This window comes from Notechis scutatus, chromosome 8 (genome assembly GCF_049901735.1).
Source record: "Notechis scutatus isolate UNSWTSFEM ecotype Mainland chromosome 8, rNotScu1.2, whole genome shotgun sequence".
Classification (NCBI taxonomy): Eukaryota; Metazoa; Chordata; class Lepidosauria; order Squamata; family Elapidae; genus Notechis; species Notechis scutatus.
Window position 1 is genome coordinate 14,393,360 of NC_142016.1, and position 122,998 is coordinate 14,516,357.

Below are 122,998 nucleotides of genomic sequence, written 5' to 3' on the forward strand. Positions count from 1 at the left end.
AATTTAGAGAAAAGAAACTCACTTATGGGGGTTGTTTAAAAAAAACACCACTGCGTTGTAAAAGTATTCCAAAAGACACAACATTCTTAAACCTTTTGCCCAAATGTTTTTTTAAACAAATATGGCTAGAAAATATTAAAGAGGAAGACCTTCTAGAATTCTTCTCTCACATCACTTTAAAATTGCTTTTTTAAAAAATGCTCTCCTGGTAGAAGAGAAGCTATATAGGGTTACTATTCAATGCATTTGTCTATGGCAATGTTTCATTACCTCAGCAACTTCAAGACTTTTGGACTTCAACTCCCAGAATTCCCCAGCCAGCATCTTAAAGCTGCCAAGGTTGAGGAATATGGGATTACGGCATATCAGCATCTTCTTGTTGAGTCTCTCAATCCTTGTCCTTAAATGACTGGTGTAGGTAAGGCTTATATTCTTTTAATGATTTATATACAAATAGAAAGATACGAGACATATTGCCACTGCAGATTTATTCAATATTGTTCAGATTCAGCAGCCTGGATTGTGCAATATTTCCACATTTTTTGTGTGTCACCTTGATTTTAGGAAGGGAGTCTTACAAATTTGGAAAATCAGAAGCAGAGATAAACTGTGAAGAGGCTGTAACTCAAATGCCAACATCATTCCTGTTTTCGCTCGAATTCATTTATAAGGCTGGTTTCATATTCACTTGTAAAGCCAATGACAAATTACCAAAAAGTGCACTGCCACCAAAACACTGGAAAACATACATCCCTTGTTAGCTCATGCTTTAGAAAGGGATGTGACACTTACAGTTGAACAACAGCATTTTTATGCTACCCAAAAGCCTTTAGAGACTGATGTTCACCCAACCAACAAGTGGCATCATACAAAATAAATAAAAGACCTCATTTGATTAGTTCAAGAATTCTTGCTTGCAAATCACCAGGTCAATCAATATACTTGTCATAGGAAGAGCAGCTTATGTGCCATTAAGAAAGAATGCCTTGTTCGCAAGTTATGCGTAGGTGGTTCATTAAAAAAAATTCTGAATAGTGTTAGATGTAAAGAATACTTACTCAATCATCACTTGCACAAAATATCATGACAAATGAATCCGTTTTCAAAATTGTGCTGTCCTTTTAGAAGACCATAGAAGGCTTCTGCCATATTGGTCCATTTTCATGTTCTGTTGATGACTTACATTAGTTTTCATCAGTTTTTTTCTCATCTAACCAACTGGCTTTGCTCTATCAAAATCTCCCACAGAGTATCCTCTAGCACAGGGATCTCCAAATTTGGCAACTTGAAGACTTGTGGACTTCAATTCTGAGAATTCCCCAGCCAGCATGAAATGTAAAATGCATTCCACCCAGCATGGATGGCTGGGGAATTTTGGAAGTTGAAGTCTACAAATCTTTCAGTTGCCAAGTTTGGAGACCCTGCTCTTGCAGAATAAAATATTTGGATTTTATTCTCAAGACTGAGAAATGTTGGGGTAAAACATTTTCATTTTTTTCCTGCACTGTGGCACAAAAGACTTCCTTAGATCCATAGGACAAATATGAAGGGATTAGGCTTAGGACTGGCACTACTGCTATGAAGATGGAATACATTTTATATTTCAGCAAGACCCGAGAAACTCTTTGACAAAAGCCCAACTGAAATGACAGGCAATGGTCTGTGGCCAGTCTGCTTAGCTCTTTCTGACTTAAAATGAGAATATGTTCAAGCTAATATACCTGTTTGTAAAACAGTAGTACTTTCAAAACAAAGAAATGTTAGTACTTTGGACTGTTAGTACTTGTTTTACAAAACCTCCCATAAACCTTGCCAGAAATACATATTGCAACAAAGGTGGATGTGCCTCTTTATACATAATCTCATTCTACCTTGCACTGACCTGCAGGAAGATAGGAACTTAAAAAAAAAAAACTACAGAAAACACATAGTCTCATAGTTTTGTTACTATGATCCTATACCTAAATAGTTGGTCTATCTTCCAGTGGAACCATATCCAGTGGTCTTCATTTAAGAGTTTTAATTTAATATTTTGAACTCTGAAATTGTGCAGTGTGCAAAACAGGCATAATAACCTAAAAATTCATCTACTTGGAGATGGACCTCATTTCTCCAATTCATCGAATATTAATTGTCAATATTTAAATAGCTAAACAAGATGCAAGGACAAGGTTTAAAACTAACCAGCTACTAACAAAGGACTTCGATGAGTAATTCATCTGCACTGCTTTGAAGTATCTCACTCTTCCCTTGCTCTCTTAATCCCAGTTGTAAGTTTAGAAGCACTCCAGTGGTGAGCCGGACTCTCTGTTAGGCACTATAATAGGTAAGTGAGTTTGCTTGAACTTAGCTTCCCATCAATAGAAATACTCAGGATTCCTCTTATAACTAGAGGCATCATCAAGATCTTTACAAAAGATCAATATAACCATATCCAAATTCAATTAGGAGAAAAATAATAATAAACATCTCTTCCTAGAAGGGAAGCCCTCGCATCCGTTCCAAGCTGCCAATGGGACTGAATTTCAGAATGCTTTCAGTATTTTCTATCCACAACCGTGTGAAATACGATCTGGCCATTTTCTTTCCGAGCTTCCAATCAACTCAGTCTTTAGGAACAAACAGGAGGTTGGGCGCTTTGCCACTAAGCTGCACTTGCAGGTCCTTCACAGCTCTGTCCCCATGGCCCCCCAGGGGAAATCTCTCCATCAGTCTTCTTCTGCTGTCTTAAACATGAGGATTGCATTATAGATTTTCAATGCAGGCCCCAGTTTGATGCTAAGGATTTTAACGATGTCTGACTGATTGAGGAGAAGAAAGGCTTCGCCGTCAATTTGCTGCAGAACAGGAAAAAAAAAAAGAACAATGGAGTTAGTGTGTTGACTGAGGGAACCCAGCTCCTACATCCTTAAAGGTAACAGCAAGTGAAGGGCACCAAGAATGGCAATTGGTAGTTATGACTGCCCAGTCATATATTACAATAATATATTATATTTTAATATATATTATAATATATTATATATATTATAATAAGTGTTAGGCTAAGGTTATCACAATACATGTTGTTTGTCCAGTCTCTAAAAATTGCAGAGCACCTTGCTTGGATTATATCTGCTTCCTGTGATGTTAACTAATTTTGTCTTCTCTTGTTTTGATATATAGCATTATTGTAGGAAAAAAGGGCAAAATTCTACCTGTACCCGTTTTTTTTGGCTAAACTGCTGGGCTAACATTTACTTAAATTATATGGACCAATTCATCACTTTAAAAGTGGTTGTTAAGTTTGCAGTTTTCGGAATTAATCTGTGAAGAAAGCTGGATAGCAATATAGCACAATAAAACTATCTTACCTCTCTTTTTCAGATCCTTTCTTTTTAATATATATATACATATATCTTATTCACACTTCATTGACTGGGTACACATATCATGCTGAACCATGACTTTGAGACAGAATTTTAAAGAAAGCTTGATTCTTGATTAAATAATGACCATTGTGCTAATGGCTTTACTGGAGCTCCCTGTCCAAGGTTGCAAAATCAAAATGACCACTAAAGGGCAGCAAAGAGACACACAAAGCTAGCTTTTTGCTGCCACCTCATGGTTATCTTATTTGTTTGCTTGGCAGAATATGTTCTGCCAGTCTTTGTGTTCTATTTTGGGAAGGCTCATTATTTATCATAACCCTCTGACAGGGTTGGATGTATTTATAATTACACTGTAAATAATACAATATAGTCCATAATTATGAAGTCCATTATAAGCTATGTGAACTTCCTGCAGTTTATAGCCTAAAAATATAAATCTATAAAACACATTAAACATACAGCACTAAAATGTAAAAGGAACAATCAGAAAAACAACAACTGCAGACCCTAAATGGCTCTAGATTGACAAACTGGGAGCCTGGAATCTTTGCCTCTTGCTTCAGTAGGTCCAGATATTCAAAGCTCTTAATCACCATGACTATGGCTCCTCTGGTTAGTTTCAAGTCTATTTCACCAACATTTCCTTTTCCTGTATTTTCCTCCACTCCATAACACGTGATACTGTTTAATATTGAAATCTAAATTTGTCTCAGTTCTGAACATCCTTGAAGATCCTAATCATGATAAATTATCATTGAGCTTAAAGAGTGCAGAGGATGGTTGGTTGGCCAAAACACTGTGATATATCAACATCTTCATTGTGGCACTGTGTAGTTTATTTGAAATGAAAGAGCAGCAAAGAGATCAGCCAGATGGAAAATCAGTTGACTTGAGGACAACAGATTTTTTCAACGTGGCCACGCAGAGGTCATGGTCTTTATCAAATGACTTTGATTACCCACAAGGCATGACTGCTTAATTAGGTCATAACATAGCCTAGTAAGGGGCTGTGACCCATTTAGCAAAATATTAAGGAGAAATTATGTAATTTTCCTTGACCCAAATAGTAACAGAATATGCACAGATTCGAATTAATGGAACCGGCAGAATGGAGATAGAAAGCCATAACCCTTCAAACATCAAGAGTGTGCAGAAAGGTCTCCAGAGGAGGACTTGCTTTTGAAAAAGTATAGGAAAAGTAAATTGTTGGTACTCAAAAACTTAGTTGATCTTGGTTATAAATGAGGTACATTCCATTTGGAAGCTAGTCATCTAAGACAACCAAATTACAACCATGTTAGAGGAAAAGAACAAGAAGCAACTTCTGGGGTATTTAGATGAAATCTGGAAAAAAATATCCATAAAGGAGAATATTTGTAGCTCAGGGTTGAAACGAGAGGTCCTTGGTGCTCTCTGAGCTTGGTTGTTTTCTTGCAGACGTTTCATAATCCTAACTGGCTAACATCATTAGTGTTAGTAAGGAGTGGGGTTTGCGCGCAGTTTATATTCTAATGGCTTACACTGTCAGTGTTGGCGGAGTTTCTTGAGCTACTTATTGTTGGCTTGTTTGGCGGTTTCTTGATTGGGGTATTGTTTACTTGACTGTTGGTTTGATGTTAATCTTGGGGTTAATCTATGCCAGATGTCTCCAAACGTGGCAACTTTAAGACCTGTGGACTTCAACTCCCAGAATTCTCCAACCATTCTGGGAGTTGAAGTCCGCAAGTCTTAAAGTTGCCAAGTTTGGAGACCCCTGATCTATGCTCATCTGGGTGATGATTGCTGGAGGGCAGGTGTTTTGGTCTTTTTATTCCCTTTTTGGATAGGTGGGGGGAAATGTATGGATATCTTGGCTTGTTGCAAAGCTTGGTACAAAATGGGCAGGTCTTCCAACTAAAAGCCTAAACTTTGTACTATTATGCATACAGATCAATGTGCAAATCTGGTATCCATATGGACAAAACAGAGAATCGAGAAGGAAGAAACTGTCTTCAAATTCTTTGCTTAACATACTTCTTGGTAATTATAACACCGAAATTGGAAAATTTGAAACTGATGGTGTGTGACTGAATTTTTTAAGCAGGTTCAACTAAAAATGTATTTTAAGTATCTAACTCAAGTCCCCCATCTGTACATTGCAATATGCTTTTCAGCTTAGATACGGAACATCAAACAAATGCGAGTAGTCATTTTTAAATATATGTATGGCATTCAGCTTTGTTCGGGTATTTTCCCACGTCATTGTACTTGTGCTTTTAAAGTTGTAGCAACCTTTCGGCAGAATCTCATCTGCCATCATCAGGCTTCTGTATAGTGTTCATCTGTGAGTCAGACTTTTACAGTGGTTTCAGATTTAAATTTGGGGCAGCCTATTGCTGTGCCAGAATGGTTTTTTCTTCATCCTGATTGGTTGGGAGTCTTGGTCTGTGTTTATTGGTCTTGGAGTTTGCTGTGTTCTGCTTGATTGGTTTTTAAATATAAATATATAATATTTATATATAAATATATATAAATATATAATATTTATTTAATATTTAAATATATAATATTTAAATATTGGTTTTTAAATATATATAAATATGTATGTATGTATGTATGTATGTGTGTGTGTGTATGTATATGTGTGTGTATGTATGTATGTATGTATGTATGTATGTATGTATGTATGTATATGTATGTATGTGTATATATATATATATAAGAATATATATATATATATATATATATATAAGAAAAAACCATTCTGGCACAGCAATAGGCTGCCCCAAATTTAAATCTGAAACCACTGTAAAAGTCTGACCCACAGACGGACACAACAGAAGCCTGATGATGGCAGATGAGATTCTGCTGAAACGTGCTACAACTTTAAAGAACTACAATATATACATACAAAATATATATATATATATATATATATATATATATATATATATATATATATATATATATATATAAAACACTCAGCATTACAATCCCTTTTCATTAGAGAAAAGAACAATATTTCATAAAGCTAAATGGTATGCTTAAGATGTCAAACTTTAAACGCTCAAAATAATAGATTCTGCAAATGTATGTACAGAGATCTGTCATGCCCTTGTTAGAGTCAGACTCTGAGGGAGAGGAGGAACAGCCGACAGGGAGTGGAGGTGTGGCTCCAGAGGTTGTGGAGGAGGCTGGGGAGGGACAGAGGCTGTCTGGGCAGTCAGAGGAAGAACCAGGCCCATCCCCCTTCATCCTAGGACACGCAGGGAGGAACGGAGAAGGCAACAACTTGGCTTACAAGAGAGGAAGCGGCCATGATCCCCCTCATTGGTTGCAGCTGGGGAGAATAGTACTATAAGAGAGACGGTTAAACACAGCATTGCCAAAAGCAAAGCATGTGTTATTTGGGGCATCCTTCCAACAGACTGTGCCTTGTTATCTCCTTGAAGTTGGTAATTACTTATCCCGGTCCTTCATTGTAGTTTGTTTTAGTTTTTTTAGTTCACCTCTATCTGCTCATTAAGTTTGGACTGTATTGCTTTCTTTTGAAGACTATTTCTGAATACATTTTATCTCCAACTGAGAATTATTGAACAGTGGGGCCAAGTTGGAGGCATTAAAGGACATTTATTTATGTTTTGGATTTTGTTACATTTGTGTTACACTCTGCGTCATCACAAGATCAAACCTTCGCAAAGCTCTAGTTCTAATGTATCTTAAAAAACAGGAACCAGATAAATAAAGTGGATTCCATAAAACAGTATACAGTACAAGTAGACCTTGTACAACAATTTTAGTGAATATTTGAAGTTACAACAGCACTGAAAACAGTGACTTATGACCATTTTTCACACTTATGACTGCTGCAGAATCCCCATGGTCACGTGATCAAAATTCAGAGGCTTGGCCATTGACTCGTATTTATGACGGTTGCAGAGTCCCAAGGTCACGTGATCCCCTTTTGTGACCTTCTGACAGGCAAAGTCAACGGGGAAGCCAGGCTCACTTTACAACTGTGCCGCTAACTTAACAGCTGCCACGATTTACTTAACAACTATGGCAAGAAAGGTGGTAAAATGCAGCAAAACACACTTCATTACTGTCTCGCTTGGCAATAGAAATTTTGGGCTCGATTGTGGTTGTAAGTGGAGGACTACTTGTGGTTAAATGTCAAATTTCCTTATCTACATTGGAAAGTCTGCATTTATATTACCTTTTTAAAAACCACTTCATGCTCTTGTCTGGACAATCAGCTGAGAGGAGAAAGAAAAGAAAAGCACAAGATCGGCCCTCCCACCCGCCCTGGTGTGGGGAAATCTGTGGCGCATGTTAGGCAAAGCACACCCACCAAGCCACGCCCACCGAACTGGTAGAAAAACAATTTGAATCCCACCACTGGACTGAGGGATTTTTTTTTTTTTTTAATTAAGAGCAATGTAGGGATTCTGACCTCTTCACTAAGATTCTCTTGGTCCCGCTGCCAGTGCCCAAAGGGCATAACAGACATCTCCTTTTATGTACACTGCTATTATACTATATAGTCCCCCAAATTCTAATCATGCAGAGCTAATATTGTAGAGCAGGGGTGTCAAACTCAAGGTCTGTGGGCCGGATCTGGGCCGCGATGTGATTGAATCCGGCCTGTGGGGCTGTCCTGGAAAATGTAAGGGGTCAGTCCACATTGCTTCGGCCCGGTCTACCCAATGCAAAGGAAACATGGTAGCAGTTTGGGGAGTGCCATCCAGTTGGCCACATCCAGTAAGTGGTGTCAAGCTGCCCACACCTGCCCAGTTGCCCCCCCCCCCACCGAGGTCAACCACAGCCCTGATGCGGCCTTCAATGAAATTAAGTTTGAAACACCTGTTGTAGTGGTCACTTTTCAATTTCTTTTCAACCTGTGGACTATCAAAGCCCTGCTATGTAGAGACACTGTTTCAGAATACGACTTCATTAAAAAAAAAACCTAATCTCTGGCTAGGCCTCACTAGCCATTTTTCCCAATCCTTTTGGATACCTTTTATCATTTTCACGAATTGTTTTTCCTTCCGCTGTCGTCATTTAGGAAATAAAAATAAAAATTAAACTGAAAGCACCCCTACGTGCAGGTGCCTAAAGTTATTTATTTAAAGATAATATGCTTGGGCAGCTCAATTGCTCCTAATGGGCTATTATAGCAGAGTTCAGCAGTTCTGCCATTTACATCTTAGTCCAAGCCAAGTCTCTTTCTTAAAATAGATTTCACTCCAGTCCAACATTTTTAATAGGCTGATGAGAACTGCATCTACTTCATACAAGGTGTAGAATGAGGGGCCCTACAAATTTTTGCTTTCTGAAGCCTGATGTTCAGGATCTGGTTTTACATGCAAACACCTGTTTCCTTCTTATAAATTCTTCCCTGCCTTTATTCATTTATGTCTGAGTCCCCCTATGGGTTCAATTCCAAATAGCAAAATATTTTGCAGATTAAGTCCAGCTTTGTACTGATAGCATTTGATTTGTTATTATAGCTGCTTATCCCATAAATGCCTGCCTCAATTTTTCTATACTACTGTAGAGTGATAATCATGGACAACAGCCTTGCTTGGCTAGAAATGTTACATGTTTTCTGCAATGCTCTACTACAGGGGTGTCAAACTCAAGGCCTGCAGGGTCTTTAAATCTGCAGGCCGATCCACAGGGCTGACCTGGAAATAGCGAAGGATCATCCCACCGTCAAAACAGGGCTCGGGGAATGCACATGGCCCCCCTGCTCCCAGTTTTCAGCCTGGACGGCCTTCTGCAGCACTTTGCCAACAAAAAAGGGGCGTGAAGGGGCTGTGCGTGGCCCCCAACACCCCATTTTTGGCCCGGATGGCCTCTTGCAACACTTTGAGGGCAAAACGGCAAAGTGCCCCGCCGGGGCCTCGGTACCCTGTTTTGGCTGGCAGGGTGCTGCAGGAGGCGTCCATCCCGTCTCTTTCCCCCCCACCTCTCCCCCCTGGGTTGCCCATGGAGAAGAACTACAATGCTGATCCAGCCCTCAAAGAAATCCAGTTTGACACCCCTGTTCTACTACAAGCCTATACAACAAAGCTAAGGATGCTTAAGTGATTTCACTGCTATTACACTTCTTCTGCTGTTTGTCAGCCAGAGGCCCATCAGAGTGAGTTGTGTGCTTTCGTTTATTCCAATGCTGTTGTCCCAGATGCCAGCTTCTGTTTCTTGGCTTCAGAACCAATTCCAAAGACAAACAACTTGTTCTTCATCAAACAGCCATGTCTGAGTAAACGACTCATTTCTGAAACATAAACTCGTACCTGCACCTCGTTTTTTGACCACCTGGTTTTCCTTTTTATAGAGTTTGATCTAACAACATTTTCTAGTCCTTTTGGCACGGCCTCTGGAATTCAAACTGTGCCCATCCTGAACCATACTACATAACTTTGCCCATCTGGAATGCTACAGGTGTCCACTGCCAACTATAAAACCTGAGATCTATCCATTTCAGGACCGCTGAGAGAGATTGACACTGCAGCCTAGGTTTGTTTTTCTGCATCTTTCCACGGTTATCGGAATAATGTTGCAATTGTCATGCTTGGCCAAATGTAAACCCTGAGCTGTAAGATAAATAGTTTCTACATTATTTTGGTATAGATTTAATTTCTAGAAATAAAAGATTTTCCAAACTCTGAAAGCCACTGAGCAGGGCAGAAATGCCATTGCATTTTTTAGGCTGATGAAAAATAACACGATTGTTTATATACAGCCTGTTTCTAGCACGTGGAAATGAATAGTTGAGAACAGTAGTAAACTACATGAATAATGAAAGATCTCTCCAGTAAATTTGGGACATTATTCCTGATTTCTCTAAGAATATGAGAATAAATGAACCTACCTCTCTTCCTCAAACTCCGCCAGAAATGAGTCTTTGTGAGACTTGTTGCACTGGCGCAGCCTCTTGGAGCAGGAGGCCTTGCAGGGTCCCAAAGATTCATTTCTGGCAGGGTTTGGGGGAGAGAAAGAAAGACTTTTACTGCTTTCCTTACGTGCAGCCAAAAGCAGAAGAAGAAAGAAGTGGAAAGAAGCAGCCTGGGCATTGGGCAAGTGGGATAAGTTCCCCCCTTCCCTCACTACCTCATGTTGTTTGCAATGCAAGCAACACAAGCCTTATGTTCCCGTGGGCCATGTGGGTGGCGCAGCCTTATGTTCCCATGCAACCTGGATTAATTGCTTTGGGGATGACATTTCTCTGCGGATCACCAAAATTTTCTCGCAGACTACCAGGGGTCCCTGGCCCACTGGTTGGCGACCACTGTTCTAAATGGTTCTTAGAGTGAACCATTGATCAACAGTAGATGGTCATAGCAATCTACTGTTTTACTATTCAGCATCTTACTTAAAGCTGAAAAACATGGGTGTAACATTCTAAAAGCACCTATCTTACAAACAAGTTGTCTGTTCTACAGAAGTAAACCACTTTAACTGTCCCAATTTTCAAATACAGATCAAGATTAAATGTCCACTGAAAACAATTGAGTATGCCAGCAAGCCAAAGCAAATGTACAAAACAGGTATTAGATGCCAACACAAGTTTCTGTTTGTTCAAAGCAACTGGACATCGAACCCTATTCTACGTGGCAACTTTTGCCAATGACTATGAAAGGAATAAGAGTAGGCAGATCCAGTTTGTTTATAGAATGCATCTGGTTTACAAAAGGCATCTGCGAACTTTCTCTGGAACTAAAGCTGGATTAATTTGGTAGAATTTTTAGTACCCAATACAATTATTGAGATAATTCCTTGGGCAGGAAGATTTATGATTCTCTGGAAGCCTAAAACAGGATAACTCACCTCTTGTCGAAAAAGTGCGGCCTGTTCTTTGCAACCGGGCAGACGCTGAACAAAGCCAGCCACCTAGACAAAATGTTAGAAATAAAAAACAAAAATAAGGACACCCGGCGACTTGACCATTTCATTAGCTTGAGCAAAATATTGTAAACATAAAGGGTTTTCTTGGTCCAAAGTATCCTGCAGCTTATAAATAAAAAATATATATTATACTTACTATATGTAGTTGGCAGAAATATGTAAGTACAGTATTTCTGGCTCAGCCTGCAAAGCTATTTTGACCATGCAGTTCGGATAGCAGCAAAGGAACTAGTATTCTATTGGCCCCAGCAAGCTTGTTATGTTATCCGCTATAGCAGGGGTCGCCAACCTTTTGGACCTCAGGGACCACCAAACTCATAATTTTAAATCCCGCGGACCAGAGACCCTGGGAAAATCCCCCAAAAAGTCTGCAGGAAAATTCCCCACCCGGTTTTCCTACCAATCAATCATTCTTTATTTGGGATTGCAGGATACCGTCTCCAGCTCCGTTCTCAGGGGGGGAGAGAGGGAGACTTTTGGCTTCATGCAAGGAAAGCAGCAGAAGCAGCAAAAGTCTTTCTTTCTCTCCCCCAAACTCTGCCAGAAATGAGTTTTTGTGAGACTTGTCGCACCGGCACAGCCTCTTGGAGCAGGATTCTTTGCAGGGTCCCAAAAACTCATTTCTGGCAGAGTTTGGGGGAGAGAAAGAAAGACTTTTGCTGCTTTCCTTGCGTGCAACCAAAAGCAGAAGCAGAAAGAAGCACCCCGGTGGCCAGCCGAGGTGAGTCGCGTGGGGCAAGAGGGGCAAGTTTCCCCCCTTCACCCTTTCCCCCCTCCTCTCACAATCTCATGTTGTTTGCAATGCAAGCGACGCAAGCCTTGTGTGCCCACAGGCCATGTGGATGACACAGCCTTGTGTTCCCCCACAGCCTGGATTAATTGCTTTGGGGGTGACATTTCTCTGCGGACCACCAAAATTTTCTCACAGTCCCTGGCCCACTGGTTGGCGACCACTGCCCTATAGGAATCATTCTGATCTAAACCAAATTCTCCTCAGTTATGACAGGCACAACATTCTTTCCACAAATAGGACGAGACGAACCATTAAATGTCAAAAGAACAACAACAACAACAACACATTTCTTTCCTTTCAAATCCTTAGTTATGGGGTCTGAACTTGGTGGTTTTCTTGCAGACATTTCATTACCAGACTAGGTAACATTATCACTGCTCTTTGTGGTTATCTATTGCCTAAATCTATCTATTACAGATTCTTAATTCTTTCCACTTGCACTGTTCTTTTCAATTTCCTTGCAAAAGAGTCTTTTCATTTTTTAAAAGTTATTTCAATTTTCTTTTGGCACTCAGAAAACAGATCTAATCCAAAGAAGTGGGACAGATCTCCAACATACACTGATTTATTCATGATGATAATAGTGGTTCTTAAACATATGGCCCATATGGGGCTCTTTATACTTAGGCAGACAATTTGTTTAGTTCAAGGTAGTCTCTATTGTCAGTGAGGCTTAGAGTCAGAGGATCTGAGAGTATAGACAAGCCAGTTACAATGACAACTGCTCCTTTCACAAAGAAATAACCAACTCACAATGGGTTAATGTCGAGGAGAAAGAGATGTAAAACATGAAACTTTTAGACTGCTCTACATATAGTCTGATTCTTTCTTTAAAATGTAACTTTACTGAAGATGTTTTTCAACAGAATTAAAAACAGTACAAATTTTGAAATAAGACTATAGCAATAAGAAAATGAAAAATAATAGAAAAAGAATAGAAAAAAGATCCTAAAGTTTGCTTCTTACAGATTGCCGGTATCTCTAAGGCAAAAAAAAAAAAAAAAAAAAAGTTTCTTGGTCCTTCCAGCAAATGTTTCAAAGTATGCTAATTGGCACCCAACAAGATGCCTTTTCTTTTTGACAAATCTAAGTAGGCTATGGCAGGATTATTCTGATTTTTTACAAAAAGGAACCAGCCTAGAGAAGATCAGGAGCGGATTTCTACTCCCACATTAATGTCTCTTGCAGAAGGAATTGAACAAGTTTCAAACAATTAATACTATCACGAAGGACACTAAGCATCCTTTCAAAGAGTTGGACAACTTGCTAAAAGGCTTTGGAGAAATACGCAAACAAACTTTAAGAGACGGCTCTTGCTTGTGGGGTGAAAAAGCAAACTATCGGTTATGTTCCCTGCAGATTGCTTCGGTGGTTGCTAACGCTCCCACTGCTGCAGTGATTTGTGAAATTAGAAAAAAAAAATCCCCTCGCTTTTGAATTCATATAGATATAATTCAAGAGGTTTTCTTTCTCTTTTTTGAGACAGAGATAGTGAACTCTTTGGCCAAGGCACTTTTGAATCTACATCATTTCAGTCAAATTCTGACTTCATATGCAACAACAACAAAAAAAAGCTATGTCTATATTATGCTCTGGCCAATATATAACATTGATTCTACTATATTAGAAATCTAAAACATAAAACTAAACAAACTGATCTTATTTTGTGATGTAATGGTTAGAAAAAAAAACCAGGGACATTTATTAGACAATGAGCATTCTTAAAAAATCAGTGGAAGTTAACTTTGTGTTTCAGGGCTAAAGGCACTATATTAGTGTGGTCTGAGAAAACTTTTTATACCATAAATGTTCCTCACTGCCAATGGTCCATGTTTCCATCTCCTTTGAAGTAGAGGAGAATTTGTACATAGGTTTACAAATGGATCGTGTGCCCAGGAGACAAGAAGCAGGCTGAACATTTGTCATTGTGGAAAATAAAGAGATTGGCTTAGTCCTAATAGGTAAGACAGACAATAACACTATGATGCATTTGATATCAAAATAAAAGTATGCCCAGAAATATATGTTCTTCACATACGTGTAAGATCTGTTGAACTCAATGGGACCCTCATTCAAATAAACGTGAATAGGATGAGTTAAATGTAGAAGAGTTTCAAGATATAAATTTAACACAAAATGTTTTATCGATGGCATGTTCCACCATCAAAATTGCAAAAATGTACCCGAAACTATCCCCTAAATGTTGGAAATGCAATAAAGAAATTGAAACATACTACCACGCATGGTGGAAATGTGAAAAAGTTCAAATATACTGGCTGAAAATTAGAAATTGGTTAGAAGAGATGTGTAAAATTAAAATAGAATTCAGATCTGAAATTTTTCTATTGGGTATCAATGTGGGAAAATATAATAAAGAGATAATATATTTAATAGTCCATGTCACCACCACAGCGAGATTAGTCCTTGCCCAAAGATGGAAAGGTAATGATATACCAGACAAGATGGAAATAATTAGGAAAATTTGGACGTGCGCCAAAATGGGAAGAGTAACTCAAGAGTTAAAAGATAGGACTGAATCTGATTATTACAAAATCTGGGAGAAGTTTTACCACTGGTTTTAAAAAGAAAGGAGTAAATGTATTAATGGCGATTAACATTATATATATATATGTAAATTTGTATTCTTTGTTATATGTATTATTTGAGAATGTAAGACAAGTAGGTGTGTTGGGATGTATGCACCATGTTCATTGTTTTTAAATGTTTTTCTTTCTGTTGTTTCATTAATAATTTTTTTAAAAAAACATATAAATTGAATGTCATTTATAAACTAATCTCTCCCAGATCTGTGCAAATACTTTAAAACTCAAAGCAACTATTCCAAACTTGCAACAGGTTTTGTCTATACTCAGAGGAGGCTGACATTAACAGTGGCCAAGTAGCTCTGTCAGCAAAGCTGGAAGACACCGCCTGAAACCCTCTCAAAAGAAAACAATTAAACCTCCCCCAGCCTTATGGTCTCTATGTAAACAGAGCCTGTTCACTCTTACTAATCCCTATCAGCAGCAACATTGGTGGTGCCGTTTGGAGATGATGGGTGCTGCACATCTGCATGGTATGAAGTTGGACCCAGCTGGACCTAGGTTCTCCCTTCAAGAACTTTGCATTATGCCTCTATATATACAGTACAACTCAGTGGGCCAAAAGCGAGGCTTGGGTTCTTGAACTTCACCTTCCTTTTCCCAGCACAATTGCAAAGAGCTCCAAAATGATTGGTTTGGTAGTACCCATAATTTAATATCCAACTGAAGTTGGATTTCCATCCACCTGCGTGGCTATGCAAAGCTCCCCAACAGAACCATTCAGTGCCATGTTTAATTCCCTCACTCAACCATTTCTAATCCCCAGAAAAATGCAAAAAGCAAATGGACTGTGCGAGATAGGTAAGGATGCACAGCTAAAGCCAACCAGCTGGAAGGGAAAGTAGCACAATGTATAGCCTCCCCCCCCACCTACCCTAAATAAGCTTTCGCTATAAAATGACAGCCTTGGCAGAACAAGCCTGTGTGTCAGCAATTCTGCTACACTGTGGGAATGGCTTGTGACACAGCCACGCAAGCATGCGCAGGGCCAATGGCAAGGGATAGTGAGTCAGCAGCCCAGAGACGCACAGAAAATGCTATTGTCAGTGGAGGCCCCCCGAAGGGGCAGCTGCTTGAAGAGGAGGGCTCACTGCAACACCCAGGATCAATATCTATCCATACATTCCAGATCCTGGCTGGTTAAAAGTTCCGGCTGGGCTAATCCTCGCTCCCGAATTTAACCACAGAGGCACAGCAGAGCAAGGAACAAAATCGCTGGCTGTGGGAGGTTAAGGATGAGTGACTGAGAGAGAGAGAGAGAGAGAGACAGGGAGAAAGAGAGAGACAGGAAGAAAAAGAGAGAGAGAGAGAGACAGGGAGACAGAGAGAGAGAAAGAGAGAGGGAGAGAAAGAGAGAGAGAGAGAGAGAGGGAGAGAGGAGAGAGAGAGAGAGAGAGAGAGAGAGAGAGAGAGAGAGAGAGAGAGAGAGAGAGAGAGAGAGAAGAAAAGCAGAACTTACCTCTTCCACGCTCCATTTGGCCACATTCTTAGCGGTGAGGCCTGAGACCTCCGGCAGCAGTTTGCAGTGCTGCTCCCAGCAGAGATGGAGACGGTGGGTCGGATTGGCAGACAGGGAAGGCATGAAGACAGACTGGTGGAGGGTCTGTTGCAGAGCGAAGGCAGTGTCTGTCAGGGAGGTCAGGGAGGGAGGTTGGGGTGGAGGGAGAGGGAGAGAGAAAGAGAAGGAAAAGAAAAACAAATCTGTTAACCCTGATTCAGGTGCACTTTGGAAACCAAGAAATCACTTTCCTTCAGAACATCCCTCCCACCCACCCCTAAAAGCAAAAAAAAGAGGGAAGACCAGAATCCCAGGCTGTTCTGGCGGCTGTTAAAGAGATGTCCTGATGCTAACACCGGAGCCGTTGCCAGCAATCTATTACCAGAGAGGAGGCGGCTGGGTGACTGCATCTTCAGCTGGAAATTAATGGCACCATTCCAGCTCTACGGTCTGCTCCCAGCGACCCAGCCGGCTAAGAGCACTCAGCGTGCCAGATAATGACAGGCGCTGGCCGACTCCCAGGAGACCAGACTCCATGGTCAGGGAGCTTCATCGGGATGTTAGCATCGCTCCCCATGAGTGAAAGGACCGGGAGATGCTAAGAAACGAGAAAGCAGTTCGGCCTTTTCTCCCTCTGCCCCTCCTCGCCCCTTCCCTCCGATGTGACGTGGGTGGGATCATTTGGTTTTTTGCCGTCTCATACTGCGGTAAGAACCAGGGGCCTGACGCTAGGTAGGAAGGAGAAGAGGAAGTGTTGCTGGACGCAGCATAGCAACCCTTCCTTGATTGACAATAATGGCTAATTAGGGTTTCGGCTTCTCCTCCTCCCCATACAGACAAAAAGGAGGCAATATAACTGAACACCGGGAGTGTTTTTTTTTTTCTTTCTTTCCAGGATGCGCTGCCTGGAAAGAGCTCTGGGGACATCTACTGGCAACAGGAAAGGATTGTGGCTTGCCCCTTCACTCCTCTTAGCTTCACTCCTGGTTTTAAAATAATTCAAGTGTTTTAAAACAGGGGTCCCCAACCTCTGGGCCATGGCTCACTACTGAGCCGTGGCAGGAGTGGGATGCTACCGGTTCTGCCCAGTTCTATGGAACTGTTGTGGTGAGCTGGCAGCAGGTGCAGACGGCTGAGGAGAGCGAGGAGTCAGATGAGGGTCCAGGACCATTAGGGAGTGGACTGCTGCCTTCAGAGATTGGGGGAGGGGGGGCTGGCAGCAGCGATGAGGAGGTTCCCGAGGAGCCGTTGCCAAGTCCGTGTGCATGCAGGATTGCTCATAGGAAAGAGCAGTTACAACAGCACGGGCGACTCGGGAGTAAGGCTGCAAGGTAATGGCCCCTCCTTCAAGAAGATAAAAGCCAGCTGTGAAGCGAACATTCTTTGCAGGAAGCAAAGACATTTTGAAACTCAGCCTCGTGGACATTACAGTATTTTAAGTTGGTATTTGAAGACTCTTGTGTTGTGAAATATTTCTTATCTGTGATTCTTGGCAGTCTTGTACAGTTTTGGCAAGGTTTGTGCTTATCAAAGTTAATTAGTTTGCAGCAGTCTTTTAACCGGGGATTCGTAAGACTCATTAAAAGGTTACTGTTCGCTTTGGTTATTGTTTGTCTTATTGGAAAAGGGTTTGGGTCAGAACAAGAACCAGTAGCTCTGAAGAGCAGCAGACATCGAACCAGTTCTGTATTTGTTGCTGTTTGGCCTGCCTGCCCGGGCTCTTTACCTGGCCTTTATTTCCTCAGCTGCTTTGTGCAGTACAGCTGAGGTTGAAAAAGCAGGAAAAAAAGAGGCTTTTCAAATGCACTTGAGCGCAACGCGTCAGCTGTCCAGGCGGCACAGTTGATTTTTTTTACATGCGCGTGCAGCAAATGTAGTCACTGAACCGGTAGTAACACCGGTTGAATTCCACCCCTGAGCCGTGGCCTATTGACCACCAGGCTGGACGGTGCACGTGAGCACCTGTCAGCTTTGGAAACCATATTGAGATCTGATGTTTCCAGCTGCCACAATTGAGCCTGGGAAAGTGGGAGGGGGGAATTCATTGGAGTGGATCTAGTTAGACATAACAACATTCTTTTTCTGATTCAAGGTTAGGTCATGTTGCGCATAGTGAAAGGAAGTCTTACTTTGGGACGGATGGTGATTGGGCCATGTGACGTGATGATGGGTGCAGGGGATGGATTTGTAGTTTTTACTTATTGTAAGGAAGCCCGGAACTTTCAGATTCAGGATCCCACAGTTGTGCCAGTTTACTATCTAAATAAAAAGGAATCTTTGAGAAGATGTCTGCCTCAGAGTTATTGGGCGGAGTGGAGGGTTGCTGAAATGCTGACAACACCCTCCACTCACACTAGCGTCACTGTGAGCGCAATTCGGGCCCTAATATCATGGGGCTGCTCTTGTCGTGGTGTCACGCGGCCACTATAGTCACCTCAAGCATTGCGTGTGTGTTCGTGGTCCCATTCACGTGCACACATGCACACATAAAGGTGCTTGCCAACCCAGAAAGTTTGGGAACTCTATTTTAAAAAGATTCACACCTAGCCTGGTTCATAAAACGTTCCTAATTTTGAACGTTTATTAAGCAACCAGTTGTAAGTTGAGGACTACCTGCATACTGGTTGACAATTAGGCCCAAGTAACTTATCTCAATCAGAAGCACATTTGGGGGCAATTTAAAAATCAGGTGATGATAAAGGGCGGCATGATGGGAAGGATTAAAAAAGGAAAAAGGGGGGGTGTTTCACTCAAGTCCAGAATTGGGATTTTTCCCCCCCGAACATGCTAGAAGTTGATTGGAGTCCCTAAAAGAATCTCCCAGCGTTAAGAGCTAGGAATACCCAGCAGCATTTTATTATAGATCCTCCTTTTTTGCTTCCCTACTCGAAACCAAGTTCTTAAAAATTCCCAATTCAAGCAGCAGCATCATTGTAGGGAAGATCAAATTCTCTGGGGACTAAATTTGTTTTTACTGATTGCTGGCAGAAACAGAGCACTTTCTCTCAGGTGGATCTTTGAAACAAACATTTAGCCCTTACAATTCAAGAAAGGAAGAAGCATCAAGGCAAACTTGAACTAAGGAGCAAAATAATGGGGTTCTAGTTATTCAACATTTAGAAGCCATCAGCACAGAAATTCACAATAGTTTCAACAGGCACTAACCTCTTTCCCCATCAGCCTCTTGCTTCACTAGCTGGAGCTTTATATAGCTATGTGAACAGCCAATCCTGCAAAATCAAATGTGGGTGTTAACACAAAAACGTATTATAGTTTATAAAAAAAAACACAGAGAGTTTTTATCCAGGGAGTACAGCTAGTCCTAGACTTACAACTGTTCATTTATTTTTTAAAAAATAAATTTTATTAAGTTTCCAAATTTTAAAAACAAAATAAAACTTTATACATTGTTATCAACATCAAGACATCTTTCGCATCTCCTCACATTTTTTGTTCTCCTTTTTTTCCCCTTATATCTACGTGTATTATATGAAATTGCTAGGCCCCTGATATATGCTTTAGTCGTATCCCATAGGTTTGGCATTGATGTTTGTTGTTTTTTGTTTTCCTTCAGAAAGAACTCCAATTCTTTTTCCATCATCTTAACACATTCTTTTTCTTTTAGGATCTCCTTGTTTAGCATCCATCTTCTGGATTTTTTCAATCCTTTCCAAATTATTTTAATGGGATTATGGTCCGCCCATGTGTTAGATTCAATTTCTATTTCTTTTATATTACGTTCCATTTCCCCATTTGTCCATAACATATCCAATCTTGACCATGATGTGTGTGGTGCTGAATAGTAAGTAGACTGTTTTTTGTCTGGATTTCTTTCTCTCCATATATCTTTTAATCCTAATTCTTTTGCCATTTGATAGAATACTTTTGGTAATGTTTTCCTTTTCCTTTTTTCCCTAGATTTCCATTATTGTAATCTTTTCCTAAATTTGCTATTGCATTGAAATCACCTAGCAGGCATATGTTCTCATATTCCCGTTCTACTAATTTTCTGTATAGTTTGGTATAAAAATTTTCTTGTTTCTCGTTCAGCGCATATATCACTGTCAATAACATTTTCTTATAATTTATATAAACGTCTAACATCAAAATCCTACCCTCCTCGTCTGCATATACCTGTTTTGCTTGTAAATGTTGCCTAATGTATATTGCTATCTCCCTCTTTTTTTGTTGGGCTAGAGATACGTATAAATCTCCTAACATACAACTGCTTCTAACATACAACTGTTCAGTTAGTGAGTGTTCAAAGTTACAACAATACTAAAAAAGTGACTTATGACCAGTTTTCAGACTCTATGACCATTGTAGCATCCTCATGATCACATGATTGAAATTTGGATGCTTGGCAACTGGCATCTTTTTACAACGGTTGTGGGATCCCAGAAAGGCTCCCGTTTTGCAACCTTCTGACCAGCAAAATCAAAGGGGAAGCAGAGTCACTTAATGACCGTGTTACTGACTTAAACCACTGCAGTGGTTCATTTAAGAACTGTGGCAACAAAGTTTGCAAAATGGGGCAAATTCACTTAACTGTCTTGATTAACAATGGAAATGTTGGACTCATTTGTGGTCGTAAGTCAAGAACTACCTGCATAACCATTAAAAATATTTCCTGAAGATGGCGCTTCAAAGACTAACAGGGATATTGTGGGCCTGTAGCTGCATTAAGGTTTATTTTAATCAGCATTTGATCAAAGCAAGTACACAAAGGCATGGTCATTTTTACAGGCTTCAGGACTGATGGAAGCAACTTGAATTTATTTTGAGATTGTTTGGATATAAATCCATTGAATGCATTTCAGCACGTTGAATGCATTTGTGTCATTGAATGAATGAGTCCATGCATTTGTAAATAATAGCAATAGCACTTAGACTTATATACCGCTTCACAATGCTTTACAGCCCTGTCTAAGAAGTATACATAGTCAGCCTATTGCCCCCAACAATCTGGGTCCTCATTTTACCCACCTCGGAAGGATGGAAGGCTGAGCCAACCTTGAGCCTGGTGAGATTCGAACTGCCAAATTGCAGGCAGCTGGCAGGCAGCAGAAGTAGCCTGCAGTACTGCAGTCTAACCATTGCGCCACCATGGCTCAAATGAAGTCCTCTTCTTATCTGCAGCCCACCTATTTCCAAACTTTCTTCAAACTTAACTGCTTGATAGGTTGGACTGGCTGAAACATTTTGCTTACCCTTTTGCTTTGATTCTCGTGACGGTAGGCGTTTCCCCTCTGGCCCAGTCTTTCTCTTGGCTGGTCTCAGACTGTTCAGAAAAACTATGGACGCTACTTCTCCCCGACCTCTCTCCTTCTTGCGTGGATGATTTTCTGATAAGAAAAATATGCATTCTATATACATCCATCCATATCTGTCACTTCCAAACCAGAGGACCCAGGAGAGTTTTCATGCACATGGCTAGATTGATAAGGTCTGGCTCAAATGTCAGTCTCATCTCATTAAGTTCTTTGAGGCAATCTTGCATTTGGGATATAACTATACTGGAATAAACATCCCACCATACAATAAAGTTTGAACGCTGTAGACTTTACACCAATGGTTAACCCTTTCTTCACCCCGGGCCCCTTTTAAATGTGGCCACAGACCATGGCCATGGATCCACAAGACTTAACTCAAGATTTAAATCATAACATTTCTTCAAGCCTTTGAGGATCCTCTATGGTGACATCGTGGCCCACCCAGTGATCTGCAGGGTTGAGAACCATTGCTTTGCACCATTTCAATTTACCCAGCTAGACTTGTATTGTACACTCCCCACCAAATGCCAGAGAAGCACAGAGAAGGGCAGTGCTGCAAACAAAACAAAACAAAAAACCCAGCTCAAACTTTACAAATCAAATTTACAGACACGAGAGAATAAAAGCCAGTAAAATGGTGAAAATCTTTTGCAGTAGTCAGACAAGATAACAGATAATCAGAGTTGGAAGGGACCTTGTAGGTCATCTAGTCCAACCCCCTGCTCAAGCAGGAGACCCTACACCATTTCTGACAGATAGGAGTCCAATATCTTCTTGAAAGTTTCAAGTGATGGCACTCCCACAACTTCCGAAGGCAACTTCTGTTCCATTGGTTGATTGTTCTCACTGTCAGAATGTTTCTCCTTATTTCCAGGTTAAATCTCTCGTTCAGTTTTCATCCATTTTTCCTTGTCTGGCCTACAGGCGCTTTAGAAAATAGCTTGACCCCTTCCTCCCTGTGGTAGCCCCTCAAATATTGGAAGACTGCTATCATGTCTCCCCTGGTCCTTCCCTTTACTGGACTAGCCAAGCCAAGTTCCTGCAACCATTCTTCATATGTTTTAGGCTCCAGTCCCCTAATCATCCTGGTTGCTCTTCTCTGTACATTTTTCTACAGTCTCAATGTCTTTTTTTAATTTTTAGACCAAATAAAAGCTTAATAAAACATGGCTGACAGTAAAAGAGATCTTAGGATGCACTCTACAGCTTCACCTGGACTGCGGAGAATCTTCTTGCAAATCTGTAAATTGTGCTGAAATGTCAGGTTTTTTGGGTTTGGGAGCACTGCTACCAGGTGAGGGTTTTTCTCCACCAAGGCGATCTTGTAACAAACCCTCTCGGGTGCGACTGGATTCAGAATAAGGGCAGCCAATTAACCTACATCAAAAGCAAAACAATGTTTCCATTGCAAAAAATATGCTGATTATTTTAAAAACAGAAGTCTACCTTAAATAAACAAGCTAGTATATAACACATCAACATTGCAAGAGCAAAATAAAGATAGGGTTACTAGGCAAATGGAGCTTGGGAAGGGAATCGAATTGTTTTCTAAATGAGAAATTCTATAGAGAGAAGGGCATTTCAGATCTAGTGAGAAAAAAAAGAAAACAAGTGCTCTTTAGGAAGGCCGAGAATCTGGCAGAGCTGGGAGCAACATTAAATAAAAGCAAAATCTTGCATGGAATAGAGCATCAAAAGGTCTAGCTAGAGGCAGCCTGCACAAAGAGTTAAGAGAAGAACGATTTAACAAATGACTTTGAATAAATTTAGAAGGAAAGAGCAGGAGAATAAAAAGAGTAGGTTCTGGCTTTCTCTTTTTCATAGCCATCAGCAAAGTTTTTCATGCTGAAAATAATAGGATTCAATTTTCTCAAGGTGGATCTCTATCATTTATAGAATCATTTATGACATCAGATTTCTACTGGACCTTTTTTTAAAAATCGCTACACCCCACCAGTGGTGGGATTTTTACTACTGGCTCTGTGGGCGTGGCTTGGTGGGCATGGTGTGGCTTGGTGGGCATGGCAGGGGAAGGATATTGTAAAATCTCCATTCCCTCCCCACTCCTGGGGGAAGGATACTGCAAAATCCCATTCCCTTCCCACCCCATTAACCTGCTTTCCCACTCCATTCTCCTGTGTAGGGCAACAAAAGAAGATCCAGCCAATCAGCTGGGACTCAATGGGAGGCAGAGAATAGATGGGGGCGGGGCCAGTCAGAGGTGGTATTTTCCGGTTCTCCAAACTACTCAAAATGTCCGCTACCGGTTGTCCAGAACTGGTCAGAACCTGCTTAATACCACCTCTGACACACATCTTGGTGTGCTCTACACACACACACACACACACACACACACACACACACCATACACAACCAAGATCTGGAATATACATTCCGCCCTTATTATTCCGATATTATTACTATCATCAGAGAAGAATCTGTGACACACAACTCCTTCTCCAAAGCAAGGAGCAATTCTCTATTAAATTTGGCTAGATGGGGAAAGCAAGGAAAAATATGGGATATTGTTTTGAGCCATTCCAGCTTTTCTCCCACCTCTTGGAATAACCGTGAGAAGATTGGCGTGGGACTTGTTAAATTTTTAGAGCTAGCAAATCATCACGCGAATCGCCCTAAGAGGTAGACAGATGTTGATATTGCTTTTCTATCATGCTAATCATTGGCCTGGCAGTCAAGGGAAGCCAAATACAAAGCACAAGAGGGAGCTGCAACACAACTCTTGAGAACTGAGATCCCACATTGGTATTTACAGTTGACTGAAGCGGTGTGCTGTTTTAAATACAGGGGATACACTTCTCTGGAAACCTGCCCTGAAACTCTCAGGAAATACATACTTGTAATGAGTTCCGTATCTGGGTCCCCTGACATGACCCAGTCCCTGGCAACCAGGAGTAGGGCATGCTTGTCCTGCTGGCATTGATGCTGCATTGGAAGTCCCTGGAAAAACAAAGCCAGTTTTGGAGTAAACCTTGCTTTTGTCTTTTTTAAAAATTACAAGATCCAGGGGAGTGGGGTGGGAGCAGTGGTGGATTAAAAAAAAAATTACTAACGGTTCTGTGGACATGGCTTAGTGGGCGTGGGCATGGCTTGGTGGGCGTGGCAGGGGAAGGATACTGCAAAAACCCCATTCCCTCCCCATCCCACTAACCTGCTTTCCAGCTCTGTCCTCCTGTGCAGGGCAATCAAAGAAGACCCAGCCAATCAGCTGGGACTCAATGGGAGGCGGAGAATAGATGGGGGGCGGGGCCAGTCAGAGGTGGTATTTGCCAGTTCTCTGAACTACTCAAAATTTCTGCTACCGATTCTCCAGAACCGGTCAGAACCTGCTGAATACCACCTCTGGGTGGGAGGGAAGGAAAAAAAAATCCTTCATGTTATTTCTCCTCTTACCTGGTGGGAGTTGCAAGGCATGTCCAGTTTTGGCACACCAGCCTATGGGATGAATATCTGGACTGTCGGCATCAACCCAAAAATCAAAGGCATGATCCCAACCATCGAAGTGTATCTTAATAAAGCAGATTAAAAAGAGATCATAGATAAAAGTTTGTTTATACAGGAAAATACAATGTGCAATCATTTCTTTAGTCACAGTTGGAAGTTACAATGGCACTGAAAAAAGTAAATGTATGATTGTTTTTTCCACACTTATGACCGTTTCAGCATCCCCATGGTCAGGTGATCAAAATTCAAGACACTTGGCAACTGACTCATATTTATGACAGTTGCGGTGTCCTGGGGTCATCTTTTGTGACCTTCTGACTGACAAAGTCAATGGGGAAGCCAGATTCACTTAACAAACATGTTACTAACTTAACAACTGCAGTGATTCACTTAACAACTGGGGCAAGAAAGGTTGTAAAATGAGGGAAAGCTCATTTAACAATTGTCTCGCATAGTAGCAGAAAAGTTGGGCTCAACTGTTGTTGTAAGCCGAGGATTATCTGTAACTTGCATTTATACTCAATGATTCTTTTGGAATTGGACTTACCCCAATTTTCTGGCAGCTGAATAAAGAGAAGAACCCAACTACTGATTAATGCAGGAAGATTCCTATTATACTGTAGGTCCATCTAACTCAGTATTGTCTCTGCTGGCTCCAGACCAGTCTACCTGGAGCGTCCATCCATAGCTGACTTTGACAATCAATAAATGAATAATAATAATAATAATAATAGTGAAAGAATAAAGTAGCTCTTTAGATTACTAGATTTAGCCTTTAGATTGCTACAGTTCCACACCTCCAGATTCCTTCCTATTTACAACATAGGAACATCAGAGATGTCAGTGTAACTGAAGGAATGGTAGAAAGGTGTTTTTTTCCTGGCACCGAACCTCATGGCATAGAAATCGCCAGGCATGAAAAACCAGATCCTCATGTGAAGAGTTCAATTAACTACTTTATTGCTCAATGCCTATTTCACAGGAATCTTCCCAGACTGGCAATTTGCACCTGGGCCAGACTAGATAAGGTTCAACGGCATTCAAGGGGTGGGGTTGAATCTTGCCTTTATGTGCCTGCGTAATTATTCCAGACTAATTCCCTGCTTGTTTACTCCCCCCACTCTCGGCTCAGCAACAGAAATAAACCCAACTTTAAGTTCCTTGGAGAAAGCAAATTCTACTTTCTTTTCCAGCTCTCAGCCCACCCCAAAAATAAAATAAATAAGGCTGACTGGCTTTGGCTTTGCAGTTCACCTTCACCTGAAGAATGAAAGTAAAAGCAGGTTTCACTTTCCAAATATTAGGAGATTTTTATGAGGTTCGTGGCTGCTATTTGAATGGGACACATACCTTGAGACGATGGTCATCCTTTTCAGTTATGGTTGCCACTCTAATTAGCATGGGGTTTCTTTTGTCTACCGCTTCTAGTTTCATGTTTGTCTGAAATCCATGAGCTGGGCGCTATAAAATAAATTATATATGGAGTCAGAGACAACTAAGAATGATTCCTATATCATTTAAAGGGCATATTTGAAAAATTCATTACATCATAACCTGGCATTAATGGGACAAGGCGGGAGCAATGCTCCACCTCTCCATCACACATTTCAAGAAAAGATTGAAAATGTCTTATTTTCTGCTTTAATTTAACTGCAATTTGCTGTTAAATGCAACTGGGCCAATTTGTGAATATGGCCATTCAATTCTGATTTTTTTTTGTATGTCACAACAAATTAGCTTGCTCAATTGCAGAAACCAGTGCTTCCAACTTTCTCTTCTGGCGTGTGGGTTACATTAGTAACAGGCACTTAAGGTCAAGATTGCCACCTAATTTAGCTAGACATTTTCTAATGAGATAGGGAAATTGATAACAATGATGACAATCATAATCAAAATAAATGTGCTTCGACCGTGGTTATTTAGGAGATAGCATAAAAACGCAATTACATCATTCAGTGATACGGTTCATTCAATGTAAAAACAAAACAAAAAACAGAAAAACTCTCGACCAACCAGTTTAAATGCTCTTGCTGGTGCTGCCTGAGAACCAGTTTCTTCCAGATATTTCTCCCATGAGAAGGTTTTGAAATCTTTGTATTCTGTAAAGAGATTTCAGATGGTCATCAGTTTACACCTTCTCTTGCAAGACTAATTCATTTTTAGATGGCTGCGATAAGAACTGGGCTTCTGAGATCACATGCCTACATTATATGTGGCTTGGGTTAGCTTAGCTCAGGGCTGTCAAACGTAAGGCCCGCGGGCTTGATCTGGCCCACAGGTTGCTTAGATCTGGCCTGTGGACCCGCCCTGGAAACAGCGAAGGACCGGCTCACGGTGCCTCTGCCAGCGAAAACGGAGCTTGGGAGGCCACGCAGGGCCCTCCTGGACTCTGTTTTCGGCCACAATGGCCTCCCACAGCCCTCTGCCAGTGAAAACGGAGCTTATGAGGGCTGCATTTGGCCCTTCCGGGCTCTGTTTTCACTGGCAGTGGGATGGAGGAGGCCATCACAGCCGAAAACAGAGCCTCAATGAGTGATGTTGAACTGGCCACACCACCCTAGCCATGCCCACCCATTCCGCCCCCCCAAGGTCAAACACAACCCTCAATGAAATCAAGTTTGACACCCCTGGCTTAGCTGAATTGTGGCTGTAGAGCAGAACAACTTTAGCAATAAAATAACGACGTAAAAACACATTCGTTATGTGATTGTTCATTTGTTTTTAATTAGTGTAAGCTTCCACTTTGCAACTACACAAACGAATCTTGCGTTCAAATGTACTTTCTCCCTTCCTATGCTTTCCCATGTCTCTCTTTTTCTGGCAAACCATTCGCTTGTCACTGCATCTGCAACAGAGACTGATGGTTCATATTTCCTCCTAAATCAGAATTACAACTAAGGCTATAAATTATGGTTTGTCGGGAGAGAAATAGAGTGCGGGGGAAAAAAGAGAGTAAGAGGAGAAAATAAGAACACAAATCAATTCCAATTCCGGTGTGGAGAGGCCATCTTAGTGTTGCATATGAAGCTGTTGGTTTCTGAAATACATCAGAGCAATAACAGAAGTAGCATCACAAATGCTAAGAAGTTGACAAGGAATTTCCACCACTATCTTTCTACAAAGAGCTGGATTTAAAGAATGTCTTAAATAGGTATTCTCTATACCAAACAGTGCAACTAGGGATGTTTTTAACAGATCTTTTAGAATGCAATTACATTTAAAACTTCCAAGTGAATTCCCTTTCAAGTTATTCTATGCTTATCATGGCAGGTGGGATGGGGGTCTTTCTGGGAGGATGAGCAAAGAGTATGGAGAGTATATGCCAACAGCATATAATCAAGCAAGGTCACCCAAGATGTGAAGGGCATTCACCCCGCTGCCCAATTAAAGCACTTAAAATCAGACAGCAATGTTGTAAGATGCTGGTGGTAGATAATCATTTTAGTGATAACTGAGAGCTAGTTTGGAACCTGGTTAAGGAACCAGGCTAGAAAAGGGTAGACCGTGAGTTCAAATCCCACCTTAGTTATAAAAGCCAGCTGGATCATCTTGGGCCAGTCATTCTCTCTCAGCCTAACCTACCTCGCAAGGTTGTCGTGGTGAGAACAAAATAGGAGGAGGAAGGAGTATTAAGTATGTTCGCTGCTTTGAGTTATTTGTAAAAAATAATAAAAGGTGGGATATAAATAAAAATAAATATAATGGCAAAAGCATCTATCATTTCTTACTGTATTGGAGAAAACAATTGTAAATCATCTTGCATTTTAGTAAGAAAAACACACAGATAAACAGGATTAAAGCAATTGACAATATAGGGACAGATGATGGGACATGGTAGCACCCCCAACACGTTACTAAGGAAGAGTGGAGAAATCCCAGAGCAACTATATTAAAGCTTTTGGGACTAGATGTTGATGTTGCCATGCAGGCACACGACACCCTACCCTTCTCTTCCATGGAAGCTGCAAATAGATAAGAGATAAGAGACAGACGACAAATACATTTTGTAAATAAATAGCAAATTAAAGCAACAATGGGGTGGCATGGTGGCTCAGCAGTTAAGATGCTGGGCTTGTCAGTTGAAACCCGGCAGTCCAGGTTTGAGACCCGAGTGCCATGTGTCAGCGTGAGCTCCCGCCCTCACTCCAGCTCCTGCCAACCTAGCTGTTTGGAAGCATGCAAATGCGAGTTGATAAATAGGTACTACTTCGGCGGGAAGGTACTCCGTGATGACAAGCAGCCACGTGATCATGGAAATGTCTTCAGACAGTGCTGGCTCAATGGCCCTGAAACGGAGATGAGCACCATGCCTTAAAGTCGGCAACGACTAGCGGTCAAATCCAGAGAAACTCCTTTATCATTTTTTTTTAATCGTAGGAACATGAAATGTAAGATTCGATGGGAGTTGGATGGCTTTTAAACTGTATCAACCAAGCAAACAAGCAACCAATAAATCAGCATCAAAATGGAAACGTTCAATACAGTGAAAGATGAAATGAATCAATGGAATATTGACTCTTAGACATCAGCAAATTGAAATGGACTGGAATCGGCCACTTTCCATTAAAATAATCATTTATTACTCAGGGCATGAAAAAAAAGAAGAAGAAGGGTATCTCAAGGGCACAATTTGGATACAGTATTCTTAGTGCTTCTATAATATCTCACAGACTTCACTGTAGTGAATCTTTCATCCAATTATTATCCATGTTTATGCTTCACCCACTGAAGCAGAAGAAGAGTTTGTTGATAGGTTCTATAATCAAGTTCAATCTGAAATTGACTGAACATGCAAGATATTTATTTGATTTTTATCCTGCATTTAGGTAACTCAAGGAGCCGAATGTACACAATACTTCTCCCTCCTCCTATTTTCCTTATAACAACAACCCTGTTATGATATGTTGCTTGTGGTTGGAGACTGGAATACTAAACTGAGAAAAGTAAGGAGAAAAATATATTTGGAGTATGTGCCTGGGAAACAGAAATAAAATAGGAGAATTTACCCGTTTCTGCCAATAATTTATTCATTAACATTTCAAACAAAAACAATACAGAGAATAAAATTGACAATATTGTTACAAGGAGGTGGAAAAAATTAACAAAGATACAGTCAGAAGCTGACTGTGGAACAGTCACACTCTGCTCATTTGCAAATTCTAAGTCAACTTAAAGTGGAAGAAAGCTAGTTTCCACAATATGATCTGGAGTTAACGTTTTCAAGGAAAACATCAGGAAGTACTTTTATAGAAAACCACAGGAACTCACTGAGTGGAAACCAGAACAAATGTGGCATGAAATCAAATAATAAGAGATCAAGAAACAGAAAAAAAGCAGAGTCAGAACCAACAACAAGAAAAAGAAATACCTTAGGAAGGAACTGAAAGATTTCAAAGAACTGTTAGAAGAGACCAGAAGAGTATAATGACATTTGTAAAGATATGAAAGATGGAAACAAACATGGAAAATCAAGAAACATATTCCAAAAGATTTCTGAACTCAGAAGGAAGTTTCAAGCTTGAAGCTGCCAATGGAGTGATAGTATCTGACTGAAAGAAGATCAAAGATGGAAAATGCATACCAAAATTCTATACAATGAAATAGCAGCATCTATGAAACTGCAGAAGGTATTCCTTATTTACAAGAGCCTGTATTAGTAGTTTAACCTAATTCTTCAGACATGTCTGATTCTTGGTGACTTTATTTATATCCTTTAATTTATAGGAAGTGTTCTCCATGCTACCCTGAAGCACAGCTTCTTTCAGTTATTGGATGTTCATCTTTGTGTCAGTTTTGATGGTATCAAGCCAGTTTGCTCGCCCTTCTTCTTGATCCACTAACCATTCCTACCACCATTCTAGTATTCTCGTCTTCCTAGAAGATGAAGTGAAATTAGCACTCCAGTCATTACCAAGCCAGATGACTACAGGAATTGCTGGAATATCTACAGAAATATGGCAAGCAACAAAGTAAGAATCAATTAAGGTTCTAACCCTGTGTTGGCGAACCTATGCCAAACATGTTGGAAGTGGCATGCAGAGCCAATTCCCCAGGCAGGTGAGAGGTTGCCTGGAAGAGATCCACTGTGCATGCGTGCGCCACCACCCGACAGCTGATTGTCGGGAAATCTGGCGGGCATGCGCAGGGAGTGGAGGGGTTGCGTGGGAGACGTTTGTGCATGCGCAGGGAAGCGCTGCATGCAAGATAGCGCATGCATGCACCGACGCGCTGCGCGTGAGGGGGAATCGCATACGCATGCACAGACGCACTGCGTGTGATGGGGAATTGCGAATGCATGCACAGAGGGAGTGGGGGAGCCAGCACGCATTGCCTCTGGGTGCTGGCATGCGAGCCAAGCGAGCGTGCAATTATCGGCACAGGAGCCAATCTGAACAACTTAATGGAAGAAGTCAGTCTTTCTCTTTTATTAATGTCCTGCTCTTTTGAAGAAAATATTCTGGTCCTGCATTCTCCTTGTATAAACACTTTTGTTAATCAATTTCTGCTGAAACTCCCAGACAATTTATATGAGCCATATTTTATCTAGCACTTCAAAGATTCAGGATTTGGTTGGGACACATAGTTTCTAAAAATAGCTGTAGAACACGCACTACAAATAAGTAGGACTTCCTCAGTGTAAGCAGAGTGACTTGAGATAAGTCTCATAACATAATTCTGTTGCAGCTGATAAATTCCTTGCAGATACTTTCATAGTGAATGAAAATGATGTGCTTTTAACCTACCGGCTGGTGTTGTTAAAAGTGTTCCAGTTTCTTGGCAGTAACCAACAGGTCGAATATATGGACTGCTTGCATCACACCTGCACCAAAGGTATATAGAGGATGAAATACAGTTATGCAAACTTTGCCTAATGTTTCTATACAGAACATTTATATCAAGGATACAATAGGGAAGGTCAATGGCATCTCTTTTGTAGCCTTCAAGATCCGTAATCAGTAATGCAGAGTTAGAGTGATTTTTTTTTTTTGTATTTATAAAATATAGGGAGCTTTAACAGGCTCTAAAATTCAATTTCCAGAAAGTTAAACTATTGTCCCAAACATCTGTTAAACACATTTGAGCCAATTTAAGTTGTATATGGTACTCTCTGAGCTTGGTGCTTTTCTTGCAGCAAATCAATGTACAGTTGATGCAACCTCGTTTGGTAATGAAATGTCTGCCAGAAAAGCACCAAGCTCAGAGAGCACCAAGGACCTCACAGTTCAACTGAGCTATAAATATTATCTTCTATCAGTAAGTTGTATATTCCTGTATTATCTAATACATGGTAAGCTAAATAGTTTGAATTTATATTTCTACATTATACCAAACTAAAATTTAATTTTAATTCTTTATTCATTACAATTTGTAGACAAGCTACGTGGTCCAAAATATAGTTATCTGGATGGAACGCTGCACATACTTCATCATGGGCTTACAATAAGAACCAACTGGTGAATAAAGCTGGATGCAACTGAATGCAGAGCAGGCTCCAGAGGTTTCCCTATCTCAAAATGATTTTATACCGACATTACAAATTCTTGTTCTTACCAGTAATCATAGCTTTCATCCCAATTGTCAAAATGAACTAGCAGTCGATTATCCAACATGTCAGCAATGGTTGCCACACACATCAGGGAAGGATTCTTTTTGTCTACTGCCTCTAACTTCATGCCCACCCGAAAACCAGAAGGTGTGACTGGCTATTGTATAGGAGACAACAGAGAGGAAAAAATCCATTGCCGTTAGATGTATTTAAGTCTGCATTGAGTTGAAGAAAATTTGATCTTCTTGCTGGATTCACGTAAGATTCTAAATCAAAATAGGACATGTTTGATTTTGACTTAATAGGCTGTGAGATTTGTGTTTTCTTTAAGAAATCATAATTTGAACTATTGGTTTAATGAGATGTGCGACCTTGATCATAAGTCTTCCTGAAGCTGTGAAACTCTGAATGCAAAATTAAAAATATCTTTTTAATTCGCTGAAATCTAAAGGATTGGCTCAGGTGGTATATGAGTGAACAAATGTGGCTACTTGACAGAGTAGAATCCAAAGAGTCAAAATACCTGAAAACACCAGATGTGCAACTAGAAAAAAGATACTCAGATGAGCAGCAGAAACATGAATCAAGCTCAAATACTGAACGAATGCTGGAGGTTCTGCGAACAGAGTTAACACAGGAGATAAAAAGCAAGCTACTCTGTGACAGCTGTGCTTGACTAATTTACTCCTCTGCTCAGATAAATACAAACCAATAAACTCTAAATTCTAAATAAACAAATACAGGCAATAAACTCTGAATTCTAAATATAACGTTAGAGAGAATAGTTCCTATTTTATTTTGCTTCCTTCTGTCAGCCGTTTTGTTTCAATTCTTAGCCAAAGGCACCTTGATACCTGTTTTAGAAAGGACCCGAAAGAGAGAAACTAGAAACTGCTGTTGCTACTCACTGTGCTTAGGATCTTGAAAAGATTCTTGGGGGCAGCCTGAGATTTGCTGGTCTTCAAATACGAAGCCCAGTTAAATTCCCCATCTTTGTAACCTAGACAAAGAAAGGAAAAAAATATTTTTATAATAACAAAAAAAAAAGCCCATGGTGTACCACAGCCTGCGTTCTCAAATATTAGAAACAGTATGGGAAGCATTTTAAATTTGCAGGATAGCTGTGTTTGGGGAACAATGAGGGTCTCTAGGCTTTTATAAATATTTTTCCTTTTCCTTTTCTTGTGTTTTAAATATGGTTGTGCAATTGTGAGTCATTAATCTGAAAATTTGGAACTCTCTATGAAACAAAATAGGTGCTGAATTCATTTGTTACATTATGTATTGCTGAAAGAATTTCCAATTATTTAACATTTCTAATGTTCAACTTTAATGAGAAAATATGCATTACTTCTTAAATAACAGTGTGAATACATGCAAGCTTTACTTCCCATTAGATTCTCCAATATATAGTCCTCGAAACAAAACAAAAGGTCCTAATCGTTTATTTTCATGATAGCAAAAATCCAGCTGAGTGACTTTGGGCCAGTCCCTCCCTCTCAACCCTAGGAGCAGGCAATGGGAAACAATTCCCCCAAATCTTGCCAAGAAAACTGCAGGGACTAGTTCAGGCAATGGCCAGCGCTCAACACTGATTCGAATACCCACACATAAACACAGTAGAAAAATGTTGTTGATCTTTCACGAAAAATCTATATTTTGTGGCTATTATGCAAAGAAGGTGTCAGGATCAATCTCACTTCTTTTAGTTTCTTTTTAACCAATTCAGTGATTTAACATGAGATCAGTCTCTTGATTAAAGATATAACTTGATTCAAGCATTATTAGTTTAAACAAGTTCCCCAGAAACAAGCCTTGGTCAGATTGTAGTTCAAAAACAGCAGGGCTTCCAGTTTGTTGAAAATGGGAATACACTGTTCTTTGGGGGGGTGTTAATAACAATAACACGCCCACTCCCTTCATCACAACATGGAGAAGGATTTAAAGTCTCTAAAAATAGTTGCACCTCAAGATGATCAACCTAGAAATAACTGTTTCTCCTGAAAGATTTCACTTACAAGAGGTTCTGTAGTCCAAATAGGGAGATTAAGCAAATAAGATTCAGTCCAAAGTCCCACCTCTGATTAGAATGTATAGATAGATAGATAGATAGATAGATAGATAGATAGACAGATAGACAGATATAAATAGATAAATAGAGATAAATAGAGACAGAAATAGATGATATAGTTAGAGATAGATAGGTATAGTTGAGTTTTAGTTTACTTTATTGTCATTGCACCTCATACAATGGAATTAAATACCATCTTCAGTGTACATTGTGACTATGAAAATAAACACAAACACACATCCTTCACATTCTATACATTGAATTGAAAACCCCTGATATTGCATTAATATTGCACTATACAGTAGAATTCAATAGAGTTACTGCCCTGGGATAGAAGCTATTTGTCCTTGGTTTTATTATCCTGTACCATCTGCCAGATGGTAATAGTTCACAAAAAGGGTGCCCAGGATGAGATATAGATACCAGTAGATAGATAAACATACATACATACATACATACATACATACATACATACATATATATATATATAGAGAGAGAGAGAGAGACAGAGAGAGAGAGAGACAGAGAGAGATGCACACACACATATATACCTTTAGGAGGGAGCAGCTTGTGACCTGTTTTTTCACACCAGCCAAGAGGATGGATGTCTGTTGAATCAGCATTAACCCAGAAGTCGTAAAACTCTGAATAACCATCAAAATGTAATCGCATTCGATACCCCTGCACCTACAACCAACCACAAAGGCAAGAATGTTACCACTTTTGCAAAACACACAAAAAGGCCTGCATTAAAAAATTCTGCTCCTGTTTCATTTTCAACATGATTATCTTTTAACAGTGGATGCATTAACTGTATTAATTTATTGGTGGCGCTCACTTCACAAGACACTGCTTTTGCACCCTTTACTTAGTAGAACTCAAGCATCTATAATGAAAGTAACACTAGAGTGGAGTTTCTGCTTGGCACAAGCCTTTATTAAAAAAAACCACAAGAACTGTATAAAAAGACAATTAAAGATGTTCAGATTGTTGGTGTTATCTGTCAATAACTTTCAGGCTACCAATACTTTTTTTTTCTAGTGTGAACAATATTCAGTTCATTTACCAACATATATCAACATTGCCAATGTAGTATATTAAAATGTTTTTTAAAAAGCTTTCCTTAGTTAGTAGGCATTTCATTAACTTCAGCCAGAATTAATTAACTGATCATTGACATGCTTTTCATCTGTCTTCCAGTTGTTTTCTTTGTTATTTTAAAAAAGTCAGACCAGTACCTCAGCAACAGAAAGAACACAAAATAAAGATGGATGTTCAGGGTCCAGTCCTTCAAGCTTCATTCCAACTTTAAATCCATTTTTGTTTTGTGGAAAGGACTGAGACTGCGGCAGAAAGAAATAAAATATTATTGTAGACTTAACGAATTCCTTGTTGTCAGTTCCATTTGCAGAAAATATATTTAAAAAATGAAGCAGGAGCAAGTGTATAGTATTTGTTTTCTATAATTAAGGTTAATTGACTTTTTTAAAAAAATGTTTTCTTGCTTTTTATGTGGGAGTAAGCTGCTTATAGAACTGAAGGACTATTAAAGTTTAATCATCAATTAGTGCAGTGTTTGAATTGACAAGACTTGTGCTTCTAGTCTAAAATGATACCTTAATACCAACCCATGGAGCGTTCATTTTTTAACAGGTAAACACAGATTGCTGTTATGATACAGTTGGTCCTTGACTTACAACCACCATTGAGCCCAACGTTTCTGTTGCTAAGCAAGATAGTTGTTAAATCAATTTTGCCCCCATTTCATGACCTTCCTTGCCACAATTCTTAAGTGAATCACTGCAGCTCTTACTGTAAGTTAGTACACGTGTCAACTCCTAAAATATTTCTATGGCCTTTTTAGAGTTGCCAACAGAAAGGTAGGGGGGAAAGGGGGGTTGAAAGAGCAGTGCGGCAGCTTGGAAATCAAAACTGCATTCCATAAATAGTTTTCAAAGATAGTAACTAGGTGACTGAAGTTTCTGCCATGCAAAATTCTAACTGGAGAGCCTGATTGATGACTCTGGGCTATGGATGTGTCCCATTGGAGAATATGAATTATAATACAACCAGGGGGTGGGGTGGGGGGGAAACCAGGGTCAAAGGTGACAATGAATGATGTGCCTCAGAGTCAGCCACACCCAGGCAGTGCCGGCATGTTTACTCCTAATAAATCTTCTTTAAGTTTTGGAAGTTTGGCTCAAGACTCATGATTTAATTGGGGTTAACTGCCGGAATCCTGACAATACGGTTGTTAAGTGAATCTCCATTGACTTTGCTTGTCAGAAGGTCGCAAAAGGGGGATCACATGATCTTGGGACACAACAACGGTCATAAATGCGAACCAGTTGCCTGAAGAAGAAGAAAAATGAAACGTTGGCCTTAGTTTTGTTGCTTAGAAAGATTTGGTGTTATAGGAACGGCTATTTTTATATTAATGTGTAAAAGCAAAAAAATTGAGGTTGGAGTGTGTTTCTCTTGTACTGTGCTAGGAAGAGTTGGAAGTCAATGCCCCCTTTTCTTTCTTTTTCTCTTTCCCCTTGTATCTCAAACCCTCTTCACCCTGCTCCCTTTCCCTCCCTTAATTTCCTATTTTCTTTTCTTCTTTGTATTTTATATAATAAAATAAAAATGATAAATTATAAATGTGAACCAGTTACCAATCATCCAAATTTTGATCATGTGACTACAAGGATGCTGCAATGGTAGTAAGTGTGAAAAAGGGTCATAAGTCACTTTTTTCAGTACTGTGGTTAACTCCAAATGGTCCCTAAATGAATAAGGTTCTAAGCCGAGGACTACCTGGTGATGGGACTCATCTCCGGGGGGGTTGAGTCTGCCTATTGGGATGAGGTGGACCGGTTGCTTTCGTGATGTGGAGACAATAACTTGGTCCTCAACACCAATAAGACCAAGGAGCTTATAGTGGACTATGGAAGGAACAGGTCAGACATCCAGCCCTTGCTTATAAATGGAGACCGAGGGGAGCAAGTGGCCAGTTTTAAGTTTCTGGGTGTTACCATAAAAGAGGACCTGAGCTGGGGTGCTCACATTGCAGCCCTGGTCAAAAGGGCCCAGCAGAGATTATACTACCCGAGACTTCTCAGAAAACAACAACTGAATGAAAAACTGCTAGTAATCTTCTACCGCTGCACCATAGAAAGTATTTCAACTTACTGCACCCGTGTATAGTTTGCCAATTGCACAGGGGCAGATAGGACAGCACTCTGGAGGGTTAACATCATTGCCAGAGTATCATTGGTTGCCCTCTCCCCTCTTTGGAAGAGCTTTATTAGCTCCCGCTGCCTGAAGAAAGTTCAAAACATTCTCAAAGATCCATCTCATCCTGGGAACCCTTTTTTTGAACTATTACCATCTGGCAGACGGTACAGGATAATAAAAACAAGAACAAAAAGGCTGAAAAACATCTTCTATCCCAGGGCAGTAGCTCTTTTGACTTCTGCTGTATAGTGCAGTGCGGTGTCGGGGGTTTTCAGTTCAATGTGTGGAGGGTGAAGGATGTGTGTTTGTGTTTACTTTCATGGTCATGGTCATGATGTGCACTGAAGATGGTGTCTGATTTCGTTGTATGAGGTGCAATGACAATAAACTAAACTAAATCTGTACTTGGAAACTACTACACTCTGGAGATGGAAATAAACCTAAGAAGTTAAACAGAACAGGGGAAATGGAGGCAAATTGCTATAATGCTTAATTTGACTCATATACACTTGGATACCCTAACTATGGCTTCATATCCTAAATTTTAGTTAATGTACACCATGATTTGAAATAGTGTCTGAACTGAACTTCTGAATCTGACCTGGAGAAGCATCAGAACAAGAGACAATATTATTCTGAAATTTGGACGCAGGTAAATAATAAAACTCTGCTGACAGCTGACTTTTTAAAATCTTGCTCATTCATTCATTCAACCAATCAATCAATTTATAGGCTGCCCATCTCATTATCAGGTTACAATGCCATAAAATAGCAATGTAAGCTAATTAGAAAGATAAAAATATTTTTGAAAATCCCTCTAAGAAGCTGAGCTTTACATACAAAAACTGGCAGTGAAACATGGTTCAAATCAAGCACCTTCCCAATGCTGCATTTTGTCTTATCTCCATTTTATGTGAAGAAATTGCAATAATTTAGCATGGATGGGAAGGACGCTATGTTCACATTTGCTATGATTTGGTTTTGTGCATATTGTTAGATATGGCAATTGGCTTCTACTTGTGCCCTCACTTGTAATGATTACTTTTTAATAAGATAATCTACAACATGCTAAAAGTCAAGGACCAATTAATGTCAGCCCTATGCTAATTATCAAAGCTGAAACACTAGCTTTACACAGTTGCTGGCTGAGATATGATACTGGTGTCAAGCAATTTCATAGACACAAATTAAAACAGGGGTTGTGGGTAAAATTAAATGTGAAGATTAAACTGCTTACAATGGTTCACATATTAGCCCTTTAACAAGCAAGATGCACAATAAAGCACACACAGACATACCGGCTTGCACTGAATCCCTTTCCAGGCAAAAACTGAGGTTTGTCTTGTTCCTTCCTTCTAATGCCCAGCATTTCTTCCCAACAAAAAACGTGACTCCAGTTGCAACTTCTCTCTACCGAACTCAAAGTAAATGCAGTGCAAAGATTTAATAACTCTTGATGGTTCAAGCACTCATAAGGAGTGCCGGGATGTGTGTCCCTGCTTGGATGTCATGAGAAAACTAGTATCTCTCTTCTACAGGCAGTTATGCAAGACAAGGAGAATGAAGAAGGAGGTGAAGGAATACTCATCTCCACATCAGCAAACCGAAATAGTAGGAGTAGGAGTAGGAGTAGGAGTAGGAGTAGGAGTAGGAGTAGAAGAAGAAGAAGAAGAAGAAGAAGAAGAAGAAGAAGAAGAAGAAGAAGAAGAAGAAGAAGAAGAAGAAGAAGAAGAAGAAGAAGAAGAAGAAGAAGAAGGGTGTTTGTGGACTCCGTAGATTTCTTAGAATTATGATGGACCCAGGCTTGTCCCTCTGCAGCATTGAAGACGTCACCTTGGTCTTATTGCTTCCAATAAAAAAGCTCTTTAAGGGAGCAGATGTGTAAGATTTCAATACCCTTAACACATTCCATCTCATTACAGGATCTGGTTCTTTAGTTTTCCACCCACAAAAAATTCTGGTTCTAGGGCAATGCAAAGACATTCACATGCAGGTAATGTTCTCACCCAACCGGGTTCCCAAAGAACAAACACAGACAAAAGGAGCAACCCCCCCACCTTTTAAGGTTTAATAATGAATTCTGTTCTGAAGGCTGCTTTCCACTAATTAGCTCAGACAAGGAAGAGTCTTGCCAAGTTGTTTGTCAAGGCTGCCAAAAATCCAGAGATAAGAACTAATTTGCAAGATTCTCCAAACACGAACTAAGATGTCCCCCAGTTGAGCTTAAGAGCTTCTTTGCTGTTTGCAAAGAACGCTTTTCCAAACCTTGCTTTTATCCTCTTGAAGGAGGGGCCATTACCTTGCAGCCTTACTCCCGAGTTGCCTGTGCTGCTGTAATTGTTCTTTCCTCTGAGTAATCCTTCTTGCACATGCACTTGGCACAGGCTCCTCAGGAACCTCCACATCACTGCTGCCAGCCCCCACAATCTCTGAAGGCAGCAGTCCACTCCCTGATGGTCCTGGCCCTTCATCAGAGTCCTCGCTCTCCTCAGCCATCTGCACCTGCTGCCAGCTAACCACAACAGGTGGTCATGACATGACCCTGGGATGCTGCCACCATCATAAATACACGGTAGTTGTCTAGCAGGCAAATTTTGATCACATGATAATGGGGATGCTGCAATGGTTTTAAGTGTAAAAACAGTCATACGTCACATTTTTCAGTGTTATTGTAACTTTGAACAGTCACTAAGTGAATGGTTGTAAGTTGAGGACTACCTGTATTCAATATTCATCCACAAAAAAAAAAAAACACCTAGGAGATTGCAAACCTCTTTGAAAAGTTTCAAGGGAGCAGCTGGCATTCGTTCTTCTTCTAAGTATGTCATCCAGTTCCAAACGTTCTTCTTTGCAGGAATAGCTGAGAAATCAGAGATAGAGTGAAAAGAAAAAAAAATGCTTTTCTGGAAGACAAGAGTATGGAACCACAAAGGTTCATGGAGAGAATAACATGGGACAAGCGATATAACACTTGTCATAATGTACTTATGCAATTGTGTGCAACATTGGAATGAAAATATACAGAACAGTTAGAGCTTGCATTGTGATATAACAACGTATTTTGCCATTTTGGCATTATCATCTTTAAAAGTGAACACCCATGTATTGAACAGAGGGTTATATATATTTCATTCTATTCATCATGTGAAAATCTGATTGGATAGACTTAACCTTCTCATCACAATAGATGGATAGGAGATTTTTAAAAAATTACAGTTCTAATGCCATGACCATCCCTTCTTTTTAGTGGGTTCATGAATCTTCTCATTTATCACATTTACAACACAAACTCGTACTATATATTTACTCAGAATTAAATTATTTGGAATGGAACTTACAAGTAAGTAGGAATATCATACTATACCTACAATTTATATATTGTTACACTGACCATTGCATCACCCCACTCAAAAACCAAAATATTAGAAATTTTAGTTGTCTTTCTCTGTCAACAAATCACAACCTTCCTTCTGCAAGATTTAACTTGGACAACTATTGTAAACTTCAGCAATAGTTTGCAGAAGCCAGCTGATAGTCTCTTCAATCAGGTTTGGTTTTTTTTTTCCTGGTATTTCAAACTTTACACTTGTGTTTTATTGAGACCATAAATAAATAATTTTGGCAATTTGTAGGGAAGGGGGCATAAGACTGCAGATATACAGTAGTTTACAGTTCACAGAAGAGACCATGTCCAGATGACCGTAAGGGAAACGTTCTAATATTGTGGCCCTTCTAATATAGGTAGTTCTAGACTTATGACCACACTTGAATCCAACATTTCCATTGTTAAGCAAGATAGTTGTTAAGTGAGTTTTGCCCCACTTTAGAACCTTTCGTGCCACAGTTGTTAAGTGAATCACTGCAGTTATTAACATGGTTGTTAAGTGAATCTGGCTTCCCTATTGACTTTGCTTGTCAGAAGGTCACAAAAGGGGATCACATGACCTAGCAGGACATAGCAAGAGTCGTAAATATATACCAGTTGCCAACGTGTCTGAATTTTGATCACATGACCATAGGGATGCTGCAATATGCAATGGTCATAAATGTGAAAAATGGTCATAAGTCACTTTTTTCAATGTCGTAACTTTGAATGGCCACTAAATGAATGGCTGTACGTCAAGGATTACAAGTAGTACATTTTGTGGACGATAAAGATAAGTGTAAAATTGATGGAATGTTTTTTGTAACATTAGTACTCTGGGTATTATTACAGAGGTTGCCAAAGTACTGAATTTATAGCAGCGTTTTGCCATGAAACAGTTAAAAATCAATTTTGCACCCTTACCTTGCTTCGCTGATTTTGCACTCTTGCGGTTTTTTGGATTCAATTTATTCTTTTCCTAGATAATACAAACCAGATGAAAATACACCTGCCATTTTTCATGTATCGTTGAACGTCATTTTCACTGTTTTGCAATGTTTATTTTTTTGCTTAGTATTTTAAACTACCAGCAGAAATATATATAAATTAAACAAATAAACTAAACACATTGAAATACATTATTTGCTATTTTACACTGTCTAATGCAATAGTATTCTCTGATTGCTAAATTTCAACATGTCAACTAATTTCTAATTTCCAGTAGTGAAATAGTGGCATGAGTTACTTTTCAAAATCTGATTCTGCAATAATTTTGTTTTCTGATAAAAGAGCAAAGAAGCAAGATTTGCAATCATCTTTTTTCCCTTTTGTTCTAATATCAAATCACAATGTTATCAGATTTATATGTATACAATGTGTCCAATAATCTTTTTTCCCCCTTTTATTTAATGTAAAAACACAATGTTAACAGATTTATATGTGTACAATGTGTATATTTTGGTTTGGTTTGGTTTGACTGAATATATAATATTTCTAAAATATTACTTACATGTAAAAGGATTATTAAATTTACGTGGTAAATTTTTATCACTACAAGTTTTGTTATAGCCTTCTGGCTACTCTTTCAATTAAAGAAATCACATTTAATTACCTCCTCCTCATCTGCATTTTCTTCTTCTTCTTCAGAATCTAAAAGCAGCTTCCTTTTCCTTCGAAGCCGCTTGGAGGGTCTATCAGTTTCACGGATCTGACTATTATTTGTCTGTTTCCCACAGTTGGTGGTATTGTCCTTAGACAGTCTATCAAAAAGATACGATTACATACACTCAGAAAATATTGTCTTTAAGATGGCATCAATGGCTAATATTTTTTAAATCTGCACCATTTTCTTCTCTACAAACCTACCAATTTAAATAATATTACAAGGCTCTACATTCTTTGGAGGTAATGTGCACAGTGGTATATATGTGGCTATATCTAATATTGCCTGCCTCACACTCTCATTCATAGGTTAGATCAGGGGTGTCAAACTCAAGGCCCGCGGGCCAGATCTGGCCTGTGGGGTACTTAGAACTGGCCTGTAGGGCTGCCCTGGAAACAGTGAAAGACTGGCCCACGGTGCCTCCGCCAAAGAAAATGGAGCTCGCAAGGGCCGTGCGCAACCCTCCCAAGCTCTATTTTCGCTGGCAGAGGGTTGCAGGAGGCCGCCACAGCCGAAAACAGAGCTTGGAAGCCCATTTTTGCTGGGAGAGCACTTAAGCCACCACAGGCGCCCCAGACACAAGTGACATCGAGCTAGCCATATCCACCCTGGCCACACCTCCCCCCACCTTTTCGAGGTCAAACACAACCCTGATGCGGCCTCTAATGAAATCGAGTTTGACACCCCTGGGTAAGATAATCAGCATTGGTACTTCGGCATGCATTTAGGGTTGTGCTCCATTTATCCTTGTTGAATTGTTGATTCTTCCGTATTACTGCTTTTTAATTCTTTGTTTTTATATTATTGATAAGCCAACTTATTAAAGTCTTCTGAACTGATCCAGCATAGACACTAAGGCATGTGGATAGTAAGCCACAAGAAATGGTTTAATATAGAGCATTAATTCAACTGCTTAACAAACAGTTGTCATTCTTAGTTCTACATTCCAATCTGATTTTTAAGACTGTATTGTCTGCTTAGGAAAGAATGGGTATTCTCCATTTGGAAAGAACACGCTACATTTACCCTAACCTAACTAGAAAACTTAAACAAAGCAACAATGAACTGATATTATCAGTCTGACTTAACATGATATATGAATGTAGTTAATTTGTTCCATATTAATTCCCCCTACTCAGAAATGTATGGATTTTATGGACACGAAAACCACAGACAATGATGTCACTTGAAGGGTTGGCCCAGAGTTGCACTAATGAGATGGGTGATCGTATAAGTGGGAATAAATAAACATATACATACATTGTGTAACTGCACACAGAATGTATGATATAATAGCCTACAACGGGGGAAATCCAGGAGGGGCACTGCAAAGTTAAAAAAAGAATTGCATTTTGTATTAACACCATAAGAGTTAGGTACTCCTTTTTCTGTTTCCCTCTGAAACTATAATTACCAATGTACATCTTCAATTTTTAATTTTAAAAAAATTAAACTGAATTAAAGTAAACTGGGATCCCTCTGCAAATGATATTCTGCTACTGATATGGATTCGGATAGATTAAGTAATTTGCACAGTCCCATTTCTTGCCCTCCTATTGGTTCTTAATATCCTTTCCAAAACATGAACATGAGAATCCAGAAGCCTTTTAGAAATGATTTTACACAGCTCAAAAACTGTGGGTTGTGAACCTTTTATCCTCTTATTTCTTTTAAAGTGACCTTTCCAATGTAGATGTGCTGCTATACTGTTCTTTGGTCTTTAATATGTAAAGGTATAGCTAGTCCTTGACTTATGACCACAATTGAGCCCAAAATTTCTAATGCTATGACATTTGTCAAGTGAGTTTCGCCCCGTTTTATGACCTTTTTTGCCACAGTTGTTAAGTGAATCATTGCAGTTGTTAAGTTACTAACAAGGTTGTTGTGAATCTGGTGTCCCCATTGAACTTTGCTTGTCAGAAGGTCACCAAAGGTCACTGTAAGTTTGAAAAAACAGTCATAAGTCACTTTTTTTCAGTGCCGTTCTAACTTCGAATGGTCAGCAAATGTGCTGTTATAAGTTGAGGACCACCTGTAAATGCAGATTGTACCCCAAGATTATATCCATTTTAAGATGTGTTTTAATGAAATGAAGCAAGCAAAGCAAAAAATATTACCTGTTTTTACTCTCCTGATGAGAATTCTCAAAGTTCTCCATTTGTCGAATGATTCCTGTCTTTGGGTTCTACAAAGAGTTGGCAATGAAAAAAACAACACTTCAAATATTTATTATGCAACAAGCTCCCTCTCTGCTTTTACAGCCTTTCATTAATTGAATCTCACAATCTCCTGCAATTGAATTAATCACCATGGATTTTAATGAAAATGCTATGCCACTCATACCTAAGCCCAAATCACAAACAGCTGACATATCAGGTGATATTTTAATTGTGGAAGAAACCCCTGAGATGAGAGGTCTGAAATTTTTTTAAATGCCTCTGGACACTCATTTACATTGAAAAATTTCTTTGCAACAATAGGAGAATGTTGTAGTACTTTAAAGAATAACAAACGAGTTTACCAGTTGTTATAGACATTTCATTTAAAAAAGCCCCTTAAGGACACAATCAAGAAATGAGTGATTGAACTAAGTATGAGGACTTAATTGAATTTCAGAGCTTCTTTCTAACCAAGATGAATCCTTTAAACTCGAGTAATGTTTAATAAAATTGAGAGATACAGTATTTGTAACTATGTATTGTAACCCTTCAAATAATGTACAGTATTATAGCTGTATGCAGGATTTTTTTTTACATAAAATGCATGTACAGTAGTTGGTTTTAGTCTCCTTTTTTGCAATAATAATATCTGAACAGAAGATTAAATTATATTCAGCTAAGCAGGGGTTTCCAGCTTGGGTGTAGTGAACCATTCATTTATAAAAATATATAGACCAGGCTGAAAAAGAATATAAATCGGATTCACTTGGAGATACAGGAAAAATGAGTGTTGAGATCAGATTTCATTACTAAGCAGTAAAAATATCCCTGGAAGATATCTCATTAATCAAAGACAAAGATGAAGGCAAAACTAGATTTCCCACAAGAAAAATTAAGTCAGGAATGATCTTCTGATCCAAAAAGAACCATGTTAACCCCAGTCATAGTCAATAAGTTGTAAAGCTTCCAATATATGATTTTGTTATGATGCTGAGATAATTAGTCTATGAGATAACATCAATAACAACAACAATAATAAATGTATGGACTATCTTACTATAGGGTAACTCTGAGCAGCTTATAGTTACATAAAATCTAAAACATAAAAAGTTAAAAACCAATATTAAAACCAAAAACACATGGGGGATGGTAGGAGCTGTTATTATTCAACCAACCACCTCCATTGTGCTGATCCCCAACTATTTTGGAAGGAAGTACAGAAGACATTTCTATCAAAGAAATGTAGGGCAAACTTTATTTTGATAAACAATTTATAAAGTATTACCACCATGGCATAGAGACATATCGAATATGTATTAAATTACTTCAGTGTTCACAGTGGAAATATTATTGGCATAACATGAAGCAAACTAGAAAAACCTAAGCAGGTATGACACAGAATTCCATATACATGGCCCTACAAATATACTGTATATTTATATTTAATTTATATTTATAGGGCTATGTGTATGAAATCCAAATCTGAAAGAGAAAAATGACTGCCAATATCTGGTGGATTGAAATGGGCTCAGAAGACCATGTTGATATATCATGCAACAGTATTTACACAATTCAAAATATCATTTTTAGACTCTCCAAATGTGTGGGATTTAGCTTTCAAATTTTTAACACAGAGGCTGAGAAATTCTAAAAGTAGAAATCCATACCTTTGGAAATCTTCCAGGTTGGGGGAAACTGTTTGAATATATACAGTAATAATCCAAAGAGAGAAAAAACATGTTTTTTCTACTAATCAGATAACGTAATTATTTAGCTATCCTTAAAGAATGTAGATAACATTTCCACTGCATAATTTATATCTCTACGTAGGCTCCTTTTAATACTTAATTAGTATCTGCTATTGTCTACCAAGTCATTATTTTTAATCAATGTTAAACATTAAGTTCTAATGACTTCAGTATGAGAGATTTAAGAAAGTGCATTAAATCCAAATTGATTTGTTTTGATTGGAAGTTACCCCATTTCGGCAATCGACATGTTAGCATGTTTAAAGGACAATATCATATTTTAAAATACACACATTTATGATAGAAAACTAAGTACCGGTATGCAAACCCCTGAAAAATAAGGGGAGAGCTTTTTTTTTTGGAATCAGATTATAGAAACTAAATATTATATAATTTGTTCCACAATTAAATTGATTAGTCCTAGGTCAATATAACAGTGTCCTACTAAAAAATGCAGCTCAGACAAATTATTGGTCAATAGATATACACTGACCCAATGATTTTTATTAATGGAACAACAAGAGAATGTGCATGGGGGGAAGGGGTGTTAAAATCATGACCTCAGTACAATTATATGTAAATATAAAATAAATTTACCTGGAGGAGATTATCATGTTATTGAACATTCTTACAATATTATTTTGTTTAAGATTATGCTAATCACGACACCACTCTTTAAATTAACCAACTGATTGAATATCCCTGTTATTGATTATGAAAATGTGCCTAAACCAACTTTAAACATCATTCTCTGTGGTCTACAAGCCTCAGTTCTGAGTATCAGGTCAGAAAAAGCACTCTAGATACTTTTATTGTTGAATTCTTGGTGCTCTCAGAGTTTGGTTGCTTGCTTGCAGAAATCAGCCATCAATAGATAACAGAGATAAACCACATTTACATCCCATTCAAAAAAGAGAATACAAAAGCTAAGAAGGAAACAAAAAAAAAAACAGAACTTATCTTCTCCAAGCAATCAACACCTAGATAAGCAGGGATTAAGACCAGACAAACAATCAAGCAGAAAACAATAATCTAATCAAGGAACTACCAAGAAAATCACATCTCCACTAACACTGGCAGAACAAGCTGCAAGCTAAAATAGAGGAGCAAACCCCACACTCAGTCTCACTATGTTACACAGTGAGTTAATGGAATATCTGTAAGCAAATAGTAAAGGTTCTTGCAAGATACTCAGAGAGTATCTTGCAAGGACCTTGCATCTGAACTACACGTATTCTGTTCTATTGGATACTTGTAATAATAATAATAGCTAAATGAATTCTGCATCAGATAAAATTCTGTAATGCTACTTAGCACTTCATAATACTAAGAAAGGCAGATAAAGAAAGAAAGCCTTTATCAGAGTAAAATAAATAAATTCTACAATGCAAGTTGCAGAATATGAAACACTATGATGGGTCTAATAAGAAAATCTGCCTGTAAGAAGGCACAACTCCCCAGTAGGTAACTGCAAAGAAACACAATCCTTCCATCTCCCCACCTCCCACAACCATCTGGTCAGAACCTATCCTTCCATTTCCCCTGCCCCCCCACCATCACAACTAATGAAGTTTCTTGGGTGAGAAACAAAACATTTTGTTCTTTTCTTCAAGGAAAGCTTCCTTTTGAAAAGCATCTTTGGGACAGTCTCAAAAGGTGGGGCTAAGAGTGCGTTCTTCAACAGGTAACACATATGGAACAAGTTCTCAAACCAGAATCTGACTTACTCACAGCTACAGACTATTCCACAATCCTTCCTAATATCATATATCCACGAATATCATAAAACCAAAAACTGTGTTTTAAGTTTCCACAGATTTATATCAATGCAGAAGAAAGCACAGTGGGGGGGAAGATTGTGTATGCCAGCAAGTCCAAAGGGCAAGATCTATAACCCATTTAGTACATAGACCAGGGGTTGTCAACCTTTTGGACTTCAGGAACCACCAAACTCATAATTTTAAATCCCGCGGACCAGAGACCCTGGAAAAATCCCAAAAAAAGTCTGCAAGAAAATTCCCCACCCCGTTTTCCCACCGATCAATCATTCTTTATTTGGGATCACAGGATACCGTCTCCAGCTCCGTTCTCAGGGGGGAGAGAGAGAGAGAGAGAGACTTTTGGCTTCATGCAAGACAAGCAGCAGAAGTCTTTCTTTCTCTCCCCCAAACTCCTCCAGAAATGAGTCTTTGTGAGACTTCTCGCGCCGGTGCAGCCTCTTGGAGCAGGATGCCTTGCACGGTCCCAAAGACTCATTTCTGGTGGAGTTTGGGGGAAAGAAAGAAAGACTTTTGCTGCTTTCCTTGCATGCAGCCAAAAGCAGAAGAAGCGGAAAGAAGCAGCCAGATGGCCAGGCCAGGCGGGTGGGGCGAGTGGGGCAAGTTCCCCCCCTCCCCTCACTACCTTGTGTTGTTCGCAATGAAAGCAACACAAGCCTTGTGTTCCCGTGGGCCATGTGGGCAGCACAGCCTTGTGTTCCCGTGCAGCCTGGATTAATTGCTTTGGGGAGTGCTTTGGGGGGTGACATTTCTCTGCGGACCACCAACATTTTCTCACATACCACCAGTGTCCCCGGCCCACGGGTTGGCGACCACTGACATAGACAGAACAATGAAAGGACCAATGATAATTGGTCAGAGATGTTTCTGGTCTGAAAAATTGTTTTTAAGACACATTTTTTCTTGTCAGTTAAGTATTCTTTAAGAACTGTAAATGTATGAAACAACTTATCTCAGGGTAAAAACATCAAAATGCATTTCTTAAGAGAAAACTTGTCTCCAGAAACTTCATGTTTGTTGCACAGTGAGCCATACACTAGACATCCATAAATTCCAGCCCTGTTTCCTTTTGTCTGCAAATTATGAAGGAGGGCAATACATTTTCTCTATCTAGACAAAAGAACATTAGGCAACTTGTTTCTATACTATGACTTGACACTATTGGAGAACGACTATCAAGCAGGATAAATAAAATCTTGCTAGACAGATAGCTGGCCAAGAATGGTTGTTAGATTCATTTCAGAAATTTTAAAGATATACTGTGAAAGCTCATCTGTACTCAAAGCACTAACTATACTCTCTACTATGAACCAAATTCTGCTCCAGCCTTTTGGGAAAGATATCACTTCACATTCCTGGCAACACATTAATCACTCAAATTCTTCGACTTGAAAAGTACGAAATTTCTTATCAGTTTGGCTCTGGAAACATTAAAGTTCAGAGGCACATTCAAAAGTGATTTACAGGTAGTCCTTGACTTATGACCATTCAAAATTACAATGGGCCTTCCCAAAGCTAATTACTATTTTAATAGTTATGATGGCCCCATAATAATCTGATCATATTTTGGGTGCTTGGCTGCTGGCTCACCTTTATGCCCATTTGCAGTATCCCAGTCATAGGACTGCAATTTGCAACATTTTTGCCAATTTCTGGTGTTACCTTCCAGTTTCCAGCAAAAAATGGCCATTGGGGAATATGAATTATCTTAATCAGTGCAGCGTTCACTTAACCACCAAAGTAAAAACTGTTCATAACTTCCAATCTGTTCACACAATGCCACGACTTATGACCACAAAAACATATGATTGTAATTATTGTGTCAATCACGGTCATAAGTTGAGGACCATCTGTATTTTGATTAAAGGTGAAGATGTATTCAATTTGAGTGGAATTCCATGCAGCATTGACTGCAGGGGAAGTGAAGTGAAGGGTGAAAGGGCAAATGACAACAGGTGTGTAATGACACTATATGAGAGTTGTCATTCTGGTACCATCATCTTTTGTTTCAAATGCAGTGTGCTTGCCAGTGTTGCAACTTTCTTCTGATACAATTCAGGCAACATTTTTTCCCCATTTCTGACTTTTCAATAATGGATGAACATGCTTGGTTCAATTTCTCCTGTGTGGTCTCTCCTACAGAAGGTGTGCACATAAGGGCTTCTTTGTCATTTGTTATGGTTACCCCAAGCATCTTCCTATGTTCCTTCTATAAGTGTAAGTCATGGTTACTGTGCTATACCAACCATGGGAGACTTTCTAATTTCCGCAGCAATTCCCATAAGGGAAATCAACTGAATGTGGTCAAGCATGAACTGGCATGGTTAATCTAATAAGATATTGTTCTAAAGAATTCTGAACTCACCTGCCTTTATTTCATTATTGCATGATTATAAAAGCTATTTGAGCCAGCTTGCAAAAATACTCATTTTAGAGTTCATGGACTTAAATGTGTGGAGCTAGTTTTCTCTCTATTCATCTTTGCTAATGGTATAATAGCTGTTTTATGCTCATAATGTTATGAGGATTATTACTGGATTATTGTGCCAATAATTATACAACTATTTTCTAGAAAATAACTGAATTGGAAAATATGCCTCATCTTAAATAACACTGATGAAAAATGACTACCTTTACACAAATTCTTAATCATTTTTTGTTGCAAACTGTATTACACTTAATCAAGAGAAGAGGTATGGATAGCCAATTCATTTCACCTGCAAGGCAGAAAAAAACCATGGAGAAATAATTTCATTTGTATGGGCTCCATGTCTTTTATTATCTGAAGATAGAACATCATGTCACTCATTTTAATTAGAAATACATCCTTTGAAACACGAAGGTTTTCTGGTCTGAAGAACCCTCCCATGATTAGTGAGGCTAAATCTGTGTAACAACTTTGTGCAGTTAACATCAAACAGTTCCTCCAATTAGCTTGTGAGTAACACTTAAGAACTATTGTCTTTAATGATAGCAAAGCACAATTTAAGGTTAACACAGTAGATCCATAAGCTCTCACTTCATTACACAAACTAGGTAAGATCATCTTCGGTGCTAGGAAGGAGTGGGTTTTGCTTTCAATTTATATTCTAGTGGCTTGCCCTGTCAATGTTGGTGGGGGTAGAGGTTCTTTGGTTGGGCTGTTTATTCTTGGCTTCTTTGGCAGTTCCTTGATTGGGGTATTGTTTACTTGATGGTTGGTCTGATGTTAATCTTCAAGTTAATCGATGCTCATCTAGGTGTTGACTGCTGGTCGGGAGGTGTTTTGATCTTTTTGTTCCCTTTTTATCTCTTTTGCTGTCTGTAGATAGTTTATATCTGTGTGTCTACCGGTGGCTAATTTGTCAGAGTGCCAGGCTTCTAGAAATTCCCTAGCGTTTTTGGATTTGGCTTGGTCTAGGATGGTCAGTTTCCCAACTGAAACTATGGTTAAGTCCGTTCATATGTTGTGAAATTAAAGAGTTTTCATCATGTCTTCTGATTGCTAGTTGGTGTTGCTGGATGTGTTCTGCCAGTTTTCTGCCTGTTTGTCCTATGTAGTGGCTGTTGCAGTCATTACAGTGTAATGTAAATTATTTAGCACTACTTTTTAATACCAACTATCAAAGTCTAACATGACCTTAATGTCCTAAATCCAGACAGGTGTCAGCGTTCCAGCAAACCTCCATTCCAGCTAATAATTCTGAGACAGACATCTCTCAAAAGTTTCTTTTATTTGGATAGTAACTGGCATAACTGTGGAATCCCGAATCTGAAAGTTCCGGCCTTCCTTACAATAAGTAAAAACTACAAATCCATCCCCTGCACCCATCATCATAAAACATGGCCCAATCACCATCTGTCCCAAAGTAAGACTTCCTTTCACTATGTGCAACACGACCTGACCTTGAATCAGAAAAAGAATGTTATTATGTCTAACTAGATCCACTCCAATGAATTTCCCCCTCCCAGGCTCAATTGGGGCAGCGTCGGCACATCGGATCTCAATATGGCTTCCAAAGCTGACAACAGGTGTGATACGATATCAAGTCCTATGTCCCAAAAGTGCTGGACATTCTTGGGGTTTTTTTCTTGAAAACTTTTAGCTTTTTATCCACGAAGTTTCTTTAGTTCTGAAGAACCTTTTTTGATAAAAAGTGAGATGTTTTCAAGGAAAAACACCAAGTAAGTCCAGTTGCCTTATGGAAAAGCACCGTTGGGACAACGGTGATCTGGATGATTGAGAATCTCCATAGATATCAAGTCTGTGGTTTCAATTAGCACTGAAAAGTCCAGAAGAATCAAATAACTAGCATTCTTTCCATAGTCTGTAGAGCCCGAAAGTTGAATTATCACTTGGAAACCTGACATAGTCCTCAGCAGGTTATCCAGGAGTAAAGCATCCAATGCTTTCCAGTGTATGCCAAACCCAAACTGGTTAGATCCATTCCTGTCTAAGCATTATTTCCTCCACAGTCACAGAGCTAAGAATCTACTACTCTCAACAATATTGATCATTGATGCAGCTGTTTAAATTCAAAGGATCTAATAATGGCTCCTTTAGTTGAAGGTGAAATTTAAGACTTTTAGAAGTTCTCAAGAGAACCAATGCTAATATATGCAATAAAGTATACACAACCATATGTCACTATGTAGCCCTATGCCAGAAACGAATGTGAGACTAATAAAGGAGAATAATTATAGCTCAGGTTGACATGAGGGGTCCTTGGTGCTCTCTGAGCTTGCTTGTTTTCTTACAGACATTTCTACACAACCAGGCTCAAAGAGCACCAGGGACACCCCCCCAAATGTGAAACTCAGCGCAAAGAAACAAACTATGTGCAGTTAGGGAGCAGCTATGAGGAATTGCTAACAGACATACTCATCATTAAGATATCATACATTATTCCTTCTATATATGAACATTTACATTTAGAAAATTTTACTATATGTAAAATGTTAGACCAATTGATGGGGATGACTGCATTTAAAATAATTTCCTCATATGGCTTATTATTTATTTGGCACATGGCTTAAGTGACAGCAGTGAATAAAAATTGGCTTACTTCTGAGAAGTCTACCTTTAAGTAATTACTGTGACTCGGTAATACTAATACCACATATTCAGTTTTTTATTTTTAATAAATTTACAAACATTTCTAAAATTTTGTTTTCACATTGTCATTATGGGATTCTGAGTATAGATTAATCAGAAAAAATGAATTTCAACAAATGTAGAATCAGGTTGCAACATAACAAAATTGACAAAAGTGAAGGGGGCTGAATATTTTCTGAATGTACCGTATTTTAAATTCAGGGGTTTCATAGCTCTATTTGGAAAAGTACCCGGAAGTTTCAAAGCAGACATTGGGAACGGCTTGCAAACTGAATACCTTACCCAATATCATTACTAGTCTACATTTTTAATCTAAGGTTGCTCACTACAATATATGTTGAGCCCTTTTTAAAAAAAAACCTAACTGAAACTATTAAGCTATTAGCCTAATTTCCAACTGTGGAGTTTAAACTATTTCCACATCAAGAAATCAGTAATATATCCAAAAATTAGAGTAGAGGTAATGTAATATGCTAAAAGCAACATGTTTAAGGGAGAAAGATATTTACAGATTGTAATGCTCTGCTATTCATTTCATTAAAATTAACACTGCTGATTGCTGTTGCAATGAACTATAATTTCATTAATAAAATGATAGAGGTTTATGTTAATCAGAGCAAATGAGAAGTAATCTTCATCACATAGTTTACACTGAAATTCCATATAGTTTCAAATTCAGGTTCTGTTTTGGCACCATTAAATACATTTCCCAAGAAACTAATTTTAGTGCGAACATTTGTCAAAACCTGACACAGGCCTTTTACAAACAAGAGATAAAGACTCTGATTTCCATGAGTAAATTAACTCCCCAGTATCGACCAGTATCACTGACCTGCAAGCCTTACACTGAATTAATTACCTGGTCATATAATCAGAAACAATGTTCAGCATTTAAAGTCTTAATAAACAAGGCTGAAAAAGATTGTGAAAGGCGGAAATATTACAGTGAACTACATCTTCCCTATGTAAAGATATCCAGTACTGTATTCAGTGACAATTTCTACCATTTTACTGTACATTGCTACTGCTTTTACTTACAGTATTAGCAACCTGAGATCCTGACGCAAGCTTAGACAAATCTTACAAATGCAAGGCATAACTTCCATTTAATTTATTTCCTATGCATTGTCACTATTACTCTACACCAAAGGCTGGCAGTAATTTCAAGACAGAAATTCCAGCAGAGAAAAATGTCTTTGAAGATATACAATTGTTTCTGCTGGAAATGTTCACATGCACAATTACTGTGGCCAGCATTAACAATTCCACTCAAAGAACACAGTAATAAAACTACATTAAAAGACGTTTTTCATCTGGATGTATGTTAGTTAATACCAGACTAGAACAGTTTCACTGAAGGAGCAATTTCAATTAAACTAATAGTTCTGCTAAGCAATTCAGTAAATATATACATCTCAAAAATCTCATTTATGTAAGATTAATGTATACATGTACATGTATAGGCACATGTATGTATGTATACAATGTTAATGTGAGTCTTGACGCACTTTAAAGGTAAAAGATTTATTAAGATTTTAACTTTTACAGACCTCATTTCATTAAATGTATGAAATATGTGTATGTGTACAAAAGCATAATAGGAAGCCCAAAACAATTGACTGAATATTATTACTACTAGAATTCCTTTCCTTTGGGGGGGGGTTGAGGAGCCCCACAAAAAATCACAATGGTGTCACTTTTCAGAATCAGTTGCATATATTTTTGATGTTCAAATACACACTCACATGTAAAGAACATTCTGCAGATGCAAGAAGTGTAAGATGTAAAACTTCATTCATATTCATTTTAATTTTGGATACAAAGTTCTGCTATTTATTTTTGTGGTTTGTTTATTATACAGGAATACACAATCTGCTACCTTCCAGGTACTATTAGTGTGTACATTTCACATCAGTAATCCTGGCTACAGCAAATGGGAATGACTTTGGTGAATTCTGACTATCGTTAAGGAAGGGGGGGGGGATGCAAAAATTTAATTCCTGGCATCCTATTAAAAGTTTTAAGAAAAGTATTTTGATGAAACTCTGAACAGCTGATTCCTGTAGGAATAGATGATTATAAGACAATTATATAGACAAAAAATTATAAATTGTGAGATCATTAGGCCATGAAATATGATTTATGAGTTCTTTATTACAGAAACACAGATATCCATAAAACATTTCATAACTCATCTGTCCCTCTCTGTGAATGTTTTGGTATGCCAACAAGGAGACAGATCAAATGTGAGTGGAATGCTTGAAGAAGCAAGTACTAATCCATTCCACCTTTTCTATGAACTGAACAAGAAAATGTTATGGCTCTCTATCCAGAATTAAAATCAGGGACGTGTCTCCAACTACCTCAAATCAGGGATCTGGGCTGCAAAACTCCAGGCAATCACTGGATGGCAGCCAAGATACAATGATTTCCCCACTTTGCTGCCCCCTGGTGGTTGACCCCATTATTACAGCCCAGCTCCAGATGCCTTATCTCAGATTTTTAAAAAGTTAATTTTGCTCAATGACCAGACAGTGTAAAGCTCAACATCTATAAACCAAAAAGAGCAAGAACCATCCTCACAAATATCATGATGCCCCACCAACTTTCACACCTCATGTGTGAGAGTGCGGCAGCCTTTTTCAGGCACACCAAATAACCTCGGTGGTTGGGGAAATAACAGAACAGAGTTGGAATCCCAAAGGTGCTTTTTCAGGAGGCAATTGGACTTTCTAGGTTTTTCTTTTCTGTTTTCTTTTTTTAAGACGTTTAGCTTCTTATCAAAGAAGCTTAGATAGATACAGATACAGATTAACAGAGTTGCAAGGGACCTTGTAGGTCATTTAGTCCAACCCTCCACCCCCACCCCGCCCAAGCAGACCCTACATCATTTTCTTCTTCAGCTCTGACAGGACAGTGGGGAGCTGTCAGAGCTGAAGAAGCTTTTTGGATGAGAAGCAAAACGTCTTCAAAAGAAAAAAACTAGATAGTCCAGTTGCCTCCTGAAAAAGCACCTTTGGGACAACCATGACCTGGATGACTGACAGTGTCTACAGACTAACAGAGTTGGAAGGGACCTTGGAGGTCTTCTAGTCCAACCCCCTTGCTTTCGAGCAGGAAACCCTAGGCCATTTCAGACAAACGGTTGTCCAATCTCTTTAAAAACCTCCCGTGTTGGAGGAGCACCCGCCAACTTCGTTCCGTTAAAGATGGAGGCGGTAGCCCAATCCCGTCCGACCAAGAGTGGCCATCCAGTTCAGGACGGCTTCGGGTTGAGGAAGGGTCTGTCACCTAGCACACGTACCCCCAACCAGGCTGAGGAAAAGAGCATCAGTTGAGCGAGGCTCCTTCCTCTGCTTGACTTTTGTTTGGTTTATGTCATAATAGCCATGGGGAGGCGGGGGTAAGCAGCGGGAAAGCAGCTCGTCCTGAGAGAACAACTCACCGCGCTCCTCTAACTAAAGTCCCCAGCCTATTTTAGCCCCCAAACTTTGGGGGCCAAAGGGTCGCCTCCCGGCCATTGGGGAAGCGTCAAAAGAGCACTCGCCGGCCCGTCAGAAGGGAAACCTCCATAGGCTTCCCTATTCTCCTTCCCACCGGGCTTGTCTTTCCTTGTCTCTGCCCTGAGGCGGCGGGGGGACGACGACACCGTCGACCCCCACCCCACCTTGGGCTTCTCCCCTTCAGGCACAAAATGGCGGGAGGAAGCGCAGCCTAACGGTGAGAGGGGGGCGCCCGGCGGATGAGGTGGAGGACGGCAAAAATGTTTTTTAGGGGGAGAGAAGGCCAAGCAAGTCCTTTGGCGCCCGCCTCGCCCGGGAGTCCGTCTCCATCCCACACCGAAGTTCAAACTCCAAAAAGTTGTGGGACGAAAGGGGGAAAAGGAGAAGAGCGGCCCCCTGCTTCCCCCACTTGGTACGCTCTAACTTTCCCCTGTCAGTCCCCACTTTCTTTTGACTCACCTCCTCCGCCTCCCCTCGGCTCGATTCTTCGCCTTTAAACTCCCACAACAATTTTTTTTTTAAACCAGCGGAGCTCGGAACAGCCAAGACGCATGCGCGGAATAACTGGGGCGCGGGCCGTTCCGGCCGACTTGTGGAACAACCGAAGGGATGAAGAGGCCGGAGGAGGGAGGGGGGGCGCACGCGCCAGCTGAGCCCGGGCGCATGCGCGCGGCGTGGCTGGAGTTCCTTTTTGGCGGGCGCGGTTCGGGATGGAGAAAACTCACCTGAAGTCGTGGGGATGTGCCGCGGGGAAAAAGCGCTACACTTCGACACGGGAGTTAGGGCTTCGATGTAATCCGTCCAGGGAAGCCTGCCAGCGGACTAAAAACACATTACATAAAAGGCTGATCGATTCGGGGCTTGCAGAAAAAGGAACTGTGCTCGTATGTGTCTTGCGGCAAAAATCCCTATCACCAGGGCTCTTTACAGAAATTATTCCTCCCCCTTATAATTACCATCATCCTTCTAGGCCCACACCTCCTGCCCTTCCCCTCAAAGGACCCCACAGCAGTTTGTGGGAGAACAGTGAAAAAGTCTTAATATAAAACTGACAAATCAACCACACTTGGCAATAAAAAAAATTTAAGTCCTTTTTTTTAAAAAAAGAAAAAGTCAAAATAATAGACAGCTGTCATGACACTATGGAGTTGGTGGTATAAAGTACTGAACAGAAACAGATTGGGTCTGTGAAAATTGTTCTAAGTGCTATAAACAAGTTGACTTCAATATTCTTAATCTTTAGCTAGGTCTTTAGGTCAACTACCTTCCCTTCAAAGGAAGTAAAATGTATATATCTTCTAGAGTTGGACATACTCCCACTGGTAGATTTTGCTTTGCTGTTCAAAAACTTTGTCATGTGGCAGCTAAAGATTCCCCTATTTATACTACCTTAGGTATATTTAAAAATAAAGCATATTCTCTTGACTCCATGGTTATACTGTATACCACAGATGGCTAGGAACAAACTCCACCACTAAAACATCTGAAGCCAAGACAACAAAGAGAACAGAAACAAGTCTAAAAAACAGTTACAATTTTTTTTTCATAGAGATGGAAATTGTCTAAAGATACCTTTGATCAAAGCTTTTGAGATCTTTAAAAGCTATCCTCAAGATACTTAATTGTGCCTCGAATCCTTGTTACAGGCAGTCTTTTTAGAATTTGATTTTATATTTATATAAAATGTGTACCTGCCAACATTTTTGTTGCGGCATCCTGAACATTGTTTTTGAAGACTCTTCAAAAGCAGCCTTTTCTCTCAAGCTATGTATAACAAAAGCACATGTCACTATAGCCAAAAATCACTTCAATAGTACATTATAAAAGGTGATTAGTGCCATCAGTATGAACAAAGTAAGTTGCAACCACCTGAACTGATATTAAACTGGGTATAAAATTTAATCCAGAAGCACGTCCAGTTTAAGAACTAAATCCAGAACCAATAAAAATCACCCAAGTCTATCACCGTGCTAACCCATATTAGCTTCATAGAATTACTAGCACTATATTCCTTATCCAATGTATTACTGTTTCAGATCATTATTATTTCTTTGGAAACAGGTGGACAAGAAATATTGCTGCATGTCATACTATGACAAGACCTCCGCCCCCATCCCCTGATGATATATCTCAACAATTTAATGTGGATATTAAATAACCTGGGATATGAGTGAACTTTTAAAAAATTATATGTCATAATGTTGCTAGCTTTTATAATAGCACAGATGTCTCCTCTTTTTTTGTTTGTTTTCTTTTCTCCCTCTAGAAAACAAAAAAAAAAAGTCAAGAATCATAGTGGGGATTCGATACATTGATTAGGCTAAATTAGTTTTTGGGTGGGTTTGAACATAGTCTTGATTTAGTATTGGAAAAAAAATCACACTTGGCAGTAGTTGACATGATGTATGGCTTAGTTAGGCGAACCAGAACTGGTTGCAAAAGTTTGGGTGGCCACCAGAAAAGCAGTAACAAACATTTCCCACATAATTTTGCTGCCATCTCAGTGGTGTCTGGATTCCTACAGTCCAGATCTGGTAGCCCTACTTAGCATATTGTATGAAGGTAATTGTCCACCTCTGTAAAATCTTCCTGTCTAAAGTAGTGGTCCCCAATCTTTATGGCTTGGCTGCCTGGCTGGAAGGTGGAGGATGAGAGAGGAACCAGGCCACGTTTATGGTGGGCCGGCATGCATGTGCATACTTATCCACCACTTGTGCAAGTGGAGCTGCCTGTGCATTGGCCTGCCACTTGTGTGAGTGGAGCTGTATGTGTGTGCGCGCACTGGCCCGCCTCTCACACAACCTGGTTTCGAATAGGACACACACACCCCGGTAGTGGGCTGCGGCCTGGGGGTTGCGGACTATTTAGAATGCATGGCTGATAGTTTCATAGCCTTAATCTCATTTAATCACTTTCATTACAAGTCAAAATGTTCTGTGATATGTTTTGAATAGTCATAGGTATGAAAAATGCTTTATTTATTTATATCCCAGCTTTACTAGTTTTGCAAATAATTTGAGGCGACAAACATCCAACACATCTTCCTCCTCCTATCTTCCCCACAACGATAATTCTGGGAGCTGAATTGGGCTGAGAGAGTAAGAAGGTCACTCAGCTGACTTTCATGGCTAAGGTGGGATTTGAACTCAGGGTCTCCTGCTTTCTACCCTGGTATCTTAAGTAATAGACCAAACTGGCTATGCTTGTAATTCATATGCTGGTGTTCCGTTTAATTGTTTTGACTGCGCTTTTTATCTTTCACAGCCATTTTTGAAAGAAAGGCAATTTTCAAACCATTTTAATTTTTTTAATTGATTCAATTGATACATAGGGTATCTTCGACTTACAACCATTTGTTTTAATAACTGTTTGAAATTACAATGGCACTAAAAAAGGAACTTATGTCCAGTTCTTGCTATTTCAACCATCCCAGCATCCCAGTCACGTGATTAATCTTCAGGTACTTGGCAACCAGTATGTACAACAGTTGCAGCATTCCAGTGTCATGTAATTGTCATTTGCAACTTTCCCAGAAAGCTTCCAACAAGCAAAGCCATTGGGGGAAGCTGGATTTGCTTAACAACTATATGATTTGCTTAACAACTGTGGCAAAAAAGATCCTAACATCAGGCGCAACTCACTTTACAAAAACATCTCTTTTTCACAGATGTTCTGGCTCCAATTGGGGTTATAAATTGTGGACTACCTGTATTCTTTTTTGTGTATAGTTTTTCCTTGGGAAACCCAAGTTGGGAAATCTAAGTTTATCAAGACCTTAATACAGGTAGTCTTTGACTTAGAACAGTTCATTTAATGACCAAAGTTATAACGGCACTGAAAAAAGTGATTTATGGCCATTTTTCACACTTATGACCTATGGTCACGTGATTTACATTAGGATGTTTGTCAACTGACTCACATTTATGACGGTTGCAGTGTCGCGGAGTCATGGGATCCCCTTTTGCAAACTTCTGACAAGCAAAGTCAATGGGGAAACCAGATTCACTTAACAATTGTGTTTTAATTTAAGAACTACAGTGATTCACTTAATAAATGTGAGAAAAGTTGTAAAATGGAGCAAACTCACTTAACAAATTTCTCACTTAATGTAAATTTAGGGCTCAGTTGTGGTTGTAAGTTGAGGAATACATGTACTTTTAAAGCATTATATTTTTGCTCTTTTTCTACTAGTTCAATCTGTTTACCTTCAAAATTGAAAATCATCTATTCCCCTGTTAAAACAACATTCCCTTCCCTATCTTAAATGCTGTTCCTACTCCATCTCTAAACCTTTGAGTTTTAACAGAGAAAAATAAAACTCTGGGGAGATATAATGGTTCAACTGTATATAAATAAAAAATATTCTTGATTACCAGACAGTTTTGAAACAGCTATTAACATTCACAGAAAACATCTTTTGCCAAATTTGCAAGTCTGATTTGAACATAAGATCCTGATTCTGCAAATTGTTAGACACACATTTATACAGATAAATTTCTCCCTATGTATACACATTTAAATAAATAAATATATTTCATATTTGTTCATTTAAATATATTCCCAACTGGTTGGATCTAGGTATATAGAAAAGTCCCACTGAATTCACTGGAAACTATTTTTTCTTACCCCAAAGGTGCTTTTCAAAAGGTAGCTGGACTTTCTTGATTGTTTTTTCTCCTTTAAGATGTTTCACTTCTTATCCAAGAAGCTTCTTTAGTTCTGGGTGAATGGTGGTGAATGGAAGGATTATATTCCTTAGCAGTCATCTGGTTGTTAGCACTCTTACCACTCTGACGGTAGGTAGATAGTTCTCTGAGAGTTGTTGAGGTCACTTGGGGATTTATCTGTACCCTCAGAGTCACCTGAATATAATCCTTCCAAATTGGGATAACCATGATTTGGATGATTGAGATTCTCCACAAACATTTAGTTTTTCTTACATCCAAATAACTTCCAAAATAGCCCAATCCATAACCTAATTCGGGCCATGAAAGAAAATACTTTAATAGAAATGTTGGCCAGTCATTTATGTTAACCAGATGAGAAATTTATATAGGTGATTGTTTTGAAGAAGGGAAGAGACAGGAATATGAGTTTCTCCAAAGTACTAGTTTATTCTGGATGTTCTCCAGAATAAACCCAAATGATACCTTAATGGATAATAGTTCTCAATGTCTATATTGTAATGTGCACCTAGTGAGGTAAAACCATCTAATCATTAAAACTACTAATGATGTTCAGATATTTACCTTTTAACCTAGTAATCTAGTCTCAAAGGTGCCTTTTCAACTTTGTTTTTTTCATTGAAGAAGACATTTCATCTCTCATCCAAGCTTCTTCAGTTCTGACTGAAAGATTGAGGTGACCTGGATGACTGAGAATCTCCATAGACATCTAGTAGTCTAGTGCTTTGAAACTTGCTAAGTGACAGCAGCTAGTTGACCTTGGCTGCTGTCAAAAAGCTAAGCACAGTTGGACTTGCTTATCATGTGGATGGAAAACAATCAGGAAATTCTTGGGCTGTAGGCTAAATTGGGAAATAAAAAAAACACCAAACATTTTGGAAGAAGGCAATGTTGAATTGATTTTGTACAATGGCTAGGAAAACCACATGAAGTCCTACAAGGTTGAACTCAACTACAGGAAGACTGGATGTGTTGTATATACCAGAGGTCTCCAAATCTGTGGTCCATTGACTGGCATCAGGCCGTCGTGCGCCAGAAACCTGGACGTGCGAACAAGTGAAGCCCCATCTGCAGGATGCAGGCAGTATGCGAAAAACCATGCTGCCTCTGATCCAACTGAAAAACCTCTCTCCATGTAACTGGTCCCTGGTGCCCAAAAGATTGGGTTTTAACTGATCTGTACAGAATATCTGTCCTGATGCAGAATATTCTTTATTGTCCTAATATTGCAAGTACCCTGTAGTCTGTACCAGAGGTGGTATTCAGCAGGCTCTGACCAGTTCTGGAGAACCAGTAGTGGAAATTTTGAGTAGTTAGGAGAACTGACAAATCCCACCTCTGACTGGCCCCGCCCCCATCTATTCTCCGCCTCCCATTGAGTTCCAGCTGATTGGCTGGGTCTTCTTTGGTTGCCCTGCACAGGAGAACGGAGCTGGAAAGCAGGTTAGTGGAGTGGGGAGGGAATGGAGATTTTACAGTATCCTTCCCCTGGAGTGGGGTGGGAATGGAGATTTTAGAATATCCTTCCCCTGCCACGCCCACACCACGCCCACAGAACCAGTACTAAATTTTTTCTAATCCCACCACTGGTCTGTATCATAAAGGAACCATAAAACATTTGGAGGGGAAATTGTAGGTGGATTGTTGGTAGACGATAAAGCACTAGTGAATGATAAACTACTGTGCTACTAGCATTCTGTTTTATCATATATACATTTGTTTACAGATTAGATACTTATGTCCCCAAATATCACAACCTTGCCTTATTGAATTGGGAGTTGGGTGGAAGACATCCGTCTGGAACCCACATTACGTATCTAATATTAACACAGTTGAGAAAGTCCAGAAATATTTCACAAGAAGAGTTCTCCACTCCTCTACTCGTTGCAGAATACCTATGCCACCAGACTTGAAATTCTAAACCTAGAAAACCTAGAACTACGCCGCCTTTGGTCCGATCTAAGTATAGTATATAAAATCATACATTGCAATGTCCTACCTGTCAATTAATACTTCAGCTTCAACCATAACACTAGAGCAAACAATAGATACAAGCTTAAGGTTAATCGCACCAAACTTGACTGCAGAAAATATGACTTCAGCAACAGAGTGGTCAATCTCTGGAATACTCTACCTGATTCTGTGGTTTCTTCCCCAAACCCCAAAAACTTCAACCTTAGACTGTCTACTATTGACCTCACCCCTTTCCTAAGAGGTCTGTAGGGGGCGTGCATAAGCGCACCAACATGCCTACCGTCCCTGTCCTATTGTTTCTTTTATTTTTCTTATATGTATCCATGTATTCATAACTATGTTTTTACTTATACCTACAGTATTATCTTGTAAGCAATTGACAAATAAAAATAAAAAATAAATAAAAAATGAAGACTTTGTTTGCTCTCAGGCCTTCATTAATGGTGAGAGAAAGAAGAGGGGAAAAAAACACCTCAAAGTGAGTGGGACATTTCTATTCTTTTACTGGCTGGTATTCAGGACACTCAAAATGCTCTGAGGGAACATTTTTGCATTTTGTACATGCTTCTATGATTTGCATTTGCTTACCTTGGAGGTACACTGAGAAACATACCAGATTTGTCAACAGCCTCCTGAGGTTTACTGGACTTCAACTATTTCTGAACAATTGGATTATAGTGTTCAGAACTTATCTATTGCTACTAGGGCTTTAAAGCTGAACAAGTTGAATTTCTGCATTTTTATCTTCTACTAACCTAGTGTACAAAAAACTCCAGATCCAAATCTTGTGTTGCTGAAGATATTTTCTCAGATAAATTGCCTTGCTCCTGAATGAAAATGGTAGCAAAGACAGAATCTTAACTCTATTACATCAAATTCTCCTTTAATTTTTAGACCATTAAAAGCAATCTTACCCGGTGCTTTTGAATATTCAAGATGCACAAAGTAAACACGCATGTAGCTTTTAAAATGTTGATTTCCACCACTAGATGGAAATATGAGCAAAGTATTATTTTCTCCTCTCTTCTTCAGATTTTCTTAGTTACAAGGAGGGAAAAATAAATATTTCAATACTCTTAACTATAGCTTCATTGCTGTTCTTTCCTGAATTATAAAAACATTTTCTCAAAGAATATTTTTTCAAAGAGGGTTTTGAAGCTAAGAGAGATAAGGTTTTGTATTTTGCAGCTGTCTTCACAAAAGCCATTAAATTCTTATCACAGATTGTTTAGTCTCAAGATTCGGCATATATAAACAGGCAAATGTAAATGTCTTCAATGTTTTTTCTTCTCTTGGACACATTGGAGAGACCAAATTTCCCTTAAATCTAAGCCCTTTTTGTTATTCCACTGAGGTCTGCTGAAAACAGATAAGAGGAAAATTCAGTATAGTGTAACTGATTCAGGTTTAGTCTGAAACTCAGTATCTCTGGAGAGAAAATTAGGGAGATCCCATGTAAGCCACCTTTAATTTTCAGAGAAAAGATGGTAGAAATTTAAGAAATCTTTTCCCCAGGGTTGTCCTTCAGATATCATTGACTTCAACTCCCACAATCCTTAGCCACCATGACCAATTGCTAATTAATAAAGATTTAGCTTAAAATTTTTAACATTATCTGGGTACTCGCTTTTTTGCTTTTTCCCAAATCTCTTGGAAGCAGTCTTTGAAGAGTCCAATAGACTTGTCTCAGGAGAAATGCAGAGATTTTTTGACAGCTATACTATATATCCTAAGGTCATATGTATATAACATATAACCTAAGGTCATATGCTAGAATGTATAACTAAGGAGAGAAACATCATATAAATTTAGGCATCAAGGTAGTGCAAAATCCTAGAGAATACATTAACCATTTGGGGGAAGGGGGAAATCTCTGTTGATAAAATAATGGAGCATGGATTTATATGGTCGGAATTAAGCTTGGTAATGGAAGTTTTTATGTAACAAAAGGATTATTTGCCTTCTGAAATAATTTCAATGCGCTGCCAGAATGGAATGAAGTTACCTATGGAATTGAAGATAACAGCTGCTGGAGACTCAAGGCTGCTGCAGAGCAGTTAGGTGTTTGTATAGTTTAAATGGCTTTGCTACATACAACAAAACATTACCAAAGAAAAGGAAAATAGATTTGGGATTTGTTTGTTCCTTTAAAAAATGCCATCTAGGTGGACTTTTTAAACAGAAAGCAACAGCCTGAATGCTAGGAATTTTGGGACCCATTAAATAGATTTTACTAGGAAATGTGATTTTTTTTCAGAAGTGTGACCTTGTTCCATGCTTTTTACCCTCTTTTTTACCCTAATTTTTTTACTGAAATGAAGGGCATAAATCATGGGGATAAAGAGAAACATCAAAGCACCAATTTTGTGATGCTTCTGTTAAAACTCGACTATTTTTAAAAAAGTTAATCTTAACAAATAGCCTCTCACACAACTATGATGTACTAACATTTAACATCCATTTTCATTTCAAATCTTCTATCATTAATTTTATCCTTGAATGTTTGACTACCTGTGCAATCTTTCTTGCAACAATTCACAAATCAAACTCTCCCTTTGCTTTGCTGCTAATTTGATTTTCTGCTTTTTTGTTCCATATATGCCAACTTTTCCTAATCAGATTGAGGAAGGCCATTATACAGTATATATTATTCTTGGTTGAGCCATGAAACCCCAATGTTTCCAAAACAACATTCTGACCCAGGTAAAATTCAACTCTGTATCTCCTTGGTTGGTGGGATGCAGATCAATGTGTTCTGGGTAAAGTAGCCTCTAAAAATTCTAGCTTGTATAGAATAACATGAACACGCTAAGGATAAAATTGGGAGGCAATTGTACTTGTGCTACACTGCCCAAAGCATACCTAAACTGATCAGTACTATCTCCATTGTTATCAGGGGATACTATATAGTGCTATAGTGCAGCGGTTGCCAACCGGTGGGCCATAAGAAAATTTTGGTGGGCCGCAGAGCAATCTCACCCCCAGAGCACCCCCCAAAAAGCAATTAATCCAGGCTGTGCAGAAACACAAGGCTGCACAGCCCACAGGGCCTGCAGAAACCCTCCCCGCCCACTCGCTCCTTACCGGGCAAACTTGCCTGCTAAATTGCTATTTTTCCTTTTTCCGACAATCAGCTGTTCTGCTGTGCAGGGAGATTTAGATTAGCTAGGAAGCAGGAAATGGTTGGATTTCTTGCTTTCTAGCTAGTCTTTAGATCTTTGGCTCTGCTTTTAAGCACAGCCAAACCTCCCTTAGGACTGAAGGTTCTATTATTCAGTGCACTCACAGCAAGCAAATTTGAGAGACTGAGCTAGCCAATGGCAGATAAGATAGATCTCCGAATGAATCTGTGATTTTGTAAGCAACTCAATCTGCCTGCTTTGCCTGATTTTGGGTAAAAGTTGCTCTTTTTTATAAAAAAAAATATCAATATTTATATAAATATTTATGTTACATACAAGCCATTCCCAGCCAATCACATGACCAAGCCACACCCACAAATTAGGCCACGCCCACAGAACCAGTTAGTGGTACCTGGGATTTAAAATTATGAGTTTGGTGGTCCCTTAGGTCCAAAAGGTTGGCGACCCCTGCTAAAGTGTGTGGCCTAGGTCTAATTAAGGCCATTGATCTAGTAGTCTATATCTATTGTCCTATTAAAATCATTATGTCAAAAACTTGGTTATTGGAAGTTAGTATTTAGGGACCCATCAGGTTACAAGAATGTTGGAAATGTAAGCAATGGTGCATGTAAGCAATGGTGTAACTGGAAAAATGTTAAAATATGGGTATGATTTACTTATTGAATGACTTTGCTATGCAAATTTAATGTGTGAGAAATTGAGTTTGAGCCCAACAATTGCAAGAATGCTATATTGTTGGTTTCTTTACAAAGATGGCGAGGTGAATGCAAAAAATAGAGGGATTCATTTCATATGCAAGCCTGGCACGCAGAGAAATGTTTACACTTTAATTGTGCTGCTCTTTTGGGTGAGAAAGATAATATTGTTAACACTGTTGATAAAGCCTGCAAGTACTGATGACCATTGAACCTGTAGCCAATCCTTAGTGAAGCCAAGACTATTTGATATAATTCCCATCCATCCCATGATGTATCAGTTGGAATTCTGTTCTTCTGAATATTTCATTTGCAGCTTTGAACACCTGCAGAAGTCTGTATGTAGAAGCAGTTCCTTCCCAGATGTATAAGATGTCACAATAACCATTTGCCCAAATAAGTGTATTCCACTTATGGAGAAATCTAATCTTTAAGTTCATCATCATTTGATTGTCACAGGAGTAGGCAGATTTCAGACTTAATTAGAGCTATTTTCTTTTTGAACCATGTGCAAATGGTTCAGGAAAGTGAAGTCTTTGTTTAGCAACTGCTTTGCACATTGTCTAGTAACGACAATGATGAAAAAGTAACTTTGCAGCCAAAGTTTACAAACTTTGCAGATTTGTAAAGGAAAACTGCAATAAGGTTGTAAACACAGTTGTGGTTTTACTGAACAATCACTGTGCTTAACAAGAGTTGTGATAGGTAAATGAGGAATACCTGTACTGAATTTTAAAAATGAGATGCCTCTGAGAACACTTTGAGACCAGGAGTTCGTTTTCAGTGTCACAACTGGCAATAAAAGCTACACAGAAATGAACTTAATTAGTACTTGGAGTCTCAGGATTGTAATTAGGGGAAAATGTGTAAAGATCACTTCCATACCATGGCTAAGGAAACTAGATGGACAGATCCATAAGTTGAGGATACGAGGGAAACTTTATCAGAACTACAATTATTGCACAGATTGTTTCCCACAAGTTCATATTTTCCCTCCCCCCAAGTAACGGAGGAATTTGGGAAGGAAAAGGACAATTGTTATTTTTTGTTAAATAATTAAATGTCAGAAGTCTTTGCTGCAAATTCTGCCTATAAAGGGCTGCATGATTGACTTGAAACTCTTGTACATTTTTTAAGGGGACAAAGCAGCATTCACTTAAAAGCTTTACAACAACTGGTCAAGCAAAAATAGTCTTTATTCAAATTTAATGGAAACAGGGGTCACTGTACTTTTGCAAGATGGGGAAAAATAAAAAATATAAAACAAGGATATTGTCACAATACCAGAATGTGGAGCTCTACTTTTGTTTCTTCCCTTCCTATAGTTTACTGTAGGTATCTAATTTTCCTGACTGTGCTATTCACATACTCTGCAAGTCCAAAATATGAAACAAAAAAAAAGTATTATGAAATTTAAGACTTTGCACTTTTCACTAAATGGCATACATCAAGGGGCATCAATTTAAGGGCAAATTGTTGAAATTACCATACCTACCTAGGAGTCATCATTCCAATCTTAGAAGCCCATCAATGCAATGCTCCTTCTCTATGGCTGTTCTGGAAATCTAGGATGATGCACCGTACCTGAAGAAAGCCCTCAGTCTCTAGTTCAAGAACATGCAACAGAGAGGGAGCACTGGACCAAACACTTACAAACACACCATTGGTGGGGGGGTATTAAAAATGTACAGCAGTGACATGTGTTCTACTCCAATCACTTGTGCTACAACTACCAAACATGTACAAAAGACTTCTCATAGAGCTCTAAATGTGGGTTGCAGCAAGTTTAGGATCTGGAACGAGATCGCGACCTAGATCGAGAATGTGACCTAGAAGCAGATCTCGATCTAGACTTCGACTGGGATCTCGTTTTTGAAATGGATTTGGATCTGGAGCGAGATTCTGATTTGACATTTTTAGACTTGGAATTTGACCTTGACCTTGATCTACAACTGGTGTCCATTTCCTCACCCTTGCCTTTGGCGTCTTTTGGGTCAGGTTCTGTTTTTATACGCTCTTTTTCCTTGGATTGAGATCGGGACCTAGACCTGGACCTGGACCTGGACCGCTCTTGATCTTCTCTCTTTTTCTTCTTGCTGCTAGACTTGCTGTCACGTTTATTCCTTCTCTTGTTTCTCTCATTTCTGCTGTGACTCCTGCTCCTGCTGGCCTCCCTGCTCCTCTTCCTACCTTTCCTCTTGTCCTTGCTCTTGCTACGGCTTCTACTCCTGCTCCTTTCTTTACTTCTGCTCCTTTCTTTACTCCTGCTTTCTTTACTCCTACTCCTTTCTTTACTCCTGCTCCTTCCCTTGCTGACACTCTTCTCTCTCTCTTTACTCCGACTGCCCCTTACGCTTCTCCTTTCCTCCCTTTCTACCCTCTCTTTGCTGCCACTCCTACTACGGCTTTTACTCTTACTCTTTTCCTTGCTGGGACTTCTGCTTTTTGCTTGGTGGTCACCATCATTTTGAACTATATCCTGTGGTTTGTCTTTACTTTTACTTCGAGATTTCTCGACACTTCTACTGCGGCTCCTGCTTTTATCATCTTTACTTGGACTCCTGCTTTTTTCCTTTTGGCCTCTGCTATGACTTTTGCTCCGACTACGGCTCTTGCTTCTGGAATGAGATCTAGACCTGGTAGTCAAAAAGAAAAAAAAAATAGAAAGTTTTGCAGGTATTCAATGATTTGGTAGTGCCAAATCTTTATCTTGTAATTCAGCAGACGTCTCAGACAGTTCAAATTTCTGATTATAAATATTCCGACTACTTAAATAATACTGTTTAAATTTTCACAATTATGATTTCAATTATATTCTCAATGCTTAATAATCCCCTGCATCCCACTGTGTAAGGCATATAACTGTTGATTATAACACTATATAACTGTTCCTGAAGAGCAATTATTGCAACACTGCCAATTTTTTTTAGAATGCATGTTACTGGAGCATAAACTTAAATTATGTCCACTATTAATTAAACTTTACTGTACCTGGATCGTGATCTGCTCTTTGAATGGCTGCTTTTACTACTGCCACTACGACTCCTGCTTTTACGGGAATGTCTGCTTCGAGAGCGAGACCTGGAGGTAATACAATCGTGTCACAGTTGTTAAATTACCATGGGCATTCAAGAGAATCAGCTGAGCATGGCACAGAAATCCCCTTTCAAGCTGCATAACACAGTATAACAGAAGGCGCTACCTCCCTAGAGGATTTCTGAGACAACACAGTTCTGTTTATATATTACTAAGAAATCTAACAGGTTTTGGCAAATGGGGCTCCATAAAACCTTCTAATGTCAGAGATAAGATTAGTTTCATTTAGTGTCAGAGGAAAACAAAAGCCAGCTTTGACAAAGATAAATAGATGAAATAAAGAGAATGCAATTGTGGTCAGAGGGATCACTGGAATAAGAAAAGAAAGCAGGAGGAAGAAAGTTGTTTAGATAATAATTTTGTTACAACTCAAATTACAAAGACACAAGGCTTTTCCAATGGCTTTGCAGACCTGTTATTTTATTTGCTTTTTATCTTCAAGAAAAGTTGTGCATTATTTAATAGACAGTTTCCATGCTTGTAGTGAAAACCATTTTTTGTACATTCAAATATTTCTGCATGACCTGGAGCCCTTCACTAGGATTCCAACTGATATACTAATAGAGTTAAAAGCTGATCATTACTACTTAAATGTTGACCTGAACATGTGAACAAAACTCAAGTCATTGATCAGCCTAGATTTTATTCTCTGCAATAATTGGTTAATAACTTTCCAGGCTATTTTTCAAAATTTTATCTGAACATGCCAGGCAATGATTTTGTGACATTTTACAACCTAAACATATGTTCCGCCAATAAGATACTGCCTTCTTATGTTGGATCTGGCTTCTGATTCTAGCGTGCAAGATTATACCATATTTATATATTTGTAAATAAAAACTAAATTGTATCAAATTGTATCAAATTGTATTCAATATTGTAAAGGGTGGCTTCAAAACATAGTTGTTCAGCTTCATCAGCTTCCAGCTTTCATCCAGAGATCCTCAAATAATAGAATTTTCCCATATAAACTTCATTAACTGCTTTCCTGTAGAACAGCTTTATAGCAATGCTTCTGGAAAAGGATCATACATCCCTTTCCTCAGGCAGGTGATTTATCTGCTCCCTCAAATGAAAAGGCTATGGCTTGCCTCAATGGCAAATAGAAGCTGGAGATATAAATTCCATATGTGGAAACATGACTGTCGTGGTTACTCAACAGTATCATACCAAGTCATAACTTGGCATTATTCCTGAACCACACCTCTATTTCTTTATCACCAGCATAATTCATTATGACAATTTCGGTCCTTTTAACACTTCACTGCTTTTCCTGCAAGTGAATATCCTGTTATTTTTCATTAACTATTCTGAACTATTGCCCTAATAAGCATGGTATTACAAACTTACCTTGAATGAGTGCGACTTCTGGAGTAAGAACGGCGGCGCCTGGACCCAGGCCGATCTTCCACTAGTCTTATCTTTCTACCATTTACTTCTGTCCCATCCAGTTTTTCAAGGGCTCTTTTCATGTCTGAATAAGATTTGAATTCAATCACACCTTCATTTTTCCTTCCCTTGTGTGCATCAGCATATGTCACTTCACCTGCCTGACGCATATAATCCTAAGAACAGATACAGGGTTTCAGTATCTTGGTCTGATAGTGCTACAAATGAAAAAATGACACACACACACACACACACCTGGTCATGTCCTAATAGGCACATGTGGTATCTGTACATCTAAATGAATGACTGATTTATTGATCAATATTTTGTTATTTCTATCTACCTCTCAATTTCTAGGTATCGCAGATAATTGCTAATTTTTCGTAAAATATCAACACCCCTTGCTTTTCAAGGCATCATTTTTGTAGAATTTTAAAAGGAGACAGAACAGGACAAGAAATCAATTGTGGGGGGGAGGGCAAAAATGGAGGTGCTGTTAAATGCTGGAGTTTGCAAGGTGGAAACAAGACCCCAAAGGCTAGACAATACCATTGAGTACACCATTACAATAAAGGTGTAATCAACAGGCCTGCAAGAGAAATGCATTGTAAGCAATCCAAAAAAAGCTCATGATATATATCTTGGAGGCAAAAAAGTACACACATGCTAGCTAGGTTTTTTTAGAGTTTCTTTGTCTGAGGGCTACTCTGCATTTGCAATAAAGATATTTATCTCCTCTAGGAAAGTACAGATAGTCCTTGATTTACAGCAGTTTGTTTAGTGATGTTCAAAGTTACAATGGCACTGAAAAAAAATAACACAACTATTTTTCATACTTATGACGGTTGCAGCATCTGAATGGTCATGTGATTAAAATTCAGATGCTCAGCAACTGACTCATATTTATGATGGTTGCACTGTTCCAAGTTCATATGATCACCCTTTTTTACTTTTTGACAAGCGAACTCAGGGAAGCCAGACCCAATTAACAAGTGGGTCACTAACTTAACAGCAGTGATTGATTTAACAACAGTAGCAAGAAAGGTCATAAAATGAGGCAACATTCACTTAACAATTGTCTCACTTAGCAACAGAAATCTGGGGCTCTATTGTGGTCGTAAGTTAAAGACTACTTGTACTTCAGAACAGTTTGCATCCCTAGAGACAAAGAACTATTCCAGTGGCCTATATATGTAGGTTAGCCAATTCAAATGGCCCAATGATCCAATCTTAAACAGAAGAGTAAGCCACTGCAACAAGTGCCCCAAAGAAACAATTGTTCTTAGTTTTTCTGAACAGCTTCTAAAAGATCAAGGTCATGTTTGAGAGTTGATATAGAGACTTCTGTTGATTTGGAAGCATTTCTCTGTACTTAATAGGTAATGCAATATAGGTAATAAAAGGAGCATAGGCAGTGAACACTTCATGCTCAGGAAGCTCACAATTGCACTTAGTATACTGCATTAAGGTTTCAAATAAAAACTATAAAGAATATATTTGAGAAACAAATATATATATTTCCTTTGGCATGGATCATACAACAAGAATTAAGACTTCAATTTATGTTTGCACTATCTATCACTAAATCAGAACTGGCAGAAGCCCAGACTCCACTTACCTTCAAATCCTGCCAACTGCAACGGCTTGACAGATTTTCAACGATCAATCTGTATTCAGTACGGGTCGGAGGCCCATACTTATCTCTTCCACTTCTTCTATAACCATATCCACCTTGAGATGTGATAAGCAGATGCAGTACTTTAGCTAATATAGTGGAGTTAGGAATTAAACCTACACCCCCCACCCCAACAATGTAAGAACTAGTCTATCCAAAAGTTATGTTAACACTTTCCCACCCCCACCCCAGCCTAAACAACATTCTCTTTGCTTTAAATGTTATACTAATTGAGCCAGCCAGAAAACTATGAACATATGTCTAAAATATTACCACACAATAAGACTGTATATTTTATATTAAATACTAATATCAAACATGCATCTACAGTTACATTTTTTTAAATACTAACATTTTTTGAAAACAAAATAACCAAATCACTATAGTCAGTTACTAATGTTACTTACATTGATTTAAAGTTTTCTGAATATCTGACATGAATAATGGTTTTCAGGCACCTATTTCAGATTAATCACATCTCTCTCTAACCCTTGGGGTCCTCACCACCCAGGTCTAATGGGAAAAGGTTGCGGTCGTCACATGGCTTCCTTTTGGTCAGCCAAGGGCCACAAAGGTCAAAGAGCCACTCATGGAAAGGCAACCCAGGGTCAGCAAATGGAACAGGCAGTCAGTCATCTTAGCCTCAAAGGACTCTTAATTGAAACATTGAGGTCTTAGTTAAGTCTATGTTAAACAAATATTTACATTACAAATAAACCATTTAAATATTTACAAAAATAAAATAACAAAAATTAAATCTCATTTATTTAATTACGTTAAAAATGTTTAATACAAATTAACATCCAGATGTTACTTTAATAGAAACCACAGTAGTCAAAGTTTACATTAAAAAAATTACAGCTTTTAAAAAATATTCTACTTTAGATAGAAAGACGAATCACTGGTACAATGGTATGTAGTGCTTACTGCGTCCAGAACCGTAACTGCTGTCACGACGAGGGCCTCGAGCATGCTCAACAATTACACGCTCCCCACAAAGATCTTTGCCGTTTAGTTCATAAACAGCATCGTCTGCATCACGCACATCATCAAACTCAACAAAGCCATACCTGGAGAAGAGAAGAGACTACTCCAGAATCAAATATGTCACCAATTACCTCAGCCAGTCTGCTGGCAGTAGGAACTAGTTTGAAACTTCGGGAATGTAGGAGATAGGTATTTCAGAAAGCATCTTCCTCCAAAACAAAAACTAAGGCTGTTGATGGCAACAAAGGCTTTTCCTTTGTTGTCATTAACAGGAAGAGCACGATGTAACCATTAAAAAATGTACAAAGCATAAAGTGGGTTATGGCAGCAGGTACTAATAGCTTAAGAAATCACAAAGAGACAAATTGCTCCCTGGCATTAAGGCTTTTATAACTTTTTCTTTTAAAAAGAAATTGGTTATTTAAAGCACATTATAGACAGGAAGTAGACCACACAACATAACAACACAGTTAGGAAGCTGGTAACTTTAAAGAAGCCAATCTGGCTCTTTTTGAAATTTTCTGCTTCTACCGATGGACCATACAGAAATTCTGTACAGGATCTTCCCGCGTTTAGGAGACCCTGAGCAATTAGCATTGCTTAAAGGATGTCTCTTGGGCTGTTGTGAACAGCTTCTGGATAGAAATTCTTACCTGACTATCTGATAAGTAAAAAATTATTACAGGGCTGGCTAGAGTGAGCTGCTATTTTCAAATATGAGGAAAGGAAGGAAAGAACAAAAGAAGCAAACTGAGGCAATTTCATAAAAAAGTATTATGCCTTCTACATTTTGCTAATTATTTTCTTCTATTTCCCCAAAGCAGAAGCAAAAAATTAGCAGAATTATTTAAAAACGCTTTATTATGAAACATAATTTCTTTTTAAATGAGTGATATATTTTCTAAATGTATAAGTCACCCATTAAAAAATATTAGAATGTTTAATGGAAGGAAACCTTTTGCATTAATATTTCATTATTTAACTCTAGAACATTTCATAATATCCAAAAATGCTCTTAGTCTTTAATACCATAATGTTTTTGTTTACTAGAGACATATGCTTGGGTAGCATATGGTAAAACAGATTGTAGCATTCTCTAGAATTAGATGATTCAGATTACCAAAATCTGTAATTCTGGTTGCAAAAGGTTAAAACATCTATTCTTCTGAGTCTGTATCCTGTGCATGTTTAACTGGGAGTCAGCTTCACTAGCAGACATACAGATAAATATAACATCCAAAGAAATATCTAGGCAGGATTCTTTTCGATAAATTATCTTGGGGTGGTTCATTCATAAAAGACTTTGAAAAAAAAAGCCAGATAATATAAAATATACATACTAACTGAAATAATTAATGTAATTAAAGAAGTAAATATTTGAGTTGATAGCAAAAAAATTTTGTTTTTTAACTTTTCTACCAAACGGAGAAAAAAAATGCTTTTTCAAACTTTAAAATGATCAGAAATTATATTTCTCTAGTTGCAATCCACTCCTTCTTGTGCTAGAGACAGATTCTGATGGCACTCATCTCCTGAAGTTAGAGTTGTTAAAAATACCAATGGTCTGAACCATCAATATCTGACAGAAGTCTAGGAGATGCTATTAGCTGTCCAACAGTTGGTATTTTGATGGTAAATTAGTGCAACAGTAAAGTGTTTACTGCCCTAATATTACTGCCAACCATAGTAAAACAGTTGTATTTGACACCATGCTGCCATTTCAAAGCTTCAGAATAAGGTAAGGAATTAGATCCCAACAAACTAAATATTATCCTAGACATTAAGGCAAGTCAAAAAGTATGGACATTTTTTTAACGTTGTGACCCCAATTTTGTTTTTCTCCTATATATCCCAACTTGTTTTACCCATATTACCCAATTTCTTACAGAATAAGCAGTTTCAATTTACTGCAGTATACCATCTGCAGTTTGCTAATCACTACTGTATTTACAAACATTAAAACAAAGCTAACAAACTACTTTTTAAAAAAGTATAAAGGTATTATTTTAAGAGTTAATATTGTTTTAGCTATTCAAATTCCTGGCCCATTAATAACAAGTCAGCCGAAAAATTAAATTTGGCTAATTACTGAAAATAGAAGACCGTGCTCAAATTACAACAAAATAATTTAGTGTAATCTCGACTAGCCCATGACCTTTTATTGTCAATAATTTGAAAAATTATACTTCTATTTTTAAGTAATCATTTAGTTTGCTGTATGCTGTCTAAAGCAGCGACCCTCAACTTTTTGTGCAATAGAGACCGGGTCCATGGAGATTTTTCCGTGGACTGGAGGGGGGAGTGGTTTTGCATGCTGCCTGCAACCTGCAAATGGGGCTTCGCTTGTTCGCACAGCCTGATTTCTGGCATGCTGTGGCCCATTGCAGGATCCTGGACTGAGGGCTGGGGACCCCTGGTCTGGAGTTAAAAAAAACTATATATATTTTCTATCAGTTTTGAAGCTGGCTTTCTGAAAAATTGCCGGTTACCTTTATTCAATTTGTTGCATTAGACAGCATAGACCTCAGTTAATCAAAAGTAAAAGAGGAAGTTTCTTATTCTTCAAAGCATCATGTGATGTCTGAAGATGGGCAAAAAATAGAAATCACCTTCAGAAATCTATGTTCAAACTGAGATCAACTTGAGCATTGCTCGAATACCAAGAACTGATCCTATCTGGTTCTTTTTATTAGTTGATGACATTTATAAATCTAGATGGCATCACCATTACTTTATTATTAAATGCAAGAACTTTTATTTGTTTGCTAGTTGTTTGTATAGTATAGTAAAACATCAGTTTAGCATGCTATTTACCAAATGTCTGCATCAGCCTGCATCATGTCTATAATGACAGTATGCATGATATGAATTTGAAGGAAAATACATAATTTGTATCATTTGTAAAATGATATCACAAATATGACAAATATCAATGCTTGTAATTAAAGACTATTAAACAGAGGGCTTTACAATTAAAAGTTTTATCTTATTTACAATTAAAGTTTTATCTTATATCCTATAAGGAATAACTAACATTTTTTCATCTTCTGGATAGCTGTTACAAGTGTTTGTCCTAAAAAGAACCTGTTTAACCTAAAGAAACTCATGCAAGATTTAGTCATGTATTATTTACATATCCTGGACCATTTATCCCAATGTGACAACAATTTCCTGTTCAATCAACTACTATAGGGGATTATGGACACTGCCTACTGTTGCACCACCACTACTGTATCAATTTCACAGTGCTCCTTTACAGAAGAAATATTTCAACTATATACTGGTAATTATTTTTGTAAACTTGCCATTTTTTAGAGATACTTTGAAATGTGTATGCATATTTACATGAGAATACAGTAACCAGAGTAAATTAAATAGTATTTCAAATAAATACCCCTCACTCTGCTCTATAAATCATGTTGCGATTCTGTCATGAAATAATTATTGATGAAAGGAATGAAGCCTACTCCCTTTAAATACAGGCTTAAGCCCTCTCATGTTCTGTACAAATGCAATGGGATTGGTTTTAAACAAATACACATTTAATTGTACTGTTTTATAAGTGCTAAAAATACATTTTATATTAAATTTGTTTAAATTCTACAATAAGTAAAGACAGCATAGCATACATTTTCTAAGCAATCATTGACTTTCCTGATCCAAGTCCAAATGTCAAGCAATATATTTATTAGAATGGCCATTGATTAGACAGAGGATCTGTTATTTAAAAAATCCCAGGTTCAACATCTAACATCTCCAATTAAACCAAAAAAGACTTAACACCGAAATTAGATTAATGGTCCATGCAAGATGCTGTTTACCCATTGTACAAAATGCCACATCAAAATTGGTTTGCCTAGTCTTGGTTTGGCCTGTTGCCTGAATTGAACCACTGTGGTTTGTAAACCATAGTTTGTGGCTTACCATATTGTTGTGGATCTGGCTGTTAGATAGTCAATAAGCCATGGTCAATCATAGCACAGCACAATGCATGAACCCAGACAGTACACAGCAGCTTCCAGTACTGCTCGTTCATTAAGAAAAGGGCTTCATCCAGGACCCACTTCCAGCTCCAGGTCTTCCTTCAGGAAAGAAGACATTTCATTTTGTCCTATGATAAGACTTTAAACACGAAATGAAAGCAAGAGAGCCAGTTTGGCATATCGGTGAAGGTGCTAGCCTACAGCCTATGAGTTCTAGGTCTCCCTTTGGCATGAAAGTCGGCTGAGTGACTTTGGTTGGGTCAGTCACTCTCTCACAGCCCAACCCACCTCACAAGGCTGTTGTGGGGAAAATAGAAGGCAGAGGTATTAGGTATGCTTGCCTCTGCCAGTTACAGTTTTTTAAAAGGTGGGATAAAAAATATAGTAACACCCAAGCTTTGAGCAGGTGTAACAGTTAAAAGAGCCAGTTTAATGCAGTGGTTAAGGCAACAGGCTAGAAACTTCAGAGAACATTTGTTTTAAGTCCAGCCTTTAGTAAGAAGCCAGCCGCATGATTATGGGCTGGGTCCCTCTGTCTCAGCCCTAGATGGCAAACTACTTCTGAAAAACCACGCCAGGAAAACTGAACAAACAAGTCCAGACAGTCTCCAGGAGTCAAAGACTGACTCAAAGATACCCCCTCCCCCAAAACACAACAATCCCAAATATAGGTAGTCCCCGACTTACAACAGTTCATTTAGTGACTGCTTGAAGTTACGACGACATTGGAAAAAGTGACTTATGACCCTTTGTCACACTTACAACCTTTGCAGCATCCCCATGGTGACGTGATCAAAATACAGGTGCTTGTGGCAACTGACTCATATTTATGACGGTTGCAGTATCCCGGAGTCATACGATCCCCTTTTATGACCTTCTGACCAGCAAAGTCAATGGGGAAACCAGCTTTCATTTAACGACCGTGTTACTAACTTAATAAACTGCCGCGATTCGCTTAACCACTATGGCGAGGAAAGTCATCAAAGGGAGGGAGGGGAAGAGAAACAAAACTCACTTAACAAACATTTCACTTAGCAACATAAATTTTTGGGCTCCACTGTGGTCGTAAGTTGGATCCTAGGTAGAGCCCGATATTTCTCTCTCTGGGCACCCTGAGAATATATCTGCTGAACAAACATCACATTGGCGACAGGAAGGGCATCCGGCCATTAAAACACTCTGCTAGGTCCACGCAGTTGCCCAGACTCCAACCCGCCAGGGATGATGGGGTGGTTAAAAAAGATGATGAGGACCGTGATCCTAAGTGGACTACCCGTAGTGAAGGTGCTGGAGGGAAGAAATGCAGGTTCCAGTCCATCCTCAGCCACTGAGGAAACTCACGAGGGTGATTTTGGGCCGGTCGACCCACCTCTCCGCCCAGAGTTCGGGGAATGAAAGCTTTTTGCTCCTGCAGAAAAGGCGGGCTAGAAATCCAGGGAAGTGCTACTGGATGTCAGGTGACACCCCACCCCCCTTTCTTTAAAGCAGAGGTCTCCAACCTTGGCAACTTTAAGACTTGTGGACTTCAACTCCCAGAATTCTCCAGCCAGCTCTGCTGGCTGGAGAATTCTGGGAGTTGAAGTCCACAAGTCTTAAAGTTGCCAAGGTTGGAGACCTCTGCTTTAAAGGGTTTCCAAGCCTGCTTTGACCCGGAGAGGAGTGCCCGAGTCTTCCTCCAATCGCACCGCAGGGGCCACAACACGGGTCAGGCACGGAACTTGGCTCGGGAGAAACTTCAAGGCTCCCCACCCCCCCGGAGGATCTCGGAGAAACGCAGGAGTATCGCTGACGGGGGGGGGGGCGCAGCGGGGGAAAGAGAGGGAAAGAGAAGCGCGCGCGGGAAAGGACAGAGAAAGGGCGCGCATGCGCTTTACGGGGTGGCAGGCCGCGCTGACAGGAAGAAACGCGGGATGAAAGCCCGGCCCGGGTTTAGGCCCAAGAGAGGACCTTCCGGCAACGGGCAGGCGGAGTGAGAAGACTTAAAAACCGCCTCACCCGTTCTTGAGATCCACTTCGAGGATTTTCCCGTAGCCTTTAAAGAAGCGCTCCACGTCCCGCTCTCGGGCCTGGTAGCTAAGGCGCCCGATATAGACCCGAGGCATTTCCCCCGCCAAAGAACCAGCGCGGGAATCCCGCGCCGGGGACGACGGCGGCGGCGGCGACGGAGGGGCGGCGTTGCACGCGCTGGGCTCCACGCGGGGGTGGCCGTGTGAGGGGAGGGAGCGGCGGCGGCGGCGATTTTTTTCTCGCCCCCCTCCCTCTCGCTGCCTCTCGCTGGCGTAGTACACGCACGCAAGGGCGTGCGTGCTGACGTGGGCACGTCACACGACGCCGCCAGTCGTGGTAGCTTCCCAGCGGCGCTTTCGAAGCTGGCCTGTTTCTTCCGGCACGCGGCGGCGGCTCTTAAAGGGGACGCGCTCCTTTAATCAGGAGAGGCACTCGGAAGAGGGGGGCTATTTCGTGTCTCCCATCATAGTACCTTGTTGGTGCGATAAATTACAACGGGCATGATAATTTATTAAACTTGTAATTTAATAATTCAAATTTTTCTCCACTCTTGTATTATTATACAGGTAATCCTCGATTTACAACCACAATCCAGCCCAAAATTTCTGTTGCTAAGTGAAACATTTCACTTGGCAAATGTTTCTTAGCAAAAATGAATTTTGCCTCATTTTACCACCTTTTGTGCCAGAGTTGTTAAGTGGATCACTGCAGTTAAGTTAGCAACACGGTTGTTAAGTGAATCTGGCTTCCCCCTTGACTTTGCTTGTCAGAAGGTCGGAAAAGGAGATCACATGACCCTGGAGCACTGCGACCGTCATAAATATGAGTCAATTGGCCAGTGTCTGAATTTTGATCACATGACCATGGGGATGCTACATTGGTCGTAATTGTGAAAAACGGTCATAAGTCAGTTATGTTGCCCTTTGATTGCAATAGCACTCAGATTTATATACCCCTTTAGTGTTTTACTTCTGCCAACCTAGCAGTTCGAAAGCATGTAAAAATGCAAGTAGAAAAATAGGGACCACTTTGGTAACAGCATTCTGTGCGCCTTTGGCATTTAGTCATGCTGGCCACATGACCACGGAGATGTCTTCGGACAGTGCTGGCTCTTTGGCTTTGTAATGGAGATGAGCACTGCCCCCTAGAGCCGGAAACGACTAGCAACGTATGTGCGAGGGGAACCTTTACCTTTAGTGCTTTACAACCCTCTAAGCGGTTTACAGAGTCAGCATATCGCCCCCAACAATTTGAGTCCTCATTTTACCAACCTCAGAAGGATGGAAAGCTAAGACAACCTTGCGCCCGGTGAGACTCGAACTGCCGAACTGCTGGCAGTCAGCAGAATTAGCGTGCAGTACTGCAGTCTAACCATAATGGCTGCATTCTAACCATAATGGCTCTGATAGTGTTGATTCTATTTGTTTAGCTATTTAAAATATTTCAGTATAGTTTATCATTTCCCCCAAAAGTGAAGAATTTACACAAAGATTGGAATACTTGTGATTTGGGGACAGACATGCAGCGGCAAATTACAGCGAACACTTCGTTGTATCAAGTCCATATGAATGGAATTAATTCTGATAAAGGGATATATCTACCCAGAGAACATCAAAGATGGAAAGAATTGGAGAAAGTTGGAGATCTGATTGCCCCAGCAGGATGATGATAGCTGCTTCACTGGCAGGTTCCATGGCAGTCAAATATTATTGTGAGCTTTCTCCTTAGTACATATCTACCTATCCTGAGTGTAAACAAAGCCTGGAATGAGTTCAAGCAGAGAACTTTTTGATGATGTGCAAAGAGATATTTAACACCTCAGATCTCTCCTATGGTAGGGTCATGAAACCATATTTCACTATCCCCCAAATACTTTCCTATATACCTGTGCCTTCCCATAAGGTGATAACACTGGCATGTTTACGTGCTGTACCTCATGGCACTCACTAGATTTTAGTAATAACCTCTATCCAGATCTGTCTCTTTCTCCCTCCCCCCCCCCCGCTCCCTCTCTTGCACACAACACATTCAGATATTGAAACAGATGGTTGCATATGTACTGTATTTTTGAACCATCTCTCTCCTAGAGGACTAATCATAAATTTGCAGGGCTGATTCCAACAAGCAATAATGTATTTCCTGTTATAAGACCAAGACTGCCCAACTGCTCAAACAAGGAGAAAAAAAACTGCTCCAAGGTGCCTTAATTCTCTGCCATAGTAATGGCAGTCAGAACCCACATTCTTATCTTACTTTATGATTAGGGGGAAAAACAAAAAACAAATAAGGTGCACTGAGCAATACACACACATTTGCAGGGCTGGCTATTAATCTGTATATAAATGAAAAATGTGCATTAAAACTTTGTGGGTGTTTTCCTTCCGCTTTATTTTCCATGTGATCATTTGTCAAAGATTGCGTGCATGTGCACAGGGGGCGTGGGGTGGGGGTGCGTGTTGCATTCTGGGTGCTGGCGCGTGCATTTTTGGGCACAAGAGCCCCAAAAGGTTAGCCACCACTGTATTAGGCCATTTAGCTTTTGTTTTATGCTACTACAAATACACCATGTTAAGGAATCATGCAGTCATTAAGCAAATCCGTCTTCTCCCATTGACTTTGTTTGTCAGAAGCTGGCTGGAAGGTCACACATGGCAATCACAATGCCCGTGGGATGCTGCAATTTTTGTAAATACATGCCAAGTGCCTGAATTTTGCTCATGGGTCCATGGGGATGCTGCAATGATCCAACGTGCAAGTATTGGTTATATAGCGCTCTTTTCAGTGCCACTGTATCTGTAACAGTTGCTAAATGAATGGTTGTAAGTCAAGGACTACCTGTATTGGGAAACGGTAAATTTTTCAAGTCCTTGATATCTACACAACAATTAGAAAGAATACAGTAATTAAGCACGTGCTTGGGTAACAGAGAGCACCTGGTGCTACTTTGCGGTGGCTGTTGGAACGACAGAACGGCCCTCTCGTCCCCTGCTCTTGTGGTGAGAGCAGGTCTCTGTCTCAGTGCATTTTATCGAATGATGATGGCTTACCCTAGGAAATTGTGGGTGCTTCATCACCAGAGGTTTACGAGAAGAGTTCAGGCAGCCATTTGCCTGGAATGGTATACGGCAAGGGTTGTCCAACCTTGGCAATTTTAAGACCTGTGGACTTCAACTCCCAGAACTCCCCGGGCAGCATAGGGTCTCCTCTTTGAGCAGGGAGTTGATTGGCCTAAAAGATCTCCGAGGTCCCAACCCTCTAGTTATATGTTTTAATTACCCCCTCACTCTTCGTAGATCTCTCCAGGGGTGGGCTTCAAAAATTTCAGCAACCAGTTCTCTGTCCAGTTGCTGGGTGGGTGTGGCCATGGTGGGCGTGGCCTAGTCAGCCTCCTGCACCATGGTGGGGGGAGGGGCTGTTTTTACTCTCCCCTGGCTCCGGAGGCTTTCCTTGAGCCTCTGGGAGGACAAAAATGGCTTCCCCCAGGATCCAGAGGCCGGAAAGGGGCCAGTTTCCAGCCTTCTGGAGCCTCCGGGAGGCCCATTTTTCACCCTCGCCAAGCCTCCATGTGGGCCCTGCACTTACCTCGCATCCAAAATGGGCCGCATTGAGACTCCTGGGAGGGGAGGGGTGGCTGTGGCCAGCCAGGGGTGGGATTTGGCAGTTTGCCGACCATAACATTAGCTTCGAACTTCTCCCCCTGGTTGATTCAAGAAAAGTGGAAAACCGTTTTAAAGCAAGTGTAAACATTGCTAAGAAAGTTGTTTTAAATGGGTTTAAAATGGCTTTGTGGGGGGGGGGGCAACTCCCCCCATTTCAGTGACAGCATTGTTCTGTTCCATTAATCCCTGTGCCATGTGGAGCCAATTCTTCCTTCTCTACCCATCATGGCAGCAATGATAACAGGAAAATGGTACTCATTTTCTCTTGCAATATAACTTCAGTGAAACACAACCATCACCATCTGCAGCCTGCTGGTGCTAATGGTCTGGAAAGAGACTCACCATGGTGGTTGTCCTCCCAAGAGCTACGAGTTTCTCCTGCCAGATTGCTGTGTGTGTGTGGAGGGGGAGAATATTTATAGAAAACCTAATTGCTTGCTCATAAACAATGCCATTCTGCGAAGAGGGAACACACTGGCTTCCTAGCCCTAGTTGCCAGGGCTTTCCCCCGATTAGGGACATGGAATCAGTTTCTCAACTCAGCCATGTTTTGTGCTCACTGGCTCATGTATGATAAACTGCAGCTGCTTCGACTGCAAAAGCAAAATGTGTGTGCTTGCTTTCTCTCTCCAAGTCTCTGGTTAAATGAAGACAAACTCTTGTGCTCCAAGATTGAGATTAATGGGCCAAAGGAGTAAGAGGCCAATTAAGAGATGATGGATGAGTCAGAAGAAGGAACGGTGGAGCAGCTGCAGAAAGAGATGGATGGACTCACAAACAGATAACAAATCCAGTCACCCTGGTTCATCTAGGCCAGAACAGAAGGGTAGACATCTACTTTCTCAGCAAACATAGAGACAGCAGCTCAATCTTTGCCCACATTTGGATGGAAGGCAAAAAAACAGAAAGCAGAAAGCAGAAGCAAGCGGTTGGCTTCAAATAGTCCCAACCAGCCATCAGGTGATTTAATTTTGACTTGATGTGCTGGGTGAAAAGGCGACTGGCAAAATTTATGGCTTAGCATGTGGAGTGAGCCCAATTAACCGTGACTTACTCAATAAGGAAAGCAATCCACAGCTCAACAGAATGTGACCAGGTAAATTAAATAATGGTGCTTTCAGTGTGCTTGTGTTGTCTGTGAGTAAGGTTTTAGCACACTGTTGTGTAAATTCAATCAAGGTTGGCTTAGCCAAAAAAATAAAATAAAAATAGTTTAACACAAGGTGCAAACTCACAGGGTGTAAGAAAAATTAAATCATGTTTGAGTTGAATTCTAATACTTCAAAGACAGTTCATGTAATTTTCCTGCCCTTGTCATTTAAAACTATTAGGCTCCAATTTTTAAACTTTTAAGCATTCTACTTTAGTTTTGCTGCTAATTTAAACATCCATTAAATATTAACTTTTTAGAGGCCTGTTAGAAAAGCAGGAGCAATATTTTATAATAAGCAATTCACTGGCTATTAAGTTAGAAAGTACCTTGTATACTAATTTATGGCAAAATTATTAATTAAATTGAGGCATACAAAGCCCTTCCATTTGTTTGTTATCCTTTGAAATGAAGCAAAAACATAGACCATGGGTGTCAAACTCGCTGTGTCACATTGCTGTCAAGTGATGTTTCATGACATTTTTCTCATTTGGAGAGCTGGGGTTGGCATGGCCTGCGAGTGACGCATATGGCCCACCAGTTTGACACCCCTGACGGAGACCATTTTCAGTACAGGTCTAATTATTCGGTTCCCACTGCGAGCTATGCAACAGTAAATGCATACCATACTAAAGTAAACCAATGGCACTCAAAACTAAAATGCCCCTATGTCTTTATTATGCCGTGCCCAATTTATGTAGGACCAACCTATTCTTTCACTATAATCATGCCAAGCATTTGTCTAAGCCCAGCACCTTCATCTGCATTTTATACATAAGAGCACATGACTCCTACATATCAAATGTAATGTATGAAAACCTGACACAAACAATTAAACCAATACAGCAGAAGAGATTCAAAGTGGATGCAGTAACGTTGTGCAATTGAAGAGCTTCAAGGCTGTCATTTGCTGTTACTAAGGCCAAGGAAAAGAAATCCCATCGGTGATCAAAGCTAAAACATTTTATTGGAGATGAAAATCACTGACATTTCAACAGCCATTGGGTGGTTTTGCAAGAACAGGTTTGTAATCAAATGCAATTTGCTTTCATCTCAGTTACAGCCATCATGATATAAATAACCAATTCAAAACTCTTTCTTTTTTAGACATTATATCGCAAAGAGGACTTTTGATGCTGCAGGCTACAATTGATCCATCCAGGCTCTCAAATTACACCGCAGCTATTTAGAAACTCCCTGGGAAGCTGGTTGCTCCAAGGAAAACACTTTGGTGGGCTAATTACTCACCCACCTTTCATAAACTAACATTAGAATGAAAAGGAGCTGCTAAGAAATCTACTAAGTGAAAGTAGTTTGCCTTGTTCTTGTTGTATATTACAGCACAGATCACTCTATTTTTAGCATCTGCTGCTGCTTCTAAAATACTCTGAAAATGTGTACGAATGGCTTAGAACAAGGGTCTTCAAACTTGGCAAGTTTTAAGACTTATGGAGTTCAACTCCCAGAATTCCTGAACTAACATGACTGGAGGAGGAATTCTGGGAGTTGAAGTCCACAAGTCTTAAAGCTGTCCAGTTTGAAGACCCCTGGCTTGGAACAACTTGAAGATGTGTGAACTTCAACTTGAAGATGTGTGAACTTGGCAACTTCGATGTGTGGAATTCTGGGAGTTGAAGCCCACACATCTTCAAGTTGCCAAGGTTGAGAAACACTGGAAAGTTCTTCTCCAACCCAAATATTTCAGACTAGGTCATATAACTCCCAGCCAGCATGACTATCAGTTGTGTGAGACGAGAATTATGAAAATTAAATATGAAGTTGGGGGAAGTTACCTCAGAAGCCACAGAACTAATTTTGAAGCTGAATGCCATCCACCATGATTTTCCTGCTCAATGACTGACTTGTCAAAGAGTCATTTTGCTCCGGAAAGAAAAGGATCTAGCTGCAAAGATTGTCAACAACATCCTGTGTGTGTAAAGGAGGAAAATACTAAAAACCTACATGTCAAACCTGACTCAACTCCATAGTTGCCTGTACCTGCTTTCGCTCACAGCTTTGCCAAACTGTGACAGGAGCTGGATGGTGAATTCCTAAGGGTAGAAGGCGGCTTATGGAAGTGAACCATCTGTCGCTGTAGAGATGTTATCTGAAAAGGCCAAGTGATGAAGAATGTTTTTGACAGCTTTTCCCAAAGCAAAAGAATTGAACTCAATTGGTGAACTCTGAACTGTGGGTGGCCCAGAGGGGAAAAGGGGAGTTACCTATGTGTGGGTTTTCGTGGGAAAATCCCAGAACTGACTTTGCTTCTGCTGTGCCTAGATGGATTTTTTTTCAATAAAGCTAGACTCTTGGTTAATCTAAAGAGCTGGGCGTTTCTTTCGTTGAGTGTGCCAAATGGGACGCTCGACACTACCTAATTCATTATAACCTGCAGAATCTGAAGTAAGATTTATACAAAGTCTTTTAAGTCCAGTGGGGACCAGCCTCTGCCCCATCTCATTCCACTTCTGAGGAATTCTTACCACATTGTGTGCACACATATATCAGCATAGATGGGAGAATCTCCAGGATAAGGACTCTTGAGAGCAGATCCTCCATGGGCTGAAACATCTCTTTTTTTCCTCCAGATTTCTATCAAGTTACCTAAAGTCACCTCCTGGCCTGATGGATAACAGATAAGTTTAATAATAAAATAAAAATAAAAAGAGAAAGTCTACAAGGGATTGCTTTAACTCCCATGCCATCACTGATATTCAATAGCGATCTCTGGCCTACGTTAAGCCTTCACTGTTTGCTGCTCATTCCTCCGTCTGTCTCTGTGAGGCAGAAGATGGACGAGGATATAAACCGGTTCTGTAATTCTGAATCATTCAAGCTTCCTGGGGATTGAAATCCACTGAAAATGCTTGTCTGTTTTTTTTCTTCCCATCAGACTATCTTCACATCCGGAGGATCTGCTTAATGGATACATATGGTTCCTGGGAAACCTTCAAAGCTGCTTGGTAATCGACCAAAGGGACTTCTCGGCAGACTGGAGCAACAAGTCGACCCGTTCGAATGAGAGTGCACAGTTCTGCTATCATTGTTTCCAGCTTCTCTTTGCCTGTGTATGGAAAAGAAAGCAGAAAGCAGTCATTGGTTCTTCTTTCTTCCTGAACTGCTGAGTTTAAACTCAAGAGAACGAATAATCATCATTGGCACTTTACATTCCGTTTGACATCTCCTCTGCCTGCTCTCTGGAATGGTATCCTCACCAGATCCAACCCTGCCATTTTTTAATCCAAGTTCTTCCTCCAGGCCCTGATAGAATAGTTTTCTTTGGTTTTCTTGTATTATTGAGTCTTGTTCTTTTTTTTTTTTTTTGCTAGTTTTATTACTAGCAAAACTACTATGTCATTTTAGGGGATATTTTTTATCGGTCATTTTTACTGAAAGTTACTGTAAGCCCAGAATCGAATTAGGCAAGTCTACACGGTGGATAAAATAAATAAACAGATAATAAATATATAAATTGCTCTCAGGCAGCCTGAAAACAAAAATCAGCAACACCAAAAAGTTCAATACGTGATATGGTTGGCATTGTCCCTTTTAGTTAGGGAAGGAATCAGGGGAGGGGTTCAGCCAGTTCGAGCAAACCGGGTGTTAAATTTACATCTGGTTTGCAGAACCAGTAGTTGAACAATCGGCTGCCTCCCCCCCCCCCCCAGGAGTCTCCACATGGCCCATTTTGAATGCAGATGAGGGCAGGGTCTGCGTGGAGACTGTGGGAGGGCGAAAAACAGATCGATTCAGAAGTTCCAGAAGTGGGTCTGTTTCCGGCTTCCGGAGCCTCTCCGGAGCCCGGGGGAGGCCGTTTTTGTCCTCCAGAAGCCCAAGGGAAGCCTCTAGAGCAGGGGTGTCCAACGTTGGCAATTTTAAGACTTGTGGACTTCAACTCCCAGAGTTCCTCAGCCAGCTTTGCTGGCTGAGGAACTCTGGGAGTTGAAGTCCACAAGTCTTAAAATTGCCAAGGTTGGACACCCCTGCTCTAGACTCTGGGAAGTCGAAAACTGGCCCTCCCGGAAGTTCTGGTAGGCCACACCCACCATGGCCACCCCACCCAACAACCGGGCAGAGAACGGTTGCTGGGATTTTTGAATCTCACCCCTGGAAGGAATAAACAGGCTTCAAGATTATGGGAAGTACGTAGTGTGTTTTTATAATCCACAGACTGCAAAGGCTCAACCAGTCCCAATTCTAACCCAACATGATAAATTGGCCAGCAGAGTGTCATCAAGGACATTTATTTTATCCAGTGTACAGAACTGACTAACTCCTTTGATTAAACTCAACCAATGTTTCTTTCATTCTTGACTGGGGATGCAAGGAGACCATATTCTGCTATAACCCTTTTCACAAAGCTAAGGAACCATAGTGTCCTCTTTTCCCATAGCCTTATTTTTCTAGGACACGTAGCTATCTTTTAATTTTCATGTATGGAGTTGTATTTTCATTGGCTGAAGGTTATTTAGTATGCATTTTAATCCACCTAATTAGAGAGACAAGAAATTTAGAACTGAAGGCAGCTTTCATCAGTTTCTAATATAAAAACAACACACACGCCACTCACTGTGAGCATTGGCCCTCTTCCACTGCGTCATCCAAAAGCCACGAACATTGACATCCTTAAAGATCAGTGCACTCTGCAGAAGAAATTACAATTCACAAATTCTGAGATACAATTTTGGGATTGGGAGAAAATTTAGCATCACCATATGGGGATATCAGAATGATACTGCTCTAAGACCTCGAAAACCTAATGCACAAATAGAAATAATCTTTGGTTTACAACAGTTCATTTAGTGAGCGTTCAGTTATGCCACTGAAAAAAAGTGACTTATGACTATTTTTCACACCTACGACCATTGCAGCCTCCCCATGGTCATGCAATCAAAATTCAGACCCTTTGCAACTGACTCCTATTGATGACGGTTGCAGACTCCTGATCAGTCACTTTTTGTGACCTTCTGACAAGCAAAGTCAGTAGGTAAGCCAGATTCACTTAACTGCAGTGATTCACTTAACAACGGTGACAAGAAATATTGTGAAATGGGGCAATACTCACTTAACAATTGTCTCACTCAGCAACAGAAATGTTGGGCTCAATGGTGGTCATATGTTGAGGACTACCTGTGTTATCTCAGGAAAGGGAACGTGTGCAGGATAAATAGGCTGGCCAGAAAACCTTAGGGCTACTCACCACAGGGACTGTCACAGGCTGCTTTGACATCCCACCGTAGGTAACCATGGTCCCGCTATGCCTAATGGAAGAATTGGGTTAAGGTTAGAGTTAGGTTTAGGGCAATTAAGGTTAAGATAAAGGCAATTAAGTTGGCAAACTACCTGTGATGACCCAGAGTGTAACACAAGCATAACAAAATCCAAAACGTAAATAAATGTCCTTTAATGCCTCCAACTTGGCCCCACTGTTCAATAATTCTCAGTTGGAGATAAAACATATTCAGAAATAGTCTTCAAAAGAAAGCAATACAGTCCAAACTTAATGAGCAGATAGAGGTGAAATAAAAAACCAAAACAAACTACAATGAAGGAAATTCCACAATGGACCAGGATAAGTAATTACCAACTGCAAGGAGATAACAAGGCAGTCTGTTAGAAGGACGCCAACCAAGATAACTTCAGCCCAAAATAAAACACGCTTTGCTTCTGGCAACGCTGTGTTTTAACTGTCTCTCTTATATACTATTCTCTCCAGCTGCAACCAATGAGGGGGATCATGGCCGCTCTCTCTCTCTCTCTCTCTCTCTCTCTCTCTCTCTCTCTCTCTCTCTCGTAAGCCAAGCGTGTCCTAGGATGAAGGGGGATGGGCCTGGTTCTTCCTCTGACTGCCCAGCCGGCCTCTGCCCTTCCCCAGCCTCCTCCACAACCTCCGGAGCTGCACCTCCACTCCCTGTTGGCTGTTCCTCCTCTCCCTCAGAATCCAACTCTAACAAGGGCATGACACTACCTTAATTCAGACCCTATTTTTACTGTCCAGCTTCCTCAGCCTCTGGACACCTGGTTAATCTCTGCAACCTTTAATTGGAAACCATTCAGTTCAGAGATTCAGAGCAAGAAGTAGCATTCTGCCCTTTTCCAGAGAGTTCAGTGGATTAAAGTTTAGATGTTGTAAAATCAAATAATGAGAAAACTAAAAAAAAAGACTCCCTTCCAAAATCTCACTAAAATCTTCAAAATCTCCTGTCCTTCACAGAAAACGTTTCCCCATGGTTCTGGTTCAAGATTTCTCGAAATGCACGAAGGTTGGCTTCAGGTCGGATATCTCCAGGTTTTCAAGGCATTCTGAAGTAAGTCCTTTAAACTGTAACATCCAGATCAATTTTGATCTATACAACCTCTGCAATTCTGGAAACTGGCTTTAGAATACCAGTCTCCTTTTCCTACCTAATAATGTTACATTTGCTAAAAATAGCATTAATAGTGATAGCGCTTAGATACAGGGGTGGGCTTCAAAATTTTTAGCAACGGGTTCTCTGCCCGGTTGCTGGGTGGGTGTGGCCATGGTGGGTGTGGCCTAGTTGGCCTCCTGCACCAGAGCAGGGGGGGGGCGTTTTTGCCCTCCCCTGGCTCCAGAGGCTTTCTTCGAGCCTCCAGGAGGGCGAAAACAGCACCCCAGGGGCTCCAGAGCCTCTCTGGAAGCTGGAAACGGGCACATTTCCAGGCTTCCTGAACTTGCAGGAGACCCCTTTTTCACCCTCCCTGAGCCTCTGTGCGCACCCTGCACTTACCTGCATCCAAAATGGGCCACGTGGGGACTCCTGGGAGGGGTGGGGCAGGGTGGGTGGGGCCAGCCAGGAGTGGGGTTTGGGGGTTCTCTGAAGTGCACAGAATCTTAGCTAGAGGCTTTCCCGAACCCTTGCAAAGCCCCAGCAGCCCACTCCTGCTTATATACCATTTCAAAGTGCTTTATAGCAGGGGTTCCCAACCACCGGGCCCCGGACCGGTACCGGTCCGTGGATCATTTTGTACCGGGCTGCAAAGCTTGGGTGCCGCCATCTTGTTTCGACGGCGCTTGAGAAAGTGCTTCTGGGTGAGCTTGTCGGTCGTCGGTTGGAAAGCGGTGTTTGGGAGCTGAAGGAATCCTCGCGCCTTAGTTTCGTCGAAAGGGGGGCGGCGGCTTCGAACGAAGAGCCATCCCGATGGCGGTGGAGTCTCGTGTTACTCAGGAGGAGATTAAGAAAGAGCCCAAAAAGTCCATCGACCGCGAGAAGGTACAAAGGAGGAGTTGAAGGTGGTGGGGAGAAGTGGGGGACGGCTGGCTGGCCGGTCGCTCGGCTCGCCTTGCCTTGGTCGTGCGTGCTGATGCCGGTACCGGTCCGTGGATCATTATGTACCGGCCGCAAAGAATGAATAATTGTGAAACTGGTCCCTGGTACAAAAAAGGTTGGGGACCACTGCTTTATAGCCCTCACTAAGTGGTTTAGAGAGTCAGCATATTGTCCCGATCAATCTGGGTCCTCATTTTACCAACCTCGGAAGGATGGAAGGCTGAGTCAACCTTGAGATGGTGAGACTCGAACTTCTGGCAGCTGGCAGTCTGCAAAAGTTGCCCGCAGTACTGCATTCTAATCACTGTGCCACCATGGCTCGAATACACAGTAAATTCATCATCTTACTACAGGGAAATGATACCAGGATATATTCTGGCTATTCCCGAGCTGTGGAGCTGGATTTCACTGAAATTATAAATAATTTCATAAATATTTATAATCATAATAATCATAGATATTTTTCGGACGCAGCACAAAATCCTTCAACCCTGACTGGCATTTGGCAGCTTGCTAGCTAGGCAAGTAGGTTTGTCATGAAGTTTTTAAGCACCTCTTAATTTCTTTCTTTAATGTCACACAAGCCAAACGTTTTGGACAGTATTCAATACAATTGCAAATTAGTCAACTTCCAGACATGAAGACAACAAATCTTCCCCATTAAACCGCAAATCCTTGCACTAATCCATACTAGCAAATTTAAGGGCATGCATATGTCATGCTTCAAAAACACTCTTTCTTAGGCAACTCACAACCCAAATGAAAATTAAAGACACACCGCCCATTAAGCATTTACTTTGAGTGAAACCATTACTACAGATATAATTCAAACAAACAAAAGCTAAATTTACCGTAAGTGACGCATCAGCTCAGTAGCACTTTTCCCTCCAACACCATTCAGAGCTAATGAGGGCTTAGGAATTTCCTGGAGAACAAAATTGTAAAACAAAACAAAAACAAAACAAAACAGAAAACAAGTTGCTTCTTGCTTTAAGTCCTCCAAATCATTCATAGAAATAAATGTTTGATTTTGCAAAGTGGTTCTTAGATTTCTGTCTCACAGTCGTCTTTTCAACATAGAATGGGAAGACAGACATCTGATTGTAACATGGTTTTGTTTGGAAACAGCAGAACTAAGAAATATTATACAGGTAGTCCTTGACTTACAACAGTTCATTTAGTGACTGTTCAAAGTTACAATGTCACTGAAAAACTTAGGACTGTTTATCACACTTACAACCATTGCAGCATCCCCATGGTCAATATTCAGCATAAAAATTCAGATGCTTGGCAATTGACTCGTATTTATGACAACTGCAGTGTCCCTGGATCATATGATCCCCTTTTGCGACCTTCTTACAAGTGAAGTCAATGGGAAACACTTAACAACTGTGTTACTAACTAACACACTGTAGCAAGAAAGGTAATAAAATGGGATAAAATTAACTTAACTATCTTACTTAGCAACATAAATGTTGTGCTCAATTGTGGTCATAAGTTGAGGACTAACTGTATGTGAAATGCCAAAACATAACTTGGCTTAATATCTCGCAAGGCAAACCAGAAGTAGACTAAAAACATGCATGGGGAAAATTTTGTTGATTTTGCCCATTAAGCATTTTATTAGGGCCCTATCACGGTGTGCCATCTGTAGGTATTAAGCATTTTTATCTGGGTTCTGGAAATTATTTCTCTGCGAGAGTGGCATAAAACAGGGAGCAGGCTGAACCCAAGAGGGAAGATAGAGAAGAGTAAATTATGTTCTTGCTCCTAATCCCAATCAATTCGTCTCATTAAAGAGGACTTTAGTATGCAAACTTGCCCTGAAATTTTATGGCACAGGCTATCCATATCTATTGCCTATCCCTTCTGTATTTCCTCTGAAATTAAATCTATAAGTCAAAATGGTAAAAACTGGACAGAAAGAATGTTTATAAAAATAACCAGTGAGTAAACAGCACCCATATGAGTTCTTTTCTATTGTTCTCCTAAAACACCCATCTGGAGGTTTCATTTCAACCTTTTGCAGTAATAAAAATATCTAGAGATTATAGAGATTTTTTTTTTTCAGTGTTATAGATCAAAACACGGCTAAGCTGGCTTTTAACAAGAAGCATTTCCCTGAGTTTTCTGATACAAACCCGGCAGTTCTTACGATAAAGCATCAGAGTTGTGAAGCATTAAACCCATGCATTATTCATGGGAAAGAAGGCTGAATCCCACATTTTGGAGCTGCGTTCAGTAGCCATTCAAAATGCTCTCTTTCTCACTGCCTGTGTTACCTTGTTATGCTTCCTTGAGGTTTTACAGACTGCCTGGGTTCACATATGTATCATACTAAGATTCAAATCGTGAAGATTAGGTATAGATAGCCCTTAATTTATGAACACAATTCAGCCCAAAATTTTCATTGATAAGTGAGGAAGTGGCTAAGTGCCTGATGTTACAACCTTTATTGCCAGAGTTGTTAAGAAAATCACTGCAGTTAAGTGAATCATGTGGTCGTTAAGTGAACCTGGCTTTCCCTCATTGACTTTACAGAATAGAATAGAATAGAACAGAACAGAAGGGAAGTTTCTGTTGTCATTATGATTTAAAAAGAGTAAACACAGTTGATTGTTAATAAATGGCTTCAGCCAACCACTAACCATGAGTGAAAGAAAAGTTTTTGTGCTATCATTCATATTCTCTGAAAAATGGCCAAGAAATCATAACTTCTGCCAGGGTATGTAAACTTATGAGCACAACTGTACGTGCCAATTGCCAAAGAGCCTGAATTTGGATCACGTGACCATAGAGATGCTGCAACCCTCATAAGTATGAAAAATGGTCGTAAGCAGGGGTAGGATTCTACCAGTTCTGTCCACCTCTGTAGAACCGGTAGTTCTGAAGAGCAGCAGACGGAGAACATACATAGAACCGGTTCTATGTTTGCTGCTGTTTTGGCCCACCCTCCTGCCCGGGCTCTTACCTGATCTTTATTTCCTGCTTTTTCAACCGCAGCTGCTTTGTGCAACACAGCTGCGGTTGAAAAAGCAGGAAAAAAGGGCTTTTCCAACCACTGCACACTTGCACGCAGCGCTGCTCAGCTGTCCAGGCAGCTCAGCAGGTCGTAAATTGCACTCGCGTGACGCAGAGTGACAGAACCGGTACTTATACCGGTCGGATCCCATCCTTGGTCGTAAGTCAGTTTTTTCAGTGCCGTTGTAACTTTGAATGGTCACTAAATGAACTGTTGTAAGTCGAGGACTTCCTGTATATGCAAATCACGCTCAGAGAGCAGCAAGGATCCCTCATGTCAACCCTGAGCTACAAATATTCTCCTTTATTACTGTAGTAAAATGGGTTTGTGTGAATGAGGTAACTAACACAATCCAATTCATTGCAGCAATAGCAATAGCACTTAGACTTATATATCACTTTACAGCCTTCTCTAAGCAGTTTACAAGCGTCAGCCTATTGCCCCCAACAATTTGGGTCCTGCAATCCTGTTTCCTCTAGCTGTTTCACAGCCACAGCCTTTTTGTGGTCATACATACCTTAAACAACTCTTTCATTTCTGGTTTTCTTAGCGTCTCCTCTGTGATAACATAGTCTGCTCCAAGGGACTTAAGTCTGTCTACAAGATCCTGGAGATTTGGTCTGTGGAACAAAAAAATAATAGAATAGGATGCGGTTGACGATTTGATGGGGCATAAAAGGGAATGCAAACATTAAATTGATATGGGAATGCACATTATCAATATTCTCATTGGCACAAGCTGAGTCAATTTTCAGCGATCAACAAAATACCTTTCTTCATCTTTTTGTACTTAAGTTACTAAAGAAGCTAGCTTAGAATAAGTTACTGGGGAATCAGGGGATGTACAAGTAACAACATTTGCCAACTGTTGAAGTGGTTCGGGAGACTACTTATCCTTCAGCAACTTATCATCCAGATTAGGGGTCTCCAACCTTGGCAACTTTAAGACTTGTGGACTTCAACTCCCAGATTTCCTCAGCCAGCTGAGAAAATCTGGGAGTTGAAATCCACAAGTCTTAAAGTTGCCAAGGTTGGAGACCCCTGATCCAGATCACTTCTATATGCATGTTCTACAGACGAGACTTTTTCTGTGAAGACAACTGCTGATAAGACCTAGCTCTCATTCAGAACGCTTGCGTTAAAGAGTAAATCTATCAATTGCTATGAATAAAAAATAGCTCCAAGTAACTGTACAAGCCTGAAGCTTTCAGATAAAGCTCTCCACAATTGCTGTTCAATTCCAGGGGGGGAAAAAACTCAGCTGCTTTAAGGAACTGCAGTCATCTGTGCCCTCATATATACTCCAAAGCATCTTTTCAGATCAAATCCAAAACATATTCTCATATTAAAGTCCTGTATTCAAATTTAAAAATGTATTGTCTCAGATATAAATTGGAAAACCTTTTGTATGTGCTTAGTGAAACCCAACGCTCATCATCATTATAATCGGAGCTGGAAGGGACCTTGGAGGTCTTCTAGTCCAACTCCCTGCTCAAGCAGGAGATCCTATACTATTCCAGACGAATTGCTGTCCAGTCTCTTCTTAAAAGCCTCCAGTGATGGAGCACCCACAACTTTTGATGGCAAACTGTTCTACTGGTTGATTATTCTGTCAGAAAATTTCTCTTTAGTTTTAGGTTGCTTCTGTCCTTGATTGGTTTCCAATCCATTGTTTCTTGTCCTGCCTTCTTGTGTTTTGGAAAACAAGTTGATCCTCTTCTTTGTGGCAGCCCCTGAGATATTGGAAGACTGCTATCATGTCTCCCCTAGTCCTTCGTTTCACTAGACTAGACATACACCATTCTTTATATAGCTTCAGGGGTGGAATTCTACTGGTTTGGACTGGTTTGGGTGAACCAGATGTTAAAGTTACAGCTGGTTTGCCAAACCAGTATTTCAACCGACCAGCTGGCTCCACCCACCCCTCCCAAGAGTCTCCACATGGCCCATTTTCGATGGAAGTAAGTGCATGGTCTGTGTGGAGGCTCTGGGAGGGGGAGAAAATGGGCCTTCTGGAAGTCGCGAAACGGGCCTCTTTCCGGCTTCCGGTAGGCCTCCAGAGCCTGAGGGAGACTGTTTTTGCCCTCCCAGAGGCCCGGGGAAGCCTCCAGATTCTTCAGAAGGTGAAAATAGCTTCCCCTGGGCTCTGAAGGTCCACCAAAAGCTGGAAACAGGAAGTTCCAGTAGGCCACGACCACCATGGCCACGCCTACCCAGCAACTGGGCAGCGAACCGGTTGCTGGGATTTTTGAATCCCACCCCTGTATAGCTTCCAGTCCTTAATCATATTAATTGCTCTTCTCTGCACTCTTTCCAGAGTCTCAACATCTTTTTTATATCATGGTGACCAAAACTGGATACAGTATTTCAAGTGTGGTCTTACCATAGGTTACAAACTATAATGCTGTCATATAATGCCATCTAAGATTCATACAATCTCCATCTAATAAACGGCGTCTAAGAGAATGTCCTGTTTGTGCAGACTTTAACATAAACCAGAAGGATCTAACTGGGCAAAAACAATAGGAAAAAGAGGGGAAAAACAGTTTTGTTAGGCACACTCACCTATCTCTTATTACATTTATTGTTTTGATGCCCTTGGCTGCTGCAATCTGGATTACAGCCTGTCCCACTCCACTATTGGCTGCATTTTGGATGACAGACTCCCCTACAGACAAACAGACATGTCATCCTGGGCTTCAAAAATATTTATTTCCTGCTCCCCTCAAGTGGAACATTATTGTGTGTTGGAGAAAATAAGCACAGCCAGTGGATACTCACCATATCATCAGACACATTTTATTCCCAATTTAAAAATAGGTCTTGGAAAAAGACAAGGAAATTCAGTTTTTTAAAATGAAATTAAAAAATGTACACCTCAGCTCTTAATTTCCCGTTTGCCTAACTAATCATAACTTCATGAACATTTGACATCAGTAAAGGTGAAGTAATTCTAGTCAGCCTACAGCAAAAAAATTTTTGGAAGAAGATAATGTAGGTCAGGATGTGGAAGAAAGAGTGCCTACATCAATCTAGATTATCTAGTGTCTTTTCATTTAGGATTAGATTCAGATTGGGATAATTACTGAGACAGCCTTGTCACATTTGGCCATGATCTTTGGTGGCCCCCAAGATGGTGGTACTACATAGGTCCTTTAAGGTTTAACAGCCGCTGATGCCATTGGCTACAATACAGGCAATCCTCAACTTATGACAATTCAGCTCAAAATTTATGTTGTTAAGTGAGAAATATGTTAAGTGAGTTTTGCCCTATTTTACGACTTTTCTTGCTAAGTGAACCCCTGCAGCTGTTAAATTAGTAACATAGTTGTTAAGTGAATCTGGTTTCCTCATTGACTTTGCTTGTCAGAAGGTCACAAAAGGTGATCACATGAGTCCGGGATATTGCAACCGTCATAAATGTGAGACAAGCGTCCGAATGTAAATCACGTGACCTTGGGGATGCTGTTGTGAGCGTGAAATACGGTCATAAGTCACTTTTTTCAGTGATGTTATAATTTCAAACGGTCACTAAATGAACTGTTTGGAGGCGAGGACTGCCTATATCCTTCTGGCTATGACCCCATTGGCTTTTAGAAAATTTGGCTTTTTCTTCAGGTGTGGGGCTAAGGATGACTGGGGGTTGATAATCATGTGGAGAACTGATCGCCTATTAACATTTACTGGATTTTAATTGGGATTGTTTATCTTGTGGAGTTTTTGTATGTTTTCGTGTACAATTTTCAAGTTGAGCAGTCATACAAATTCAACAAACATACATACGTGCATACCTGGTTCCAAAGTCTCAAAATCAGACAACATCCGATAAGCTGTGCAGGGGTTAACACCCAGTGTGGCAGCACAAGTCAATGGAATATCCGGTGGGATTTTCAGCAGAGTTTTCTCATCAAATACCGCTTCTGTTCGCCAAGTTCCTTTTGTAAAGGATTATTTTAAAAAGAGAGATATGATTCAAGATGTGGAACAAGTTCATCACAATCTGGAAGTTCTCAGCTCTCAGAAGAGGCCTAAAGTGTTGTCAAGAAACACTGAACAGATAAAACCATTGAAAAGATTGGGTTTGTACAATGTATTAAGTTATAAACTGTGGTTTGCAAACAGCCACCATGTTCCACACATTGGGCTATGCTACAAAATGGTTTCCTCATCTTTGACTTGGCTTCTTTGTGGCAATCTATCCACTGCGATTTGTTGTCAAACATTTAAAGCTCAGCAAAGGAACTGGACAAAAGGAAAACAAGTGTTTTGCTTCGATTCCTCTCCCCCCCAAAAATTCACCAAGTCCTCCATCAGCTGGGATCACCCAGTCTCCCGGTTTCAAAGTCGTCACAGAATTTCCTGTGTCCATCACTTGCCCAACTCCTTCGTTCCCTCCAACGGCAGGTAAGTCAGCAGCAATGCCATAGGACCCTGTAAGAAAAAAACAGGAGCAATTTTGGTATATGAATGAATTAAAACTTGCTTTGGCATGTACATTATTTTCTTATTCTGTAGCAAATTCCAAATAGCACATAACATATCATAAAGATTTCCAAGGTAGATTTCAACAATGTAATAATACTGAATCAGTTCACTTATCACTTTAAGCCACAGGTCTGCCCCTTCTCAAGTACTGGCCACACTGAAACTGCGTTCTTAAAATGGGAAGGATTTCAACCTTGGAAGTGGATTTGGGGGTTCTTAATGGAGTAAATGTTCTATAAAATCTTAGTTAATTAACTCTATTAAGCTAAGCTTTAGGTAATTTTGCTTTTTAAAACACAATTGAACTGGATACATATCATAAGACTAAGCCATAAACTACAGTATGTATGTGTGTGTGTGGTGTGTTTGTTTATATATATATATATATGATGTGTTGTGTGTATGTATATATATATATATATATATATATATATATATATATATATATATATATATATATATATACACACACACACACACACACACACACACACACACACACACACACAAACGGCTCACAGATGAAAAATCTAAATTAAGCAAATCATATTATAGTTCAATGTAATAAGTGAATCCGGGCATGGAAGGGCTAAAATTTTTCCCTACAGTTACTAATTTTCTTAGCCAATTAGGTCTGGTCATTGGTTAGAAAAGTTCCTGTAGGATGGATAGACAGCTGTATCCCCACACAAACAAGAAATAATCCCCTTGTCTCTTCTTTAATCTTTGGTGTAATAGCTATTTCCAAGCTTATGCAGATAATACCGCTTATTATGGATAGCATGTATATTATTATATAGCTTTGCTATTTAGGTTGCCATCATTTACAGACCCTCTGCATGTGGCAAGTTCCAAAAATAGAAACTTTATTAATGGCTCTTAGGAATGTTTCCAGAGATTGCACCGTAATATAGCCTAAGTTGAATGGATGAAGATAGCAGCAGCTGTAGGCAAGCTAACTCTGTCAATCCTGTGTAATATCTCACTGGGAATACTATTAAATGTGGACAATCTAGAGGCTTAATTTTCCCTTGACAGCACCACATAAAGGAAGACTATGGGAGGCAAAAATTAAACAATGTGCATTATGTCAAGGTTACCTTGAATCATATTGATGTCTGCTGGGTTGATAGGAGCTGCAACCATTTTCACGTGGACTCCAGAATCCCCCAGTTTGGCTAAAGCTACGTCTTTTAGGCTGCAAGGGAAATGAGACAGAATATATTTATTATTCTTAAAAGCTTCTCTTTGCCAGCAAAGAGATTTTGCAAGCATTTCACTTAGTGGCAGTTTGTCAGAAGACAAGCTCCATCAACTTGTTCATGGCACCAACCTTTTTTTTCTTTTCTTTTTACAGAAAAGGAAACATATAAAAGTTGCACATACAGACTATATATTAAACCATACTTATGGTTGGCGTTTGTATGATGATCTGTATGTGCAACACCATACCTCCTTTTGAAGCCAATGCCATTTTTCTATAAGTTTTTATTCTTTCGCTTGAAAACCAGTTTCATCTATAGTTACAGGTAGTCCTCGAATTATGACCAAATGGTTTAATGACAATTCAAAAGTTATGATGGTCTCAGAAAGAACATTTCCGGCTGTTCCCCCTCCCAGTCACAGGACCATATTTTGGGCACTTGGCAACTGACTCTCATTTGCAACTCTTTGCCAAGTGCCCCGTGATCATGTGACCGTTTGGAGGCTTCCCTAATCCGTCAATGTGGAAGCTGGCAAGGATAGTTGCAAGTGAAGGGAGGAGGGCTGAAATTCTTTGGCAGGCTGCAGGAACGGAGCTGAATTCCAGCTCCATTCTTTGGAGGATTCCCCCTCAGTGCACAGAGAGGAGAGGAGCTCTTTATGGGACCTTAGGAACCAAGTTTAAATTCTGAAAATTTCAGTCATTCCTGCAGGCCCCTCAAAGGATTTCTCCTCCATGCAAGGAGAGGAGCTGAACTCCTGTAGGCCTCCCCCACCCCCCCCCCCACCCCGGTCCGCGGACCCGTCCCCGGAACAGTCCTACCGGCTCCGCCATTTGAGGGCCCGGTGAGCTTTCCGGGAAAGCTCACCGGAAGCCTTTCATCAGAGGCGGAGCGCTCGGTGACTTTCCGGAGAAGCCTTTCACCGGAAAGCCACCGGCGGCGCCCTTTTGAGGGCTTCCGTGACCCACCGGAGCCTTTTCATCAAAAGAGGCGGCGCCACGACGCCGGCCCGGCCGCCCACGAGCCGCCCGCAAGGGGGATGGGCTACAGGAATGTTTGAAAGAAAAAGGGCTGCCTGCTGGAAGAGTTTCAGCTCCACACAGAGCTGAAATCTTTCAGCAGGCAGCTTTTTCACTCCATTTGCTTAATGTCCTGTGAGATCATTTAATGACTACAACTGGGAGTGCAGGGATTGCAGTTATTGAGCCAAGCAGTAGTCACATGGGCATTTTGCTTAATGATTGCTTTGCTCAAAGACCAAGATTCCAGTCCAAATTGTACTCATAAATTGAGGATTACTTGTACAGATTTATTATTAGTCTAAAATGAATTCACTTAATTTTGACAGATAATACTGCTGGCCCTTTTTCTAATGATGCCCTTCCAGTTTGTTTTCTTCAAAATCTAATTACTGATTATTCTTTCCCCGCTGTTTAGTACAATGTCAGCTTATTACGTGCTAGCAAAATACTACTGAAAATGTTTAGAGTTAATTTTGTTTTGTGATAAAGTAATGAAGATTCCAATCTATAGTAGCAATGTTAAGATCACATCTCAGCAAAAATATCAGTTTGAACATAGAGGACTGGGGAATACTGTTTTAGTATATTTATTTGTCTTAGATGCTATATTATTTATTAAATGCTAAATTAATTTTATTAAATGTGACAATTATTTAAAAAATTAAAAAAAATGTTTTCTGTTGGTTCAGCTGCTTTTATCTTCCTGATTTATTTCAAAAGGAATAAAAGCCAGCTGATTCTATTACAAAATAAAAAAATAATTCTCAATAAACCTGGAAATTCACAGGTTGCATTAAAATACCTACTTGTGGGATTTGAATCACTCAATACAAAATTCTCAGCAGAATCAACATACAGAAAGCAATGTATAGAAAGAACACATTCCAGTTTTTTAGTCTTAGCACTACTAAACACAATAGGTTGGTAAAATCAATTCAAATCAGACCAGTGGACTCTCTAACCTGCTATCAGATTATAAACCAATCTAGTTTTAGATTACTATATTTTTCCCTTCCATCACACCAGTTGATAAGACATAGGAGATATGCCTGATAACACATCTTACTATTTATCAGACCTGAACATAGAAAGCATTGTTTAATTTCTTCATGAAGAAAAATAAAAGTCACATACTGCTGGAATTAAAATGGGACTGGCTGTTTCAACAGAACAGTCCTGATATCTCAAAAATGTTCAGTTTGAGGTAGTTTTAAACTAATGGATCCCAAACACAGTTGTTCAGTTTCAACTATTAATGCCATAGGAATGTTTATATAAGCTTTTCAGTATAGCAACCCAAAGCCTTTTTTTAAATTCCAAGTAACATCTGTGCCGCACTCAATGAGGTTTTATGGCTTACTTCATTCTGAAATTACTGCTTATCTGTTTGAACTTAATTAGAATAGAGTTATCCATCATCCATATGGCTGTGGTCTTACTTTCTTTCTGAACCACAGCCTTGCTCTATCATTAAAATGAGTACTATATATTTCCCTGCTTTTCAATTCTATCCTCCCCCAAGAACCAAATAATTTCCCCTTCAATTACCAGTAGTTTACAGATTCAACTGGGATGGTGTTGGTCTAATTTAAAATATGTTTCAAATATTTTAGACTTCTTTTTTATATAATTAGTCTTATAAAAACAAAAGATGCAGAATATGAAATAATAAGGTCACCAATACAATACAGCCCCTCCTTAATTCACAGCAGTCCATATAATACAATAAATTTGGGTGGCTATATAAATTGAATAAATAAGCAAACAACAATAAAATAAATGCATCTCAGCTATAAGAAATTAGAAACAAATGGATCTTCAAAGCCTTAAGGGAAAGAATAAAGCCAATTTTCCCCTGGGATGGAGCTACACAATGAAGGGGACATGACCGAAAAGATTGATTTTCAACGCCTACCAAATACTTAATAATATATCCACAAGTCAACTAACCTGTCTCTGATACAGATTTTAAACCCAGGGAAGTTTATTTACTTCCAGTAAAAAAAAAAAAACCAAGGGTAATACATGTAGGTGTAAGGTAGGGCAAAAAGGAAGCTTCTATGCATGCTAGTTTTCTAGAAATAAGATGTTTTTGGAAGGGGACAGCAAGTTTAATTTGTTAGTTGGGTAACATTCGATTATATTTTGATTTGCAATCTAAAGAGATACAAATACAAGAAACATCTTTTAACAAAATCTTATGCAGTGGTGGTGGAAATGGTTAGGATGCAGTATTGCAGGCTGACTACTAAGAGTTCAACCCTAACTGGCTCAAGGTTGATTCAGCCTTTCATCCTTCTGTTGAAAGGAAAATCCATTTGGTTCAGTTCCAAGCTGGGAGAAAGACACTGGAAATAACATGGGAGGCTGATTGGAAAGAAAGACACTGTTTATTGATGAGGAGAACCACAGCATGCAGTTCTGGAGCAGCTGACTAAATGGTTGAATGAGTGGATGGATCTTAATAAGAGGTTGTGCAATGAAGGGGCTTGTGTCTTTTGCTAAACGATGGTGGGTTAATCCTATTTTGCCCTAAAAGGTCATGTCCTGTCCTTTCTTAATCCCATCACCCTGGAGCTGAAGACGTTTTGTTTATGAATGGATTGGCCAGGATTTCTTAATGGGCCCAAAACCTCTATCTCTAAAGATTTCTGCTGGAAGCTATTTTACTATGCAAGAAATTGGGGCTGGAGCATGTTTCTCCATTTCTCCCTTTGGGAAAATATAATATTCTGCTTCTTTTAATATCCCCCAAAATATTTCATTCTTCAAAGGAGTGGGATGGCTTCCCACACTTCCGAGGTTGGGAAAAGGAGGACCGAGATTGTTGGGGATAATATGCTGACTCTGCAAAACCACTTAGAGAGTTGTAAAGCACTATGAAGCGGTATATAAGTCTAAGTGCTATTGCGAATGTGTGTCCCAGTGTTAAAGTAATAAAGCACATGCTGGACTTTTTAAACTTTAAACAAGATTTAAAAGTATTGTTGGAAGAAATATCCTTCTGGGTTCAGTTCCAAGTGGGGAAAAAGACACTGGAAACACGGAGGTTGTTTGGAAAGATGGTTTAATGGTGGACAGGACCACATGACTTGGAGCTCCAAAGTGAAAAGGACATGCTTCAAGATGTTGGGTGAAGAAAAAAAAGAAAGGAGCAAGATGCTGAGAGACCCTTAGTTTTATACCCACTGTTGGGCCCCACCTTACTGTTTCCTGTTCCTGTATAAGAAATGTATCCCATTGGCTGTCAGACTCCCAGGGGCGGGGGTCTTAGCTAACTTTGTAGGCTTTGTCTGGATCGGAGTCCCAGGTTTCGTTGAGCCTTGTTGGATAATGATATGGCTCTATCCGAAGAAGGTAGATCTTTTGTTATGTAGAATAGACTGGCCCAGGCCTTACTGACCCCATTAGCAAAGGTGGGGGTAGGTGAGTTCCTGCCTCTTTGAGATGAGTTTCTACTTCTGAGTTTCTACTTCTCTTTTAGGGGAAATTTTCTGCCTTTTTAATTATACTAAAGTATTTCATTTTTCTAGGAGTGGGGTGGGTTATAACTTCCAACAGTGTTCAGTGGTCTCTTTCTCTCCCCCTCTCCCTCTCTTCACCATCTCCCTAAGCATTGCATCCTAGGCATTCCATTGTTAATTGTAGACTTTCTTCTTCTTCTTGTGCCATAAGTTGGCGATCATGTTGGCGATCCTATTTTTATCAACAGCTACACGAAAAAGTGCTGCTGAGTTTTGTTTAAACCAGCCCCTTGGATTTTGATAATTGTAGATAATTTGCCATGATAAACAATTTTGGTTTACTTAGACCCCGCTCAAACCAAAGCATTTCACAACATAATCCAAGACTGCTAACAAATGGAAAATTCAACCCAGTAAAGTTGATTAAATCTTTTACTTTTGCAGCTTAATTCTAGGATGTTTATGAGCTAACTTTTTCCAGTCTGGAACAGGTATGTGGCTAATTACAATGCTCTTAAGAGATGCTGGATGAATAGGTTTTGTGGCTAATGAAGAATTAAATATAATAAAACTATCACAGAGAAAAATTCCGCATGAGATGCATCTCATTATGTTGCATAGGCCATCTTTTTTCAATCAATAATTTATAATTTCCTTGAAAAACTGATGTTATAATGGAAATGCTGACGGACCATTACCACATAGCCTGCAAAGTATGATAGAAATCTAATTGTCCAGATTTGCTCAAATATATTATACCACTCAGCTGAATAATGGTCACTTGTTGCAACCATCATGTAAATTGTATAAAAAACCTGTTGCTTAATCTAAGAGTTGCTGGCCAGGGAATTTTACTGCCAATATCATATTTGATTTCTTTTCTGGACACAAATTAAATACCACAGCAGTGCTTGCAAAAGAATGAGTGATGGAACAAGAGTATAGGATCACTGTAAGCACAACTTTCTTGAATAAAAAAAAAGAACAAACCTTCCTGAGGCAGCTTTTTCTGAAATCTTTATGACAGCTAAGTGAGATGTACTAACAACTGTCCAGTCTCCACTTTCTTACCTTAGACTTTCTTTACAGCATTTCATTTTACTGGTTCTTTCTTTCTTGGGACTGGAAGCTAAAACACACGAAGAACGGCTGCAGGAATTGGGTTTGCCTAATCTAATGAAAAGAAGGACTGGGGTGACATGAGATCAGTGTTTCAATATTTGAGGGGCTGACACAAAGAAAGGGGGGGGTCAACCTATTCTCCAAAGAACCTGAAGACAGAACAAGAAACAATGGATGGAAACTAATCAAGGAGAGAACCAATCTAGAACTAAGGAGAAATTTCCTAATAGTGAGAACAATTAATCAGTGGAATAGCATGCCTCCGGAGACTGTGAGTGCTCCAACAGTGGAAGTTTTAAAGAAGAGATTGGACAGCCATTTGTCTGAAATGGTATAGGGTCTCTTCCTTGAGCAGGGGATTGGATAGGAGACTTCCAAGACCCCTTCCAACTCTATTATTTTGTTTTATTAATTTATTGTTAGTCTAGTTCGTATGTTTCTGCAGGTTGCTCAACAAGCACAACTTTAAGATACTTAATATGCCCTGGGCCCCTTAGACTGCTTTACTAGTAATATTTCTTCCTTCTCGACTTATTTTCTTATCATGTGGAAAAGCAAAGCTAGCTGGGCTCCTATAATGTAAACCAACCTTAGCTATCATCTTATTGGCTTTATCTGTATAGTACAGCATGCTTCAATGGTTGATTGTCCTCCTGGTTTTAACTGAACATTTCAACCACCACAATGGCTGTCTAGTGTACATTGTTTTACCTAACTAGAGAGAGGTAATATACACACCTCTTGACTCTTTCCTCTTAATGCATTTTACCATTTCTTGAAAAAGAGTAACATTTACAATCTTTATGTCTCAGTTAAGGCACATAGCAAACATTCAAATCAATACAAGCTGATTAATATAATTTGCTAGCCTGAAAATGTGCTACCAAACTCCTCTTGATTTTGGTTATCCTATACTTGCATAGCTTTCTTTGTATAATATCAACAAAATGCTGACATAATTTGTTGTAATTCCCTTTTTATAACCCCAGGCCTTCAACGCTTGCTATACTGCATTGCATTTAATATCCATTCTTCAAGCAAACGGAGACTTTTGGCAAATTGACAATGGCGATTTAGAATGTTTACAAAAAAATCCACCACCATCCCAAAATGTAGATTCAGATTGGACAGAGAACAATTAAATTCAATATTTGAGCTGAATGAAAAGCTCAATTCCAAAGCTCCAGATGTTTTTTATCAAGTCAGAATAATCTACATGGAACATATTTTAATAATTCAACAATATAAGAATTTAAAATCTCATCAAAGCCAGAGAAAGTTTTGCTTTTTTAAATATATAATTTGTACATTGATTATAAGAATAACAATAATATCTACACTGAAAGCAAAATACAACACAGGACAGCTTAGCAAATTGGGAAGAAATCCACGGGGCTGCCCTATTCTCCTGCCTTAATCCACATTTCTTGAAAGTGGTGTCCTTAGTACATTTACAGCCTGCTTTCACTACTTATTCTGACTGATATTAGAAAAGGTTAGCAATACAAATAATATAGAGACCGTTTGATGTAATAGTGAAAGTGTTGGCCTAGAAACCAGGACTTGTGAATTCTAGACCTCCTTTAGGTATGAAAAACAGTTGGGGGACTTTAGCCCAGTCCCTCTCTCTTAGCCCAGTCCACTTCACCATGTTGTTGTTATGGAGAAAACAGGAGGAAGGAAAGAATACTATGTATGTTTATTGCCTCGAGATATAGATAGGACAAAATAATAATGCACAAATACAATCAAGGCCAGAATTGGGGAAAAAAATCAAACCATTCAAAGGGCAGATTGTGCAAAGAACTAAAAGAAACAGTAGCTCATATACTCAGCTCCTGCAAAAACTGTTCACCCAAACTGTCAATAAACAACACAACAGAGTTGCCAAACTAATTCACTGGGATATCTGCAAAACATTATCATGCACCAATAGTAAAAACAAAATTGGTGGAAAAATACAGTTGAAATAACTGCTTGGGGAAAAAAAGGAAGTGTAGATAATTGACGCAATATCAGAGGATATTAAAGCAGAAGTTCACAAAGTATCAAGATCTAGATTATGGCGTAAGACCAGCCACAGTGGTCCCAGGGGTTTTCAGCATACTGGGTACCATACCCCCGAAATCCTGGAAAATCGGTGCATGGCAAAATCCCCATCTGTCAATTGCAAAAAGCCATCCTGGCTGGATCCGTAAATACACCACATTGATATATTAGGTCATCCTAGGTTTTTGGGAAGCACATGAGACATACGGCAGCTGCGAGTTCACACCGTTGTGCACAGAATAGTAATAAAATCATAATGCAACTTGCGATTGATGCCTATCTAGAATACAGCCCCACTTCGGGGCAAAAGGAAGCCAAGCCCAGCCTTTCTCCGCTTACTGTAGGACCTGAGCCGGCTCTCCATGCTGCTCATACACCAGTCCTCGAGGCCCCGTTTGCGTCGCTGCCGCGGCTGACAGAGCGCGGAAGCCGTAACCAAAAAAGAGCCGCAGGGCTCGAACCCGCGATCCTCCGACTACCGCCATGCTAATGGCAACACTAGCTAGAGTCCGCGGCGCGGCGGTGATAACGACACACCACTTTATTCGGGCGGTTTAAATGTACGTCATCACAGCACTAAATTAACGCACTGACTCCGCCCCTATTCCGATCTTCCGCGTTGTGGCCCCGCCCCCTCGATGCCAGCGATGGAGAAGTTTTGATGAAGGGGTATGCTATGTTGCCTGCCTGTGTGTGTATTGTGTATGTATGCATGTGTGTGTGTATACACACTATACATACACACGCACATACGCATACGCACACACATATACACAAACATACATACACATATATAAACATACATACATACGTGTGTATGTATACACATACACACACACTATATATATATATTAATAAAATTTATTGTACACGCATACTATACATATACATATATATATATATACAAATTTACACATACATGTGTGTGCGTGTGTATGTATACGCACACACTATCTATACCCACACACTATATGTATATATTAATAACAAAATATTAATTAATTATACACACACACACTATTCGGGCTTGTATGCCCTCATCAAATTCTCTGGGTGATTTACAATAATGGGAAAGAAATCAGTAAAAATAATGCAGCCGTAAATCGCAACCTATAGCGCCGGGTGTGGATATCTCCACGCAGAAGGAAAACAGACGCCTTACAGCTCAGCGAGATGTTATTAAATGAAAGGGAATGAAGTTTTATGGTGGGCTTGCCATAGCAACCTATCATAATAACTGACAAACCTAAAACAGAAATGTTAGGGTAATCGCAAAAGATGAGAGTATAGACAGCAGCGTGCACGTTTCAGCAGAGAAAGAAACTGATGGTCCCTTGCTGCAGCGGTATTTTAATTAAATTAAACCAAGTTCCGGGGGTGACTTCCAACAGGTGAACAATAAAACGCAGCTATAAACACAAGAACGTATCAATAGCCGCAGAGAATGAAAACCACATCCCAGAACACCAATATTATTACAAGTTACTTAACACTGTGGTGCACCTTTTAAAAATAAACCTTTTAGCCTGAGCTTGTTAAAAGTGCCCCTCCTCCCGAGTGGTGGCTTGGTGTGGTTACCATGCTTGGAGTAAAAAAAATAGGTGATTTTTATTTCCAACTCAAAATGTCGCAAAAGCAATTTTATAAAGGGTTCTCTGGACTGTCAGTTGGAACAAATGTCCAAAATCAGAGTAAAATTGAGAGTGATTTTGGTATGGTGGGAGAAGCCAACAAAAGACAAATTGAGTTCAAACATAGACTGTCCAGAAAAGGAAACCCAGAATCAATTCACTGATTTTGTATGTCACAGACTGAATGGCAATATTGGGAGGTCTCCATTCTAAGCTTAATAGTCTCTAATACCTTATGCAAAAGAAAAAAATATATATCATCAAATATATCAAATATAGCATCTACTTTTGGCCTTCCATATATCGTTTTATAAATCTCCAAAACTACCCCTCTTATTATTTTTTCTGACCTTAATAATTTCAACAGGCTCAAATTATCTTACTTTGGACACATTATGCAAAGACCCAGCTCTGAAAAAGCTTTTAATACTGGGAAAAATGAAGGAAAGAGATGAGGGTTACTAGCAGTAAAATGTAGTGACTCTGTTTCAGGGGTCATGGGAGCATTGTTGGAAGACCTAAAGCAGAGGTCTCCAAACTTGGCAACTTTAAGACTTGTGGACTTCAACACCCAGAATTCCTCAGCCAGCATGCTGAGTCTTAAAGTTGCCAAGTTTGGAAACCCCTGACCTAAAGGCTTGGGTTAGGGATAGATGGTCATGGAGAAAATCTATCCAGCAGACTTAGTTGTTGAAATTGACTTGATGGTACACAATCAATGAAACAAAACAAAACACAAACACAGGTAGATTTACAACATTTACTTACCATTGGAAGATTCAATGGCACTGTTAAAAAAAGTGACCTATGACTTTTTTCCACACTTACAACTGTTGCAGCATCCCCACGATCCCGTGATCAAAATTCAGACACTTGGCAACTGACTCGTATTTATGATGGTTGCAGTGCCCTGAGGTTGTGGGATCATCTTTTGCGATCTTCTGAAAGCAAAGTGAATGGGAAAGCCTGATTCATTTAACAACGGTGTTATTAATTTAACACCTGCAGGGATTCACTTAACAAATGTGGCAAGAAAGGTCATAAAATGGGGCAACACTCACTTAAGTGTCTCACTTAAGGACAGAAATTTTGGGCTCATTATTGTCATAAATCCAGGACTATCTGTGCAGTTCTGAACCATCAGTTTGTAAACAGAGGCTATTACTGCCCTTGGTTTTTTTTTTTTTTTTTTTTTTTGGGAGGGGATATTTTTTTCCACTGTAATTTTTACAACATTCCTGGCGACCGGAACAGTACTGTAGAGTTAAACAAAGCAGGGGAAATTATGCAAAGCAGGGCTACTTGAAGTCTTTCCAGCCTTTTTACTAGTGGTTATCCATAAGAGGGATTGACAGTTTTCTTTGAAATAACTCTAAGAAATAAGTCTTGCAGCTGTGTGTGTTTCTGCTTCCCCACTAAATTATGTCTGGGTATAGAATAGAATAGAATAGAATTCTTTATTGGCCAAGTGTGATTGGACACACAAGGAATTTGTCTTGGTGCAAATGCTCTCAGTGTACATAAAAGAAAAGATACATTTGTCAAGAGTCAAGAATCATCAGGTACAACACTTAATAATACTCATAGGGTACAATAAGCAATCAAATCATACTAGGAAACAGTCAATAAAAATCATAAGGATACAAGAGACACATTTACAGTCATACAGTCACAAGTGGGAGGAGATGGGTGATAAGCAGTGATGAGAAGATTAATAGTAATAGTAGTGCAGACTTTGTAAATAGCTGGACAATGTTGAGGGAATTATTTGTTTAGCAGAGTGATGGCGTTCAGGGAAAAACTGTCCTTGTGCCTAGTTGTTTTCGTGTGCAGTGCTCTATAGCATCGTTTTGAGGGAAGGAGTTGAAAGGGTTTATGTCCGGGTTGTGAGGGGTCTGTAAATATTTTCACAGCCCTCTTTTTGACTCATGCAGTATACAGGTCCTCGATTGAAGGCAGGTTGGTAGTAATTGTTTTTTCTGCAGTCCTAATTACTCTCTGGAGTCTGTGTCTGTCTTGTTGGGTTGCAGAACCAAACCAGACAGTTATAGAGGTGCAGATGACAGACTCAATAATTCCTCTGTAGAACTGTATCAGCAGCTCCTTGGGCAGTTTGAGTTGGCACAGAAAGAACATTCTTTGTTGTGCTTTTTTGATGACGTTTTTGATGTTAGGTGTCCATTTTAGGTCTTGTGATATGATAGAACCTAGAAATTTGAGGGTCTCTACTGTTGATGTATTCCATTGGGTAAGCCCATTCCAGTCCAAACCAGGACTGGATTTACATTTCCAGTTAGCATTCCCTGGAATTGTTGAAACCAGAGTCCTTAGTGCTCTGAGCTTGGTTATTTTCTTGCAGATGTTTCATTATCCCAATTAGAAAACATCATCAGTGCTAGTTGTTCTATAGAAGAATGTTTCTCAACCTTGGCAGCAAGCTGGCTGGGGAATTCTGGGAGTTGAAGTCCATACATCTTAAAGTAGCCAAGATTGAGAAACACTGTCCTATAGTCTTAGTTTGCAGAAAGCCATCAAATATACCGTAGTCAGGGTGAAACAGAGATTGGGTTTTTCTTCTTTCCTGATCCTGTTATGTGAACAGCCTTCCAGACCTTGGAAAACAGATCATTTATCTATTTATTTCCATTTGTAGTTGCTTTGCTAGAGATACCCTGGGAGAGATTACAAATGCCTGCTATTTCATGGTGTTCCATTTTTGGACTTTTCCTTATCAAGGGAAATCAACTGCCGACTTGCATCAAAAATAGCACTACATTTCAAGGTCCCAATCTGAGTTGCTTGCGCTCAAGCCTAAGCATTTCAACTCCTGTCGCCTGAATATATATAAATAAATAAGATGGATGAGCTCCAGATGTTCGGAAGAAGCCGAGTTATTGCTGTGGTTAAAATCTTGCACTTAGTAATTTTCTGACTTATCTGTAAAAAATGAAACATTAATGACCCTTTTGCTTTAATGTAAGTTCATAAACACATCATTTTCATAATGCCTCTAACTCTGCTGCATGCAAATGTGCCTATTTTCTTTGGCCCAAATGAAGCCTGTTAGCAGAACACTCAGCACCAAGAATCTTTTTTAAATAAATGACATTCTGTTGAAATCTTGCTTTGCTCTTCTGCATATAATAGGCAGAAAATGGTACAAATGAATGCTGTATTTATGCAAAATGGTCTCCTAGCATGCAAGCTTCATCGATCAGCAGCTGGGTTCACATTTAAGGCTACTGTGTAGGCTACTTAGTTACTTCAGTAAGCTTTACTGAATAATTCAGAATTGGTTAGGCTTGAATAACTATGTTGACATGACTAGCTTGGTTCATCCATATGGCAAAGTCCAAACTGAAGAAGCCTGTAATGGTTGGTTCCCAGACGGATCATGTTCCAATAGAAGAGGTGTGGTGGATCAGTGACTTAATGATGATGGACATGGTTTGGTCCAGCGGTTTGGTTTCTGGCACTGCCTGGCTGGGTGAGATCCCATCACTTGCCTCAGCTTCCCACCTAGTAGTTCAAAAGTATGTTCTGTGCAAGTAGATAAGCAGGTACCACTTTGGTGGGGAGACAAGGTGGTGCTTTGTGTAGGTGGTTACATTCCTGCTGTCTGAATCTGAATTGACACCCATTTGCAAGGTGGCTCCGGTGCAAGGAGGGGGTCTTGGATGCTGCTGCAGGAAGAGCCACTCATCTGGTGCAAAGCCAGCTTGCCCCTCTCTGGCGCACTGTGGGAAGTGGGTGATCATGAACCACAACAGAGCTAGTAACTTGGCAGCCAAACTACTAGTCTGCATTAGCATTGTAGTCTCCTGGCTAATGTAACAATGCTAACAGTAATAGTAATAATAGTAATAATAATAGTAATAATTGAAAATAAAGAAATCATGTGTTATCCCAATTGTAATTAGAGCCCTTGGAGCAATACCTAAAGGGTTACCTCACTATGTGGAAATCCTGAATTTATCAGACTTGAATACCCTGATTCTACAAAAAATCACCCTAGTTGGAACAGCTTATCCTCGGGTGTTGTCTTCACTGTTCCTGGGTCCTTGGTTAGAACTCAAGCTGTTGAGCTACCAACCAATCCCAAAGGGTGTGAATCTCACCAAAGATTAACTATTATTATTATTATTATTATTATTATTATTATTATTATTATTATTATTATTAATAATAATAACAATAACAACAACAATAATAGTAATAGTAATAATAATAATCTAGGAGATCAAGCAACCAGCCTGCAAGCTCTGTTGTCAGTGAAGGCATACTACTTTCCTAATTAAAAAAAAAGGCAGAAAAGAAACGAAGAACATGCTGCTTCAGTATCCTGTGGGATGAGAATTGTTCCGCTGCAGCATTTTTTGTAATCCTGATCCTTTTCCCCCCCAATAAATCTTCTTAAAAAACCATGTGAGAATCATGCTTGGAAAATAATGTTGTTTTTTTTGGTTAGGCAGATGCCAAGAGCTTGCCAAAACCTTATGGCTTAGCCTTAGCACAATATGGGAACCTAGCCAAATTTTTTCATAACAGGGCTGCTGTGTTAACATTCGTTGCTTTGATGCCATTGGCGATCAAATCGTTGCTTCCTTATATATTATTTTTACAGGCATATGGGAAGTGAGCTTGTGAATTTGAGAAAGTTCTTGGCAGGGTAACTTTGATACAACAAAATAACAGAGTTGGAAGGGACCTTGGAGGTCTTCTAGTCCAACCCTGTTTAAGGAGGAGACCCTATAGTACCATTCCAGACAAAGCGTTGTCCAATCTCTTCTTAAAAGTCTCCAGTGATGGAGCACCCTCAACTTCTGAAGGCAAGCCATTCCACTGGTTAATTGTTCTCACTGTCAGGAAATCCTTAGTTCTAGGTTGCTTCTCTCCCTGATTGGTTTCCATCCATTGTTTCTTGTTCTGCCTTCTGGTGCTTTGGAGAATTAGGTTGACGCCTTCTTCTTCGTGGCAGCCCGTATCTAATATCAAGATACGCATCTTCTGCAATCCCTCCAACAATGAAATATTTCTATTCCCAATCAATTGGAAGATGACATATCTCCTCCACTTGAGTAATTCTTCATTGATATTGCAAGTGACCATAGAATAACAGAGTTGGAAGGGACCTTGGAGGTCATCTAGTCCAACCCCCTGCTTGAGCAGATCTGTCTAGGATGGAACTCACAGCCTTTCGATTGTGAGGCGAGAGCTCCACCTCTAGGCCACCGGAGCTGCAACCATTTGCTAATGGTCCTTTTCCTTCAGTCATTATACAGCTCAGGCGGGCATTCTTACCAGCTAGAAATTGCTTCAGATTCAAGCTGTTGGCAAGACACATTGAGCCACAAATCAATCAACTACATTGTTTTTATTTATTTACTGGAAAGTGACAATGATAAGTCATTTCTTAACTATTATCAAGAAAATCCTGCCACGGTTCTACTCACCAGGAACGTGGCTCAATTGTAGAGAATAGAGTTTTCTTGATCCAATCATTGTCAGAAGTGGCTGCTGTTATGCATATTAATAAACATAAAAAACATGAAAGGAGCTGAATGACAGGGTTGAATAAATGGGATGAAACCCGCTCCAGAGAATGTCTCTGCCTGTTGTACCCTATTGCCTTGGTGCATTTGCTATCGCTATCCCAAAGGTGTTTTTTCAGGAGGCAACTGGACTTTTTTGTTTTTTCTTTTGAAGGCTTTTCGCTTCTCATCTAAGAAGCTTCTTCAGCTCTGACAGGATAGTGGGGAACGGAATGCAGTGATGGTATTCGACCGATTCTGCCCGGTTCTGCTGAGCCGGTAGCAGCGATGAGCAGTGGAGACTGAACCGGTTGGACCCTCCCGCCCACCCGGGCTCCCATATTCACCTTTATCCTCTGAATTTAAAGCACAGCTGCTTTGCATGGCACAGAATAGTGCCACACGGTAGCTGCTGAAACGACCGGGACCATGTAGGCTTGCAGGAGGTGAGTTAGAATGCCTCTGCGCCTGCACAAACGCCTCTGCGGCTGTGCAATTGGTGCACACATGCATGCAAAGTGAGTGCACGTGAGCAAAGCCACGCCTACCCAACCGGTGGCAAAAATATTTGAATCCCACCACTGAATGGAAGGATTTATCTTCCTTGCAGACAGCTGGTCATTTGCATCCTTTTAGAGGGTCGTTGAAGCACTTGGGGGGTTATCTGTGTCCTCAGTGCTCCTGGTTCCTGTAGTCTGCAATTTTTTCCTCTGGAAATCCATTCCTACTACTCCCACACCATTCAAAGGGTGTACTGTTCATCCCAAATTGTATAGCTGAAAGTCTGTAGAGATTTTCAGTCATCCAAGCCATGGTTGTCCCAAAAGTGCTTTTTTTTCAAGAGGCAACTGGACTTTCTTGGTTTTTCTTTTGAAGATGTTTTGCTTCTCATCCAAGAAGCTTCTTCAGCTCTGCTATCGCTAGTAATTTCTGTCTTCCAAGGAGATGCCTTTCCTGTGCTGATCCTAGCTTGTGTGCCTTTGGGGCAAGTAACTGGAAAATGAAATGAAAAAATATGAAATAAATTGTGTAATCCTGACTCCATGACATGAGGTATGTAACTAAGAAGTTGGAGCGCGTTCACAAGTTATAAACAAAATGTGTTTGAAGCAAAAGGGAATGATTGAGTGGGAAAGAAAACAATCCTCGTTAACCTTAAGCATTTGCACATGAAATAACTAGTGGCAGAGGAAATAAAAGTAAAAGGATATGATATGAAGCCCACAAACAGATCTCAAGATAATCTCCAATGGAAAAAAAATACATAAGATTGGTCTGTTATCTAAGACATACAGCTCCTAAGCTTGCATAGAAAATAAACATAAGAGAAAACAGATATCAGAGACCATAAACCTTAATAGCAGCTCACATTGGAAATCAAAGTAAACTTATACCATCTTTCCAGTTCAAACTTCTTACCTATCCCTTAGAGATAAAGGAATTATTGCCACAAACATTTCTGCTTGCTTCTCTGAAATTTTCCAGATTCTAGGAGATTCTGATCTTTAATCAGAGGCTCAGAAACAATTGCCTTTTCCACAGGCTCTGGTATGCTGCTACTTTAGTTTTTAAAAGATACAAGTTTTTCCTCTAAAGAAATAGTGGGATTGATGGCTCTCCTTTTGCTACATGCTAAGATAAGGATTCTTGTTCAGGAGAATCCTGCTTACGTATATTGGAAAATTTCACCATTGGGTGACAATGACATGTACTGTAGATGTCAGTCTGGATATTGTAAAACCAAGTTGCCTTAACAGTCACAATGGGGGAGAGAAGGAAAGAGACAGAGAGTCAGCTAAGATGTTGTCTATGTTTACATGACCTACTGAACCATAAACAACACTTTATGCTACCATTATTGTGTGATCCCAGGAAATGCATTTAATTACTTACTTAGCCTGTATCTTTAATTTAATGAACTATGATTATGTTAAATAAGGCAAGTGTCTAATGCCAACATTCACTCTGCAAATCCATGGTTCCCTTTACCATTGTTGAATTAACTACAGGTGGCTAGGTTCTGACATAAACCCATAAAATGCTGTTTACATGATCAGCTTCATATACATTAAGGCAAAATCAAACATGCTGTACTGTGGTTTACCACAATGGATGAATCTCAAAAGCTGCATACAATGTACTAAGCTTAGGTTTGCCTTAATGTGGTTTGTGGATTGAGTTATTGTCCTTACTCAACCGTAGCATGTGCCTCACCAAATAACTTACTCCTTTTGGTTTATTCCATTATTTATTCTTTTTTTTTAGTTTTATCCCGCCTTTATTACTTTATAAGTAGCTCAAGCAGTGAACATACGTAATACTCCTTCCTCCTCCTATTTTCTCCACAACAACCATGCAAGGTGGGTTGGCTTGAGAGGAAGTGACTGGGCCAAAGTTACTCAGCCAGCTTTCATGCCTGAGGCAGGACTAGAACTCACAATCTCCTGGTGATTGGCTTAAAGTTACCCAACCAGCTTTCATGCCTATTGCCTAAGGAAGGACTAGAATTCACAATCTCCTGGTTTCTAGCCTGGTGCCTTAGCCACTAGGCCAAACTGCCTCTCTGATAACAATGTTATTATGCTGGAATAACATTGAGGAAAAAGGCAGCAGAAATGTCAGACCAGGTAAATTTAGCCAGGTAAATTCATTGTTGGCTTCCAAGGTAGCCTGTTTCATAGAGTTGTTATGAAGAAAGAGGAGACAGAGAACTGAGGGAGGGAGGGAGAAAGAGAAAGAGAGAGAGGGTGGAAGGGAAGGAGCGGGAGGCAATGTTTTAATGTTTTACTGTTTTTTTTGAACATTTTAATGTATTTTATTAATGTTTGGCTATTTTTATGTAGATTTTAAATTATTTGTTACCATTGGCAATCCAAACAATATATTGAGATACCAGTTGATTGTTTTTACATTATTTTAACTGTTTGTAAGCCCCCTCACCCTGAATTGTATAGAAGAGTTGGGTGGCTACATCAATGTGAAAAAAAAAAAAGAAATAATAACATAGATAGGCAGAATATAAATGTAATAAATAAACAAGAACTTACAAGGCCCAAACTGGCCTATGTTGCAAGGGAAATATTCTGGCGCCATAGTTTCTGCCAAGCGATTTATTGCTCTGTTTTTCTGCAAGTGTCAAAGTGTTCAAAAGCTATATAAATACCAACCACCCATTTGGTTTGCTAAATACACCCAGGTAAATACATCTTCCGTGGGCTTAATATGAGCTTCCTAGAGGTTAATTAACAATTTGAATTGTAAATCCAATTCTCACTGGTTCTGTTCTGCATTCACCAGGAACACAATATTTTCCATGCTTGGGGGCGGGGGCTCAGTGGATTTTTCTCCCAACCAGCTGCCAAGTGCTACTGGCAAATCTAAAGCTTGGCTCCCTCTGGTCACTAGAGATAAGTCCCTACCCGTGGGGTCCCTAAACATTGCTGGCAACCTTAGCTGAGAAAAGTTTCCCATATCTGAAAACATAAAGAGACTGCAGGGCATTGTGTGAGAATTTTTAATTACAAGAATATTATATTGCTTTTTTATTTTCACATTTTTAAATGCTTATTACGGGGCCATCTCAAAGTAAAGAATGTTTATCTATTAAATTTACATGCTGCCTATCTCACTGTTTATCCAGAGTGATATTTAAAAAGAAACAACAATTCAGACAAAAAGGAACGTGTTTTTTTTTAGATTTCTAGTGACTACGATTATTTAAATCTTATCTTACCATTTTCAAAAAGAATAACAGAGTTGGAACGGACCTTGGAGGTCTTCTAATCCAACCCCTTGCTAAGGCAAGAAGAAACCCTATATCATTTCAGACAAATGGTTGTCCAGAATTGGAGCCTCCACAACTTTTTGAGGCAAGCCATTCACTGTCAGGGAACTTTTCACTAGTTCTAGCTTGGTTCTCTCTTCCATTGCTTCTTCTCCTGCCCTCGGGTGTTTTGGAAAAGAGTGATCCAAGTTCAGGTAATCCTTGACTGATGAGCGCAGTTGGGACCAGAATTTCCATTGACAAGCAAGGCGATTGTTAAATGAATCATACCTGATTTTATAATCTTTGCCAGAGTTGTTAAGTGAATCATACAGTTGTTAAGCAAATCTGACTTCATTGTTGTCTTTGCTGGCTGTGAAGATTGCCAATGGCGATCATGATCCCAGGAGGCTATCATTACAACCATTGTAAATACATGCTGGTTGCAAGCACCCAAATTTTGATAGCGTGAGTGTGGGGATACTGTGACTATCCTAAGTGCGTGTTGTAAGCCACTTTTTTCGATGCCTTTGCAACTTTGAACGATCGCTAAATGAATGATTGTAACTCGAGGACTATCTGTATTGTAGTTCTCTGGCTGCTTTATACAAGGAAAACTTCTCATTGACCCAGATTTTCTGGACTGGAACTTGGCATTTGTTCCTGACTTTGTGTCCTTGTCTGGGTTCCCGGCATTGAATGGTGCTAATAATTAAAATCTTCAGTGAATGCAGTATTGAAGAATGGAATTAATATTCATATAGTGCATCAATCTAGACAGTCTTTCTGCCCATTATTTTCCTTGCGCAGTGCCTTTGTAGGCAAAAGATATGAAAATAACATCAGATAATGAGCAGATTCAGTCTGTACTTTTTATATTTAAAACAAAAATCACTGACTGCCCATTGCTTCAAGTTAGCTCTAATTAATTCTTCCCTTCCTTTTAATTTTTCTCCATTGTAAATAATACTTATGGTTGGAAAACATTTTTGAAAAAGCTGCTTAGGAGTTAATTATAGGCACTGTGTTTATGAGCAACTTCCGGGTAGTTCAAAAGACTTACAGCCTGATTCAATCACATTTCTTTAGAAGAACGTCCATTGCTTTTCTGAAGAATTTACATGGTTTTATATTCGCCTGGTTAGAAAAATGTAGTATTGGTTGAAAACTGCACCTTACTGTGATGCTGTTCTCCAGGTGTGTTGAACATCAGCTTTCAGAATTCCTGGCCAGAATGAGGAATTGAAGTCTAACATATCTGAGGAGCATCATATTCCTTCAAGAAAGCAGGATTTTATCAATACAAGAAAAAGTAATTAAATCTCAATCCCTTAGTTATGGGGTAATAAAGAAAAGTACTCTGTGATATAGTATTATAAATAAGCAATGCTGTTGAACTCAGCAGTAACTCTGTTGGTTTGTTGTAAGCCACAACGTTTATAATTCTCAAGCATTTAACAAGTCTGAGCATGATTGTAAGTACGATTAATTCTGTGTTCATGTATATTTTCCACATATGTGCAAGAAGGGCCAAACTCAAGGATGTTCTGTTCTGGCTGGTTTTATTCTTCTACTCTGGACTCAACAGAATTACTTCCAGGAATCTACAAATAAAGGTAGTACAATAGAATGGTTGGCTCAAGGCCCAAGACTGAATGAATATTCAGGGCGCATTTGTCAGCATGTATCTATCCTTTTTATAACGCATCTTCTGGAACACAGTTCTAATTAAGAAGAGCAGAATGACAACTTTACCGATAAAATTATTTGCAGCCTAGCTATTACTGGAATAATGTTTTTCCTATTCAGGTGACAGCTTTTAGGAGGACTGGATTTATTTATTTTACAACCTGGGCAAAGCTTCCTAGTTATGACAAAGCAAAAAATAAAACAATACACTTTAAATTAATGGATTTATTTCCTAGACTAATTTCAGAAAACTCCAGACCAGTGTTTCTTAATCTCAGCCACTTTTTGATATGTGGACTCCCAGATGTCTATGGAGATTCTCAGTCATTCAGGTTATGGATGCCCCAAAGGTGCTTTTTCAAGAGGCAACTGGACTTTCTGGTTTTTCTTTGAAGACATTTCGCTTCTCAATCATCCAAGAAGCTTCTTCAGAGCTGAAGGAGATTCTTGTATGAGAAGTGAAAGTTGTGCTTTTAAAGTTGTAGCAACGTTTTGGCAGAATCTCATCTGCCATCATCAGGCTTCTATATTGTGTTCGTCTGTATTGTGTTCACAGACGAACACAATATAGAAGCCTGATGATGGCAGATGAGATTCTGCCGAAACGTTGCTACAACTATAAAAACTAACAATGACGTGGGAAAATACCCGAACAAAGCTGAATACCATACATGTAAGTACCCGCGAAAACTTAAGAAAACAAATTATATATACATATACATATACATATACATATACATATACATATACATATACATATACATATACATATACATATACATATACATATACATACATACATACATACATATATATATATATATATATATATATATGTTTTCTTAACTGGTACTTACATGTATGGTGTTGCTTGGTTCGGGTATTTTCCACGCATTGTAGTTCTTTTAAAGTTGTAGCAACGTTTCAGCAGAATCATCTGCCATCATCATATTGTGTCCGTCTGTGGTCAGACTTTACAGTGGTTTCAGATTTAAATTTGGGGCAGCCTATTGCTGTGCCAGAATGGTTTTCTTCATCCTGATTGGTTGGGAGTCTTGGTCTGTGTTTATTGGTCTCGGAGTTTGCTGTGTTCTGCTTGATGGGTGTCTCTGATATCTTCTGTCTGTTTTTGGCTCTTTTGTATCTTGATTGGCTGGCAGCATTGTGTTACTTTAATGGAGGTCTTTAGTGCAGCTTGGCTTCGGGTAAATGGACGGCTATCATTAGTTAGGAAGCTGGGTTTCATC

The 122,998-nt window shown here is 39.7% G+C and overlaps 3 protein-coding genes across 7 annotated transcripts; all 3 read right to left on the reverse strand.

The window, feature by feature from the left end:
- Window positions 1–469: 469 nt before the first annotated feature.
- On the reverse strand, window positions 470–57,810 carry LOC113417636 (lethal(3)malignant brain tumor-like protein 4). 4 transcript variants are annotated; one of them, XM_087970732.1, is made up of 20 exons: window positions 57,762–57,810; window positions 44,871–44,938; window positions 42,703–42,850; window positions 42,015–42,069; window positions 40,498–40,586; window positions 35,743–35,847; window positions 35,056–35,191; window positions 33,342–33,433; window positions 32,439–32,590; window positions 31,631–31,707; window positions 26,901–26,986; window positions 26,238–26,348; window positions 24,837–24,951; window positions 24,281–24,383; window positions 22,638–22,802; window positions 21,363–21,497; window positions 19,318–19,382; window positions 16,114–16,280; window positions 11,181–11,243; window positions 470–2,837 (listed from the first exon to the last, which is right to left on the reverse strand). In XM_087970732.1, exons 2-20 carry the CDS (start codon window positions 44,909–44,911, stop codon window positions 2,709–2,711), a joined length of 2,034 nt encoding a protein of 677 aa, XP_087826858.1. In that variant the 5' UTR covers window positions 44,912–44,938; window positions 57,762–57,810; the 3' UTR covers window positions 470–2,708. The 4 variants fall into 4 exon arrangements, with proteins under 4 accessions (XP_087826858.1, XP_026531916.1, XP_087826859.1 ...); XM_026676131.2 differs by lacking the exon at window positions 57,762–57,810 and adding an exon at window positions 57,496–57,650; XM_087970733.1 differs by lacking the exon at window positions 57,762–57,810 and adding an exon at window positions 56,979–57,052.
- A 10,901-nt stretch (window positions 57,811–68,711) lies between these two features.
- Window positions 68,712–80,963, reverse strand: SRSF4 (serine and arginine rich splicing factor 4). Of its 2 annotated transcripts, XM_087970793.1 has the most exons (7): window positions 78,605–78,762; window positions 74,621–74,763; window positions 74,101–74,346; window positions 73,637–73,749; window positions 71,980–72,194; window positions 70,525–70,614; window positions 68,712–70,169 (listed from the first exon to the last, which is right to left on the reverse strand). In XM_087970793.1, exons 3-7 carry the CDS (start codon window positions 74,129–74,131, stop codon window positions 69,320–69,322), a joined length of 1,299 nt encoding a protein of 432 aa, XP_087826919.1. In that variant the 5' UTR covers window positions 74,132–74,346; window positions 74,621–74,763; window positions 78,605–78,762; the 3' UTR covers window positions 68,712–69,319. The 2 variants fall into 2 exon arrangements, with proteins under 2 accessions (XP_087826919.1, XP_087826918.1); XM_087970792.1 differs by lacking the exons at window positions 74,101–74,346; window positions 78,605–78,762 and adding an exon at window positions 80,659–80,963.
- A 5,464-nt stretch (window positions 80,964–86,427) lies between these two features.
- On the reverse strand, window positions 86,428–109,696 carry MECR (mitochondrial trans-2-enoyl-CoA reductase). The gene is made up of 10 exons (XM_087970794.1): window positions 109,477–109,696; window positions 101,376–101,473; window positions 100,090–100,221; window positions 99,582–99,725; window positions 98,356–98,458; window positions 96,308–96,410; window positions 93,620–93,693; window positions 90,680–90,740; window positions 90,050–90,122; window positions 86,428–88,543 (listed from the first exon to the last, which is right to left on the reverse strand). The coding sequence occupies exons 1-10, from the start codon at window positions 109,620–109,622 to the stop codon at window positions 88,380–88,382; spliced, it is 1,098 nt and encodes a 365-aa protein (XP_087826920.1). The 5' UTR covers window positions 109,623–109,696; the 3' UTR covers window positions 86,428–88,379.
- Between the last annotated feature and the right edge of the window lie 13,302 nt (window positions 109,697–122,998).

Excerpts from the sequence above, each read along its gene's own strand:
- LOC113417636 (XM_087970732.1), bottom strand. The coding sequence starts at position 44,911 with ATGGAGAACTTTGAGAATTCTCATCAGGAGAGTAAAAACAG. Across the intron at positions 35,848-40,497 it reads CCTTGAAACTTTTCAAAGAG|TCTCAGTCCTTTCCACAAAA; the intron begins GTTTGCAATCTC and ends TTTCTGCCGCAG. Across the intron at positions 11,244-16,113 it reads CCAAATGGAGCGTGGAAGAG|GTGGCTGGCTTTGTTCAGCG; the intron begins GTAAGTTCTGCT and ends CATTTTGTCTAG.
- SRSF4 (XM_087970792.1), bottom strand. The coding sequence starts at position 80,765 with ATGCCTCGGGTCTATATCGGGCGCCTTAGCTACCAGGCCCGAGAGCGG. Across the intron at positions 74,764-80,658 it reads GAAGTGGATCTCAAGAACGG|GTATGGCTTTGTTGAGTTTG; the intron begins GTGAGGCGGTTT and ends TCTCTTCTCCAG. Across the intron at positions 70,170-70,524 it reads AAGAGCAGATCACGATCCAG|GTCTAGATCTCATTCCAGAA; the intron begins GTACAGTAAAGT and ends TTTGACTACCAG.
- MECR (XM_087970794.1), bottom strand. The coding sequence starts at position 109,622 with ATGGCGGTAGTCGGAGGATCGCGGGTTCGAGCCCTGCGGCTCTTTTTT. Across the intron at positions 99,726-100,089 it reads CCCAGCTGATGGAGGACTTG|GAACTTGGCGAACAGAAGCG; the intron begins GTGAATTTTTGG and ends CCTTTACAAAAG. Across the intron at positions 88,544-90,049 it reads GAAGAGGGCCAATGCTCACA|GCAAAGAGAAGCTGGAAACA; the intron begins GTGAGTGGCGTG and ends TTCCATACACAG.